A 144,179-nucleotide genomic window follows, 5' to 3' on the forward strand; every position below is an offset into this window, starting at 1 on the left:
AATGTGAAAACTTAAGTAAAATTATTTTATTGGTCAGTGTAAAATACTTTTTTTAAAAGGAATTTGATGACTGTACCGATTTGGATACATTATGTCCCCCAAAAGCCATGTTCTTTAATGCAATCTTGTGAGGGCAGACATTGATCTTTTGATTGAGTGTTTCCATTGAGATGTGACTCAATCAGCTGTGAGCAATACCTTTGATTAAGTTATTTCCATGGAGAGATGAACCCTGCCCATTCAGGGTGGGTCTTAATTAAATCACTGGAGTCCTATAAGAGAGCTCACAGACAGAAGGAGCTCAGAGCAGCTGAGAGAGAACTTTGGAGAGACGCTTGCTGACACTTTAAGATTCTTGAAGATGTTCAGAGATGCTAGCCCAGAGTGTGGTCCAGAGAAGCTAAGAGAGGAACCCCAATGCTTAGATGCACAAGAGCTGAAGAAGCTAAGAGAGACAAGTGCAGAGACATTTTGGAGAAAGCCATTTTGAGACACAACCTGGGAGCAAAGGACCAGCAGATGCCAGCCATGTGCCTTCCCAGCTGACAAAGGTGTTCCAGATGCCTTCAACCATTCTTCAGTGAAGGTATCCTCTTGTTGGTGCCTTAGCTTGGACACTTTTCTGGCCTCAGAACTGTAAATCTGAGACCAAATAAATCCCCTTTATAAAAGCCAATCCATCTCTGGTATTTTGCATAATGGCAGCATTAGCAAACCGGAACCTAAACTTAGGTTTAGGTGTGCCACCTAGTGGGCATAACACTTCCCTTCATTTGGCTTATTCTCATACCAGCTGTTGGTCTCTCTGTGTTATATCATCAGCTGAGACTGTCAGGCCAGGTGACAGGTATAGGACAGAGGGGGAAGGCTGAAAATGAAGGCCAGATCCTCCCTCCAGATTCAGCCTCTCCTGAGGTCCTTAACCACCATCCACCTACATCCACGCAGTCTGTGCTGCCCCAGGGGTATCCATGGTTGTACTGAAATACCTCACTGAAGACACCCCAGCCACTGGCAGGATACTGGGAGAAGGAGAGGACATCTCCCCACATCAGGGAGGGTGGGGGTGCAGGAGTTCCCAGACAATGACAGGGTCTAGGAAGAAGACAGCAGAGAGAGAGAGAAAGAGAGAGAGAGAGAGAGAGAGGCAGGAATAGTCGAAGGGCAGGACCCCATCCAGCAGATGTCCCTGAGCAAGACTGATGCTCGGAGATTTTGAGAAAAGAAAGAGGTTTGATGCAAGGTCAACTGGCATGGAGATAGGAGTCATGGGCGAGATCTGTCTCCCATATCTGAGAGTTAAGGAAGATTTTATAGGAATGGGAGGTGAGAGGTAGGACAGAAGTGGTGAGGTTTGGCTTGGCATAGTCTAAGTGGTTAATTATAGCACTGGATCTACCTTGCTGAACGACCTCCAGCATTTCATGTTCTTCTGAGGTCTACCCGTCCTCGTAATCTTGGTTCTGAGGGAATTGACCTCTGTTCCTGGTGTCTGAAGATCATCTAAAGGACAAGAGTCGGTGGTTTCTGCACATGCTCAGTTCTATGACCTGCAGCCAAACCAGCCCAGAAAAAAAGGTTATAGGGACCCAGAATATCTCCACAACTGAATTTTCCTGCCCATTTTCAGTCCCCCTCCAGTGTGTGAACTTCCTCAGTCTGGAGGGATTTGGCACGATGACCACTGTGGCTGCCTCGTGCTGATGCAGGGTGTAGTGTAGCATGTGAGGAGTGGAAGTGCTTGGCTTGGAGCTGAAGGTGCACACGAGTGCCCAGCTGTCACTCTTGGAGGGTGTGGCACCCCTGTGTTTCAGAGCTTCCCCGGCACAGGAACCGTCGGGAGGCTTCAAGTCTCTGAGACATAAACATAACAAGTGAATTGAAAATTACATGTCTAAATAAAAGAAGTAAAAGGACCATGCTCAGGGGATTTACAAGTGCCCAGATCGAGCTCAGGGTGTTGATTCCATGTAGTCAGGCAACCTGTTTATGGCACCTGGGAGTCCCTAGGATTTTCCGGAGCATTGTTGCTTGGGGCGTTGCACACTGTGGCAGTTGGGGATGTCTGCCAGAGTCCGGCCTAAGAGTCACCTCCACAGAGCTTCAGGTGCACTTGAGAAGAATGTATAATCCGCTGTTCTTGGGTGGAGTGTTCTGTAAATGTCTGCTAGGTCTAGTTGGTTTATAGTGTTGTTCAAACTCCCATTTTCTTGGTGACCTTCTGTTTGTTCTGTTCTTTATTGAGAGTGTGGTATCAAATGCTCCAATTAGTATTATTGTTGAATTATCTGTTTTTTAGTCCTTTCTGTCAGTTTTGGCTTCCTATAATTTTGTGCTCTGTTATTAAATGTATATATGTTTTTAATTGTTATATATCCCTGATGGATTGATGATTTTGCCATTATAAAATGTTCTTCTTTATCCCTAGTAACTTTTTTTTTACTTCAGGGTATATTTTATCTGATATTAGCACAGTCATTCCAGCTTTTAAGAGGTTGTTCTTTGTGTGATATATCTTTTACAGTCCTTTTATTTTCAATCTGTTTATATCTTTGATTCTAAAATATGTCTCCTGTAGGAAGCATATAGTTGGAGATTGTTTTTTTATCCACACAATCACTGCCTCTCGATTGCATTGGTCAATCCATTCAAATTTAATGTTATTATTGATCTGGTTTAATTTTACATAAACTGTGTCTCAGGTATTTTTCATTACACTATTCTTCCTTACTGCTTCCTTTTGCATTAAGTGGGGGGGTTTGGGGGGCAGGAGGCCCCTGGTAATCGAATGCAGTGGTTGCTGGTGAGCTGTTCCCAGAGGGGTTGATGGGCTGGACTAATTAGAGGTCCCCGGCTCCCAGGCTGGTCCTTCTTGCTTGGACATACCTTTCTCCAGGCTGCTGGGGGGATGGGGTGGAGGTGGGGAGACCCTGCCTTCCCCCACATCAGCCCAGTCTGTCCTCACGATCCCACAGCACCCTCAAGGGAGGGGACACACTGAGTGCAGCAGTGAAGGGAGATGCCCAGGGCCCAGGTGGCCAAAGGGACAGCCAGGACTTGGGTCCAAATGGCTAGATCCAGGAGGCAGCTTCCTGTGCCTTCCGTGCCTCCCCGTTCTGCCCCACAGCAGACGCCGCTCATCACAGCCTTCGGGTTCCCATGATGGTACCTCCTAAGTAAGGGCACGTGCCCCCGGTGGCTTATGAAATGCATCTGGGGCCTAACAGATGCAGGGCGGAACCTGCCTGAGACCTTGCTGTAGAAGCTTCCATGTGAAAAAGGAAGCAGATTGTATCTGCCCAGTGCAGTCGGCAGCCCCTACCTGTTGGTCAGAGATGGCACCTCGGGAGTCCCATTCCTGAGTGGATGAAGGCAGAGTTCCCTGCAGGGGGAACTTCCTGATGCATCACTGGGGAGATGGAGCCCTTGTCAAGGTTTTGGCCCATTCTGAAGGCAGTGGGACTAGGTCAGGCAGGAGCCACTCAAGATGGCTCAGGAACTCAAGATGGACCCCAAGATGCCCAGAACCCTCTCTCTACCCACATGCTCAGCCCTACAGGATCCCCACCCAACAGGGAGAGGCCCAGAGGACAGGACCCTGAACTGTGGTGGTGGGAGAGTGTGGGGGTTGCAGGAAGCTTGGACAGGGCCTCTGCTCTCCCTTTCCCCCTGGGGGGCTGTGGGCAACTTACTGACCATCTCAGGGTCTCCATTTCCTCATCTGGAAAAGTAGGGATGACCATCCCATGTTGCTGACCACACAGAGAGGTGATGAGGTGCTACGAGGAAAGAAATGTTCTTGAGTTCAGAGCAAGCTCCGCCATGGAGAAGGGGCTCCAGTGGTGGCATCACACTGAATCCCCTGGGCCTCAAGAAGCTGGGAAGGGAATCTAAAAGCAGAGCTTGCAGTTGGTGGTAGCCACATTTGTCATCATGTCATGATGAGAGGCCAAGGTTGGGGAAACTGCAGCAGGCCATCCATTCCTGGGGCTTCCATCAGTCAGCAAGTACCTTCTCATATCCTAACCTGGGGTCAGACAGCAGGAAACAAATGCCGAAGGCTTCCCTGGGATCCTGGACATTTCCCAGGGACCAGCTTGTGCCACTTTGGATATGTTATGTCCCCCTCAAAAAGCCATGATCTTTAATCCAATCTTGTGGGATATTGGGATTAGGTTGTTCCCATGGAGATGTGACTCACCCAACTGTAGGTGAAACTTTTGATTAGATTATTTTCAGGGAGGCCTGGCCCCGCCCATTCAGTGTGGGTCTTGATTAGTTTACTGGAGTCCTTTAAAAACACTGGCACAGGAGGCAGGGTAAGGTGGTGGCATAGAGAGTTGTGGAATTTAGTTAGTCTTATATAGCAACTAGTAAATAGGCTGGAACAACTCTTGGGGGAACAACTGTGACTGTCCACACATCGTACACCAGCCTGGAATGGGTAGAATGGCTGAGATTGCAGCATAAAAGCTGTAAGTAAAAAGTGCGGAACCAGCACCCCATCCCCACTGGCACAGCAGGCTGAGCTGCAAAACTTAACTGCGGGAGAAAGACACAGTCCCTGCCAGGAGCGAGGGAGTGTAGCTTGACCAAGCTCCAACTGTGGTTTTAATTAACAAATGTGGACTGCTGACTATAAGCTACAAGCATAGACAAACTCCTAAGAAGCAGGAAAGTATCCTAAGGTCACTCCCAGTGGAGAGGAGGTGGGGCTGATGAAAAAAATACAGAGGCTTTTGGAGTTGGCTGAGCTTAGAGTACTGGAAGACAGCTATATCCCAAGAAAAGGAATACAGGGGACTGGGTACTATCTCTGGCCAACAGGTGAAACCAGGGGGCTAGAGACTGGCCCTGAAAAGGGGCTTTCTCTCTTCTTTTTTTTTCCTGTCAATCTAAGCAGCTCATTAGAGAAAGCCTCAGGCATTTTCAATTCTCAGCATTGACCTACAAGGGTGGAGTTAAGAGAGTCAGAGAGACAAAGGAGGAATTCAAGCGTAAAAGATAACTCCCTTATCTTAGGGAGTGTATCTTCCCTAAGAAAATGGGGACAGGGCCCAGCTCAAGTAGCTACCCTCCCTTGAGAACTCTGACCCCAGGGCCTGGGGGAAAAACAAACAAAAAAACAGAAACTACTTAAGCTTGGCTTCTGACACCCTTGGCCCCTGACCAGGACAGGGTCCTCTGAGAATTAAAGGGATCACACCTCGTTACACCAGTGGGGAGCTGCAGTCTGACAAGTGCCACCTGCTGGGCAGGTTAGGAAATGCACAGAGTCTAGAGGCCTCACAGGAAAGTCTGACAATCTTCTAGGTCTCACTCTCAGGTGAATACAGCCTCCTCCTAAGACCTGAGCTCATCTGGCCTGGGAAAATCTGATTGGGGTAATCAAGGACACCAGATGCCTAGACAACAGAAAACTACAAATCACACTAAGGAAAATGAAAATATGGCCCAGTTAAAGGAACAAACTTACACTTCAACTGAGATACAGGAATTGAAACAACTAATTAAAGATCTTCAAATAAATATGCTAAATCAATTCAAAAACCAATTCAATGAGTTGAGGGAAGATATGGCGAAAGAGATGAAGGATATAAAGAAAACATTGGGCTAACATAAGGAAGAACTTAAAAGTTTGAAAAAACAATTGGCAGAACATATGGAAATGAAACGCACAACACAAGAGACGAAAAACACAATGAAGACATACAACAGGAGACTTCAAGAGGCAAAGAAAACATTCATGAACTAGAAAACAGGACACCTGAAATCCTACACACAAAAGAACAGATAGGGGAAAGAATGGAAAAATATGAGCAATGTCTCAGGGAATTGAATGACAACATGAATGTACATGTCATGGGTGTCTCAGAAGGAGAAGAGGAGGGAAAGGGGGAAGAAGAAATAATGGAGGAAATAATCAGTGAAAATTTCCCATCTCTTATGAAAGATATAAAACTACAGATCCAAGAAGCACAGCGTACCCCAAACAGAATAGATCTGAATAGACCTATGCCAAGACACTGAAAAATCAGATTATCAAACGTCAAAGACAAAGGGAGAATTCTGAAAGCAGCAAGAGAAAAGTGATCCACCACATACAAGGGAAGCTCAATAAGACTATGTCAGGATTTCTCAGTAGAAGCCCTGGAGGCAAGAAGGCAATGGTGTGATGTATTCAAGATACTGAAAGAGAAAAACCACCAACCAAGAATTTTATATCTGGCAAAACTGTCCTTCAAATATGAAGTAGAGTTTAAAATATTCTCTGACAAACAGACAATGACAGAGTTTGTGAACAAGATACTTGCTCTACAGGAAATACTAAAGAGAGCACTACAGACAGATAGGAAAAGACAGGAGTGAGAGGTTTGGAGCACAATTTTGGGTGATGGTAGCACAGCAATGTAAGTACACTGAACAAAGATGACTGTGAGTATGACTGAAAGAGGAAGGTTAGGAGCATGTGGGACACCAGAAGGAAACAGGGAAGATAAAGACTGGGACTGTATAACTCAGTGAAACCTAGAGCAGTCAACAATTGTGATAAAGTGTACAAATACATTTTTACATGAGGAAAAACGAATGTCAACCTTGCAAGGTGGTATTGTGGAAAAATATAATCAATGCAAATTAGAGTCTATAGTTAACAGAAACACTGTATTATGCTTCCTTTAATGTAACAAAGACAATATACCAAAGCTAAATGCCTGTAAGAAGGGGATATAAGGTAAGAGTATGGGACTCTTGGCATTGGTGATGCTGTCTGACTTTTTATTGTACTTTATTTTAGTTTTATCTTTTGTTGTTTTTTAACTGTCTTTTTTTCTTTGTTTTTCTTTTGACTTTCAACTTTTTTTAACTCTTCCTCTTTCTTTGTGGAAGAAATGGAAATGTCCTGTGTAGATAGTGGTGGTGGTGGTGAATGTGTAACTACGTAATTATACAGAGAACCATCGATGGTTTACTTAGGATGCAATGTATGGTACGTGAACAAAACTGTCTTTAAAAAAAGCGGGTTGATGGATGAACCTTGAGGACATTATGTTGAGTGAAATAAGTCAGACACAAAAGGACAAATATTGTATGATCCTACTGATATGAACTAATTATAATGTGTAAACTCATAGACATGAAATATAGGTTACCAGGATATAGAATGAGGCTAAAGAATGGGGAGCAGTTGCTTAATATGTGCAGAACGTTTAACTAGGTTGAACTTAAGTGTTTGGAAATGGACAGAGGTGACAGTAGCATGTTATTGTGAGACTAACTAAGTGTTGAATGGTGTCTGAATGTGGTGGAAAGGGTAAGCTCAGAGTCATGTATGTCACCAGAAGGAAAGTTGGAGGTTAAAACATGGGAATGTATAACACAGTGAATCTTGTGACGGACAATGTCTGTGATTAACTGTACAAATATTAGACATTTCTTTCATGAACTAGAACAAATGTATGACATATTACTAGAAGTTAATAATAGAGAGTTTTGTGGGGGAAAATATACCTATTGCAAACTATGTACTATAGTTAGCAATATTTTAATATTCTTTCATCAACAGTAACAAATGTACCATACCAATACTATGAGTCAATAATGGAGGGGGGTGTAGGGGTATGGGAGGAATTGAATTTTCTTTTTTCTTTTTATTTCTTTTCTGGAATAATGAAAATGTTCTAAAATTGAAAAAAAAATTAATTGTGATGAATGCACAACTATATAATGGTACTGTGAACAACTGTACACTTTGGATGATTGTATGGTATGTGAATAATCTCAATAAAATTGAATTAAAAAAAAAAAACAAAAAAACTCTGGCACAGACCCAGACGCTTGCTGGCTTAGCTCAGAGATGCTTGGAGTTGTGGACCCCTGAACGGTGGTTGACGCTTAGACATTTTGGAGAGCGCCATTATGAAACAAAACCTGGGAGCAAGCAGACGCCAGCTACATGCCTTCCCAGCTAACAGAGGTTTTCCAGAAGCTAATGGCCTTTCTTCAGTGAAGGTATACTCATGTTTACGCCTTGGTTTGGACACTTTTATGGCTGTGGAACTCTAACTTTGTAACCAAATAAACCCCCTTTATAAAAGCAGTCCGTTTCTGGTATTTTGCATAATGGCAGTTTTAGCAGACCAGAACACACCTACCCTGCCCCCTGCCCCTCCACCCTGAGCCCTGGGAGCCCTTCTCCCTGGGAGCTCAGGAGGCTCAGCTCCCACTCGGCCTGGCCATGGGACCCTCCCAGGACTGTGTCCTTCTCCTGCAAACTGGTCCCCTCCCTTGATCCTGGAGCCGAGCCCTCCGTTCTCCATTGGCCTGTGTCCCCAGCGCACACCCCAGGCCTCAGGCCTGATGCGCTTCCTGTTGGGCTCAGTTTTGCTTGCTCTGCCCTGTTGCTCACCACGAGCTCTCCGGACTACCCCCTCCTGCCCACTCAGGGTTCTATATATTTGTGCCCACTTCCCACCACATCCTGTGCTCCACCTTCTGCTGGAAAGCCCACCAGTCAACCATGCCTCTCTCTGTGGACCCTCACCCCCACTGGGACCGGCTGCATCACTGTTTCCAAACAAGGGGGTGCTCAGCAATGTGGGACACCCTCCCATCCCTCCAGCCTCCCCCCAGTGCACACTTCCTACAGGGGCAATCTCCTATCTCATCCTCAGGAGTGACAAGACCTCTACCTACCATGGTGCCCCCATCCTCCCAAATGCCCGCCTGCCCACCTGATCATGTGGACAATTCCCATGAGGCCACAGGGACTCCCTTTGTTACCTGGTCTATACTGGCCATCTCCTGCCAACAAGGACAGGGTCCCCTCCTGGACTGACTCTCCCAGAACAGAATAAGGCACGTGGGGTTGAGCCCTGGGCAGGGGTAACAAGACAGGAAGCTCCAGCCACAAATGTGTGAATCATATGACAGATGCCTGTTCCCCTGCCTGCCAGCTAGGAGACTTTGGGCAAGTCCCTTAACCTCCCTGAGCCATGCTGTCACCATCTCTGAGATGAGGACAACTCCCTGAAAGGGGTTGACTTGGGTCAGGACCTAAGGCCCTCCACGTGCTCACCACAGGGCCCGGGGCTCAGGGACACAAGAGACAGAAGCAGATCCATGATCCCCAGAGTCTGAAGGAGATGAGAATGGAGAGTGACTGCTGAGTGGGGTGGGGTTCCTGTTTGCAGGAAAGAAAGGTTCTGGACATGACAGTGGTGATGTTGGCACAGCATTTTAATGTACCCAAGTCACTGATATGCACACTTCAAAAGGGTAATAAAAGTAAAATATTTAATTAAAAGTGTATTTTCACACCAAAAAATAAAACCATATAAAAATTAAAATACAAAGAAAAAAGTTTCAAACAGGAAAAATGAAGCCCTCTCGGAAGAGGGAAAGGAAGGGTCCTTTTTCTTTCTCGGGCCCTGGCTGGAGCAGGGAGCTGGAGCTCCGTCTGGTGCCAAGGGTAGCTTGAGCTCTTCAGTGGCTTTCCCTGGGATGCAGCTGCTGGAGCCAGGGTTGGCTTTCGGTCCAGCTCTATGCCTGGACAAGGGGTTGTTGCGGACACCAAATCCTGCAGATATGGCTCCAAATCCACAACTGGTGCCAGCTCAAGACTTGGCCCTTATCCTGGCAATGCAGTTGATCCTGGCTCCAGACCTGGTGCAAGGGTTGGCGGCTGAAGAGGGTCTAGATCTCCAGATGTTGCTCACTCAGGTGCAGGTGCTGGGGCAAGAGGGAGAGCTGGCCATGCAGCTGGTGCAGGCACTGCAAGAGGAGGAGGATTCACCAGCATGAGAGCTCCTCCCGGGGCCTCTCCACAGTCAGAAAGTATCCTGCTGCCTCTGAGATGCCCAAGCCCATGATTCCCACCCCAGGAGGGCTCCCAGACAGGGGTCCACTGGACGACTCTTCTGAGGTTCCTCTTTCCTCCTGGCCCAACACCAACCATGGAGACTCCTCCCTGGGCTCCCCCATGTCCTCCCCTCAGGCTCACCAGCACCCACGTCCAGCCCTCCTCACTCTTCGGCTTGGCCTCCTGGACACAAAGGCTCACGATGCATAAGGAAACACTGTGCCTGGTAGTGCAGCTCTGAGCCCTGGGTTTTGGTCTGGGCATGGGCAGCAGAGCCTGGGGCTGAGGGAAGTTGCCCCTGAGCGGGTTCAGCCAGGTTCCGGGATGACCGAGAGGACATGGGGTGGACGGTGGGGTTAGCAGTTCAGAGCCACCCCCTCCACTGTCCCCTCCCGTTAGTGTGCCTGTATCCGTGGGGGCCGCGCATGAACGCGCTGGTGGGGATGCTGAGGAGATACCGGCCTCACATGGGCAGGAGCAGGCAGGGGTCCCCCAGGACTTAGGAGCTCTCATTTCCAAAGGAAACCGCCTGGGAGGGGGCCGAGCCCTGGGCTAGTGCGTCGGAAACTCCCAGGTGCCCTGGGCTAGTCCCGGCCCCTCTGGGCCTCGGTTTCCACCTAGGGGTTGCACCCGCTAACTGAGGACGGGGTGCCTGCCTCCTGCACCCCGGGCGGGGTGGTGGCTCCAGGGAACCCCAACGCCCGGACCCGGTGGACACGGTGCAGGGGGCTGACCCCGCGGGACCGGACTCCAGGCTGGGGCTCGCCGCGCACGCGCAGTGCGCCAACGGTCCGCCTGGCCCAGCGCTGTTCCCCATTTTGTAGAAGGGCCACGGGCTCCAGCCCTGAGGGCCCCCAGCCCTGGGGAGCCCAGCCCAGCGGGAAGGTGGGACCCGTGGTCACTGCTCGGTGTCGCCGATGGTCCCGGTGCTGACCCTCAGGGGCTTGTCCTGGGATGGACCCTCGTCCTGGTGGCCCCCCGGAGTCCAGGCCCCCCAGGCCCTCTCCTCCCCGGCTTTAGTCCCTGCACACCAAGTGGGGTCGGGTCACTCACCCCTTTTGCCATCGAGGAAACTGAGGCTCTGAAAAGTCACCCTTAACTTGCCTGTCACAGGGCTCTGACTGGGTCAAGCAGTGGTCTGAACCCCAAATCCTGTGCTTTGCACAAGAGCCTGGTCCGAGCCCAGACTTGAGGGTGAGAACAGCGTGGGTGGGGGCTTTGGGGGAGCACTGGGGGCTCTGGGCGAGGAGAGGGTTCCCTGCAGCAGTCCTGAAGCTGCAGGTGTGGGGTGTTACACCTGCCGGTGGGGTCGTCCCCAGCAGGGACCACAGGGGCTGGAGGACTTGGGCCTCAGGCCACCGACTCCATGTCCAGCCAGCTTGGCCCCAAGGAAGAAGAGAGAGAAGGAGAAAGAAGGTTCTGCTCCTCTAGGAGCTCGTGTTTGGGTGACAAACAGTCCACACAGACAGTGACCCCTAAATACCTACCACTTTGGGGAGCCCGACAAGCCTCCCACCTGATGCCAAACAGAGCCTGAAAGTAGATGCTGTTATTCCCCTTCTTACAGGTGAGGAAACTGAGGCTCAGGTCACAGCCAGGCAGCTGTAGCCGGAACCCAAACCTCCATCGGCCTCATCTGCCGTCCCTGAAGCTTCTCCGGTGATAGCAGTGACTCAAGAGGCTTTTTCCGAGGTTCAGGGAGCAGGACCCCCAAGGAGGGGTAGGGCCGTAGCCACTTTCTCAAGCAGTGTGTGCAAGTGGGGTGTCTGTGCCTTGTCTTAAATGTGGATTCACCCACCCACACCCCAGCACAGCCCTGCTGTCCCTGGGGAGCCTCTGGGAGGCCCCTTTGCCTGTCAGGTGACACCTCCCATTTCAGGTGTGAGCCCAGAGCCCAGCCTGACCCTCTCCGTGTCTTTCTCAGGTGGGGCCCATGTATAGGGAAGGGAGGCCCTAGGGAGGCATGACAGGGAGCTCAGCCTTTTGGGGTCAGTGTGCACATCTGCCAAGTCATCCCCCTTGCCAGCCCCCACAGCCCTGGAGAAACCCAGAGACCCTGTGACTAGCAGGTGTGAGCCAGCGGTGCTTGGCAGGGCCCTGTGGACAGGGAGGGGTGGGAGGGAGCTGACCTCACAACGGGCCTTCCTGTCCCTCCAGGGTCCCTGAGGTCAAGGACTTCTAGGAGCGATGCCTGCAGCCCTCCATCGCCAGTGCAACACCTGCGGGAATGAGGACTGCCTGTTGCTCCATATTTGGGACCCCAGGGCAAGAAGCCCACCCATCAGGTGTGCTACTCTCTGTGGACCCTCACCCTGATCTGGGATCACTGTTCCCAAACAAGGGGATGCTCAGCCCTGTGGGACACCCTCCCATCCCTCCAGCTTCCCTCCAACATCCATCTATTACAGGGGCAACCCTGTGAGCTCCTGGCAGTCTCTTATCTCATTCTCAGGAGTGCCAATACCTCCACCTACCTGTGGCCCCATCCTCCCAGATGCCCAACTGCCCATATGATCATGTGGACGATTCCCATGAGGCTACAGAGACACCCTTTGCCACCTGCTCTATACTGGCCATCTCCTGTCAGATTTGCCTCCTGGACCGTCTCTGCCAGAACTGGATAAGGTGCGTGGGGTTGGGCCCTGGGCAGTGGTAAGAAAACGGGAGGGTCCCAGCCACAAATGGGTGAGTCAGAGGACAGACACCTGGCCCTGCCCAGACCCCTGGTCTGGGTTCCAGTCCCTGTTCCCCACCTTCCAGTTGGGACAGTTTGGACAATTTCCCTAACCTCCCTGAGCCGTGTGTCCCAATCTGTGAAGTGAGGACAATGGCTCCCCAACTGAACCCAACTCTAATTCAGAATCCAAGACCCTCCACGCGTTCAGAACAGGCCCCAGGGCACAGGGACACAAGCAGATCAGTGGTTCCCAGGGTCCAGAGGAGACGAGAATGGAGAGTGACTGCTGAATGGGGTGGGGTCTTTGTTTGGGGGAAGAAATGTTCTGGATGAGACCTTGATGATGTTTGCACAGTATTGTAATATACCCCAGCCACTGATATGCACACCTCAAAAGGGTAATAACAGGAAAATATTTCATTTAACTGTATTTTAAAATTAATGAAACCATTGAAAATGTAAAATACAAAAAAGTTGTAATTAACAAGAAAAAAGTCCTCTCCGGAGAGGGGAAGGAAGGGTTCTTTTCTTTACCATGCCCTGACGGGAGCAGGGGAGCTTTAGTTTGATCTGCTGCCAAGGGTGGCTTGAGCTCTTCAACTGGCTCTCCCTGGGATGGGGATGCTGTCGCTAGGATTGGCTTTCAGTCCAGTTCTGTCTGGACAGGAGGTTGTCACCAGTTCCAAATCCTGCAGATATGCCTCCAGATCCACAGCTGGTGCTAGAACTCGTGCCAACTCAAGAACTGGCCGTAGACCTGGCAATGCAGTTGACTCTAACTCCAGAGCTGGTGCAAGAGCTGGCGACTGAGAAGGTTCTACATCTCCAGTTGTTGCTCACTCAGGCACTGGGGCTGGAGGAGTAGGGAGAGTTGGCCACGCTGATGGTGCTGGAGATGGCTACAGCTCTGCAGTTCATGATATGGCTGCCTTCTATGTGGTTCAGGCACTGGAAAGATGGTTTTGAGTCTGGAGCTACCAGTAACTATAGCTCTGGAAGTAGCACAGGAGTTTGCATCTGAGCTGGCACACAGCTCTGGAACTGGCATAGGAGCTGGCATCTGCACTGGCATGATAGCTCTGGGACTGGCATAGGAGTTGGCGTCTGAGCTGGCACACAACTCTGGAACTGGCACAGGAGTTAGCATCTTAGCTGGCTCTATCTCTTGGCTTGAGCTCTGGAGCTGACACCTAAGCATGCTCTACCTTGGGCACAGGTGCTAGAAATGGTGTTGACAGTGGCCTAACCCTGGAGCTTGTGTAAGAACTGGAGGTGGTTCTAAGTCTGAACCTAGTGCTGACATTAGCTTGAGATTTTGCTGCTTTAAGCACAGAAACTGGTGCTGTAGTATGTGGTTGCTCTAGAGCTGGTGCTAGAGTTGGCACAGAAGTGATGCAGCTGGATCTCCCACTAGATTTGGTGTTAGAGCTGGTCTAGAAGCTGGTTCTCTGTTTGGATATGTGCTAGTTTGTTTTGGAGGTGGTTGCATATCAGAAGCTGGTGTTCTAACTCTGGAACAGGCCTTGAGCTGGAACTAGACCTGGCTTTACATTTGCAACTGTGAGAGTGCTGGTGCTGGTGTTGGCTCTCTGCAGCTGGCTCTCACTCTGGTGCTGCTGATGGACCTGACAGTAGAGCTAATGCCAGACCTGGAAGAAGCCCTTGTCCTAGCTGTTTTTCTGGAACTTGTGCTGGAGCTTGTTCTGGAAATGGCTCTAGCTTTGGAGATATTGCTGTCTCCAACTCTGGAACTGGTGCTGCAGCTGTTTCTAGCTCTAGAGCAAAAAGTTGACATCATCCTAGAGATGGCAGAGGAGCTGGTGCTTCAGTTGACTGTATCTTTGAAGCTGTTGAAAGAAAAGGACCTGACGATGGTTACAGCTATGTAGATTCTGTTGGAACAAGTGCTGGGGTTGAATCAAGGTTTCTAACTGGTTTTAGACCTGGTCGTAACTCTGGAGCTTTGCTATAGCTGGTGCTTGAGTCATGGTAGAGCTATGTGCTTTTCTGGAGCTGGCTCTGGGGCTGGATCTAGAGCTAGCTGAAGTGCTAACACTGGTGCAAGAGGCAATGCTGAATGGGGTCCTATCCCTCCAGGTGTGAATGCATGAAGATTTCTGAGACTTACAAGGAGCATCAGCGAATTGCTTCCTCCCTTGCTCATGTCACCATGGAAATGCACGATGTTCCAGCTCCAAGCTAGGAAGTTGGTCTCTGTGCAGCCCATCTGCACTTGAGACAGGGAGAATGTGGGGGCTGACAGACGTCCTCCAAGTAGCTGTCCTACCACATTCCCAGGATGGAGGACATGGCACTCACTGTGGGGGAGGCAAGCTGGACGCCAAGTCAGGGGCCTAGCCTGTCCCAACTCTGTCCTCCAAGGGCCGTCTCTAGGTCCCCAGCCTGCCCTCTGCTCCCAAGGGGCTGAGACTCCCACCACAGCTCCCTTTCACTCCTTTCCTTCCGAGGAGAAGCCCTGAGACCACAGGCCAATAGTGGAAATCATAAGATATGTGGGAACAGGGTCCTGCCCAGCCACCCCCAGCAACAGTCCCCCAAGCTGCCTTCCTGGTCTGTGGAGACAGGGGCCCTTTTTTTTCCTTCCTTTTTTTTTTTACTGAGATATATTCACATTCCACACAATCATCCAAAGCATACATCGGTTGTTCTCAGTACCATCATATAGTTGTGCATTCCTCACCACAGTCAATGTTTTAACATTTTCATTACCTCAAAAAAAATTAAAATAAGAATAAAAATTAAAGAAAAAAAGAACATCCAAAACATCCCATCCCTCCCAACACCCCCCTATTATTCACTTAATTTTTGTTCCCATTTTTCTACATATCTGTCCATACACCGGATAAAGAGAGTGTGAACCCAAGGTTTTCACAATCACACAGCCACACTGTGTAAGCTATATAGTTATACAGTCATCTAGCTATTCCAATACACTAAAAACTAAAAAGGGATATCTATATAGTGCATAAGAACAACCTCCAGAATGACCTCTCGACTCCATTTGAAATCTTTCAGCCGATGAAACTTTATTTTGTTTCATTTTACTTCCCCCTTTTGGTCAAGAAGGCTTTCTAAATCCGATGATGCCAGGTCCAGGCTTATCCCCAGGAGTCATGTCCCATGTTGCCAGGGAATTTTATACCCCTTGGAGTCATGTCCCACATAGAGGGGAAGGCAGTGAGTTTATCTGCCAAGTTGGCTTAGAGAGAGAGTCCACATCTGAGCAACAAAAGAGGTTCTCTGGGGCTGAATCTTAGGCACAATTATGAGTAGACTTAGCCTCTCCTTTGCAGTAACAAGCTTCATAAGGGCAAGACCCAAGACTGAGGGCTCAGCCTACTAAAGTCCCCAGTGCTCGCAAGAATATCAGCAGTTCCCCAAGTAGGGAAGTTTAGTATTTCCAAATTTTCCCCAGTACCTCAAGAAGGCTTTGCAAATACTGCCCAAATTACTCCGGGATGTGTCAGGGTTTCATGCTAACCTGTACAAACCAACCAGATCTCACCCCATATTCAAGGTTCCATGTAATTGTGGTGTTTGAGTAAACGGACCATACAAGTTACATTATATAGCATGCTACAGAAAATACAGATTTTCCACCAAATAAACATTCTCTTCCTTTGGTCTTACACAGAAACTGAAGTTTTAAAACACCATCAATATTGTCCTTTACCCTTTAGTCTGATTTACCTCAATCCTAACCAAGTCCATTTCATTTGTATCTCTAATTGAAGTCTGATCTGTTTTTCAGCCTCTTTAACATTTGCCGTATGGGGTATTGATGACATTCATAGCTTCTGAGCTCTGGCTCTGAGTCTCAAGTGTCACACATATACTCAAAGTTCCAGAGACCAAGCAGGTTATGCACAAAGAGCTCAGCATCTCAGAATTTAGAAAGAACCATTAGAACTCAGGAATAAATGCAACTTCTGTAAGAACTTACAATCTAGGAACCTTTACCATAAGCCTTCCCCTGATAACCTATGCTCTCAGATTCAATTCTCAGAGTTTGCACATTATAGTTAGTCCATATTAGTGAGGTGTTGTAATATTTGTCTTTTCATTTCTGGTTTACTTCACTCAACATACTGTCCTCAAGGTCCATTCACCTAATTGCATACCTCACAACTTCATTCCTTCTTGTCACAACTCAATATTCCATTGTATGTATACACCACAGTTCACAATTCTGTTCATCAGTTGATGTACCCTTAGGCCTCCTCCACCCATTGCGAATCTTGAATATGGCTGCCATAAACACCAGTGTGCAATGTCCACTCATGTCCCTGTACTCAGTTCTTCCAAGTATATACTCAATAGTGGGGTTGCAGGACCATATTGCAACCCCATACTTAGTTTCCTGTGGAACCACCACACTGCCTTCCAGATGGGCTGCACCATTCTACCTCCCCACCAACAGTGATTAGGTACATCCTTTTCACCACATTTTCCACGAACTTGCATCCCTCCATTTATTTTTTAAACAATTTTAATCACACATCATATATTCCCTAAGTAAACAATCAATGGTTCCCAGTATAATCACATAGTTATGTGTTCACCATCACAATCTATATAAGGACATTTCTATTTCTTCCACAAAGAAAGAGAAAGAGGAGGAAAAAAAGAAAAAAAATGACAAAAAATAAAAGAAAAAATAGAAATAAAATACAATAAACAGTTCAGACAACACCACCGCCAAGAATCTCTCACCCTTCCCTTATTTCCACCTCTTATAGACATTTAGCTTTCATATATTGCCTTTATTACAATTACAATTATTATAATTATTACAATTAATGGAAGCATATTACAATGTTACTGTTAGCTATAGACTCTAGTTTGCATTGATTGTATTTTTCCCCAATACCATCCCATTTTCAATACCTTGCAAACTTGACATTCAGTTGTACTCCCTCATGTACAAATATAATAATGTTTATATTTGTACATTTAATCACCATCATTGACCACTCTAGGTTTCACTAAGATCTACAGTCCCAGAGTTTATCTTCTATCTTTCCTTCTGTTGTCATACGTGTCCCTAACCTTCCTCTTTCAACTGTACTCACAGTCATCTTTGTTCAGTGACTTACAGTATTGTGCTACTATTCCACAGTATTCTGCTATCCATTTCAGGATCTATACAATCAATCCTGTTGAACATTCTGTACTCTTTCACCACCTGATGTCTACCCTCTTTCTATCTCTTGATAACCTTTGTACCCTTTTAGTTACTGCTCTGGTTTGCTATTGCTGCTGTTATGCAAAATACTATAAATGGATTGGCTTTTTTTTTTTTTTAATCATTTTATTGAGATATATTCACATACGGATTGGCTTTTATAAAGGGGATTTATTAGGTTACAAATTTACAGTTCTAAAGCCATGAAAATGACCCAATTAAGGCATCTACAGGATGATAACTGGACTCTGAAGACAAACTGCTGGCATCTGGTTGGAAATTCCATCCTGCTAGTCCACACCTAAGGTTTAATCAGAGGGGGAATCTATGGGGGCTGGGAGATGTGCCCCAAACCCACTCTCATGTCTAGGAAAGTGCTAGTGGGGCTCAACCAACGAATAGATGTTGGGTGCCTCTTTTGTGCAGGACATTTCTAAATTTACCATAATTGAAGAATAAAGCAGAAAAATATGCCCTCCTCCTGGGCTTCCATTCCACTGGGGGTGTCAGACAGTGAACGAAGACCTCAGGAGCAGGGAGGGGTACACAGCATGTCAGTTGTGATGCCCTCATGGCCCCCTCTAGGTATGGATGTGACTTTCAATCCTCTGAAGAGTGTGGCTGAGCCCTGGACCAGCTGAAAATGTGAGTGGACTCTGGGTGAAGACCGACGAGCTCCTTCCTCTACAGTTGAGTGGGAAATGTGGGGTCGGGGTAGTAGGTGGGAGGAGAAGATCACATCCCTGGGTCTCCCACAGCTGACAGTTCCTACCATCCCACCATCACCCCTTCTCACCTCCAACCTAAACTCACATGCAGGAATATCTTGGAGAGGACATTTGTAGGAAAGCCCAGGCCTCTGGCCTTTTGCTCACCCTCCTTCCACCAGTGCCAGGTCATCCATGGTCCGATCCTGGCTGGACCACCTCATGGGGCACTTTGTTTAGCCCCCAGGCTCTGCCAGCCTCACGGCCCAGGTGGGCTTCCTATGGCTAGATATTCGGGCCTCACAGCAGCTGTGCCAGGCCCACATTTTCTACACGCACCTTGAGGATCTCAAGTCAATGGGGCCAAAGGTGAGGAGGACTGGGAGTGGGTGCCTGTGAGCCTGAGGGGGGGACATGGGGGACACCCAGGGAGGTGCCTCCAGGGCTAGTGTGGGTCCCAGAACAATGAGGAACCTCTGAAGAGTCACCTGGTGGACCTCTGTCCAGGAGGCTTCCTGACTTCGGGCTGGTGGGTGTGGGCTTGGGTGTGCAGGGCTTGGTGATATTGTCTGCCTTGAAAAGCCATCGAGAAAGGATGCATCTTCCAGCTCCAGTGTCAACATTGCAAACTCGAGCTCCTGCTGAAATCCCAGCACCAGGTGGAGCAACACCTGGAGAGCTGGTGCTAGCTGCAGAGGTGCAACCCCTGAGAACACTGGACACAACACCGTCCACGGCTCCGGCATCACCCTTCACGGGAGCAGCGATGGATGAGCTCGAGCCAGCCCAGGCCCCGTGGGAACCTCCAGCCCTCCTGCTCCAGCCAGGGCTTCATACAGGAAGTGACCCCGCCTTCCCCTCTCCAGTGAGGGCTTCTTTTTTTAGCAATTTCTTTTTTTGTTGTTTTTCACTTTTTGCATGATTTTGTTTTAAAATTTTAAAACACAGTTAAATTAAACAATTTCTTGTTATTACCCTTTTGAAGTGTAGATATCAGTGTCTTGGTTACATTGCAATGCTGCGCAGCCATCATCACAGTGTCATCCACACTTTCTTCCCCCACTCAGCAGTCACTCTCCATTCTTGCCTCCTCAGGACACTGGGAACCACTGATCTGCTTCTGCCTCATGCGTCCCTGTGCCCCAGGCGCTGTGCTGAGTATGTGAAGTGTCCTAGGTCCTGACCCAGAGTTGGGCTTGGTCAGGGAGCCAATGTCCTCACCTCACAAACGGGGACAGTGTGGCTCATGGAGGTTAAGGGCCTTCCCAAAGTGTCCCAACTGGAAGGTTGGGGAACAGGGGCTGGAATCCAGACCAGGGCACAGCACAGGGCCAAGCTTCTGTCGTCTGATTCACCTATTTGTGGCTAGGACCCTCCCGTCTTCTTGCTCCTGCACTGGGCTCCACACCACATGCCTTATCCAGTTCTGGCAATCGGTCCAGGAGGTGACTGTGGCCTTGTTGGCAAAAGACGGCCAGTATAGAGCAGGTGGCAAAAGGCATCCCTGTAGCATCATGGGAATTGTCCACAGGGTCTCCCCACACCTGGCTGGCCAGGTGAGCATCTGTTTGGCAGCCCTGTTTGATCAGGTGCTCACAGGGGATGCCCATCCCAGAAGTGACCCTGGGGGGAGGCTGTGGGGGAGCATGGAAGGGCCTGGGAAATTCCTGAGGACTGACAAATAACTGGGATCCTTATGCCAGGAGAGTAATACCTGTGGCCAAATCCTGGATTCTGCAATTTTGGGTGGAATTTACCCCTCAACCTCACATGAAGTTTTGACGCAGCTTCCTTCTAAAATTCAGCATCAAGACAGATTATTTCTCACCAAGTGAATTTGTATTCCTCATTTCATTGGATAAAGTGTGTACCACAAGATTTTTACTCTTTTGCCCTGACTGAAAGGAAGCTCAGAACTCTGTTTTCTGTTTTCTTGCTTCAAAGCTTTATCCTAGACTTCTAGGTACTTCTTTTCTTTCTATATTTTAAGTATTTGTGGGGTCCCAGATGCTGGGCTCATTCCCCTCCATAGTGATTTCACATAGCTGCCTACTTGACCAGGACAGACATTAAAAGTCATCAGACTGAGGAGGATCTAAGATGGCAGCATTAAAAGGAGTGGAAGCTAATTAGTCCCCCTGGAACAATGAATAAAAAACCAGAAACAACTAGTAAATACTCTGGAATAACTGCGGGGGGACAAATGGGACTGTCCACTCATCATACACCAACCTGTTTTGGGAGGAATCCCTGAGATCACAGCATTAAATCTGTAAGTAAAAACCATGGATCCTAGCTGGGGGACCCCTCCACCCACAGCCTGAGCTGCAAAGCCTTGTGGTGCTAGAGAGAAGCTCTCCCCAACAAGCGAATACAGCATAGCTGAGCTCCAACTGGGGTTTTAATTAGTTAGTGTGAACTGCTCACTATGAGTTACAAATCCCCAACAAGCAGAGAGAGGCTTTGGGTGATGACTGACCTTGGAGAGCCAGAGGATCACCGTGAACTAGCCCTGCAGGGGACTTTCTGTCCCTGTTTCAGCTCAGTGGGGAAAGCCTCAGCCATTTTCAGTTCCCAGAGCTCTGACATAGACAAGGGTGGAGATAGCACAGGCAGAGGGAGACCACTGAAATGCTAATGACCTCTCCCTAGGGGGGTCTATCTTCCCTAAGAGAAAAGGGATGGGGCCCAGCTTTACTACCTGCCTTCCATTCAGAACCTAGGGAAAAACAGCCACCGGCCACACCTCCTTACACCAGTCTGGAGCTACAGGCTGACAGGCGCCACCTGCTGGGCAGAAAAGCACAGTGACCTGAGGCCTCACAGGGTGTACCAATTTTCTAAGACACACCCTCAGGGAAACCAGATACTCTATATTTCTTCTTTCTGGGGCCTGAGCCCATTCTGGTCTGGGAAAACCTGATTGTGGTAACCAAGGAAAACAAGCCTAGACAATAGAAAACTATAACCTACATTAAGAAAAATGAAGTTATGGCCTAGTCAGAGGAACAAACTTACATTTCAATTGAGATATAGGAATTTAAACAACTAATACTAAATCAAATCAAAAAGTTTAGGGAAGATATGGCAAAAGAGATGACGTGTATAATGAAAACTCTGGGCATACATAAGGCAGAAATCAAAAGCTCAAAAAAACAACCAGCAAAATCTATGGAAATGAAAGGCCCAACACAAGAGATGAAAGACACAATGGAAACATACAACAACAGATCTCAAGAGGCAGAAGAAAACACTCAGGAACTGGAGAACAAGGCACCTGAAAGCCTACACACAAAAGAACAGTAGAGAAAAGAAAGGAAAAATATGAGCAATGTCTCTGGGAATGTAAGGGCAAAATGAAACGCAGGAATGTACATGTCATTGATGTCCCAGAAGGAGAAGAGAAGGGAAAAGGGCAGAAGCAATAATACAGGAAACAATCAATGAAAATTTCCCATCTTTTATGAAAGACACAAAATTACAGATCCAAGAAGCACAGCGTACCCCAAACAGAATAGATCCGAATAGGCCTATACCAAGACACTTAATAATCAGATTATCGGACATCAAAGATAAAGAGACAATCCTGAAAGCACCAAGAGAAAAACGATCCATCACATACAAAGGAAGCTTGATAAGACTATGTGCGGATTTCTGAATAGAAACCATGGAGGCAAGAAGGAAGTGGGGTGGTATATTTAAGATACTGAAAGAGAAAAACCACCAACCAAGAATCCTATATCCAGCAAAACTGTTTTTAAAATATGAGGGAGAGCTTAAAATAGTCTCTGACAAAGAGACAATGACAGAGTTTGTGAACAAGATACCTGTTCTACAGGAAACACTAAAGAAAGCACTGCAGACAGAAAGGAAAAGACAGGAGTGAGAGGTTTGGAAACAATTTTAGGAGATAGTAGCACAGCAATGTAAGTACACTGAACAAAGATGACTGTGAGTATGGTTGAAAGAGGAAGGTTAGGAGCATGTGGGACACCAGAAAGAACGACAAAAGATAAAGACTGGGACTCTATAACTCAGGGAAACCTAGGGTGCTCAACGATTGTGATGAAAGGTACAAATATGTTTTTACATGAGGTAGAACAAATGAATGTCAACATTGCAAGGTGTTAAAAATAGGGTGAGATTGGAGGGAAAAGACAATCAATGCAAACCAGAGACTATAATTAACAGGAACATTGTATTATGCTTCCTTTAATATAACAAAGGCAATATACCAAAGCTAAATGCTAATGGGGGGGGGGGCAAAGGGGAATGGTATGGGACTCCTGGCATTGGTGATGTTGTCTTACTCTTTATTCTACTTTTGTTTAATGCTATCTTTCCTTTTGTTGCTTTCTAGCTGTCAAGTTTGTTTTTCTTTGGGTTTTTTTTTTCTCTCTTTCTCTTTTCTTTCTCTTTTGCCTCTCTGCCTTCTTTGACTCTTCCTCTGTCTTTGTGGAAAAAATGGAGATGTTCTTATATAGATAGTGGCAATGGTGCTGAATACATAAATATGTGCCTATACAGGGAATCAACGATTGTTTACTTAGGATGGAATGTATGATGTGTAAACAAAACCATCTTAAAAGAAATGGGTTGATGAAGAAATCTTGAGGGTACTATATTGAGTGAAAAAGACACATAAAGGCAAATGTTGCAGGGTCTCACTGATATGAAATAATTATAATATGTAAACTCATAGACATGAAATATAAATTACCAGGATATAGAATGAAGCTAAAGAATGGGAAGCAGTTGCTTATTATGAGCAGAATGTTCAACTAGGGTGAACTTAAATGTTTGGAAATGGACAGGGTTGATGGTAGCATGTTGTGAGAACAACCAACAGTGCTGAAAGGGGTGTGAAGGTGGGGGAAAAGGTAAGCTCAGAGTCACACATGTCACCAGAAGAAAGGTTGGAGGTTAAAAGAAGGAATGTATAAAACAGTGAATCTTGTGGCAGACAATGTCCATGATTAACTGTACAAATATTAGAAATCTCTCTAACGAACTAGAACAAATGTATGTCACTATAACTAGAAGTTAATAATAGAGAGGCATATAGGGAAAAAATATATACTGATTGCAAACTATATACTACAGTTAGTAGTATTTTAACATTCTTTCATCAACAGTAACAAATGTACTATACCAAAACTATGAATCAATAATGGAAGGGGGGCATGGCTAGGGGTATGGGAGGACCTGAGTTTCCTTTTTTTTCCTTCTTTATTTCTTTTCTGGAGTAATGAAAATGTTCTAAAAATTAATTGTTTTGATGGATTCACAGCTGTATGATGATACCATGGGCAATTGATTGTACACTTTGGATATTTGGATAGTTGTATGGTATGTGAACAATCTAATTTAAATATATATATATATACGTATTCATCAGACTTCCCCCGGGGAGGAAGAAATGTATTATAAACAAAGCATTAAGACTCCCCTCCCTGATCACTGTTGATAACAAATCTCCTTACCCTTCTGTCACAAGACCCTGCTGAAACTGTTGACATACCCTCCTTGTCCTAACCCTTATAAACAACCCTACCCCATGGGCACCCCCTGCTTTTGCGGAGCACTACCTTTGATCTTTCGCAACCTGCTGCTGCCATGACACAAATCATCTCCTGTAAATAAGTCCTATTAAATTTATGTCTAACTCTGTGCCTGGTGTATTCCTCCATCTTGGGGCCAAGCTGGGTTGGAACAATTGGTGAGCACAACCAGGACTGAAGAGCCACCAGCCATAGCAGGCATGGATTCTGGGAAGGGAGAATTCATGGGGGGAATACCAAATTGGCCCATATCACCCATGTGGGGAGGGGTGGCTGCCCTCTGGGACAAATGGGAACTGCAATGAGAGTATGGGGATGCCCTGAAAACTCCAGCAGGGTTGCTAAGTGTTTTGCAACAGGTAGCAGGACTACTAGATTTGAGTGAGAGGAAAAGGGACAACCAAATAGCAGCAGCCATGGCATGGCTCCTGTTAGGAGCCTTGCAGATGGTTGCCGAGGCAGAACAAATGGCAAAAGCTGGTTTAGAAGAGAAAATAAATCTAAAAAGAGATATGCACCTTGCCCAGGTGGAAATGAAGGACTCCCTGACTTAAAACTTTTAAATCCAAGTTCAACAAGATAAACCTCTTTCTTTCTCTCTCACATATCCCTGTCCCCAAGGCCTAAGCACCTAAGGCAGGGATGAGGGAAGGACTGGATGCAGACAGATGGAGGAGGTATAGTTTAAAATCTTTTTTTTACCAGGCATGGAAATCAAAATTCTAGGCATAGAAAAAATGCTGCAAAATAGGCCATGTTTATTAAAATTATATTTTTTTAATGGTATATATTCCCGCTATACCAGAATACATTTCAGGAATTGATCTACGGAATGCCACATTGCAAACCACTATAGGGGAATTCCATCTCTGGTGTAGAGTAATCAGAATGGTCTTAAAGGAGCAGGCAAAATGGTTCCCTGCAAAATACCCTCGCTCAGACGGTCATGGCTGCAAAACAATATAAGCTTCCAGGAGGGACCCCAAAAATCTCAGCCACTATCAAAGAATTGGAGCAAGCAGGGATAATAATACCCATTCATAGCCCAAAGCATGGTGCATGACAGTAGATTATTGGGAGGTAAACAAGGTAACACCACCATTGTATACCACAGTCCTAAACATTGCTGATTTACTATAAGAAATTAGTACCCAATTGTGTCAATATCATCTTGTACTGGATCTTGTGAATGCTTTCTTTAGTATCCCCCAGGAAAATCATGCCAGCCTGTATTCACCTTCTCCTGGGGAGGCCAGAAATGGACTTTTGCAGTGCTTCCCCAAGGCTACGTGCATGGCCCAACCATCTTCCACAGTCTCATGGCAGAGCACGTGGCTGAGTGGAAAAGTCCTGCAAGTGTAACTCTATTTCACTAACCAGTAACTCTCTATAAGGTGCAAAGTTTTCCTGCGCCGCAAACGCCAAAGCAACTAATGACTTTCTTGGGGTTACTGGGGTACTGGAGACCTTTGTGCCCCAGTTAGCCAACATGTTAAAACCTTTGTATGTCTTGATTAGGAAAGGCTATCCCTGGAAATGGAACACCTCCCAATAGACTGAGTTTAGAAAGGCAAAAAGGACAATTAGCACAGGCACAAGCATGGGGGGTGGGGGGTACAGAGATCCAGATCTGCCCTGTGAATTGGATGTAGCCAGCACTAATATTGGCTTTGGGGTGGGCAAACTGCACTGTGTGGAATACCCTGCTGGCCTGGCAGAATTCAGCAATTATCAGTAGACCCCTTGTCTAAAGAACCCCTTACTTGGCCATAGCAGCATCTTTTGTGAAGTTATCTCTGTTGGGGGGCAGGGGGCTTCCAGTGTTGTCCATGGATGCAATGTCTGTCCTATGGTCAATGTAGTCTACTATAAGGGAGTGGATTGTGGGGTCCCAGAGCCTGGACCCTCTCCCCTCCATAGTGATTTCAACTAGCTGCCTACTTGATCAGGGAAGACATTAAAAGTCATCAGACCTCCCCAGGGGAGTAAAAGGTGTATTGTAAACAAAGCATTGAAACTCCCCTCCCCTGATGACTGTTGATAACAAATCTCCACACCTTTGTGTCATAAGACCCTGCTGAAACTCTGTTCTCACTTGTCTAACCCTTATAAACAACCCCACCTCATGGGCACCCCTTGCTTTTGCGAAGTACTAACTTCCATCTTTCCCAGCCAGCTGCCACCATGGAACAAATCACCTCCTGTAAGTCAGTCCTACTAAACTCATGTCTAACTCCATGCCTGGCATGTTCTTCAGTCGGGGCTGAGCTGGGTCATAACACCAAGAGAAATGAAATATTATGTCCACACAAAAAATTTTATATGAATGTTCATAGCAGCATTACTCTTAATAACCAAAAGGTAAAAACAACCTGAATGCCTATCAGCCGATGGATGGGCTGATGTGGTATATGCACACAATGGACTATTATTCAGCCATTTGAGAAGAATAAATTACTGATACATGGTACAATATGGATAAACATCAAAAAAATATTATGCTAAGTGAAAAAAGCCAATCAAAGAAGTCCACATATTATATGATTCTATTCAAATGAAAGTCTTCATCAAAGGAATACAGAAATCCATGGAGAGATTAGGGCTTGGGGAGTGGGGGTTGAAGGGAGGATAGGACTATGGCAATGGTTGCACATACTTGAACACACTAAAAACCATTGAACTGTACACTTTAAATGGATGAATTGTATGGTATGTGAATTATATCTCAATAAAGCTATTTTGTAAAAATGGGCAAAAGGCAGGAAAAGGAAAATCACAAAGTGAGTTCAAGTGGCCACTAAAGATATGAAAAAAGTCTATTCTCCCTAGTAATTAAAGAAGTCAATGCAACTGAAGATGACAATTTTTGACTATTAAATGGCAAAGATTTTTAAAAGAGTAAACATAATCCCCAAGGTGGGCCAATCCTCTACTGCCTTAAACTGGCACTTGCCTGCAAGGCGGTTTTGGTATTCCTTCAAAAGCATAGTCTTTGACCCTACAAGTTAACATGTGGCAAGGAGAGAGTCATGGGCAAAATCAAAGATTCACCTACAAGCATATTTAACATGGCATTGATACAAGGGCCAAAAAATTAAAAGCAATATATAAATGTTCATAAATTATACCACATCTATATGCAGTCATTAAAAATCAGCTATAGGACTTCCGAGAAGATGGTGGAGTATGTGATGTGGAATGGGCTTCTCCTCCTCCAAGAAAGCAACTAGAAAGGGGCCGGAGGACACCAGGGACCCCGGTTCCGGGGCGTGACCGGCCATAGAGGGTCCCCAACAGTACATGGAGGGACACCTGACAAAAACCAAGGAGAGACAGCGGCTGGAGGGACCAAGTGAGTGTGTTCCCATTTGACAACCCCCTCCCTAAGGCCGGCAGCAGCTGGGCAAGTATGTTCTCCAGTTTGAAAACGAAGCATAATATAGCTTTCATGACTTCTATGGTGTTTTCCTGGACTGAGACCTCACTTTTTTGAAAACAGATACTTGGAAGTCTGTGAAATAGTCAACATAAGAAAATCTATTAATGTAATTCAACACATCAACACATCAAAAGGGAAAAATCAAATAATCATCTCAATAGACACTAAGAAAGCATTCAAGAAAATTCAGCATCCTTTTTTGATAAAAACACTTCAAAGGCAGGAATTGAAGGACACTTCCTCAATATAATAAAGGGCATATATGAATAACCCACAACCAGCATAATGCTCAACAGTGAGAGGCTGAAAGCCTTCCCCATAAGATCAGGAACGAGACAAGGATGCCCACTCTCACCTCTACTATTCAACATTGTGCTAGAAGTTCTAGCCAGAGCAATCCCCCAAGATACAGATATTAAAGGCATTCAAATTGGAAAGGAAGAAGTAAAACTGTCATTATTTGCAGATGATATGATCTTATATTTGAAAAATCCAGAGACTTTTACCACAAAGCTATCTGAGCTAATAAATTAAACAGAGTGGCGGGATATAAGATTAATGCACATAAGTCGATAATCTTCGTATACATTAGTAATAATCTAACAGAAGAGGCAATCAAAAACAAAATTCCATTCACAATAGCAACTAAAAAATCAAGTACCTAGGAATAAACTTAACCAAGGATGTAAAAGACCTCTACACAGAAAATTACAAAATTTTACTAAAAGAAATAAAAAAGGACCTTAAGTGGGAAAAAAAATTCCATGCTCATGGATAGGAAGACTAAATATTGTTGTCAATTCTACCCAAACTGATCTACAGATTGAACATAATCCCAATCCAAATTCCAACAACCTACTTTGCAGACTTGGAAAAACTAGTCATCAAATTTATTCGGAAGGGAAAGGGGCCTTGAATTGCCAAAAGCATCTTTAAACAGAACAAAGTGGGAGGAATTACACTTCCAGACTTTGAAACCTACTATAAGGCTGCAGTGATCAAAACAGCATGATATTGGCATAAAGATAGACATATTTATCAATGAGAGTTCGGAAACAGACCCCCAGATATAAGGTCAACTGATTTTTGATAAGGCCCCTAAATCCACCGAACTGGGACAGAACAGTTTCTTCAACAAATGGGGCTGGGAGAACTGGATAGCCATAACAAAAAGAGTGAAAGAAGACCCTTATTTCACACCCTATAAAAATTAACTCAAAGTGGATCAAAGTCCTCAATATAAGAGACAGTACGAAAAAATTCCTAGAAGGTAACGGAGGGAAACATCTTCAAGACCTAGTATTAGGAGGTGCTTCTTAGACCTTAACACCCAAAGCACAAGCAATGAAAGAAAAAAGAGATAAATGGGAACTCCTCAAAATCAAAAGTTTCTGTACCTCAAAGGAATTTGTCAAAAAGGTGAAGAGGCAGCCAACTCAATGGGAGAAAATATTTGGAAATCTGATAAGAGACTGATATCTTGCATATATCAAGAAATGCTACAACTCAATGACAATAGTACAAACAGCCCAATTATAAAATGGGCAAAAGATATGAAAAGACATTTCTCCAAAGAGGAAATACAAAGGGCTAAAGAACACATGAAAAAATGTTCATCTTCATTAGCTATTAGAGATGCAAATCAAGACCACAATGAGATATCATCTCAAACCAGTAAGAATGAGTGCCATCAAACAAACAGGAAACTACAAATGCTGCGGGGGGATGTGAAGAAATTGGAACTCTTATTCATTGCTGGTGGGACTGTATAATGGTATAGCCACTCTGGAAGACAGTTTGGCAGTTTCTCAGAAAACTTGATATTGAATTCCCTATGATCTGGCAATTCCACTTCTTGGGTTATACCCATAAGATTTGAAAGCATTGACACAAACAGACGTTTGTACACTGATGTTCACAGCAGCACTGTTCACAGCTGCCAAGAGATTTAAACAATCCAAGTGTCCTTCAACAGGCAAGTGGATAAACAAAATACGGTACCTTCATACGATGGAATACTATGCAGCAGGAAGAAGGAACAAGGTCTTGAAACATACGGCAACATGGATGAACTCTGAAGATACAATGCTGAGTGAAATAACTCAGACACAAAAGCAGAGATATTGTATGTTACCACTTCTATGAACTATATGAACAATGCAAAATCAATGTCTTATAAGAATATTGGGGACCTAGTAATAAACAGTAGCTGGTGAGGCAGAATGATAGTCTAATACGTTCAGATATGTTAATGATGGTGAATTCAAAGGTATGGCAATGGTTAGGGGAGACAATTGTTAAACTTAAATCCTTCAGAGTGCTCCTATGCCAGCTAAGTCCCAAAACCCAGAGGCAACAGCCTCTTCAAGAACATCAACCAGCTATGTCCCCTTTGCTCATAAAGTTGACACCCCTTTACAACATGAATATGTTAGGATGGTCACTGCCTAGACATCCCTGATCTGGAAAGTGATTTAACTAGGGGAAGCAGTAGCAACAGACAAGATGGAATTTAACAAAGAATTAAGAATACTGAATCTTTATATAATTTGCTTTTTTCTTAGTCGCTAGGGTATTAAAATGGATAGAAGGAAAGAATAGAAATGATGGAACTATAACCCATAACATTCTTTGAAATTTAGCTACTTGTTAAATTGTAATTTGAAAGCCATACCTTTTTGTATATGTTATATTTCACAATAAGGAACTGACTATGGTACTATAACTCATAATAACTTTGGAAATTCCCTTATATCTACTTTTTAAATCATACTTTGAAAGATACTACCTTTTTGTATACATGCTTCATAAGGAAACAACTGAAACTGCCTAATTGTAACTTATGATATTCTTCGAAATTTGCTCACTACTTGTTAAATTGCACTTGGAAAGTTATCACTTTTATGTATACATGTTATATTCTACAATAAAAAATCATATGGGAAAAAATCAGCTATAATCTCACCATCCCGGTGTTTTTTTTGTTTGTTTTTTTTACTTTTTCTTTGCAATTTTCTGTACATTCTAAATTCTCTACACGAAACAAGACTTGTTTTGGATAGAGTTTTTTTTTTTTGGGGGGGGGTGGCGGGGTGTTTTTCTTTTTAAAAAACAAAAAGAGCCCTCAGTCTCAACAAAGAAAGCCGAACCGTCTTTGCTAAGACGCGTTAAGAGGAAGGAGCTCTCTGCTCTGCTCTGGGTCCACACCCGCTTGCTAACTTAGGCCACCCGACGTTAGCATAGGCTAGAAGAGATCATCGGACCCGGGATCAAAAACCCCGGGGCGTGGGCGAGAGCGGCCCAGCGGAAAAAGGAAGGGTCCCTTGTCGCCCCCGGTGTGTCCGGGGCGAAGGCAGGGTCCCAAGAGCCGACGACCGACGGCGGGACACTGGGTCACGGGCGCCCACACACGCCTCTCCTTTCTCCTCAGACGAAAAGCTCGACAGCCGATTCACGCTCTCGCCCCAAACGCCCCTCGGCGCCGCGGCTTTCCAGACCGAGGGGCGGGACCTGAGTCCGCGAGCCAGCGCGTGCGCGCCCTGCCCCGCCGTCAGCCCGTCCCAGGAGGCCCCGCGCGCCGGTTTCCATGGCGACGCGCGCACGGCCCCAGCCTGTCAGGTTGGCGCCCGCACTTCGGCAGCGCGGAGCAGGTAACGGCCCGGGCTCCTCTCCCCGGTAGCGCGTCGCGCCGGTCCTGGCTTCCTCGCCCCGCCGCCGGGGCAGGAGCCCTCCGCCAAACTCTATTTCTGGGTCTTTCGGTGTTGCCTGGTCACCCAGTCCCCGCCCTCGCTCCCGCGTCTCACCTCCGGGTGAACTTAGCCGGGTTGTCCGCGGTCTCCCGCAAAGCGCCGCCTGGTGCAGAGCAGCCTCTGGCGGGCCCCTCCTCTGTTCAGGAAGTGTGGCCGTGCTCCCTGCAAAACACAGACCCGCCAGCGGCGCCTCCTGGCCCCGGGACCCCTGCACACTGGGCAGCCCTGGGGCCTCCGGGCTGGCCCTGGGGTAGCCGACCGTCAGAGCTAACTGTGGGCCGGGTTCACCTCTCCCCGCTCTTAGGCCTTCGCCAGTATTTTCCTTTTATGTCTGAATCTTATGCCTTCAAAATTGATTCTGCCTACTTTATGCTTTGTTTTGGTTTTCGTTTGAACCTTACGGCTGGCATTTCCCTATCCCCAGCATTTGGAAATCCGAAGTGTCTTCTTTCTGTGTCCCTCACCACCTCAGCCTTACACTCCCTTGTCCACAACTTCCTCCTTAACACTTCGTTGCCACTTTATGCCAACAGTTAGCTTTTATCAGACTAATTGTCACTGCTTAACAGGACCTTGAGTCTTTTTTTTTTTTTTTTTTTTTTTTTTGCTCAATCTATGCTGAGTCCCTAGGAATTCATCCAGTCCCAGGGACTCAAAACTTGTCTAAATGCTCATGAGCTCTAGTGGGTATCTCCAGTCCAGACCTCCGTGAAGTCCTTCCTACCATGTCTCCACTTAGGTGTCCCCAACATCTCAAACTCAGCATGTCCCAAACAGCTCCTCATATTCCCCTATAGCTGCTCCTCCTGCTGTCTTACCCACCCGGATCACTGGAAACCAGCCTCCTGTTTTCTCACTGTTTCCCACATTGTCTTCAGGCCACCATCTGGTGCCTGGACTGCTTCAACTGCCTCTTAATTGATCTCCCTACCTATGTTCTTCACCCCTCCCTCACTTGAGCATTAGTAGTCTTATACTATATCCCTTTTCTCTTTCTCTATTTCATATAAATAAGTTAAAAAAAAAAAGTTATATGAATTCTATAGTTCCCATAGATAAAAATACAGTATTTTTAGTAGGTATTTTGAGAATTGCAACTTCTAAGCCAGGTAGACAAGGCTACCTAAAACATGAAGTACTTTACTGTTAACAAGCTAAAAATTGAAAGATGCAGGTTAGCTTTCTTTGGTATAAATATGACAGTGTTCCTGGAACAGAACTATGGCATAGGCTTTGAAACTACCTATATGGAAGAATAAAATGCAGAGCTTTCTTACAAGTGAAAAGGAGGAGTCATGTAGGGATTTAGGCTCTGTCCCCTACTTTTTCTTTTCTTTTTATTTTTTTAAACAAGCTCCAAAAGATGGGGGCAAGTAATGGTCTCCAGGCTGGGCACTGGTACCCTAGTGAGTCAGCCCCTGAATTGATGCAGTGGTCAATGCGACAGGACTCTCCTCTCAGGAAGCTAATGGCCCCCATACCGGCACACTTGCCAATCTGTTGTACCCAGCCCCTCATCTTTTCTCTTTTTCCATTGGGTTGAATCCCAATTGACCAAAGTAACATAGTAGGATTGCTGCAGTTTGCTGAGGGTCTGTAGGAGGTTGTGAATCATGAACCTCCACTTTATTCAAATCTCATCTTCCACCTCACACTCATACCATCATTTCATATGATGTGATATGAAGCTCTCAAACAGGAATGCACTCAATCTCCAGCTACCAAAACTGCAGGCCTTACCTACATCTGTGCTGTCTTTTCTTCCTTCCCTCCTCCTGTCCAAGGTCACTTCCTACCTGTGCTTTGGATCCCTTCCCCTCCCACTGGCCAAGACCCTGCATTATCAATTACCCAGTCTCCTGTTCCATCTCAACTGGATCTTTCCCGTGGCTTTCAAAACATTCACATTTCCCATCAGAAAAGAAAGAGGAAAAAGAATCTCTTGATCCCACATTGTCCTTCACTTACCAGTTACTGCCCAATCTCTCCTCCCCTTTGACAGATAAACTTTTTTTAAAGAATGGACACACTCAGTGCATCCATTCCTTGTCTCATTCCTCAGCCCTTTCTAGTCTGGCCTCTACCCTCATCCCTATTCTAAAACAGAATCCGCTAATTACACAGACATTTCCAGGCCCATCTCCCTCTCTCTCAGCAGCATTCGACACCACTGACTCAGCCTTGAAACCCTCCTCTCTTGGCCTCTGCACCCCACACCCTTCTGCTTTTCCTGCCCCCACTCTGATTCACCCTCCTCTCCTGGGCTGTCTTAATACTGCAGTGCCTCAAAGCTCAGTTTTTCTCTGCACTGTTCTCTCTTCAGGCCTCCTATATTCTGACACGAGGCACAAATTCCTGCCCACAGCTTTAAATGCCATCTCTATGCCCTTGATTCCCAACTTCATCTCTCCAGCTCGGCCTTCTTTTCTGAGCGGGATCCATATGTCCACTTAGCTGAATGGCATTGCCTCTTAAGATCTCTCAGACACCCCCACCTCCACATGCACAAGACCAAACATCTCCCTGCTGCCACCCACCCCTCACTGGGATCTCTTCCACTGTAAACTAGGAATTCATCCTTGATACCTCCCTTCCCCTCACCCCAACATCCAAATGATCACCAAACCCTGAAGATTTTGTCTCCTGTGGATCCTTCGCATGTTCCCTCTGGTCCCTGGCTTTTTTTCCATTCTTCCCCCCATGCTGCAGCCAGAGTAACCTCTGCAGAAGGCACAGCTGATGATGCCATCCCTCGCCCAGCCTCCCCCTTTACTCACTTCTTTCCTCCCCTTGCTCTTGGATTCATGACCCAGATCCTGAGCACACGTCCTCTCAGGGCTCCGCAACAGCTCAGCCACCCACCTCTGCAGGCCCATCTGGAACTGCTTGGCCCTCTCACTGGGCTCCAGCCCCCAGGGTCTCCTCCACCCACCAGGCTCCGGTCCAGTTTTTCTGTCTACAGCGGTCTTTCTCCCCACCCTTTCTCATTCCCCTTGAAGTTACCTCCCTCTTGGTCTTTCATTTCCCAACTCAGACGGCAGCTCTGTAGGGATTTTCTCCCAGACCGCTGTCTAGATCAGGCTTCTTTGTCAGGTGTCCACCCAGGGTGGCCTCTCTTTCTTCTAAAACACTTAGAGTATTCATGATTGTGATTATTGCCTACATGTAAGGGCCACAAAAACAGAAACATTTCTATATGTGTTCATCCCACACCTCATACAGTTCCTGGCACATAGTGAATGCTCAAATACACATTGAAAGAATGGATGAAGGGAACATTCTAATGTGTAAGAGATATTAAATGTGGAGTAAGCATTTTAGCACAATTTTATTGGAATGGAAAGAATGAAAAATTCTAGTAAAAAACAATCAGTTAAACACTACAAATTTTTAAATGTGGAGCTAAAAAGTTACACTCTATGCTGGTTTTTTAGCCATTCCTAGAACTGAATAAATTTCCCTTCGTGCCTTGCAGTGCACTGCATTTGCCTCCACTTGGTGGAAGTAGAGAGACACTCTCTCAAATCCTGAAGGAGCTTCTTGGGGAATTTAAGCTTTTTATCAAAAATAAATAAAATGTATAAAATTGTTAAATGACCAAAACCTACATAAGTACTCTGTAACCAAACGCTGAGCATGGAGCATTTTTCAAATTATCAAATAAAGCTTGATATTTCTGATATATATATGTAGGTATACTTAATTTATGGATTTTAGTGCTGGAGTAGACCTTAGAAATCATTGAAAACAATCAGCTAGTCTCGTAGATAAGGCAGTTGATGCCAAACAGCAGTTGTATTGGCAGAGCTGGGAATATCACCCAGATGTCTTGCCTCACAAGCCTCTTTTCTTCTGTAGCATACTCCTCCTCATCTTACCTGCTGTGAATTCTTAAACTTACGTTCTTCAGTATTTAGAGTAACCAAATTTCTAAAGCAAAAAATAGGAACACATAATCTTAAAAGTGGATGAAATATTTGAAAAGTGCTCTTGAAAGCCCTAAGATGTGGTCCTCTTACTTAATACCTTATTTATAAGCTAAGGGAACAGCTTTTCTATTCACTTAACATTCTGCTTAACTCTGTGTCAAAAAGTAATCCCCCTCTCCTCAAGCAGCTTATCTCTTTGTGCCAGCCCTTTTTATTTTTATTTAGTGATTCTTCATTTTTAAATAGCTCAACCCTAGAGAAGAGTTGCAAGAACAGTACATAAAACATCTGCATTCCCTTCTTCCAGATCCCTCAGCTGTCCCAGCAATGCATCTGTCTCCTTCCTTCTCTCCCTGTCTCTTTTGCCCTTGGCAGTTTTTGAAAGTTCGAGCCTTTCGTTCTGTAGGAAGACCCTCAGTCTGAGTCGGGCTGATGTTTCCGCATGTCCTGACTCAGGTCACCCATTCTTGGCAGGAAGCCCCTAGAGCTGACCCTTGCCCAGTGTACCACCCAGGGAGGTACCTGGCAGCCACCTGCCCCCCACCACCACCACCGCCCCCACTGGTGATGTGAACGTGACTGCCTGGTCCAGTTGGCCTCCTGCCAGGTTTCTCCACTGTAGGGTTCCTTTGTATTTGATTTGTGTTTTACAGAGAGTCTTATATTGTGCCAAATCCTGTTCCTTATCAGACTTACGATCACTGGCCTTTAGCCTCCATTGGCAACTCCTGCCTACCTCACCTTCCTCGGTGAGATTTATCAAGTAGTGATTCCCTATTGTACCATTGTTTGTACATGTGTTAGTCATTCTTCTGAAAGGAAGAGCTTCCCCTCTCCCATTTATTATTTATTTATTCATTTATATCACTATGGACTCATGGATTCCTTTTTTATTCAGTGGGTTGTAATCCTATATCCTCATTATTTATTTTGATGCTCAGATTGTCCTGGATTTGACCAGTGAGAAGTTGACTTGTGTGTCCTTTAACACCTACCAGCTTATCTTGTACTTGGCCTACCCCAGCCTTGGAATCATCCATTTCTTCAAGAAGCCCTGATTCCTTTTAGTTGTGACTGGTATTTAGATCTAGGTCTGGTTGCATAGTGTGCGCATTGCTACTGGAGTGCCATTGCTTCTAGGCCCTTTCAGTGAAGAAGAGTTAGGAAATATATACATATATACCACACACACATAAATACTTACACATATGTATGCACATATTTTCATAGATGTGTAACTATTTCTCTATCTCTATTTTTTTTTTAACTCAGTGTTTCCAATTCCCAACCAAAACCTTAGGGTTCTTTTTAGCCTCTCCCTGTGTAAGTAAAACTCTTTCAGGCAGTGAGAAACCTGGCTCCCATGATGCTAAATATATTGACATATTCCCTCAATTAACTCACTTGCTTTGTGTAATTAATCGAGCCTTGCTGGCTACTGCCCCCCTCTCATCACCCTCTTTCCCTCACCTCTTCTCCCCCTCACCTCTCAGCTCTGCCTCCAGGTGCACTCCACCAAAGCCTCTGCACAAGTGCCAGGCTTCTTGCTTTTAGCCCCTTCCTGACTGCTTATGAGAGAGTCTGTGGTTTTCTCCAACCCGTTTTCTAGGTCACACAATCCCACCAGCTCCCCAGGGTTGGTCATCTTTTTCCTAGATCGAGTCCAGACAAGGTAAAGCAAGACAGTTTCCAGGAGCATTAAAACACTTTCCCAAAGCCTTTGAACTTACCCTCTTCTTTAGCTTCTTGAAGTTTTTAATAGTGCATTTCATTTACATTTTAAAAGCCTGTTTTTAGCCTCATTTTAATTCATGATGCTTTTTTTTAGGCACCTGTATTAGTTTCTTATTGCTGCTGTAACCAATTCCCACAAACCCAATGCCTTAAACAACACAAATTTATTCTCTTACAGTTCCGAAGGTCAGAAATCCAAAATGAGTCAAACAGGGCTAAAATCCAGGTGTCAGCAGGGCTGGGTGTTTCTGGAGGCTCCAGAGGAAAATCTGCTTCTTTGCATTTTCTGAATTCTTGAAAAGACTATATTCTTTGCCTTGTGGCCCCTTCCTCCATCCTCCAAGCCAGGGGCATAACATCTTTTCTCTGACTCTGCTTCCCTCTGCTCTTGCCATCATAGGGCCTTCTTCTAACTCTGACTCCTCTTTCCTTCCTCCTAGAAGCACCCTTGTGATTACCTCAGGCCCACCCAGATAATCCATGATAATCTTCCCATCTCAAAATCCGTGATCATCTGCAACATCCGTTTTGCAATATCAAGTGGCATTCACAGGTTTTGGGGGTTAGGATATGAACATCTTTGGGGGGCCATTGTTCAGCCTGCCATAGGACAAAATGCAAGTCTTAAAATCTTAAAAATGGTGTTTTGATGCCTTTCATTACAGAAAGTGGTAGCCACCATGTAGGCATTGATTAGAAAATGAATTATGTCTCAGAAATTTTTCCACATCCACATGTGCAGAGGTATGCTTGATTCTTTTATATTTCAAAAATGTATGCATTATCAGTATTATTAGTCATAATAACAGCAATCTGATCCACCCAATTCTTTAATTTTTGCTATTCAGATGGATGAAAAATGGAATCTAATTGTTTCAATTTGCATTTTGTTAATTATGAGTAAGCTTGAATATCTCTTAATGTATTTCTTGGTCGTCTGTGTTTCTGTATTGAATATCTCTTAATGTATTTCTTGGTCGTCTGTGTTTCTGTAATGTGCTTTTTCATATCCTTTGCCCATTTTACTGAAGGATTAACCTTTATCATTTTCTTTATCATCTCAAGAGTTCTTTGTAAATTAAAAAAATAATCCCCTTGTCATATGTGTCAAAAGTAGTTTTCCCATTTGTGATTTAACTTTTGACTTTGATTTTTTTGTTTGTTACACAGAAGTTTTAGTTTTATGCAGTTATTTTTATCAGTATTTCTTTTATGTTTTGTGGCTTTTATGTCTTGTTTTCTTTTAAGATTTCTTTTTAACATTTACATGTGTAATGTAACATTAATTTTGGTGTAAGGAATGCAGTAAGGATTCACTTTTATTTTGATTTCCCGATGTCTCCCCAGTTGTCCCACCATCATTTGTTGAATAGTTCACTTTGCTCCATGTTTGTCTTATACTAGGTTTCCATATGTACTTGTTTCTATTTCTGAACTCTCTATTTCATTATATTACTGTTAAATACTAGTGTCAGGCTATTTTAATGACTGTAGCTTTATTTCTCTATTATCTAATAGAGGTTGTCTTCATGGTTCTATTTCAGAATCTTGTGTATTCTTCCATATTTATTTTCCATATAAATTTAGCATCATTTTGTCAAATTTCAAAAAAATTACTCTTGGCATTTTGACTGGGAATGCATTGATAGTGTAGATTAAATTATAGGGAATTTATATCCTTTTGGTCTTGGACCTTCTTATTTAAGAACGCAATATGTCTTTGCACTTATTTAAGTCTTCTTTTATTTCTTTCAGTAAAGTTTTAAGATTTTCTTTATATTATTCACATTAAACTTAAATCAGGTGTTTTAAATTTTTTGTTATATTTTAAATTTTTTTTTATTTTTATAAACAAACACTCCTATATTTTTTTGCCTATATAGTATGTGGGATGTTTTCATCTATTTTCTAAGTCATTTTAGTTTGCATGTAGAAAAGATTGTTTTTGTATTTACTTAGTAACCTATAGTTCAGTTGAATCCTTTTCATAGTGTTTTATAGGTTTTCTAGATATATGATCATGACATCTACCCATAGTGAAAATTTGCCTCTTCTTTTCCAATATTTATACCTCTTATTTCTTTCTCATGTCCAATTTCATTGGCGCATACCTCCAGAAAAATGTTAATTAGTAGCAGTGACAGTGGGCATCCTTTTCTTAATCCTTATGGTAACATAAAATACCTAGTGTTTCAATATTAAACATGAGGCTAGATTTTTAGTTTACAATGTGTGTTATTATACTGAAAAAATGTTCATTTAGGAAATGATGAGTTGGGGTCAGCATTAGTAAGAAGTTTTGTCAGGAGTGATGGATATGGAGACAGCACTTACTTGCCAGGAACTCTCCTAGGCACTGGGTATACAGTAGTAGACTTGATGTGGGCATGGCTACATAAAGCACATAACTCATTGGGAAAGTCAGGCAATAAACAAGCCAAATAAAATATATATTATGTTAGAAAGTAATATGTGCTAGGGAAAAAAATAAAGTAGGAAAAGGGATATATGAAGTATTGAAAATGGATGAGAGGGAAAACTTATCTGTCAAGCTATCATTTCTCATGAAGCAAGGCTAATTAAGAGTACAATTACTCACCCACAGAATAATTTGGGTTGGGAAACACAGTTGTAACCATTTAAACTCAGTAATCCCTATGAATTATAACTTCATTACAGAGGATTTACCTTTAAGAATTAAGATTTTCTGGTTGCAATAAAAGCCCAGAATCTGATAGTCTATGAAACTAGTCGTTTAGCCAGAAGAATGAATTGTGGTGTATATTACTAAGTCTTCTCAACATCAGTGCTTCTCAAATAAAGTCCAGCGCCCAATGGTAGTACCAGGAGGGACTTCAGAAAAACAACACAGTCTTTGTGTTGTTTACAGGTGTAAAACACCTAATTCCAAAAACTCATTACTTTTGTTCAACTCCCCACTGGAAAGAAAGAATAGGATGGTGAGCCACGGGATATTTTGCTCTGTCTAAAAAATGTCAAGAGGCACTGCTCTGTATGGCTCCTTCAAATCTTATCTCAGCATGACTGCATAACTACAACCAAGAATTTCCCAGTCAACCGCCAATAGCTGCTTACTGTGACAGATAAAAAGCCTTAGTGTTGGAGTAAACAGCAAACCATAATGCAAACGAATACATATAATTAATGAATACTGGTTCAAAACTTTTATTCTTCTTACTTGAATATGTTTACTTGTGACCTCTTAACCTTTTCCTTTTGTAATTTCATTCTAGGTTTTTTGAAATATGTTCTTTCTTTAAAAAGAGACCAAAACATGTCAAAAAGACTATTCTGAAAATCTCATAAATACTACAGTATGAAGAACCCTCCGCCCAGATCATATATTTGATCTTCAGACATCTTAGGGAAGTTTGATAAAGTACAATAGGTATGCATTAATTCATTTTAAAAACATTTCAGTGGGTGTTTATGTTTTGCATCTGCATTATTGCAAAAGCAGGATTGAGGACAACTGAGGAGCAAGATATAAACCTGTTAGGTTTTTCCACTGGGAAGAGAAGAGACTAAAACTCGTTCAAAGGAGCTTTGTTGTCCAGCCATGCAACGACCCTGAGAGAGGGAACTGTGGAGCTTATATGGGATGGGCAGGTTTCCATTGGCTGGTTTGAGAGCGGGAGCTTAGGAGTGGGAAAGTTTAAAATTTTAGACATGCAGACTTGCAGAATTCCTAAGGGTGGGGTGGGGCACTGCCCAACAATACCTTGATCTTGAACCTTTCTTATTTCTCATTTTGTAATTAGATAAACAAAATATAAAAGTTTGTTGTTTCTATCGGCAGTCATCCCTTTTCACCGTGGTGCATTCCAGGGAAACGTATCAGAAAACATCACATTTTTTCATTGGAATAGTGTTTTTAATTGTAGGTTGAGTTCCTTAGTCATAAAAGCACGAAACTACTATAAACTCTATAGTGATAGGAGCATAGTGAAATTATTCAATAAAATGGGCTCCATTATACTGTCAGCACTGATTGTTCAGAATATAAATGCAGTTGAAATGGATCTGAATTATGTACTGCCATCAAAAGATAGTATAGTAACTGTAAATAAATATTAATAAATATTAATTACATAATTACTAACTTGGCTTATTTTAAACTCCTTAAAGGCAGAAGTGTGTCTTCTTCAGAACCCCACTGCCTTGCAGATACTAAAAATTGTTCTTTGACTGAACATACTGATTGGTTAATTAAGTAGTATGTTAGATGGTTGGCCTAAAGCCTAGATTTTCCAATTATGTGCCAGATAATCAGGAATCCATATATGTGGAGCCTTCATATATTTTTTATTGCTGACAGTAGTGAAGTCTAACCTATTTATAAGAATACAAAGTCAGTCTAAAAGCAGTATAAGTGACTTGAAAGTGCAGTTACAGACCGGATGCTAGTCATCAGTCGATTTTTAACAGGCCAGTAAGAAAACTGGTGTTTTACAGACCGAGTGTTCCAGAGCTATTTGATATGTGCATTCAGGGCACATCTCATTGCTGACTTCTGTAATAGTCAAGAATCAAACTTGGTTTTCAGATTTCCTGACCTCCCTTTCCTAAAATCAGACACAGTATGAAGTCTGAGGGAGCTTTACATGGTTCTTCCTAAAAGATTCAGAAACTTAACTGGTTTAGGGAAGCAAAGCATTTTTGGTTGGTCTAGTGTGTTCTTGCTTGCAGCAAATCCTCACCATCTGAGCCTGGATGGGGAGAGGGTTTCCGGGTGGACATTCCCTCAGCCTTCAGCTAGCATCCCAAATGGACTTCTGTCATTTCCTGTCTCTTTCCTCTCCCTTTTATATACCACCCCCCACCATGTCCTCTTTATACCTGCTTTTCTTCACTTCCTTATTTGCTGCACTTCCTTAGGTAAATAATGAATAGAAGAGAATTTCCTCAACCTAATAAAGGGTATTAGTGAAAACCCTACAGCTAACATTATACTTACAGTGAAAGACCAAGTGCTTTCCCCCTAAGATCAAGAATAAGACAAGGACATCCACTCTCACCACTACTTCTGTTCAACCTTGTACTGGAGGTTCTAGCCAGCACAACCAGGCAAGAAAAAGAAATAAAAGGATCCACATTCACAGATGGTGTCTTCTCTGTAGAAAGTCTAATGAGATTTACAGAAAAAAGCTACTAGAACTTTTAGCAAAGCTGCAGGATATGAGGTCTCAGTTTGCCAGGGTTGCTGTAACAAATACCACAGACTAGTGGGCTTAAGCAACAGGAATTCGGGTCTCACAGTTCTGGAGGCTAGAAGTCCAAAATCAAGGTGTCAGCAGGCTATACTTTCTCCAAGTCTGTAGCATTCTGGAGGGAGTTTGCCGGGAATCCATAACTTATTCTCTGCCTCTCACATGCCGGTCTGTCTCGGTCTGTCTCATCCTCACTCCTCCTGCATCCATGTTTCCTCGACTTATAAGGTCTCCAGGGTTTAAGACCCACCCTAATTCAATTTAGCCTCATTTTAATAGGATCTTTGAAGATCTTGTTTACAAAATGAGTTCACATCCACAGGACTAGGGGTTAGGACTTGAGCATGTCTTTGTGGGGGACGTGATTCAATCCATAACACAAGATCAGCATAGCCTAGGATTTTAAAAAGCCAGATAGTAATTCCCTTAGGCTTATCACAGGTTTTGACATTTAATGTAAGGTTGCAGCGGTAAGTAGCTAGGGGTCAAATGATGTCTGTGTTGGTCAGGCATTATGGTTCATACAGACCTGAGTTCAGAATTCAGTACAGACCTGGGTTTAAAGGCAGACAGACCTGGATTCAGAATTCAGTACTGCCACTCACTAGCTGTGTGTCCTTGGACAAGTTACTTAACCTTGCTGAGCCTCAGTGTCCTTTGTAAAGTAGGTTAATAACACCCATCTCACAGGAATGTTGTGACCAAGTGAGCTCATATATGTAAGGCTCCTATTCTGCTATCCTGCCCCAGTGCATGGCACACAGCAGGTGCTGTTGCTGGTGATCATTCTTCAAGTGTTTTTAAGTATTGGCTGGGTGGCAGCAGTATGCTGGGCCCAACTTACAACAGTGACAAGACACAGTCTTTACCTTCAAGGAGTTTTCAGTCTAGTGGGAGTATCCAAGCCTTGTCCTGGTGAAATAGTTCATGGGGAAATAGACAGAGCTCGTTGCAGATCTTACAGGAAGATACTGGCAGTGCCACTGGCTGTCCTGTGTTTGTCCCAGATTTACCCCTCCAGGAGGAGAACCTGGTATCTGTTGAGTGCTTAACTATGTGAAGGTACTGAAAGATATTTTCACAGTCTCTCATCTCCCATGATGAACCTGTGAAATCAGCATTCTTATTTACATTTTACTGGTGGCCAAGATCCCTTCCCGAAGTGAGAGATCTGCTTTCAGACCCAAAGCTGTCTGCCTTCCAGTTGTCTGTGCACCTTCTGCTCTGTCACACTCCCTCCCTCAGCTGGAGCTATTGGACATGTGAATGCGATGTGAAAAACACTCTTGAATTGATAGCATATATTGGAGAGATTGCTATACAAAGCAGTCATTGTTAAACCTATAACTACATCCACATATTTTAGGTAAATATTCATTAGGGCATACGAGATTGGTCTTAATAAGAGCTGGCACAAAGTGGAGAGAAACTGTTAACTATTGATAAACTGATCTGTTTGGCCCATGCCAAACCCACCTTGCAGCAAGTGTGCCTGCATATAAAAAAACCCGAAAACCTTGAAAACCCTGAACAAGGGGAAAGCTATTTTCTAATGTGGAAGAAAATCAACCAGATCAACCATTAGCAGAAGGCTATCCAAAAACAGCTGCAAGAAAAGCCTTGGGAAGAAGGTTGTAAGGTGGGGAAGGAGGAGGAATTTTTATTGGACTTTAACAGGACAGTTCAGCCGAAGTTCAGCTAGTGTCGGGAACAGTGGGTCAAAAAAACAAATTGTTCTTGCAGACTAGCAGCCATTGTTTGGGTTAATCTAGCTGGGTGGGGAGGAAGTTAGGGGCCAAGGTCCTCAGCAAGACTGGCAGGTGGGGAGTGCAGCAGCTGGGGATATGCAAGGGCTCCCGAGGAGCATGTTCAGGCCTTCAGGGTCTCTCACACCAAAACACAAAGACTGAAAACAAGAATCTTTGCCTCTGCTCCTGCCCACTGCACCAGAATGTGTCTGGATAGATAAATTCTTTGCCTTAGTTTATGTGACTTTACCATCAGTGTGTTGTTTGCAGCTGTACTGCTTAATTTTTTTTAAAGCACTAAACTTAAAGGTGGAAAAGGTAGACAGTCTCAACCTATCTGAACCTGTTGCCTTTTTTGTTGCTAGGACCAGATGATATGAAAGCTTGGATATTTACAGAAAGTAAAATCGCTAGTTAAATATTAATTCTGATACTGATGTTTCTAAGACAATTGTTTAGGCTAAGATTCCTTGGAGAAAGTATGAACTGCCTGATGAATTTCATTGGAAGAAAAGGCAAAAGGTTTAAGCACAGGCAGAAAATGGTTTTTTTAAAAACACCTCTTTGTAGAAAAAGTGATATTACATTCCTCTTGGAAAGGATCTGATCCAGCTAATTTCTCTTTTGCTTTCTTGATAAAACAGGAGAATTGAGAGTATTCAAAGGAAAAAAGAATCCTTTTAAAGACCCCAGGAGATGGATTCATTTGTTTCAATCTGCTATTGAGGTAGGCTGATGTGAAAGAGATTGCGGTGGTGTTCCTGTGCCTTATCCCAGTAGCATTACAGAGAAATGCAAAACCATTTGCTTTTTAACTAAAGTTAAGTTTATTGAATGAATATATTTAGGATCCAGAGTATTTGACTTTCCATTCCCTCCTTTATAAATCTTTGCTTTAGATTACTCTGAGGGCTTATCCAAGTATCAAAGTGTTTGTACATTGTAATCTAGTCTTTCTAAAGTATCAAGGATAAGGGCTGTACGAAGAGCCACATCTATGAACGATCCTCAAGCTGGCCTCATTGTTCTTAGGGGAGAACTTTCATCTGAAACTTCAGGGTTGTTGGGGAATGTGTATTTTACCTGTGGGCTGTTGGCCTCTCCCAGGGAACAGCCTTAGATAAAGGTCAGTTTGTTGTCACCTTGCAGACTTGTTGGGGCATGACGGGGAGAGTCTCTGTGAAACAAAGAGCAGAGACATTGGCCTGTGGCCTTGTTTGTCACACAGAGTATTCAGTTCAATCAGTAGTTTAACACTAGTATCTATTCCCAAGAGCAAGAAAATAATTTAAAAACAAAATAGAAGTAAAAACCAATCTTTTGGTAAGTTTAGTAAGGTCCTAGGAGCAAAAAACCTGTTATTTTAGCTAAATGGAACCGTAAATCAACGTGCGACAGTTGCTTTTGGGGAGTAATTCACTGAACTGAAACACAAATTCCTGATCTAAAAACAAAGCACACCTGTATTTAAATTAATTTAAATTGGATTTAATTAGAATCAAATGCATCCTAAATAAAAGACGTCCTTGATTAAATTATTTTTCAATCATGGTCTTTGGTTACAAGGACTTTCAACTGTGTGATATCATATGCCCCTGATTAGAAATTAGGGTTACATCCATAAATTTCATTTTGATTTTTCACTTTTAAACTTTAGTTCTTTGAAGTTTATTTTACTAAATTATTGTTTCATTCCAAAAAAAAATAGATTTTGGTTTTTCACATTGAATAATTAAATCTTTAATAATCAGATGTTCAGTTTTTTTAACATTTTTTATTATGAAATGTATATACAGAAAAGTTACAACTTTCAAAGTACAGTTTAACAAGTGGTTATAGAGCAAATTTCAAAGTATAGTGTGGGTTACAGCTCCACAATTTCAGTTATTTCCTTCTAGCTGTTCTAATACACTAGAAACTAAAGAAAATACCTGTATAATGATTCAATTATAATCTTTTGTTAAATCCTGTCTTGTCTGTTTCTACTCCTCCTGTTGCTACTCCTCCCTCTCATTTGACCACTGTCTCAGTCTTCAGGGATATCTAATGACAAGGGGTGGAAATGGATCAACCCAGCAGTCCGCTGGAGCCTGCCAGCCCCAGAGTGGGGGGTGGGCGCTGTGCATTGGGGAGAACCTGCTTAAGGGCGCAGTGGGTCTGGGGGTTCCCAGGCCTCCAAGTGATCAATCTGGGGCAGTGGGGCTGCAAGTTTCACCGTCCCCAGCCCGTAGCTTTTAGTCGGCCCACAAGGTCCCTGCCCGCCCCCGGGCCCTGGAGTGGGGTGGGGGGGCTCCTGGTGCTTCCGTGTGGCCCCTCCCTTATCCCTGCCTCTCGGCCGTGCACGCTGTGTTTTTCCGTGGCGGCAGAGGAAAGGCAGCGGCACAGTGTCTCTCGCCTGCTAATTGTCAGATCGGCTCTGCTCAGCTCTGCGTCCCCTCTCCTCCCGAGGGGAGGGCCCTACTACAGCCTGCTCAGGACTGAGGGGTTAGGCCCCGCGCGCTGCACGAACATGATTGTGCATGGCCAGCGCGGGTCCGCGGCCTCCCGAGACCCCCCGCGGAGCTCCCGGCTGCAGGCCCAGGCCTGAGGAGGGTCATCTCCCCAGCCGGCTGCTGAAACGCGGGAGTGCAGAGCTCCTGCTTCTCCCGCTCGGGCCTGCACGGAGCTGCCACCCCGTCCTTTCAGTCCTAATGTCTCTGCTTTTTCACCCAGGTCCCCACTGTACACTGTAGAGGGCCGTCTGGTACCCTGGAACCGCTGTCCTGGTGGTTTTCTGCCTTTTCTGTAATTATTCCACAGGGTAGAAGTTTGCACTGCCTCTCCTAGTCCATCTTCCCAGAAGTCTTGACACACTCAGTTTTAATTCTTTCAAATCTGTTATTTATAAAAGTCTGGGTTTTATGTAGCCTAAAATATAGTCAGTTCTTTATTAAACAAATATAAATTTTCCATTTGGTAGATTTTCTTCAAAAAAAAGTTCCAATCCCTGGATGATTTTCCCGTGCCAGTCAATATGTTTTTCTGAACTGCGTCTTCTATCATGATGTAGTATCAACCAGGGAAATTATTGCCATGAAGTATTAATTTAAATAAATCATAGAAAGGAATGCAAAGTTCCTGAATTAAGAACTAAGGAACCTTATAATCCTTTGGTCAAGTTTACATCACTGGAACCCACTGATTAGTCTTAATTTTAGAACGAATAACTACTTCTAGAACAACTAGTAAATTAATTACATTCTCCTCTATCTGTTTACTCTCAAAAACACATGATTTCATCATTAGTAAATGAAAGTGTGTGCATGTTCACAAATATGTTTGAATTTCACATTTCCCATATCAGGTGTCCAAACTTACCAAATACTGTCATTTTCTTCAGTTCTAATCAAAGCAAAATATCCCAACAAATAACTAGCCTTAAAGAATGACAGTATAATTCACCAATTGGTAAATGGGCTATAGATTTTATTTCATACCATCTGTGGCTATTATCTCACCAAAGTTTGCTGTCAAAGGTCTTACATTTTATATAGAAATAATGGAAACACCAAACTGAAAATTTTTCAGAAAATACTTCAAAATAATGTTTCACCTTCCTAACTATCCATTTATAGTTTAAAGAAAATATAATAAAGCATAAGTTCATTTTAATATTACTATAAACTTTTAAATACTTTTCTTCTATTAGGTTGTCTACCATGTCTTTGACTGATACAACAAAACCAAATATAGATGAGCATTTCCCCATTGTGGCATTGGAAAACAGTCAGAAGTCTGCAGAGTGTCAGAGAAGCCCAGACACTGGTGAAGATCCCACTTCTGATAAGAGTGTTGATTATAGCAGATCTCAGTGTTCCTACAGAAGTTTAAGTTCTCAGAATGATTATTCAGAGGACTTTCTCTCTGAATTCTCAGAAAGAGTTATTAATAGAAATTATTTAGAGCAACCTGTGGTAAAAGAAAAGGAGGAGGAGACAAAAAAATACAATGTTTCCAGAATCTCCCAACCTAAAGGTAAGAGGCAAAAATCTCCCAACTAAGCCTGAATTTCTGGTTATAATTATTACTTAATGCAATAGGATTTGAAGTGTTCCATATTTGGTTTTATTGTTTTTCTATATTGTGTATATCATAGGTCAACTTCTATAGAAAGAATTAGGAAATAGAGAAATTAAGCATAATTATAAAACAACAGCGAGTTAGGCTTCAAGTGTAAAGCCCAGCCCTCTTGCACTGACTTCCCCTTCTGGAGCCTACTAGTGAGGTAGTTCCATTTTTAGTTAACAGGTGGCCTTGTTACAGAGGACTGCCACACTTGGATTTCAGTGGCTTCTTGCCTTTCGTCTCAACTGAAGAACCAAGGTTTGAATGGCCAATGAAATGTAAATCCTTGTGTCAGCAGCCCGAGAAGTTGGTCCCCAATACTGGTGAGGCATATTGGCAGAGACAGTCTTTTGAAACAGAGATGATTCAAAAGGCTGTTAATAATGTCGTTTCATTGTAGATTTTAAAAGCACCAACACCATCAATTCCTAACCATCCAAATGTGAATTAACCTCAGCCATCTTTGATCTCCCTGCCTCTCTGCCCAGACTGTGGTTATTTCCTCCCATTTTAGGCAATCCTGGGTTTATAAACATTCCAGTGTGTTCATGGCTGCTGTAGCCAGGAACTCTTTTTGACTCTGACATCAGAACTGCCCTCAGTCAACAGTCAGCAAATACTTGTCAGGAGCCAACTATTTGTAAGACCCACCTATTCACCACTGTCACATTTACCCAGGGTGGGACTCTGTTTGAAGATGTCTTCACTTGGGAGATTATCACAATGGAACAACATCCTGGTTAGGTTCTATTGTACCACAGCTGCACGATCCCTTATCCACACTGGAAATTCCCAAAGCTCTGAAAGCCCAACCTTTTCATATGTTTGCACCAAAACTGATTTGGCAACAAAAACCTGACTTGTACTGACATGAGACTCATCTTTATTTTACTTGGTATGAATAGTCATACATTTCACTACAAAATTAGTTTTTGATTTAAACATGCTGCCTTAGACCCTACTAGATAAAATACCATACATGTACTAAAAATAAAACCCTTAAAATTCAGGAACAGTCTACTCCCAGGGAGTTTTGATAAGGGATTATGGCTCTGTGCACTACATTTATATTGATTGCTTTCAAGAGGCAATTAGTATTTATAAAACTATTTATTTGAGAAACTAACCTCATTTTGAATTCTAAACAACTTTTAATTTTTTCTATAATTGATTCCTCACTTATTTGTTCTACAGATATTTATTGAGTCCTTTATGTAAGATACCTGTTCATAAATTGGAAGCAGCCTAAATTAATCCATTCACTTCACAACAGACTAGGATCCTAATTCCTTTATCTGAAAGAGTAAAAAGTTCACTCTGACTTGGATATTCTTTTGTATATTAGAAATCTGAAAATATTTTAAATAAACCTTGGATGCATCTTTCACACAAATTTTATATATCCATGAGGGATCCTTGTATGATGAACTTAAAACACTCATTGCACATCAAGCTTTGTACAGAATGATAAAGTATTTCCTTAGTTCATTCTTTTTTTTTTATCTTCATTTTATTGAGATATATTCACATACCATGCAGTCATACAAAACAAATCATACATTCGATTGTTCACAGTACAATTACATAGTTCTACATTCATCACCTAAATCAATCCCTGACACCTTCATTAGCACACACAGAAAAATAACAAGAATAATAATTAAAGTGAAAAAGAGCAATTGAAGCAAAAAAGAACACCGGGTACCTTTGTCTGTTTTTTTCCTTCTCCTGTTTTTCTACTCATCCATCCATAAACTAGACAAAATGGAGTGTGGGTCCTTATGGCTTTCCCAATCCCATTGTCACCCCTCATAAGCTACATTTTTATACAATTGTCTTCGAGATTCATGGGTTCTGGGTTGTAGTTTGATAGTTTAAGGTATCCACCACCAGCTACCCCAATTCTTTAGAACCTAAAAAGGGTTGTCTAAAGTGTGCGTAAGAGTGCCCACCAGAGTGACCTCTCGGCTCCTTTTGGAATCTCTCTGCCACTGAAGCTTATTTCATCTCCTTTCACATCCCCCTTTTGGTCAAGAAGATGTTCTCCTTCCCACGATGCCAGGTCTACATTCCTCTCTGGGAGTCATATTCCACGTTGCCGGGGAGATTCACTCCCCTGGGTGTCTGATCCCACATAGTGGGGAGGGCAGTGATTTCACCTTTCAAGTTGGCTTAGCTAGAGAGAGAGGGCCACATCTGATCAACAAAGAGGCATTCGGGAGGAGGCTCTTAGGCACAATTATAGGGAGGCCTAGCGTCTCCTTTGCAACAACCGTCTTCCCAAGGGTAAAACCTATGGTAGAGGGCTCAACCCATCAAACCACCAGTCCCCTATGTCTGTGGTCATGTTAGCAACCATCGAGGTGGGGTAGGCCAATACCCCTGCATTCTCCACAGGCTCCTCAAGGAGGCACTACATATTTTTTTCCTTGTTTTTCTTTTTTAAATCAACTGTATGAAAAAAAAAATTAAAAAAAAAAAAACATACAATAAAAGAACATTTCAAAGAGACCATAACAACAGAGTAAGAAAGAGACAACTAACCTAAGGTAACTGCTTAACTTCCAACATGTTCCTACTTTACCCCAAGAAAGTTACCTAATATAGGAACATTGCTGTGAACTTGTTCCTACTATATCCATCAGAAATTAACAGACCATAGTCATTCCTGGGCATCCCCAGAACACTAAATAGCTTATCTGTTCTTCTTGGATTATTGTTCCCCCTTCCTTAATTGCTCTCTATTGCTAGTTCCCCTACATTCTACATTATAAACCATTTGTTTTACATTTTTCAAAGTTCACATTAGTGGTAGCATATAATATTTCTCTTTTTGTGCCTGGCTTATTTCGCTCAGCATTATGTCTTCAAGGTTCATCCATGTTGTCATATGTTTCACGAGATCGTTCCTTCTTACTGCCGTGTAGTATTCCATCGTGTGTATATGCCACATTTTCTTTATCCACTCATCTGTTGAAGGACATTTGGGTTGTTTCCATCTCTTGGCAATTGTGAATAATGCTGCTATGAACATTGCGTGCAGATATCTGTTCGTGTCACTGCTTTCCGATCTTCTGGCTACATACCGAGAAATGCAATCACTGGATCGAATGGTAACTCTATATCTAGTTTTCTAAGGAACTGCCAGACTGACTTCCAGAGTGGCTGAACCATTATACAGTCCCACCAACAATGAATGAGAGTTCCAATTTCTCCACATCCCCTCCAGCATTTGTAGTTTCCTGTTTGTTTAATGGCAGCCATTCTAATCGGTGTGAGATGGTATCTCATTGTGGTCTTAATTTGCATCTCTCTAATAGCTAGTGAAGCTGAACAATTTTTCATGTGTTTCTTGGCCATTTGTATTTCCTCTTCACAGAACTGTCTTTTCCTATTTTTGCCCATTTTATAATTGGGCTGTCTGTACTACTGTCATTGAGTTGTAGGATTTCTTTATGTATGCAAGATATCAGTCTTTTGTCAGATACATGGTTTCCAAAAATTTTTTCCCATTGAGTTGGCTGCCTCTTTACCTTTTTGACAAATTCCTTTGAGGTACAGAAACTTCTAAGCTTGAGGAGTTCCCATTTATCTATTTTTTCTTTTGTTGCTTGTGCTTTGGGTGTAAAGTCTAGGAAGTGGCCGCCTAATACAAGGTCTTGAAGATGTTTTCCTACATTATCTTCTAGGAGTTTTATGGTACTTTCTTTTATATTGAGATCTTTCATCCATTTTGAGTTAATTTTTGTGTAGGGTGTGAGGTAGGGGTCCTCTTTCATTCTTTTGGATATGGATATCCACCTCTCCCAGCCCCATTTGTTGAAAAGACCATTATGACTCAGTTCAGTGACTTTGGGGGCCTTATCAAAGATCAGTCGGCCATAGGTCTGAGGGTCTATCTCGGAATTCTCAATTCAATTCCATTGATCTATATGTCTATCTTTGTGCCAGTACCATGCTGTTTTGGCAACTGTGGCTTTATAATAAGCTGCAAAGTCAGGGAGTGTAAGTCCTCCCACTTCGTTTTTCTGTTTTAGAGTGTCTTTAGCAATTCGAGGCATCTTCCCTTTCCAGATAAATTTGATAACTAGCTTTTCCAAGTCTGCAAAGTAGGTTGTTGGAATTTTGATTGGGATTGCATTGAATCTGTAGATGAGTTTGGGTAGAACTGACATCTTAATGACATTTAGCCTTCCTATCCATGAACATGGAATATTTTTCCATCTTGTAAGGTCCCCTTCTATTTCTTTTAGTAGAGTTATGTAGTTTTCTTTGTATAGGTCTTTTACATCTTTGGTTAAGTTTATTCCTAGGTACTTGATTTTTTTAGTTGCTATTGAAAATGGTATCTTTTTCTTGAGTGTCTCTTCAGTTTGTTCATTTCTAGCATATAGAAACATTACTGACTTATGTGCATTAATCTTGTATCCCACTACTTTGCTAAATTTGTTTATTAGCTCTAGTAGCTGTATCGTCGATTTCTCAGGGTTTTCCAGATATAAGATCATATCGTCTGCAAACAATGACAGTTTTACTTCTTCTTTTCCAATTTGGATGCCTTTTATTTCTTTGTCTTGCCGGATTGCCCTGGCTAGCACTTCCAGCACAATGTTGAATAACAGTGGTGACAGCGGGCATCCTTGTCTTGTTCCTTATCTTAGAGGGAAGGCTTTCAGTCTCTCACCATTGAGTACTGTGCTGGCTGTGGGTTTTTCATATATGCTGTTTATCATATTGAGGAAGTTTCCTTCAATTCCTACCTTTTGAAGTGTTTTTATCAAAAATGGATGTTGGATTTTGTCAGATGCTTTTTCAGCATCTATTGAGATGATCGTTTAATTTTTCCCTTTTGAATTTTTAATGTGTTGTAATACATTGATTGATTTTCTTATGTTGAACCATCCTTGCATGCCTGGAATAAACCCCACTTGGTCATGGTGTATGATTTTTTAAATGTGTCTTTGGATTCGATTTGCAAGTATTTTGTTGAGGATTTTTGCATCTATATTCATTAGGGAGATTGGCCGGTAGTTTTCCTTTTTTGTAGCATCTTTGCCTGGTTTTGGTATTAGATTGATGTTAGCTTCATAAAATGAGTTAGGTAGTGTTGCATTTTCTTCAATGTTTTGAAAGAGTTTGAGTAAGATTGGTGTCAGTTCTTTCTGGAAAGTTTGGTAGAATTCCCCTGTGAAGCCATCTGGCCCTGGGCATTTATTTGTGGGAAGATTTTTGATGACTGACTGGATCTCTTTGCTTGTGATGGGTTGGTTGAGGTCTTCTGTTTCTTCTCTGGTCAGTCTAGGTTGTTCATATGTTTCCAGGAAATTGTCCATTTCCTCTACATTATCCAGTTTGTTGCCATACAGTTGTTCATAGTATCCTCTTATAATTTTTTTAATTTCTTCAGGATCTGCAGTTATGTCACCTTTTTCATTCATTATTTTGTTTATATGGGTCTTCTCTCTTTTTGATTTTGTCAGTCTAGCTAGGGGCTTGTCAATCTTGTTGATCTTCTCAAAGAACCAACTTTTGGTGATATTTATCCTCTCTATTGTTTTTTTGTTCTCTATGTCATTTATTTCTGCTTTAATCCTTGTTATTTCTTTTCTTGTACTTGGTTTAGGATTGGTTTGCTGTTCATTTTCTAGCTTCTTCAGTTGATCCGTTAGTTCTTTGATTTTGGCTCTTTCTTCCTTTTTAATATATGCGTTTAGTGCTATAAATTTCCCCCTCAGCACTGCTTTTGCTGCATCCCATAAGTTTTGGTATGTTGTGTTCTCATTTTCATTCGTCTCTATATATTTAGCAATTTCTCTTGCTATTTCTTCTTTAACCCACTGATTGTTTAGGAGTGTGTTGTTTAACCTCCAGGTATTTGTGAATTTTCTAAGTCTCTGATGGTTATTGACTTCTAATTGTATTCCATTGTGGTCAGAGAATGTGCTTTGAATAATTTCAATCTTTTTAAATTTATTGAGGCTTGTTTTATGTCCCAGCATATGATCTATTCTGGAGAAAGTTCCGTGAGCACTAGAAAAGTATGTGTATCCTGGTGATTTGGGATGTAATGTCCTGTATATGTCTGTTAAATCTAATTCATTTATCAGATTGGTTAGGGTTTCAATTTCCTTATTGGTCTTCTGTCTGGTTGATCTATCTATAGGAGAGAGTGATGTGTTGAAGTCTCCCACAATTATTGTGGAAACATCAATTGCTTCCTTTAGTTTTGCCAGTGTTTCTCTCATGTATTTTGTGGCACCTTGATTGGGTGCATAAACATTTATGATTGTTATTTCTTCTTGTTGAATTGCCCCTTTTATTAGTATGTAGTGGCCTTCTTTGTCTCTCAAAACATCCCTGCATTTAAAGTCTATTGTATCTGAGATTAATATTGCTACACCTGCTTTCTTTTGGCTGTAGCTTGCATGAAATATTTTTTTCCATCCTTTCACTTTCAGTTTCTTTGTGTCCCTGTGTCTAAGATGAGTCTCTTGTATGCAACATATTGATGGTTCATTTTTTTTGATCCATTCTGCAAATCTATATCTTTTAATTGGGGAGTTTAATCCATTTACATTCAATGTTATAACCGTGAAGGCATGTCTTGAATCAGCCATCTTTTCCTTTGGTTTATGTTTGTCATATTTTTCCCCTCTCTCTATTAATAACCTTTATTGTACCCATACTGAATCTCTTTAGTACTGAACCTTTCTCCAAGTCTCTCTGTCCTTTCTTTGTTTTTCTGTCTGTAGGGCTCCCTTTAGTATCTCCAGTAGGGCAGGTCTCTTGTTAGCAAATTCTCTCAACATTTGTTTGTCTGTGAAAAATTTAAGCTCTCCCTCAAATTTGAAGGAGAGCTTTGCTGGATAAAGTATTCTTGGTTGGAAATTTTTCTCACTCAGAATTTTAAATATATCGTGCCACTGCCTTCTTGCCTCCATGGTGGCTGCTGAGTAGTCACTACTTAGTCTTATCCTGTTTCCTGTATATGTGGTGAATTGCTTTTCTCTTGCTGCTTTCAGAACTTGCTCCTTCTCTTCCGTGTTTGACAGTGTGATCAGAATATGTCTCGGAGTGGGTTTATTTGGATTTATTCTATTTGGAGTTCGCTGAGCATTTACGATTTGTGTATTTATGTTGTTTAGAAGATTTGGGAAGTTTTCCCCAACTATTTCTTTGAATACTCTTCCTAGACCTTTACCCTTTTCTTCCCCTTCTGGAACACCAATGAGTCTTATATTAGGACGTTTTATATTATCTATCATATCCCTGAGGTCCATTTCGATTTTTTTCAGTTTTTTTCCCCATTCTTTCTTTTATGCTTTCATTTTCCATTCTGTCATCTTCCAGGTCACTGATTCGTTGTTCACCTTCCTCTAGTCTTGTACTATGAGTGTCCAGAATCTTTTTAATTTGTTCAACAGTTTCTTTAATTTCCATAAGATCATCCATTTTTTTTTATTTAGTCTTGCAATGTCTTCTTTATGCTCTTCTAGGGTCTTCTTGATATCCTTTGTATCCTGTACTATGGTCTCATTGTTCATCTTTAGTTCTTTGAGTAGCTGCTCTAGGTGCTGTGTCTCTTCTGATCTTTTGATTTGGGTGCTTGGGCTTGGGTTATCCATATCGTCTGGTTTTTTCATATGCTTTATAATTTTCTGTTGTTTTTGGCCTCTTGGCATTTGCTGAACTTGATAGGGTTCTTTTAGGATTTGTAGACCAGTTGAAGTCCTTATCTCTAATTTATCAGATCTACAGCTTCGTGGAGTACACTTCCTCTAACTAACCAGCAGGTGGCGTCCACGAGCCACCTGTTCTCCACAAGCCAGTTCTCCCCTGCTTAGCCTTTGTGGTGAGTGGGGGAGTGAGCCTTGTGGGGTCCAGTTGGTGTACCAAGCTTGCGTGTGTAGTTGGTGTTGCCCGCTCTGTATATGGGGCGTGTTTCTGGGCAGTCAGGGAGGGGGGGGGGTGGCTCTAACAATCAAATCTCCCTGGTGATCCAAGAGTTTTAAAGCTGCTGTAATAGTCTAATCCTTCAGTTCAGTCCTGCCACAGTTTGTCTCTGCCACTGACCCACAATTCCTTGGTATTGGCGTATGGCTCCTGAGACTTGCAAGTGGGCCCCTCTTCCAGGCTGTGCATCCCCTGGTCCTCTGTTGAGGGGTGACTGTGCTATGTCACAGGTGAGTGCCGTCCCCCCAGGGCAGTTCTGGGCTGCTGGGCTGTGTAGGGAGGCTCCCAGTCTGCTGAAATGATGGCTGAATGGGGCTTTGTTAACTCACACTGCTCCACCTTCCCAACTCTGGGACAATCAGCTGAGGTTGCAGGGAAGGCTAATGTCCATGCCCAGTTTTGTGGTGTGTGCCTGTTATTTGAAGCACTTCCGTCACACTGGGTTGTCTGTGGCAGCTCTGGGCTATGGGGCTGGCGATGGGCAGGAGTGTTTCCTGTCCACCAGGATGATGGCTGTGAGCGGACACCCCCCTTTCCTTGGGAAGTTATAGTGTTTAGTGAATTTTCTCTGCCACTGGATTATTGCCTTTTGTCTCAGAGCTCTCTTAGTTCTGCTCTTGTCTTGACCTGCCCAAATTGCAAGTCTTTGAAGCTTCCTGTATTGGGCTTCTTAGAGTAATTGTTTTACAAAAAGAAAAAAGGATTTAAAAAAAAAAAAAAAAAAAAAAAGGGCCTTCCTCACAGATCTAATGGGTTATTGAAATGCTAAGAGACAAAGCAATTAGGGCCATTAAGGAAAGGTCCACAGGGCAGAGAGATCAGCTTTTCTTCGGGATTTGCATATGAGCCTCAGGGCCTGAGCTCTGCCCTTCCCCTTTCTATGTTCACCAGAACTCCAAAAATCCTCCGCTTTTATTTTGGAGTTTTTCGTGTTGTTTTTTTTCTATGCCTGTCTCCTCTCTGCTGGGCTGGCTGCTCTCAGATTCTCTGGTGTCTGGTCTCAGTCTATCTATTGTTGGAGTTTGAATCAGTAGAATGAGTTTCCGATAAGGGCTGCCACTGCAGTTCTCCCTTCTCCTTCCCGGAGCTGACAGCCCCTCCTCCCCCGGGACTGAGCCTGGCAGGGAGGGGCGCGGGTCCCCTGGCCGCAAAAACTTACAGATTTCGCTGATCTCAGCAGTTCCACGTTTTCATGAGTGTTGTATGAAGTATGCCCAAAGTCAGATTGCTCTGTGGTGTCCAGTCCACGCAGTTCCTGGCTTTCTACCTACTTTCCTGGAGGAGTAACTAAAACATGCAGCTCACCAGTCCGCCATCTTGCCCCGCCTCCTTAGTTCATTCTTTTATTCTTTTGCTCCCGTATTGTTCATGTTTGGTAAGTGTTTGCCAGAGAATTTTAATCTGCAAGTAATTTGCTCTACTCTGGGGTAATAGAATTCTAACCTTAAGTAAAAAACTTAATGTTTTCACCAGTGCAGCAACTTCTCAAAGTCTAGGAACATTGGATTAGGAACCTCCAACACAGATGCAAAATTCACTAAGAAATAGTAACATCAGGTTATTTTCTACTCCAGTTTTAGCAAACAGATGAAAGCAAATGTTATGGCAAAAAGTATTTCATGGAGAAAAATTATGAGGATGAAATGAGAATTCTTGGGCTTCAATTTGATAGGATTTTTGCTGTGGTCAAATAGTGGAGGTTTATTAAATCATTTAAAATAGCAAACACTAATTCTACAGCTGATTTTCAAAAATTGGTTATTTCCTCCTTTTGTAGAAAGGACTCTTTCAATTACATATCCATTAAGAAAATTGCTTCCTTGGTGTGTTGCTTTATCAGTATAATACCAAAATTATCAACTGATACATGTGATGGTCATTCAAAACATTAGTATACCAAAAATAGTCCTTTTAATGCATTTGCCTGCTAGGGTCACCTTTTGCCCTTTGAATGTCCCTGTTGTCTTTGGTCGGGTGTAGGTAGAGGACCTAAGGTAGTACTGAAGAGACACCTGCTCCAACAGACTAACCACAGGGACTCCGGAGAACAGAAAGGGTAGGCCCTTCCTTGGAAAGGCCCTGGTCCTCAGAGGAAGTGAGTCTGACTCTTCTAAGGTGAAATGCAGTGTAGACCCGGAAGAGAACCTGGCCACGGGCAGGGCCAGCACGAGCAAGTGGAAAGGTAGCTAAGGACAAGGAGCAGAACCAGATCAAGGGCATGGAGGGAAAATGACCAGGAGAGGGGAGGAGAAAGGGAAGGAAACGGAAGGGGAACAGGAGGACAACAGAGGTGTGAGGGGAGGGGGGGAGAGGCGCAGGGCCTGCCTGGCAGATGGGCCAGCGGAACGAAGACGGGCTGAGGCAGGGCGAGTTTGCTGCTGAAGTGGTGAGTGTGGGGACATTCTTAGGACTGTTCGGAAGGGCAGGTTTCATTGTAAGTTATTTGAAATGTCTGTGGGGGTAACTATGGACTTAAACGTCTATACTTTTGGTGAATTAAGGCAAGTTAATTTGAGTGAGTGTTTTGGCTCAGTGGTGCCCTAAGTAGTTTAATCAGTCAGCTAAATCTGCCTTACTGATAGAAATTGTAAATTATACCATCCTTACTATGTGTGGTTTAGATAATGAGATACAAAATCATTAAAGATTAACCCTATTTCAACTTGCCATAACTTTTATAATTCTGTAAGCATGCATGATGTATGTTAACATGAATTTGAGTGGTATATTTACATTTCTGAATCAAATCTGGCTCAGCCTGTCCCAACCACCCACTCACTAGGGTAGATAAGAAATTCAATCTCAGGCCTGTTTGGGGATTAGAAGGAGTATAGGGGACCTTACACAGACAAGAACACTTGGGAAAGGGCCTCTGGTCTTCATTCTTTCGTCTTCATCCCTTATGTGTTCCTGGTCCAGGCTTGTGTGATGATTAAAAGGCTAGCACTTCCTCCTTGTAAACTAACCGTGCCCGCTGTGCATATCTTAACTCCAGAGGCCTTGACCAATGCCAAAGGCTGTAGCGTTTAGTCCCCAGGCACCCTCTCATGCTGACTCGGCCCTCTTGTCACTTCCTTGAGTACAGCATGGGATGGGGAGTAAGTCTCCACTGCTCATGGAACCCACCACTCCTCATCATGCTAGTCTCAAGGAAATCCCTCTCTCCTCCAGGGTCAGGTCACCCAAGCGTTGTAAGACATTACAAGTTGGGGATCAAGAAGTCGGTCATGCTGGACACACCTAGAACATGTCAGCCCCTGCCGTCTCCTGTCCTAAACCAGCCCCACGCACACTGCCTGAGACTAGGATTTCCTAGGCAGTGTCCTGGGTATTAAAACTTGTGGCCTCAGCATAACCACAGACACCTCTTCACAAGCCTCTTGTAGGTGTTCCAGAGGCTTCCCTGCTTTGCTTTCCAATTTTCAGTGCCCAAAAGCCTGTTCTAAACTATTCAGGTGTTCTACCATAGCCCCTGCTAAGTTGTTGTTCCTAGTGGGAATATAAACACCTTTGAAGGCAAATTCACAAAGACAGCCCATCAGTTATTGATGTGATGCTGATATTGTGATTGTACTGTATGGTCTGTTATGCTCAAGGCTCAAATGCTTTTTCCCTAGGAAACATCCTCTGTATTGGTTCATCGTTTCTATCACAGGCAGAGTTGCCTTTCCCACCACCCTTGTACCAAACCTGCTGTCCCATGTTCCAGTGTGTTCACACTTGGGCCAACAGGTTGAGGTTAGGGCTTCGGTGACACTGGCCACCAGGTACCCTTCTCTCTCCAGGATCAGGACCAGATTTTTTGGATTTTAGACTCCAGCTTCAATCTTTCTTTCTCAGAAGATATATATCCTAATATGTACACTTGTTCACATACATAGGTGACACAAATATACATGCGTGTATATCATACAAACTTGCACACACAGGGAGGTGGCAGTAAGCACAGGCACAAAGACCTGGATTCTCTCTCCCCACTTATTAGCTCTGTACCCATTCACAAGGGACATCTCTAAGCATCAATTTGCTCATCTTTAAAACACAATAATAGTACAGTGATGTTACACATACATTTAACATACTCAGATTCAATTATGTAAGCTTGGTGCTAAGTGCAATATTGTTTAGATACCTTTTTGTTTATCAATAGATCCCTGAACACATGCCAACTATTTCATTTAGTGCTGAGCCAGAGTAACGGAGGTGACTATGTTGGATTTACCAAGAGATCAAATATCTAAATACTATATAAGGAGTTTAATGGATTTTTCAGGATCATTTTGAATAGACGAGATTTTCACTTAGGGCTCTACTGTTACATTCTAATTGCCTCAACACATTGTTGGAAGGATGACATCAGATAATTATATAAAGCATTTGTTCAATGCCTAACATATGGTAAGCACTTAGTAAATTTTAGCAATTAGCACAGGTTGTAGAGTCAAAAAAGTCCTGGTTTTCAGACCATTCCATGCCACTTCATGGCTGTGTTAACTTGAACAAATAACTTAAAATCTCCAGATATAAACTGGAAATACTGCTGACCTTAATGAATTGCATTAAATGAGATATCTATATATGCAGTACCTAGTCTAAAGCATGGGTATTCATTAAGTGCTAGTTTTTTTTTCCCTTAGTTACACTTAGGTATGTGCGTTATGTGTATGTGCATGGGGGGAGGTACAATATGTGCATATTCGCATATCTCTGTGTATTACTAGTAATAAACTGGATTATCTGCTTACACAGGCAATAAGGAAATTGCAGCTGAAAAAAAGCACAACTGGAATGCATCATTCTTTAATTCTCAAATCAATATGATTACCCAAAGAAGAGATGCTATGGCTCATCGCATAATGTCAGCAAGGCTTCATAAAATCAAAGAACTAAAAAATGAATTAGCTGATATACGTCGAAAATTGGAAGCCACCATCATAGAAAACCAGTTTTTGAAACAACTTCAGTTTAGACACTTGAAAGCGATAGGAAAATATGAGAATTCACAAAATAATCTCCCACAAATAATGGTTAAACATCAGAATGAAGTAAAAAATGTAAGGCAGCTACTTAGGAAATCCCAGGAAAAGGAAAGAGCTGTGTCTAGGAAACTTAGAGAGGCCGACAGTGAGTTGTTGAGGACTAAAGATGCCTTACAGGCACTGCAGAAACTTTCTGAAGACAAAAATCTTGCAGAGAGGGAAGAACTTACACAAAGATTGTCTATTCTTATGACAAAAATGGAGGCAAATGACAAAAGAATACAGGTCTGTATTTCAGAGGCCTAGAAATTTTAAGTTTCCAAAATTAATGGTGCACATTAATCATAACTGCCCTCTCCATAATGAAGACCACAAACTACATTGCTCAGCCACACTAACTAAGGATTTTGTCTAAGGGTTTGGGGTAAGGTGTATTGGATGGTTGAAGGAGAGGCAGAAAAAGCTCAGACCTGGAAATGTCCTTTCTGTTGTCCGGTGAGCTTGGTTAGTTTACTTGGAAATGGTCGTTGTCTAAGCACAGTGACAAGTATTGGGGGAATGTTTTCCTGTGCTAAAAGTTGAGCAAAAGCTTTCTTAGAAATCAATCCTCTACTTCAAACTTTATTAAAAGGCCACATCCCTAAAAACCTAAAGGGTGTATCTGTTCAGTCCTTTTCCTTTTATCCTCCCTCACCACTTTTGTCCATTTTTAATATTTTGAAAAAGGAATTTTTTCAAGGTAATGTCCTTGTAAAGATGGAGGGAAAAGGAATTAAAATACTTTGAGAGTTGAAAGGATTGATTTTTTTTTCAATGGTTCATGGTTGTCAAAAGCTTGGGGATTATAATATAAGAGATGATCTCTTAATTTGCCCACCTATATTCTACACTAGTTTTTGACCTCTAAGGACATAAACATAAAATGGAATTTATTTACTGTTTAATTCTTAATACCTGATGGTGAAAGGCAAGTATTTCCTATGATATTGAAATAATAAAGAATTATGCATTTCAGCCATCTTTTTATCTCAGTCATTTCTTCTGTTAGTAAAATCTGCTCTATTGTAAAGAGACTTTTCTTATGTAGAATGGGTATGTGAGCTACAGAAAATAATGAACAATCTTGGTTTTAACTCTTATAAATAGTATACCAAAGTTATATTATCTGGCCTCTTAGGTAATATTGAAACCATCTTAGCATATATCATGTAAAAGTAAATGTATTTTTATCTCACTTACATTTTGAACATATAAATGTTTAAGTAGTTCATGTTTTAATATCTATAGACAAACCCCCAAAAAATTTTTAAGAACTAATTAACTTTTTTCTTGGCTGACAGAAGGACTTGGTTGATGGGAAATTGCTATTTGGTTGTAGGGCATTTGGTGGAAGGAAAATGTTTTGTGGGTCAAAATATTTAGGGTGTGTTTTTTGTTGTTGTTTAGTGTTAATATTTTAGGGAGTGGGATGTTTAGTGATAATTTCATCCTTTTAGTTTGCCATGTTTTCCAATTTTCTTTAATGAGAAAATATTAATGTTATAATGAGGGGAAACTCACTCTATGTAAAAAGTTTTGGTCAAAGCATTTGTCAAAGTCTGGATCAGACAGGTCTCAATAAAATAGTTGTCATTCTGTGCCACAGTGAGTTCTGTGTATAGATGGCTATTGAGCTAAACTGGGCATTTCGATGTTTTATAATTCATCTCTGTGGATGCAAAAGGGTGAGTCTTTGTAACTTTTAGTCTCCATTATCTGGATATAACTGTGCCAGGAGGCCTGCGTTGATGCAGAAATGTCCCTTCACTGAGAGGCTTGAAAAGTTTTTAAAGAATACAACATGAAAGGTAAGGGGTAGGATATCTAATTTTGACAGAGCTGCTTAGGTTACTTTTAAAGTATGACACTGAATTATATTTATTGAGTTTTAGGATTTGTCCAAAATTTTTATCAAATTCCAGAGTATTTAAAAAGTATCAGACTCGACACATATGATATTTATTCTCTAGAGTTGGGATCTGGGACTTTTTGGCTTGTTGTTGGACTTAATTCTGATATATATCCTCTATCCAAGCCATTCACTAAAATTATATTGAAATTTTATTATTTTCATAAATGTAGTTAGTTTTGTTATAATTTAAGTTTTTAATAATGCTACATTGGTTCCAGAATTGTTGAAATATATACTGTTTTCAGAGCTTGGAAAAACAACTGAGGATGAACAGTAAAGCCTTTAGTCGGCAGTTGGCGATTGAGAATCGGAAGACATTAGCAGCTCAGTCAGCTACAAAGGCTCTGCAAATGGAAGTAAAACACCTTCAACAACAACTTAAGGTATTTCTTTAAAAACAAAACAAGAAAAATTGTGAAATTCTGATTCCCAAAATATCAGAGCTATGTATGCCTATTTTATCTTTAAATTATTTAACTTTGTGAATATGTTTCTCAAATTAAGTTTCTTCCCTACAATCACATGAAATTATTAGAATGAGCTAAACAGCATGGTGAATGTTAGACTTAGTATTTAGAAAAATTAAAATTCTTTTCTATTCATTGACAAGACTTCTGGTTGTCATTTTTATCTTAAAGTAAGAGTATTGTATTTTCTTAACATTTTACTGTAACTCAAAATAAGTTTTTAAATTTAAAAATTGACTGACAACATTTTAAGGAGTAAATTTTAGTGGCTGGTAATTTACTTTGAAGGCTCATTTACAAATATGCTTACAAGATGTTTTTAAAGTTTGTTCACTATTCTAAAATTAAAATTTTAAATATTTATTTTTCAAACTTCTCACTATATTTCTGCCTTCAAGACTTCTAAAATTTCCAACAATTTGAAAAAGCTGGATAAGACACCTCAAAAATCACTGTTTCATCTCTCATCTAGAAAATCTTACACTTTATTCTGTAAGACAAGCATCTTTAACTTTTTTATGAGTAATAAAATCTAATTTAGACTTCCTGAGAGCCTTGAGATCACTCAGAGACAGGGAAAGAATTGCGGGGACTGAGCTTGTGCCTCGACTTACCAGGCCTGGGCCAGGGGACTTGATATCACCCCCTGGGGAGGGTAGTAGGTACGGGCGTGAGTGCCCTCTGCAGCCCCCCCGAGCCTGAGGAGCGAGGTCAAGGCAGCTCCCTTTTCCTCACCCAAAATGCCACTGGCAGGGGAGGCTTGCCGGAGGAAACCGCCTTTCTCCCAACTGCCCTTTCCCCACTTCCTTATCTTACCCACTCGCTCCCTGGTGCCAAGGCCACTCCTGCCACCGCCAGTGCGCATGCACCGTGGCCAGAACAACCCCCGCCCGCTGCAACGGCTCCTGAATCCTCTCAGAACCAATCCTAGCCCCTCTCCCTTCAATATTGCCATTTTAGGCTACTTCACCTCCTTTCCAGCCCTGCCCCTCTTACCAGCCTATATAACCTGTAATCACCCCTGAATAAATCTCTTTGGCGCATACCCCTACTGGATGAAGAGTGTTTTTGTCCTTATCGCCGCCCTCCTTGCACGCCTCTCGCCGAGGACTCTGGCCAACGTCCTCCGCCTCGCCCTCGCCTCCGGGAAAGAGCCCCCGCCGCCGGTAACCTTTAAGCAGCCCCGAGAGCTGAGGGCTCGGCTACCGGCCGCCACTCCCCCTAGAAGCAGTAACCCCGACCGCAACTGGTGCCCCGTGTGAGGAACGTCTCCACACGACAGTTTGGCAGGTCACTCGCTCGCCCGGACGCCCCTCCAGCTTCCCGTTTCCTCGCCTGCAAGGTAAGGGCCGCCTCTCCCTCGCCGCTTCCGGAGCCGTGGGAGGTTCCTTGCTCCGAAGCCGCTCCTCCCTTCCCCCACGCTCTCTTCATCCAGTAGGAACTCCTCCCTTCCCCCCACGCTCTCTTCGTCCTCTTGTATGCGCACTTCTATGACCCCCGTTCCTCCTAACACTCTCCCTCTTCCCCTCCATTACTTTGCTGTAGTTCTTTGTATCTTTATTTCCTCATTTGGTGCCGTGTGCCTCTTTGCAACTGCCCCCCCTGACTGCTCTCGTTGCCAAAGGGCACTGCTTTCTGCTTTCGCCGTCTCCTTCGGCCTTGCAGCCACAGTTTATCTCATTCTCTTTGCTCGATAAACAACTCCTCCTTCTCCTCCCTGCCAGCCGGCCGGCCCGGCTCGGGAACAACTCCCCCTCCTCTCCCCTCAGCTATGGGTAATCGTATATCTACATGTCAGGCACCTCAAGTTCGTGCTCTGGCGGGTCTCCTAGACACGCATAGCTGTAAAGTGTCTGTCCGGCAGCTGCAGATATACTGGGATCTCCTGCTGCCCTTTAACCCATGGCTCACCACTTGTCATCTTTGGGACCCTGTTACTTATGATCGCCTTATTGATCGAGTCACTAATGCCATGGAACATGAGAGCAAGCGTTTCCCTCCCGGCTTGCTCCCCACCTTAATAACCATCCGCTCCTGCCTTCAAGGCTCCCTCCCCCCTGATAGAGGCCCCGTTAAATCCAAAGAGGCCCTATCATCCCAGCCAACAGACTCAGATAGCGATACTAATTCAAATCATGACTCGGACACGGAGTCCTTAGTCGAGCAGATTAACAACGCGCTCGAGGTGACTCCCAAAAAGCAAAATAACACTGCGCCACGCCAAGATGGCGAACTTCCTCCTTCTTCTTCCATCGAGGGGAGGAAATGCTCCGGCGATGACATCAGCCCTAAGCTGGACCGGAAACCGCATGCGCTTTACCCCGCCCTTTCACAGGGCGGAGCTAGTCCACCATCTTATGCCTTGAACCCCACCCTTTCACAGGGCGGGGCTGATCCACCATCTTGTGTCTTAGCCACGCCTACCGCGCCGCCATCTTGCGACGCTTGGGGCCTCCCACTCCCGCCTCTCCCTCCGGCGAGCTCCCCCTCGGAGCCGCTACCGGCAGCTGCCGCCGCTCCTTCCACCCTGCCGACTAACAACCCCTGGCTGCCTTCTACACCTCAAGGCAACCCTTGGGGCAACGCTCCCCCTACCCCCACTCCCGCGCCAAGTCCTCTGCAAGCGTGTCCTCCTTTCTCTCGTGCTTTTCGCTGTTTTCCTCTTAACCTTGCCCCCACCCCACAGAGGCCGCATGACTGGTATCCCATTGACTTAGATACTATCAAGCAGCTTCGCAAGGCCGTCAAGGAGGACGGGTTAGGTAGCCCATATGCTTCCCAAATACTGCAGGATCTCGGCATGGACTATTGCATCCCCCAAGACTGGGCCTCGCTTGCCCGTTCAATTTTTAACCCCGGCCAGTTTGTTGACTGGCGTGCTCACTTCCAGGCAGAAGCAGCTAAGCAAAGTGAGCAAGACGCAGCCATTGGAGTCTATCATCCCCCCGAAGCCTATTTGGGCACTGGAGCGTTTCTAAATGCGTCTGCTTATATTAATGCCCCTGCTGCCTTCTGGACTGTCCTCAGAGCATCGCCTTACGCGCGTTTGCCAATTGCTCTGCCCGTCGACCTAACAAATTTACCAAGCTCTTCCAGGAGCCGAGTAAGCTTTTCGCCACCTTTGTCTCCAGAGTCGAAGAAACCTGCACTCAAAAGGTAAGTGATCCCCAGGCCCAATATTACATGTGCCCATCCTCAAATCCTGGAAAATCGTACTGTAATTCCCCCAACGAGTACTACTGTGCATACTGGGGGTGTGAAACATTAGCCACTAATTGGAAGCCTCCTGTTCCTAATCATTACCTTACCCTAAAGTGGACCCCTACAGGGTGCAAACTCCCTACTGTTAACTGGCTCGGCCAAGAAAGTAAAGAATCCTGCACACATCTTAATCTTACAGTGCAGCTCCCCACTAATCCCTCCTGTTTACTCAGTCAAACTTGAGGCTTCAGAATCTATGAGAAAGGAACCGACCGAAAATCACTTATTCTAATAAAAAAGAAGGCTGTAAACCAACCATGCCAAAATACTGCTTTAAAAACACCCTCTGGCATTGGTCCCAATAAAGTCATTAACCCCCTTTTTCCACAGCCCTCCAGCCGCACTTCAAGTACAAGCAGCGCATCCGGAAACCGCACCTCAGCTACAAACAACGCGTCGCCAACCCCACCACCCCAACCTTTTCTACCCCCCTTCTCGTTATTCCTCTCCCCTCCTCAGCCTCATCCAAGCCGCCTTTGCCTCAGTGAACTCCTCCAACCCCAATTTTACCTCCTCCTGCTGGCTCTGCCTCTCCACCTCTTCCTCACTGTACGAGCCCGTTGCCTCCAACCTCTCCTTTTCAGAAAGTACAGAAGACAGCCCCTCGGAATGCAATTGGAATACCTCTGCAGTCCCCCTGACCTTTCATTCAGTCTCCTATACAGGAAAGTGCGTCCGCCCTCGCTCCAGTAACTCTCCCGACCTCACTGCCTGTGCCAGCTACTCATCTCCCAGTAGCTCGGCAAAATTTCTCATTCCTCATAATTCCTCCCAATGGCTCTGTTCCTCTACAGGACTTACCCCCTGTCTCAGCACAAATATCATCAGCGAAACTTGCCTCCTAATTGTCCTTATCCCTAGGGTCTTATACCACAGCGAAGAAGACTTCTTCCTCCGTCTGGAAAGAACTGCACCCTTCTGCAAAAGCGAGAGCCCATCACCGTCCTTACAATTGCCTCCCTCCTAGGTCTTGCCGGCGCTGGCACCGGAATCGCTGCGTTAGCCAGTTAAGGCTCCGCCCTAACTCACCTCAGGGCGGCTGTTGACGAGGACATTCGTCACTTACAAAACGCTATTTACCATCTAAAAAATTCTGTCAATTCCCTCTCTGAAGTCGTGCTCCAAAACCGCCGAGGTCTTGACCTTCTCCTCCTCAAAGAAGGAGGCCTCTGCGCTGCCCTAGGAGAAGAGTGCTGTGTTTATGCCAATTCCACAGGTCTCGTCGAGGACAGCCTGAGAAGGGTCCGAGAGGGACTGGAAAAGCGTAAAAGAGATCGTGAAGCCACCAATTATTGGTCCAGTTTTTTCACTCCCATCCTCCCATACATCCTTCCTTTTCTTGGCCCCCTATTAATAATTATTCTAGCTCTCATCTTAGGACCCTGCATCATACGCAAAATTGTCCAGCTTGTAAGAAAACAAACAGATGCCATTTTTTCCTCGTTCGTGCAAATCCAGTATCAGCGACTCGCCACCTCTGATGCCCCCCACTCCAAGATGACAGCCAACCCTCCGCGACCTCAACGCCACCGGTCAACCCGCCGACCGCGAGGCCCTTCTCAATCACCTGAACATCGCTCTCACCTCGAGTTCCAGCTTCTCTGAACCCCTGAACTTTAAACCCATGAACTTTAAACCCCTGAACTTTAAACCCCTGAACTTTAAACCCCTCACCTTCGCCCAGCCTGCTGCAGCGGAGCCATTGTCAAGCGCCCGGGCACCACACCAACACTGAGCTCCAGCCTCGCTGAGCCACCGTCAACCCCTTTTTCCCTTCCCTGACCTCCCCCTTCCCTCACCCTTAGCGGACCTCTCCGGTAAAGCCTCTTCCTCTAATTAGAAAAGAAAGGGGAATTGCGGGGACTGAGCTTGTGCCTCGACTTACCAGGCCTGGGCCAGGGGACTTGATATCACCCCCTGGGGAGGGTAGTAGGTACGGGCGTGAGTGCCCTCTGCAGCCCCCCCGAGCCTGAGGAGCGAGGTCAAGGCAGCTCCCTTTTCCTCACCCAAAATGCCACTGGCAGGGGAGGCTTGCCGGAGGAAACCGCCTTTCTCCCAACTGCCCTTTCCCCACTTCCTTATCTTACCCACTCGCTCCCTGGTGCCAAGGCCACTCCTGCCACCGCCAGTGCGCATGCACCGTGGCCAGAACAACCCCCGCCCGCTGCAACGGCTCCTGAATCCTCTCAGAACCAATCCTAGCCCCTCTCCCTTCAATATTGCCATTTTAGGCTACTTCACCTCCTTTCCAGCCCTGCCCCTCTTACCAGCCTATATAACCTGTAATCACCCCTGAATAAATCTCTTTGGCGCATACCCCTACTGGATGAAGAGTGTTTTTGTCCTTATCGCCGCCCTCCTTGCACGCCTCTCGCCGAGGACTCTGGCCAACGTCCTCCGCCTCGCCCTCGCCTCCGGGAAAGAGCCCCCGCCGCCGGTAACCTTTAAGCAGCCCCGAGAGCTGAGGGCTCGGCTACCGGCCGCCACTCCCCCTAGAAGCAGTAACCCCGACCGCAAAGAATGTCAGGGGAAAAAGGTTAGACAGTAAATTCTCCCTTCTCAAAGTAGAGAAGAGAGTCCAGGAGATTCTCTGAAATCTCAGGAGACTTTAGAGAGACTTCAGAGGATATGGCAGGAAATGGGCATGGCTGTAGCAACCAGCTTAGAAATCTAAAGAGACTTCAACATGTGCTTGTTGGAGAAACACACACACAGAAGCATAATCAGGAAATTTTAAAAGAAATTTTGTGCTTCCACTTGTAGTCATATGCATATGAACAGTATGTAGCTATTAAAAAGTATTTTTGGCAGGAGAAATGCTTAATGAAATGTTTAATAAAAAAAGATACAAAATTCTTTATAGAGTAAAATACCAATTTATTTTAGAAAAGAATAGTAAATTTACCTTCACACAATGGACTTTTACGCATCTGTAAAAAGGAATGAGGAATCTTTATATACTACTATGGAGTAATCTCCAAGATACATAGTAAATGAAAAAAAGCAAGATGGAGGGGACAGAAGAAGATGGCGGCATAGAGAGGAGTGGAAGTTAGTTAGTCCCCCTAGAGCAACTAGTAAACAACCAGGAACAACTAGTAAATGATCTGGAATAACTGCTTGGGGACAACCGTGACTGTCCATACATTGTACACCAATCTGGATTGGGAGGAATGCCTGAGATCACAGCCTGGAATCTGTGAGTAGAAACTGCAGACCCGAGCCGGGAGCCTGCTCCCCCTGCGGCAGCCCAAACTGCAAAGCCTCGCTGTGATAGAGAGCAGCACTCTCTGAACAAGCAAATATACCTCAGTCCACCTTCAACTGGGGTTTTAATTGGCAAATGTGGACTGCTCTATGCAAGCTACAAATCCCCAACAAGCAGACAGAGGCTTTTAGTGACGACTGGCCTTAAAGAGCCAGGGGAGGTCTCTGTCCCAGGAGGGGGAGCCCAGAGGACTGGGTGCTGTCTCTGGCCAATGGGTAAAACTGGGGGCCGTGGACTGGCCCTGAAAGGTGGCTTTATGTCCCTTTTTTGCTCTTTCAACATGAGCAGCTCAGTGGAGAAAGCCTCAGCCATTTCAGTTCACAGCTCTCTGACCCAGATAAGAGTGAAGATAGCAGAGTCAGAGAGAGAAAGAACCTATTTAAATGCAAATGATAACTCCCTAGGGGGTATATCTTCCCTAAGAGGAAAGAGGTGGTGCCCAGCTTTATTACCCACCTTCCATTCAGAAACAAACGCCAGAGCCTGGGGAAAAACAGCCAAAACAGAAACTAAGGAGGCCACACCTCTTTATGCCAGTCAGGAGCTGTAAGTTGACAGGCACCACCTGTTGGGCAGGTTAGGAAAAGCACAGCAGCTTGAGGCCTCACAGGGTGTGTCAGTCTTCTAAGATACACCCTCAGGGAAACCTGATACTGAATATTTCCCCTTTCTGGGACCTGAGCCAGTTCTGGTCTGGGAAAACCTGATCAGGATAACCGAGGAAACCAGATGCCTAGACAACAGAAAACTACACCCTACACAAAGGAAAATAAAGTTTTGGCCCAGTTAAAGGAAAAAACTTACACTTCAACTGAGATACAGGAATTGAAACAGTTAATACTAAATCAATTCAAAAAGGTTATGGAAGATACAGCAAAAGACATGAAGGATAAGGTAGAAATCAAAAGTTTGAAAAAACAACTAGCAGAATCTCCTGAAATGAAAGGCCCAACACAAGAGATGAAAAGACACAATGGAGACATACAACAGCAGATATCAAGAGGCAGAAGAAAACACTTGGGAACTGGAGAACAAGAAACCTGAATTCCTACACACAAAAGAATAGATAGGGAAAAGAATGGAAAAATACAAGCAACGTCTCAGGGAATTGAATGACAACATGAAACACATGAATGTACGTGTCATGGGTGTCCCAGAAGGAGAAGAGAAGGGAAAAGGGGCAGAAGCAATAATAGAGGAAGTAATCAATGAAAGTTTCCCATCTCTTATTAAAGACATAAAATTACAGATCCAAGAAGCACAGCGTACCCCAAACAGAATAGATCTGAATAGGCCTATGCCAAGACACTTAATAATCAGATTATCAAACCTCAAAGATAGAGAATCCTGAAAGCAGCAAGAGAAAAGCGATCCATCACATACAAAGGAAGCTTAATAAGACTATGTGTGGATTTCTCAATAGAAACCATGGAGGAAAGAAGGCAGTGGTATGATATATTTATATATTATATCACTATATCAGTATATATATTATATATATATATATATATAATATCAGTATATATATTATACTGAAAGAGAAAAACTGCCAACCAAGAATCCTATATCCAGCAAAACTGTCCTTCAAATATGAAGGAGAGTTTAAAATATTCTCTGACAAACAGACAATGAGAGAGTTTGTGAACAGAATACCTGCTCTACAGGAAATACTAAAGGGAGCACTGCAGACAGATAGAAAAAGACAGGAGTGAGAGATTTGGAACACAATTTTGGGTGATGGTAACACAGCAATGTAAGTACACTGAACAAAGATGACTATGAGTATGACTGAAAGAGGAAGGTTAGGAGCATGTGGGATAGCAGAAGGAAAGAGGAAAGATAAAGACTGGGACTGTGTAACTCATTGAAACCTAGAGTGCTCAACAATTGTGGTAAAATGTACAAATATGTTTTTTCATGAGGGAGAACAAATGAAGGTCAACCTTGCAAGGTGTTAAAAATAGGGAGGTATTGGGGGGGGGAATGCAGTCATTGCAAACTAGAGACTGTAATTAACAGAAACATTGTATTATGCTTCCTTTAATGTAACAAAGACAATATACCAAAGTTAAATGCATATAAGAGGGTGACATAATGGAGGCGTATGGGACTCCTGGCATTGGTAATGTTATCTCACACTTTATTCTACTTCAGTTTAATGCTCTTTTTCCTTTTGTTGCTTCATAGCTGTCATGGTTTTTGTTTTTTGTTTTTTTTTTTTCTCTTTCTTTTTTCTTATTCTTTTGTGTCTCTACCTTCTTTGATTCTTCCTCCTTCTTTGTGGAAGAAATGAAGATGTCCTCATATAGATACTGGTGATAGTGGTGAATACATAAATATGTGACCATACAGGGAACCATTGATTGTTTACTTAGGATGGAATGTATGGTGTGTGAACAAAACCATCTTAAAAAAATGGGTTGATGAAGAAACCTTGAGGGCACTATATGGAGTGAAATAAGTCAGACACATAAGGAAAAATATTGCAAGGTCTCACTAATATGAACTAATTATAATATGTAAACTCATAGACATGAAATATAAGTTACCAGAATTTAGAATGAGGCTAAAGAATGGGGAACAGTTGCTTATTAAGACCAGAATGTTCAACTATGTTGAACTTAAATGTTTGGAAATGGACAGAGATGATGGTAGCACATTGTGAGAGTAACTGACAGTGCTGAATGGTGCGTGAATGTGGTAGAAAGGGAAAGATCAGAGTCATGTGTGTCACCAGAAGAAAAGTTGGAGGTTAAAAGGTGGGAATGTATAAAACAGTGAACCTTGTGGTGGGCAATGTCCATGATTAAACAAATATTAGAAATCTCTTTCATGAACCAGAAAAAATGTATGACACTATAACTAGAAGTTAATAATAGAGGGGCATATAGGGGAAAAAATATACCTATTGCAAACTATTTACTACAGTTAGTAGTATTTTAACATTCTTTCATCAACAGTAACAAATGTACTATACCAATACTATGAGTCAGTAATGGAGGGAGTTGGTTAGGGGTATGGGAGGATTTGAGTTTCCTTTTTTTTTCTTTATTTCCTTTCTGGAGTAATGAAAATGTTCTAAAAATTGAAGGGAAAAAAAGTGTGGTGATAGATGCACAGCTGTATGATGGTACTGGGGGCAATTGATTGTACACTTTGGATCTTTGGATAATTGTGTGGTATATGTACAATCTCAATAAAAAATAAATAAATAAATATTCTTAAAAAGTAAGGTGGAGGAAAATGTGTAATATACTGTTCTAGTTTGCTAATGCTGCCAGAATGCAAAACACCAGAGATGGATTGGCTTTTATAAAGGGGGTTTATTTGGTTGCACAGTTACAGTGTCAAGGCCATAAAGTGTCCAAGGTAAGTCATCAACAATTGGGTACCTTCACTGGAGGATAGCCAGTGATGTCTGGAAAACCTCTGTTAGCTGGGAAGGCATGTGGCTGTCATCTGCTCCAAGTTCTGGTTTCAAAATGGCTTTCTCCCAGGACGTTCCTCTCTAGGCTGCAGTTCCTCAAAAATGTCACTCTTAGTTGCACTTGGGGTATTTGTCCTCTCTTAGCTTCTCTGGAGCAAGAGTCTACTTTCAATGGCTGTCTTCAAAATGTCTCTCATCTGCAGCTCCTATGCTTTCTTCAAAGTGTCCCTCTAGGCTGTAGCCATTGCTCCTTCTGTGTGATCTTTTATAGTGCTCCAGTAATTTAATTCAGACCCACCCTGGATGGGCTAACACCTCCATGGAAATTATCTAATCAGCATCATCACCCACAGTTGGGTGGGGCGCATCTCCACAGAAATACTCAAAGAATTGCAATCTAATCAACACTGATAACGTCTGCCCACGCAAGATTACATCAAAGATAATGGTGTTTGGGGGGACATAATACATTCAAACTGGCACATATACCATTTAAGAAGAGGTAGAGACTACGAATATATCCACATATTTGCTTATATTTAAAAAAGAAAAATAATAGTAAGATAACAATTGAGGGAAAGGAGACAAGAGTGCAGAAGGGACAGTTATAGACCCAGATTTCTTTGAATAACTTCTTGGTAACTTTGAATTTGGAACCATGTAAACATTTTGCATAATTATGAAACAATTAAATACTAAAAAAATTAAAAAGCAATCCTAAAAATCCAAAGTACGATTTTAAAAAGACGCTGGCATCATGTCACAGAGATAAACCATTCTGAGTGACAGTAACACACAGTAATTTCCAGTAAGGACAAAAATAACTTTGCAAAATATCTTAAACAATTTTTAGACATGGTACTGTTGGTGGTCATGTTGGGATTGTTATTCTGAGATTGTAGTGTGTATCCCATGGATAAAGGAAATGATGAATTATGTTAGTGTCATTAGGAACTAGGATATGGGGGATAGAAGAAAGAAAATACAGGCTTAAGATCAATAAGGTCAAAAAATATCCTTTAGTTCTGATTTTTAATTGGAAGTAAAAGTATGAACTTGTATTTTATCTTTAAAAATAAATATGTATTTCCTAATGAGACGAACTCAGCAGAAAGGAATGCCCCCAGTGCCCAGATTACAGTCTCCATTTACCCCAGTAAAATGAACCCCAGCTCCTTCAAAAAAACCTAAATGTGGGGCATGAAATATATAAGATGAGCCTGTCAGATGGAAGCAAGGAAGCTAAAAAGGACTATTAGGGATTGTGCTGGTTTGTATATATTATGTCCCCCAGAAAAAGCCATATTCTTTAATGCAATCTTGTGGGGGCAGACATATTAGTGTTGATTAGATTGGAATTCTTTGAGTGGAGCTGTTACTCAAACAACTGTAAGTGAAACGTTTGATTGGATAATTTTCATGGAGGTGTTACCCCACCCATTCAGGTGGGTGTTAATTGGATCACTGGGGCCATATAAACGAGCTGACAAATGGAAGGAGCTCAGAGTAACAGAGTAACATTTTGAAGAGGAGCTGCAACTGAGACAGACACTTTGATGATGGTTGTTGGAAGCTGATGCAGACATTTTGGAGAACGCTATTTTGAAACACAGCCTGGGAGCAAGCAGACACCAGCCAAGTGCCTGCACAGCTAACAGTTTTCCAGATGCCATTGGCCATCCTTCAGTGAAGGTACCCCCTTACCTTGGACACTTTATGGCCTTAAGACTGTAACTTTGTAAGCAAATAAACCACGTTTATAAAAGCCAATCCAGAAGATCAACAAGATTGACAAGCCCCTAGCTAGACTGACAAAATCAAAAAGAGAGAAGACCCATATAAACAAAATAATGAATGAAAAAGGTGACATAACTGCAGATCCTGAAGAAATTAAAAAAATTATAAGAGGATACTATGAACAACTGTATGGCAACAAACTGGATAATGTAGAGGAAATGGACAATTTCCTGGAAACATATGAACAACCTAGACTGACCAGAGAAGAAACAGAAGACCTCAACCAACCCATCACAAGCAAAGAGATCCAGTCAGTCATCAAAAATCTTCCCACAAATAAATGCCCAGGGCCAGATGGCTTCACAGGGGAATTCTACCAAACTTTCCAGAAAGAACTGACACCAATCTTACTCAAACTCTTTCAAAACATTGAAGAAAATGGAACACTACCTAACTCATTTTATGAAGCTAACATCAATCTAATACCAAAACCAGGCAAAGATGCTACAAAAAAGGAAAACTACCGGCCAATCTCCCTAATGAATATAGATGCAAAAATCCTCAACAAAATACTTGCAAATCGAATCCAAAGACACATTAAAAAAATCATACACCATGACCAAGTGGGGTTCATTCCAGGCATGCAAGGATGGTTCAACATAAGAAAATCAATCAATGTATTACAACACATTAAAAATTCAAAAGGGAAAAATCAAACGATCATCTCAATAGATGCTGAAAAAGCATCTGACAAAATCCAACATCCATTTTTGATAAAAACACTTCAAAAGGTAGGAATTGAAGGAAACTTCCTCAATATGATAAACAGCATATATGAAAAACCCACAGCCAGCATAGTACTCAATGGTGAGAGACTGAAAGCCTTCCCTCTAAGATCAGGAACAAGACAAGGATGCCCGCTGTCACCACTGTTATTCAACATTGTGCTGGAAGTGCTAGCCAGGGCAATCCGGCAAGACAAAGAAATAAAAGGCATCCAAATTGGAAAAGAAGAAGTAAAACTGTCATTGTTTGCAGACGATAATGATCTTATATCTAGAAGACCCTGAGAAATCGACAATACAGCTACTAGAGCTAATAAACAAATTTAGCAAAGTAGCGGGATACAAGGTTAATGCACATAAGTCAGTAATGTTTCTATATGCTAGAAATGAACAAACTGAAGAGACACTCAAGAAAAAGATACCATTTTCAATAGCAACTAAAAAAATCAAGTACCTAGGAATAAACTTAACCAAAGATGTAAAAGACCTATACAAAGAAAACTACATAACTCTACTAAAAGAAATAGAAGGGGACCTTACAAGATGGAAAAATATTCCATGTTCATGGATAGGAAGGCTAAATGTCATTAAGATGTCAGTTCTACCCAAAGTCATCTACAGATTCAATGCAATCCCAATCAAAATTCCAACAACCTACTTTGCAGACTTGGAAAAGCTAGTTATCAAATTTATCTGGAAAGGGAAGATGCCTCGAATTGCTAAAGACACTCAAAAAGAAAAACGAAGTGGGAGGACTTACACTCCCTGACTTTGAAGCTTATTATAAAGCCACAGTTGTCAAACCAGCATGGTACTGGCACAAAGATAGACATATAGATCAATGGAATTGAATTGAGAATTCTGAGATAGACCCTCAGATCTATGGCCGACTGATCTTTGATAAGGCTCCCAAAGTCACTGAACTGAGTCATAATGGTCTTTTCAACAAATGGGGCTGGGAGAGTTGGATATCCATATCCAAAAGAATGAAAGAGGACCCCTACCTCACCCCCTACACAAAAATTAACTCAAAATGGACCAAAGATCTCAATATAAAAGAAAGTACCATAAAACTCCTAGAAGATAATGTAGGAAAACATCTTCAAGACCTTGTATTAGGCGGCCACTTCCTAGACTTTACACCCAAAGCACAAGCAAAAAAAGAAAAAATAGAAAAATTGGAACTCCTCAAGCTTAGAAGTTTCTGCACCTCAAAGGAATTTCTCAAAAAGGTAAAGAGGCAGCCAACTCAATGGGAAAAAATTTTTGGAAACCATGTATCTGACAAAAGACTGATATCTTGTATATATAAAGAAATCCTACAACTCAATGACGATAGTAGACAGGCCATTAATAAAATGGGCAAAAGATATGAAAAGACAGTTCTCTGAAGAGGAAATACAGATTGCCAAGAAACACATGAAAAAATGTTCAGCTTCACTAGCTATTAGAGAGATGCAAGTTAAGACCACAATGAGATACCATCTAACACCAATTAGAGTGGCTGCCATTAAACAAACAGGAAACTACAAATGCTGGAGAAGATGCGGAGAAATTGGAACTCTCATTCATTGTTGGTGGGACTGTATAATGGTTCAGCCACTCTGGAAGTCAGTCTGGCAGTTCCTTAGAAAACTAGATATAGAGTTACCATTCGATCCAGTGATTGCACTTCTCAGTATATAGCCGGAAGATCGGAAAGCAGTGACACGAACAGATATCTGCATGCCAATGTTCATAGCAGCATTATTCACAATTGCCAAGAGATGGAAACAACCCAAATGTCCTTCAGCAAATGAGTGGATAAATAAAATGTGGTATATACACACGATGGAGTACTACAGGGCAGTAAGAAGGAACGATCTCGTGAAACGTATGACAACATGGATGAACCTTGAAGACATAATGCTGAACGAAATAAGCCAGGCACAAAAACAGAAATATTATATGCTACCACTAATGTGAACTTTGAAAAATGTAAAACCAATGGTTTACAATGTAGAATGTAGGGGAACTAGCAATAGAAAGGAATTAAGGAAGGGGGAACAATAATCCAAGAAGAACAGATAAGCTATCATGGGTAAATTTAACATTCTGGGAATGCCCAGGAATGACTATGGTCTGTTAATTTCTGATGGGTATAGTAGGAACAAGTTCACAGAAATGTTGCTATGTTAGGTTACTTTCTTGGGGTAGAGTAAGAACACGTTGGAAGTAAAGTAGTTATCTTAGGTTAGTTGTCTTTTTCTTACTCCCTTGTTATGGTCTCTTTGAAATGTTCTTTTATTCTATGTTTTTTTTATTTTTTATTTTTTTTATTTTTTTAATTTATCATACAGTTGATTTAGGAAAAAAAAAGGGTTTAAAAAAAAGAAAAAAAAAAAAAACAAGGAAAAAAATATGCATAGCCCCCTTGAGGAGCCTGTGGAGAATGCAGGGGTATTCACCTACCCCACCTCGATGGTTGCTAACATGACCACAGACATAGGGGACTGGTGGTTTCATGGGTTGAGCCCTCTACCACAGGTTTTACCCTTGGGAAGACGGTTGCTGCAAAGGAGAGGCTAGGCCTCCCTATGGTTGTGCCTAAGAGCCTCCTCCCGAATGCCTCTTTGTTGCTCAGATGTGGCCCTCTCTCTCTACCTAAGCCAACTTGAAAGGTGAAATCACTGCCCTCCCCCCTACGTGGGATCAGACACCCAGGGGAGTGAATCTCCCTGGCAACGTGGAATATGACTCCCGGGGAAGAATGTAGACCTGGCATCGTGGGATGGAGAACATCTTCTTGACCAAAAGGGGGATGTGAAAGGAAATGAAATAAGCTTCAGTGGCAGAGAGATTCCAAAAGGAGCTGAGAGGTCACTCTGGTGGGGACTCTTATGCACAAAATAGACAACCCTTTTTAGGTTCTAATGAATTGGGGTAGCTGGTGGTGGATACCTGAAACTATCAAACTACAACCCAGAACCCATGAATCTTGAAGACGATTGTATAAAAATGTGGCTTATGAGGGGGCACAGTGGGATTGGGGGGGCCATAGGGATCACCCTCCTGTTTGTCTAGTTTGTGGATGGATGAGTGGAAAGGTGGGGGAAGGAAACAAACAAACAGACAAGGGCGCCCAGTGTTCTTTTTTACTTTAGTTGCTCTTTTTCACTTTAATTATTATTCTGGTTATTTTTGTGTGTGTGGTAATGAGGGTGTCGGGGATTGATTTTGGTAATGAATGTAGAACTATGTAATGGTACTGTGAATAGTCAAATGTACGATTTGTTTTGTATGACTGCATGGTATGTGAATATATCTCAATAAAAAAAACTAAACAACCAGCAAAAAAAAAAAAATCTTATGTAGAGGCAAGGGGCTCCAAATCATCAAAGTCATTTTGTTTTGAAAAACAAAGTTGTAGGACTCACATTTCACGATTTCAAATTTTATTACAACAAATGTTCCACACCAGTGCAAGGTGTTAATAACAGGGTGGTATATAGGAATCCTGTGTTTTATGCATGATTTTTCTGTAAACCTACAACTTCTCTAATAAAGGAAGAAAACTTATTGCAAAACTACAGTAATCAAAATAGTGTGTTACTGGCATAAGGACAGACATAGATCAATGGAATCGAATTAAGAGTTCAGAAATACACACACACATTTATGGCCAATTGATTTTTGACAAGGATGCTGTTCTGGTTTCCTAATGCTGCCAGGATGCAAAACACCAGAAATGGATTGGCTTTTATAAAGGGGGGTTATTTGGTTACATAGTTATAGTCTTAAGGCCATAAATTGTCCAAGGTAACACATCAACAATCAGGTACCTTCACTGGAGGATGGCCAATGGCGTCCGGAAAACCTCTGTTATCTGGGAAGTCATGTGACTGGTATCTGCTCCAAGTTCTGATTTCAAAATGGCTTTCTCCCAGGACGTTCCTCTCTAGGCCTCAGCTTCTCTTCAGAATATCACTCTCAGTTGCTCTTGGGGTATTTGTCCTCTCTTAGCTTCTCCAGAGCAAGAGTCTGCTTTCAGTGGCCATCTTCAAATTCTCTCTCATCTGCTGCTCCTCTCTCAGCTCCTCTGCTTTCTTCAAACTGTCCCTCTTGGCTGTAGCGAGCTCGCTCCTTCTGTCTCAGCTGGATTCAAAATGCCTTTCTCCTAGGATGTCCCTCTCTAGGCTTCAGCTCCTCAAAAATGTCACTCTTAGTTTCTCTTGGGGGGTTTGTCCTCTCTTAGCTTCTTCAGAAGTCTGCCCTCAAAGACCATCTCCAAAACATCTCTGTAAGCTGCAGCTCCTCTCTCAGCTCCTGTGCATTCCAAAGTGTTCCTCTTGGCTGTATCAAGCTCACTCCTTCTGTCTGAGCTTCTGTAGTGCTCCGGAAAACTAATCAAGGCCCAAGCTAATGGGCAGGGCCACACCTCCATGGCAATTATCCAATCTGAGTTATCACCTACAGTTGGGTGGGTTGCATCTCCATGGAAACACTCAATCAAGGAATTACAATCTAATCAACACTAATAAGTCTGCCCACAGAAGATTGCATCAAATATAATGGCATTTTGGGGGACATAATACATTCAAACTGGCACAGATGCTAAGTCCACTCAATGGGGAAAGAATAGTCTCTCAACAGATGGTGCTTGGAAAACTGGACATCCACATGCAAAAAAATAAAAAATGAAAGTGGACCCTTACCTCACACCATATACTAAAATTAACTTAAAATGGATCAGAGACCTAAATGTAAGAGCTAAAATTCTTAGAAGAAATCACAGGCAAATATCTCCAATACCATGTGTTAGGCAAAGGATACTTTGACTTTACATCAAAAATACAAGCAACAAAAAAAATAATAAATCGGACTTCCATCAAGGGTATTACTGTATCAAGAAAGTGAAAAGACAACCTATAGAATGGGAGAAAATGGAAACCATATATTTGATAAGACTTAAATATCCAGAATATGTAAAGAACTTCTACGTATGTCAAGAACTTCAACAACGAAAAGCCAAACAACCCAGTTTAAAAATGACTTGAATACGCATTTCTCTAAAGAAGATACACAAATGGCTAATAAGCACATGAAAAGTTGCTCAACATCATCAGCCACTAGGGAAATGCAAATTGAAACCACAATGAGATACTACCTCACACCCCCTAGAATGGCTATTATTCTTAAAATGTAAAAATAACAAGTATTGATGAAAATGCAGAGAACTAGTAATGCTGGTACATGTATGGTAGGATGTAATGTGATGCAGCTGCTGTGGAAAATAGTTCTCCACTTTCTTTAGAAAGTTAAACATAGAATTACCATTTGATCTGGCAATCTCATGTCTAGGTATAGACCCAAAAGAATTGAAAGCAAGGAGTCAACCACACAAGTATCCTGGATTGTTTTCCAAGCCTGTGGTCCTTATTTCTTTTCCCAGCTCATTCCAAGCCCAAAAGAGGACTTGCTTCCATGTTGCTTCTGTCCGGCCACAGCCATCCCTGCACTAGCTGTTTGCCAGCCAGCTGTTCTCACTGTGCCTCCTTTTCTGATCTCTGCTTCTGAAGCCCATCCTGACCCTTTGAGGGTCCAGACCATATCAAAAGATATAACTAATTTTCCAGCTAACCCAAACTTATCCCTCCAGACATCAGAATCTTTCTTGTCTTAACCAGTGTGGATAAAAAGTCTTTCTAAAATGTTTTACACAACATCCTTTTTCTTAAACATAATGTCCAGAATATACTTGACCAATTTTTTTAATAAACCATTACCACTACTATAACATTTTTGCTTCTGGAAACCTAAATTCTATAAAAGATTAATATTCTCATGTTTTATCCATATGTACCCCTATAGTAAACAAATTTCATGATTCAAATGCATACAAAACCAACAGTCTATAATTTAGATGTATACAAGTATGTAATGTTCTTTATTTTCTATAACCAAGCAGTACTTCTTATCAGCCCCATTCCCACAGACTGGGAGTAGGAGTAGGGATGAACATGGGGAAACAGACCAAAGCTTGTCTTGGCCTCTTCTAATTAAACAGTCTTATGTGAGGTTTTCTCTTAGACTTGCAGAGTTTCTTCCTCCATCCCCAGGCTTAGTGGAGATGACATCAAGCATTAGGGAAAATGAACACATCCCACTGGTGATGGGAGACAGAGGCTTTTGTCCATGTGCTGCCTTGTGGCCCCTCTCTAAACCTAGTTCTATGGAGGAGTGACTGGTCTTAACTAGTCAAGTTGCCAGGATCCCATCTGACGTGTATGAATATGGCTGGTAAAACTCATGGCCTCTTCTCAGCATGGTTAAATCTTGATGCTGCCCCCTTGCCGACTGTTGATTCAAGTGCTCTGAGAGCTTAGCTGCCTCCATCTGATCCTGGCTAGACTGTCTATCCCAAAACTACTGCTTTTGGGATACTGCTTACAGATCACCTAGCTCTATAACCTTAAGGACTCCAGAGCTGGTTCCCGGCTCTCCCCTCAGCTCCACTCTGTGGGTCCCACTGGTTCAAAGGGGAGTACGAAGGGAGCACTATCTTTGGCCCTTTGCCTACACATTTCATCTATCCCTTTCTATCTTATCACCTGGACAATACCATTTTACTCTAGCTGCCTGCAAAACATGGAGGCTTTTTTAAGGGGCTTGGAGTATTTTTTGGCCATGCCAAGGCCTCCTGCACTGAGATGCCTCAAAACCTCAGAGTATTTCTTCACCCCTGACTATCCTTTAGCCCTTGTGAGGGGCAGGGACCCCACAAAACCAAAAACCCTATCTGATTTCCTAATCTGCGTGTCTTGTCTGTCCCACTCTCACATTGCTGGATCTCTTTTTCCGAGGCTTTCCTTGTTAACCATATGGTGGGAGACTCCCTAACTCATAGATGCCCACAACTCTTAACTACAGGTTTTTCTAAAATCAACAGCTCGTCTTTTGAGTATTTGTAAGTAGGAGCATTTGGATTTTAATAAAACCCTTTTTTTTTTCTCAACAAGCTTGGATTTCTAAACTTGTGTTTTGCCAACACTCAGAAAAGTCAACACTGAGATTTAGAGCTGAACAATGACCTCTTTTGTCTTAGCTTTACCCACCCTGCACCTGTTATCCAGATGCAGTCATGTCTAAAACACTGCGATGGTGGAAAAGTTCTACCTGCACTGGCCAATACCGTGTCCACCGATCACAAGTCCCTATTGAGCACTTGAAATATGGTAGTGTGCCTGAGAGCTCAATTTTTTATTTTTTTTTAATTTTAATTTAATTTAATTAAATAGTGACAGGTGGCAAGTGGTCTAAACTGGACAATGCAGAGGAGCAATAAGTTTTATGACACAGGCCCAGGGAGGGAAAAAAGAATACAGTGAAAGAAGCCGGTTTGCTAGGCTTTCCCCCAAATAATGCCCCATCAGAATATTTTGTCACTGTGTTGAAAAACTAGTACTTTTCAAGTCAATGATATATGACATGGCCTATTTCTGTTTCTGCTAAAATCCATAGATTTTATTCAAAGAATACCAAGCTTGCTCAAATCATCTCCTAAAAGAAATCAAAGTTGATGAAACATTTATGGAAAAATTTTTATTATGATTCTTTTTAGGAGAAAGATCGGGAGCTCGAAATTAAAAACATCTATACTAATCGAATACTTAAGAATCTACATGACAAAGATGATTATCCAAAAGGTATGTTTCAATTACTTTTGTTCAAAATCTATTTTTAAATATATAGTCAGATTTTCCTAACTTACATAGTCAAATTAATGGATATTTTTAAAAATCATTTTATTAGCCATTAAATTACATTTTTGCAATTCCACAAGAATAATGAAACTATGCCATGGTTGAAATAATTAGAAAAGAATAGAAATGTTTCCCTGCCTTCCCTCTATGTGTAGTCCCTACATTCTTACACCAGATGGAACAAGAGGCTAACTTCTTGGCATGAAGCAAAATGCCTGCCAGAACAGAACTTTCTGAGTGTACCTGTTAGCCGATGTGTGGGATTTTTAAATCTATTTAATCAAGGTATAATTTAACTAAATAACATGTACCCATTTTAAGTGTGTAGTTAATGGGTCTTGACAAATACATAACTACCACCCCAATCAAGACACACAACATTTCCATCTCCCTGAGAGATCCCCTCACACCCTTTTTATGTCAATTCTTCCCCATCCCTGGCCCAGACAACCACTTATTTCCCTTCTGTCACTACGGCTCAGTTTTGCCTGTTGTAGAATTTCATAGAAGGGACTCACACAGCTTGTACTGTCTTATGTCTGGCTTCTTTTGAGATTCATCCATGCTGTTGCTACTAATCTTAGTTTGTACCTTTCAGGGCCAGGTGGTATTTTTTCCTCAAGGCAGTATATACTCCACTTTTTCACCCAAGATCTCCCAGGATAAGAAAAAGAGGAAAATAGTCATCTCTGTTTTGGGAGAAGTCACTACGTATTTTACTCTCAGAAGCAGCAACCTCAAATTTCCTTGCCTTCCTTTACTTGCTGCTTGTTTATAATCCAGAATAGTTGTTCTAGTTTGCTAATGCTGCTGTTTTGCAAAACACCAGAAATGGATTGGCTTTTGTAAAGGGGGTTTATTTGGTTACAAAGTTACAATCTTAAGGCCATTAAGTGTCCAAGGTAAGGCATCAACAATAGGTACCTTCACTGGAAAAAGGCCATTGGCATCTGGAAAACCTCTATTAGCTGGGAAGGTGCGTGGCTGGCGTCTGCTTGCTCCCAGGTTGCATTTCAAAATGGCGTTCTCCAAAATGTCAGTATCAGCTTTCAGCAGCTATCTTCAAAATATCTGTCTCAGCTGCAGCAAAAGCTCCTTCTGTCTGAGCTCTTACACAGTGCTCTAGTAAACTAATCAAGGCCCACGCTGAATGTGCGGGGCTAGACCTGCATGGAAATTATCTAATCAGAGTTATCACCCACAGTTGGGTGAGTCATAGCTCCATGGAAACAACCCAATCCAAAATTTCCAACCCAATCAACACTAATACGTCTGCCCCTACAAGATTGTATCAAAGAACATGGCTTTTTCTGGGGGACATAATATAGCCAAACCGGCACAGTAGTTATCAGAGATGATAAAATCAACCAGGTAGTGAGTGGTTTAAATGTGATAATATTTCCCAGAAAGTGGAGTTGAGCTTTAGTGGTCATGCATGTTAGCGGGGACGATCAAACCATTGACGACCGAGAGCTGTGACACAGGACATCGCCATGGTTTAGCCTTTTCACAGTTGTGTGTCTACAGTTCAGAATCCTTCTGCCAGCAGGGAACAGCACCGTCCTCCAAACAGCCAGGCTGTCCGGGTCTGTCCTGTAACACCGTGGCAGCCATACCTTTGTAGTCCAAAATAACACAAAGCAAGGTAGATGGTGGGGGAAAAAGCAAATGTTACACATATATTGAAAATTTTTAGAAAATAGTATACTTTGTTTTGTTATTTAATTACATCACTACTCTTTTATGTTTAAAGTCAATAATGCTTCCAAATGCATTACAGTTTTCTTACATATAACTACCTGTTCTGTAGTTTCTTCAACAAAATCAGTACAAGCAGACAGGAAAAGTTTTCCATTTATGAGTTTGAGACACCAGGAAACCCAAAAATCGCAAGACATTCCATCTTTGATAACCAAGGTACAGCAAATTTGATTTCTTGAAATGTCTAATTAAACATATCTGTACAAAAACAAATTAAGCTATAAACAGCCACTTGTTCTATACAAAAAGAATTTGTATTGATTAAAATAAAATGAAATTTTAAATTACCTCCCAAAATTTGTTTTTGCTGCTTTCCTAAATTATAGGTTAAAAAGACAACAAGAATCATTGGTCATAAAGAAAAATCAACTGACATAAACAGTGTAATTCCTCACTGTATCAGTAAACCACCAAACCAAGAAGACTCTAAGAGAAAACATGAAGGTAATTTTAACAACTTTTAAAAGTCTCCTTTATTCTTATTTGATTTTTTAAATTGTGAATTTATATATATAAAAGCATAGATAAAGCACATATATATAATTTAAAGAATTATAAGGGAATGAACTCCTCTGGAACCACTACCCTCTTTAAGAAATAGGACTTCAGTGTTCCCCTAGCCCCCCTTCCCCCTCTCGTGGTCCTTTGGGATCATATCTCCCCTTCCTGGCACCAGAAACAACCCCAATCCCGACTTTCATGCCAGTCAATCCCTTGCTTTTCCTCACAGTTCCTATCTTTGTATGACTCCTTAAATAATATCTGTGGTTTTGAAAAAGCGAGTAACACAAATCTAGCTATATAAAAGGCAATATTGCCACTATTATTAATTATTTGAAGATTTCCAGGAACAGATGAGCTGAACAGAGGCTCTGGCTTCAGCGTCCCTGAACTTACAGTCAGTGGACAAGGTGTCACAGACAGTCCCCGCAGAGAGAGAACTCTGAAGAGTCAGGGCATCCGGGAGAGACGGGGCCGGGGGAGTGGGCTGCTAGGAAGGTCCTGCTTCTGCGATCACTAAAGCTTACGGCCAGGCTGCAGGGTGAACAGAGAGGGTGACGACTTCCTCCGCCCTTGGTCGGGATGGGCCTGGGGCCTGGCTCACCCGGCTCTGCTGCATGGAGGATAATGGAGCAGGGGCTGGGTGATGCAGCTTTGCCCTGGTGCACAGCTGTCACCCCAGGTCTCCCTCCACCGTCATCCTGCAGGGCTCGGTCACTTCCTCTACCAGATCTTCTTTTCCTAAACCATGTCTTCCTTTTTCTGGGTAAGTTCCAAGAAAAGAGGTGCACAACCTCCAGTAGTGTGTTGAGGATGGGTGCACATCTGTAGACATTTTGTCTGTTATAATGCTATAAAATGGCATTATTATATCCTTTTATTTGATTGATAATTGGCTGGATATAAAATTCCAGGCTGGAGATAATTTCCCTTCAGACTTTTGAAGACAGTGTCCCCTTGTTGGCCTCTTACGCTATCGGTAAGAGAAACCTGGGTCAAACCCCTTAATAAGGCCGGACAGGAACAACTTCGGAGAGAACAGTTACTGGTGAGCAGTTCTGAATCCACCCCGGGCTGGAATCGTCCCCATGTTTAACCCATGGGGCGTTGATTAGGGGCCCCGGAAGGAGCACACCTCAGATGTGGGGCCAAATTAGCTTTAATAAGTTTAAATAACAAAAGATTTATAGAACTCGCCTGTAGGGCCGCTAAGTCTAGTGCAGTTTGGCCATGCATTTTCAGCCCCTCCTGTTCTTGTTGGTCTAAGTTGTCCACTTATTTTTCAGCCATTTTTTGGTCATTCACATTTTCCTAAAAATTTATTCATTCACTTCACAATTTTTTTTTCCAGTACATACTGTGTCAGGCACCGTTCTAGGCACTGGGGATACAGCAGTGAACAAACACAAAAATCTCTGCCCTCCTGTGCTTACGTGCTGGGGCAGAGACAGGCATTAAATAAAATTAGTAACCTACGCAGTTTGTTGGAGGGCGATGCGTGCTATAAAGAAAAAGGAAACCGAGAGAGGGACTAGGGAATGAGGGCTGAGGAGGGCTGGGTGAAGCGAGGTTGAGAAGCTGCGTCTGAGCAGATTTGCAAAGAGGGAGGGACTGATCCCCGCAGACGCCCGGGAAGAGCCTCTCCCGGCACAGAGCAGGCGGCGGACGCGGGCGGGGCGGGGCGGGTTGGGGAGGGGACGCCCGCGGGAGGGACCGGAGCGGGGCGGGGCGGCGTGGGTGCACAGGAGCAGCGGCCTTGTAGGCGGGGAAGGGACTGGGGCCTTTTCTCGGTGGGGCTGGGGAGCCATGCGGGGTTTGGAGCAGAGGAGAGACGGGATCTGGCTCTGCGGGCGGCTGAGAAGTGAGGGCAGAGGCAGGGGCCCGGGAGGAGGCTGCGGCCATAGCGGGCGCAGGGGCCGGGCCGGGCCCGCCGAGGTGGGAGAAGCGAGGGCCCTGTACCAAGCAGACTCCGTAGTATAAAGTTCCTCATCACTTTTTCTCATGATTAAAAAAAAGGTCAACAACTACTTATTTATATTCCCCTTGTTATTCCTGGTACTCATTTTTATTGTTTTGCTTGATAAAACTTGCTAAAGTTGAGCCTATTTTACGGCTCTTCTCAAGTAATCTGTTTTGTGTCGATCAAGTCTACTTTTTTTCCTACTTCATTAATATCTAGTTTTATGTTCATCTATCCTTTGTCATCTTTTCCTCGCTTTTTAATGGAATGCTCAGTTCACTTATTTTCAATGTTTTTTATTTTCTAGTAAAATCATTTTTCAGCCATTAATCCGAAGGGGCTTTTCTCTGAATATTAACCAAATCCTGTGACTTTAATAGCACGTTCTCTTTATAATTTACTTCTAAATAGTTTGTAAGATGTAACCATTGAGGGAACTGGATGCAGGGTGCACAGACCTCTCTGTACTATCTGTGCAACTTCCTGTGAATTAGAATTACTTCAAAATAAAAATTTAAAAAAATAATAGTGTATGAGTCAGTTCTCCAGAGCAATAGAACCAACAGGATATATGTGTGTGTATGTGTGTGTATATATACACACACATATGTATACATATGCACATACACAGATACCTATACATATGAAGAGATTTATTATAAGGAATTGGCTCACACAGTTGTGGGGGCTGGCAAGTTCACATTCTGCAGAGCAGGCAGCGGGCTGGAAATTCCTGTGAGTTGATGGGCATTCCACTGCGCCACTTTGCTGTCTTCTGGCCTCCATCCACACCGCAGCCCACGCACTGGGCAGTCATCCGAATCCCTCAAATGGTTCCAGAGACTGGTGCCACATCCATTGGGCAGTGTTGCCAATCTCATCAAAAGTGCTGTGTCCACTGTGCTTTGTGGTTTTCTGCTTCTCTCTGTCTCTGGGTAGCTCCTGAGGGCTCTGAAGATCAGGGCAGAGGCAGCCCCTGGACCTGGGCCTCTTGTTCTGAAGAGTCGGTTTCACCGTGATCCTCAGACCCTCTCAGTCCCTGCCATACCCTGCATTGCCATAATTTATTTAACCTCTGCTCCTCTGACAGACATTTAGGATGTTCCACTTTTATAAACCATGCTTTAGACTTATCTTTGTGTTTTTTTGTAGGGTTTGTTCCTAGAAGTAAAGTTGTTAGGTCGAAGAGCCTGCTGATTTAAAATTTGATACATACTGCCAAATTGCCCTCCAAAAAAGCTGTACCAATTTATACTCTCACCAACAGGAAACAAAAGTCCTGATCTTCCTCCCCATCTCACCAACTCTTTGCCAATTGGTTGGGTGAAAGATGTTCTCATGTTTTAACTGGCACTTCAGCTATTGATGTGAACATCTATTAATAGCTTTATTGGCATTTTCTTTTATAAATGTTTTTCTGTTAGGCTGTTTTATAATTTCTATAGGAAAGTACAAAATTTCAAGTCTGTTAATAGAACGCTTCTCTATATTATAGGGTTGTTACACTTATTTTTTTATCTTCTCTATAGTTTTAATGTATGTATCAGAAGGTATAAGTGTGCTAAACATGCCATGTTGAAATAGAAATCTGTTAATTTTAAAGACCATTAAATTGTCTATTTTTCTAATACAGATTTATCGAAGGAAGAGGAACATCTTGAATTACAAACTCTTCTGGAGAATACTGGAAGACAACGAGAGAAAAAAGAAGATCAAGGAAAGAAAATCACTTTAATGAAAGAACAAGAACTGCCATCAAAAAGAATACAAGCAGTGCATCCTGAAAAGGAAAGCGAGCCAGAAGGAGATATGGAGAAAGAAAAGTGTAAACCAAGTATACAAATCAATGATACGGATGAGATGCAAGACAAATCCACTGTTCCAAATATCAAAATACCGTTCAGACAAAGAAAACGTTATTCCTTCACAGAAGCGATTGAAAACTTGCATCACGGGCTCCCCAGCTCGGGAGGAGCAGCCCACGCCGCCGCCGCGAGGGGCCAGCCCGGGCCGGGGAAGCCGCGCCCCGAGCGCCCGGAGCGCGGGTACGAACCCTCCTTTGCTAAGTCTTCCAGAACGAGGGACAGAGGGACAAGCTTCCGAGAAAAGAAAAGCAGTCTGATGGAGGAACTCTTTGGATCAGGCTGTGTGTTGAAAAACGACCAAACAAGTTCTGTTGTTAATCCAGGGCCTGAGGGGAGACTGAAAGGCGAGGGGACGCCCCAGCTCCCGCCCGGCCAGGCCTCTGCCAACAGTGCTTTCGGGGACGCCACAGTGACCCTGGCAAAGTCTGTTAAGTCACCTTCACCCACAGAAGGCAAAAGAAAAATAATTATTTAAGTATAATCAATATCTTAATACATTCTGGTTTGATACACAGGTTCCTGTGTGCTTTTTATCTTACAATTGTAATGTGTGTGTGTATGTGTGTGTTTTCAGTGCTTAAATTAATTTTGGATAATTCAGGTTTTGTTTTATTGCCAATCTAATAAAAATCCATTGTATAATTACCCAATGATAATATTTTAAATACAAAATTGCATCTTTTTCTCTTCAGTGCAACCCTTGTCTATTATCTTTTTGCAAACTGCTTAATTAAATAGCCATAATATAGCTAGTAAGTTTAAGTTAGGCAACCCAAGACACATATAGAGTTGTTTTTTAACTTAAAAACATGGAAGCAGCTTTGAAAGGCCGTAATATAATCAGACAATTCTATTTTACAATATGCACAGTGATTACCAAGCTTGGCTTAATGAAGATCATTTTTGAGTGTTCTGTTACTCAGCTAAAATGTGCATCCAATATGCTGTCTTTGTGAGTGAACATCAATTTTTATTTAGATTGTCGCATAATTGCACCTTGACTTCTGTTGTTAATCTTGTTTTTTAAAAAATATATAGTGTAAGTAATGTTCACTCACGATAGCTACTCAGTCAATATATTATTATGCTTACAATATTGTATATTAGGACTATGAAAAGGGAGTGTACCCCCAGTGTTAATCAGTTAACTTAGCTCCATGTATTTATAACAGTAACTTATTTATAATATAGACCATAAGTATTTCCAAAAACGTTTGCAGGTTGGTACATAGTAGTAACACATTTTAAAATTGCAAAGTGTAAAATAAACTTTGTAAAAGCCATGACAGGAAAAGAATTTTATCTAAAAACCAAAGATGAGAAAAAATAGTACAACTGAGCATAACTTTGATCTTTTTGGGAACTATGATAGGAAAAAAAAAAAGAGAGAAGGAGGGAGACAGGCAGGCAGAGAAGGGAGGAGAATTGGATTTTATTAGGTCTGTAAGGAGAAAGGAAATAAGCCAATGCACATGAAATGGAAAACTTACCTGACCCTGAATTCTGGGAGAAATTCATTGAAAGGCCTATTGGAAATGAGGTACTGAGTAATATTACAATGTCTACTCCAGCTTTAGGGCAGATGGAGTATTTCTGAAAAGATCTTTTCTTATGCCTACTCACAATAAGAGCATAAATCATCATATTAAATCAGAACGGCCTGAAATTCAGTAGAGAACTAATGTAATAAAAATATAGTTTAAGCCTGTTACTTTCTAGTCATCTTTTAAAATGTTAAAAATTATATGCAAAGGAAAATTAGCAGGGAGTATGATAAAATGCTAACTTTTTATCTCTGAGGATAAAATCTCAGATTGTAGATGATTTTTAATGTATTTTTTAATGTATTATAGTTTTCAGTAATGAACGTATCTTTATAATCAGGGGGAAAAACTCAAATATAAACAAGAGCTCCATTTCCCATAGTCTGGGAGATGAGGTACTCTGACTAACAATATAAAAAAGCTAAAAATGCTGTATTAACTTTACGAAAGATGTTTTTCAGCTGGTAAATACTAAATCAAAGCAGTCACCCAAGGAGGTCAGCAGGCAAAGGTCTGAAGTCAGCTTTTGCCTACCATTTGCCAAAACTGGACAACTTGAGCATCAGACAAACCTCCAGGACAGAGAGGAAAAATACTAACATTAAAAACTGATCAATCTAATGTAATGTAAAGAAAAAGGCTTACGTAACTTCAAAATGAACAGGGGGAAAAGGATGTAAAATTTTCTCTGTTCATAGACAATGTGATCTTGTATATAGAAAATTCTAAGGAATTTCTAAATTATTAGAACCACTAAACAAGTTCAGGAAGGTTTTACAATAATTTATTTCTATACGCTTTTTTTTCCCCCAGGCAAAGGCGTTTATTCTGAGAGTGGAAAGGAGCCCGCCTGGGCAGCGCACGAAGAGGCGTCTGCACCGGCCGTGGCAGGGAGAAGGCGTTATACGGGCAGGTTCGCGCGGGTGGGAACCTGCGGAGGGAGGAGGAGGAGGAGGAAGACAAGTTCGTAGCAAAAAGTTTTTTAGTTGACGTCAGTCCTGGATGGGGGTGTGGATAATCTCTTATTGCCGCAGGCTGGTTTCTGTCAAGGCCTCGGAGGCTGCTGTTGTCTTTCCGCATCTCTCGAGGAGGCCGGACCTCACCCTGGTCTTTGGGGCGAGGGGGTTAAGGGCGGCGGCAGGCTTGTGCAGCGCCTTTCTGCTGAGCGGGGCGGTAGTTGTGGAGCCGGATAGCGTGCTTGCGGAGTTTTGAGATGCTTGTTTTGATGATTCCCGATTGGTTTGTGAAGAAGCAGCATTGTTCCTGTAATAGAGCACAAATGCCTCCATGGGCAGCTGTTAGAAGGTTTAGGATTGAAAACTGCATGGTGGTGGGTGGAATTTGGGAGAGGAGGGTATACGGATTGGGGACTACGGGGTGTATGGGGATTACAGCTTGGTTGCTGGCCCTGAGGTCTTGGACTTGGCTGTATGTGCTGTTGGGCTCGTGGACGGGTGAACGGGGTGTTACATGGAGAGTGGGTTAATTTTAAGAGGTTTTAGGTGAAGAGCTTTTGTATAATTGGTTTGAGGCCACGAAGGTGTGTGATAGATATGGGGTACTGGGGGATTGCGGGGTACTTGGAGGGATTTTTTGTTGGTGGGTAAGAGAGAGAGGTAAGGAGGTGAGTCCGGGGATTGGTTTGCTCAGGGTAGGATAAGAAATTGACGTTAGGGTGTTCAGGGCAAGATAAGGAGTTGACATCAGGGAGGTTATTACATTATGGAAAATCATTTATGTTCTTGATCAGACTGCTACATTAGCTGAGAGTGGGTTTTATGTAAACAGTCATGTCTGTTGTGGAAGAGCTTCTAAGGGTGTGTTGGGTATGTGTTGGGGGTGGGGAGTTTTGCCTAACATTCTAGGCTTTTTTTTTATTTTCTAGGGGTGCTGAAGGGGTGTAGATCTGTCTTTGTATTTGCTTCCTCCTGTTGGCGGGGTGTAGAGTTGTCCCTATGGTTCGTTGCAGGGTAGTGGCTGGTAAGGGTGTTTTCATTGGAGGAGTAGCATGTTGCTGACCCCTTGGTCCGTTAGGATTTGAACAGTTCTGTGAATAAACTTGGTTAGAAATTGTAAGAAACAAGATCCCAGAATGAGCGTAGAGGAGATGAGAAGTAGGAGAGGAGAAGCAGGAGTGGCCAGGTTGATAGTAAAACAGCAGGAGACAGTAATGTGAGGAGCTTGCAGTACGGTGAGGAATGTTTACATTTTATGAATTATTAGGCACATATATATAACATTGAATATTAATTACTGTTTTGGGTGGCGGTTAGAATATTTAATGCTACTCAGTTTTACAAAACCACTTTTTTTTAACTTGTGAGGTTCCATTGTTAAGCAGTGATATTATTAGTTTTTACCATTTTTTAACTTTGACCATAGAAACAAATTTCTTTTTTGCAAACTTTTTGTAACTTTCTGTATCTATTTTTTAACTTTGACTACAGAAATAAATTTCCCCCTGCACAAACTTTCTGTATCCATTCAGGTTTCATCCCACATTTTTAAACAACCAGTTATTTAGGACAAAACCATTTTCCTTTTTCTTTTTAATTAGAAAAACATTCTTTATACCTTTTATACAACAGGCTATTACCATTAAAATTAAACTTCTTAGAATAATGTTAAATATTTAGAACACTTTAGTGCATTATTGAGGCAGTAATATACAATTTTGAACAAGAATCAACAGCACTTGTAGGTATTAAACTGGTGACTGAGTGGTTTAACAATATATATGCTGAGTTTTTATTAGTAGATAAAAGTTGTATTGAGGGGCTGGCTTTAGAGAGAGGAGCGGTGAGCGGGAGGAAGGCGTGGAGGAACCCGGAGAGCCGGGGCTGGGGGAGGGACACGCAGGGGGCGGTGTGCGCTGCGAGGCGGCTCTGTCCGCGGGGGGGAGCGTCTGGGAGGGGTTGGAGAGGGAGGGAGGCGCGGAGGGGGGGTTGTAAGCCGCCAGGAGGAACAGAGGGAAGGACGAGAGCGGGAAGAAAAGGCCTGAATGTGGGGGGGCGTCCAGCGCCCACCCTGCAGTGCCGCCCGGGACCCTCACCCAGGAGGAGGGCGTCCTCAAACTCGCTCCTGGATTAGGGCAAAGCAATGGAGGCTCGGCGGGAAGCTGGGCGTCCCCGAACTATCCCGAGAGCCGGGACCCCTGCCCGGCAGTGGGTCCGGAGCCCTGGTCGAGGCCCGGCTGCGGGGAATTTCGGAAGGAGCGGCCGGACGGGGCGCCGGGAGAGGGAGGGAGGGAGGGGTGATTCACGCGGCGGCTTCGCGGGGCGGAGAGGCCCGAGACGCGTCTCACGTGTCTCACGGGCGGGCGGGCGTCTCTGGCGACGGGGGCTGTAGATCAGCACAGCCAAGGTTAGGGAGGCAGCCCGGGCGGGCGGCGGCTGCCCGCTGCTTCCCCAGTAGCGAGGCGTGCCCAGGGTGCCACGCTCCGAGTCCCCGGCTCGATCCCGGGTCTCCGCGCCAGATGGAAGGTGCCCGCGATCGCCGGAGAGGAGACAGCTGAGGGGTTCAGGCAAAGGCGTTTATTCTGAGAGCGGAAAGCAACCCGCCTGGCCAGCGCACAAAGTGGCGTCTGCTTCCATACACTTTTAATAGACAGTTTGAAATGAAATTAAGAAAAAATCCTATTTACAACAGCATCAAAAAGAATTAAATACTTAGGAATCAGTTTAACAAAGAAGTGCTAAACTTATACTCTGAAAACTACAGATCATTATTGGAAGAATTTATAGATCTAAATAAATGGAAAGAGCTCATGTTCATGGATCAGAGACAATGTTATTAAGATGGCAATACCCCCAAACTGATGTATAAATTTAACACAATCTGCATCAGAATCCCAGCTAACTTTGTAGAAATTGACAAGCTGATTCTAAAATTCATATGGAATTAATTGTAAAGAACTCAAAAGCTGAAACAATTACGAAAAAGAAAAGCAATGTTGAAAAACTCACACTTCCCAATTTCAAAACTTACCACAAAGCTACAGTAATAGAAACCATGTGGTACTGGTGTAAGTTTAGACATAGATTAATGGGATAGAATCAAGAGTCCAAAAAATAAACCTATATATCTCTCAACTGATTTCTGACAAGGCTGCCAAAACCATTCAATGGGGAAAGGAATAGTCTTTTCGACAAATGGTTCTGAGACAACTGGATAACCACATGCAAAAGAATGAAGTTGGATCCTTATCTCACACTATATATAAAAAGTAACTCAAAATGAACCAAAGACTTAAATGTAAGAATTAAAACTGTAAACCCCTTAGAAGAAAACATAGGTATAAATCTTGACTTTAGATTTTAAAATGGATTCTTAGATACAGCACCAAAAGCACAAGCAACAAAAGAAAAAAATAGATAAATTGGGCTTCATCAAAATTAAAAACTTTCGTTCTTCAAAGGACACTGTCAAGAAAGTGTTATGACAACTCTCAGAATGAGAGAAAATATTTGGAAATCATATACTTAGCTAGTAAGGTACTTATATCCAGAATATGTAAAAACTCTTTACAACTCAGTAACAAAAAGACAACTCAATTTAAATATGGGCAAAGGATATGAATAGACATTTCTCCAAAATATATTTATATATACACAAATGGCCAATAAGCACATGAAAAGATGACCAATATCATTAGTCATTAGGGAAAATGCAAATCAAAACCACAATGAGATACCCTCCCCATACCCACTAGGATGGCTATAATTAAAAAGTCAGATAACAAGTATTGGCAAGGATGTGAAGAAAGTAGAACACTTGGGCACTGACTGACGGGAATGCAAATAGTGCAGTCACATTGGAAAACAGTCTGGAAGTTCCTCAAAAAGTTAAACCTAGTCACCATTTGACCTAACAATTCCACCCCTAGGTATATACCCAAGAGAAATAAAAATATATGTCCACATAAAAACTTACACACTTGTATGCTGTAATTGTTGGTAACAGCATTATTAATTGCCAAAAGGTGGAAACAACCCAAATGCTCACCAACTGATGAATGGATAAACAAAATGTAGTATATCCATATAATGTAATATTATTCAGCTATAAAATGGAATGAAATACTGAAACATACCATAACTTGGATGACCCTTGAGAACATGCTAAGTAAAAAACCCAGTCACAAAAGACAATATATTGTACATATGATTCCATTTATATGAAATGTCCAGAATAGGCAAATCTTTAGAGATAGAAGTAGATTAGTGTTTACTTAGGGCTGGGGGCTGGGGAGATTGAGGATGAGGCATCATAGCTAAAGGGTACAAGTTTCTTTTTGAAGTGATAAAAAAAAATGTTCTAAATTTTGTGGTGATGGTTGTACAACTCTATGAATAATACTAAAAACTGAACTGTATAAATGGGTGATTTGTATCATATGTGAATTATGTATCAATTAAGCTGTTACAAAACAACAACAACAACATGAGAACAAACCAAATCTTGCAATTTAGAAAATACATGAATACCAAATTGGGTTTAACCTAAGAATACAGGCTGATTCAATATTTAAAAATTAATAATTCACCCATCAACAAATTGAAGAAAATTAATGATTATCTCAAAAGAAACAGAAAAAGCATTTGATAAAATTCAAAACCCATTCATAAAAATTTAAAAAGGCATTTCACAAACTAGGAATAGAAGGAAACATCTTTAATCTGCTAAAGAGACTGTGCCGGTTTGGATGTATTATGTCCCCCAAAATGCCATGTTCTTCGATGCAATCTTGTGGGGGCAGACATATTAGTGTTGATTAGGTTGGAACCTATTGAATGAGTGTTTCCATGGAGATATGACTCAATTAACTGTGGGCAAGAACTTTGATTGGATAATTTCCATGGAGGTGTACCCCACCCATTCAGCGTGGTCCTTAACTGAATCACTGGAGCCATATGAAACAGCTGACAAACAGAAGGAATTCAGCTGCTGCTGAGAGACACATTTTGGAGATGGCCATTGAAAGCAGACTTTCGCTGACATTTTGAAGAATGCCATTTTGAAATGCAACCTGGTAGTAGCAAGCAGACACCAACCACATGCCTTCCCAGCTAAAAGAGGTTTTCCGGATGCCATTGGCCATCCTTCAGTGGAGGTACCCTATCGTTGATGCCATAGCTTGGACACTTTTATGGCCTTAAGGCTGTAACTTTGTAACCAAATAAACCCCCTTTATAAAAGTCAATCAATTTCTGGTATTTTGCAAACAGCAGCATTAGCAAACTGGAACAGAGACTCTCAAAAAGAGAAAGGAAAAAACCAGGCAACATAACACTTAATGACACAAGGCTGAAAGTACTCAAGATCAGGGTCAGGAAAAGAACCTACAACCACCATTCCCTCCATCCAGCATTACACTGGTGGTCCTAATCAGTGCAGTACCACAAGAAAAATTAAAAATTTTCCTTTTCCTTTGGAAAGGAAATAACAAAGCTATTATTATCCACATGTATTACAATTCCCTATGGCAATGTAAAAAAAAAAAAAAAAAAAAAAAACAGCAACACAATCTTCAGATGAATTATTAGAATTAACAAGAATTAGAGTTAGAATCAAGAGTTAGACAAAGTTGCTAGATACAAGAATCAATGTATAAAACTCAGTTGATTTAAACCAGCAAACAGAAAATGTAATTCTTTTTAAGATACTATTTACAATATCATCAAAACATATGGAGTAAATCTAACAAAAGATGTGCAAGAGTTGTATGGAGAAAACTATAGAACTTCAGCAAAAAATAGTAAAGATGACCTGGATAAACACGAGATCTTGAATTACAAGATTCAGTGTCATAAAGATGTGAGTACTCACCCCCACCCCAATCTATTTTGATTAATTCTATAAAAATCCCAACAGGTTATTATTATTTTTTTTTAATTTTAGTTCAGTTTTTTTTTTGTGGAAACTGACTGGCTAGTTCTAAACTGTATGTGGAACTAGAAAGGACCTTGAACAGTCTGGATACTTCCAAAGAACAAAGTAGGGGTACTCACCTAATTTAAGCTCTAATTATGATTGAGTGGTCATGGTGCAGAGGTACAGAAATTGACCAACCCACTAGATGAAACAGCCCAGAAACAGACTCAGAATTGGAAGTGCACATCCGTGGATAAAGGACACATTTTCAACAAATAGTACCACAACTGGGTATTTATATCAGGAAAAGGGGTGGGTAGGATTGGAGCCCTACCTTAACCATATACAAAAATCAGACAGCTATATCTGCCAGGTTTCTCCAATTAATGTTACTAGTTTTCTCCTTTGTAATTAGTATCTTGTGGAGAGAAAACGTGAGACTGCAAATATACTGCCTCTTCTATTTTCACCCACTAATATTAGCAACCATTGATGATTCTTGCTTACGGTTATCACCATGGTGTTTGACAAATGGCAATTTATTTCCGTCATCCCTCCTAAGCTTATTAATTGAATTCTATGGTAAGGAAGACCTATTCCTTCTCCCCCATTTATTCAATCATTTATTTATACCAATATGGACTCATGGATATTTTTATTCTTTGAATTATAATCCTTCATTGCCATTATTTATTTTGTTGTCCAAATTTTCTCAGATTTGGCCATTGGGAGCTTCTTTAAGTTGGCTCCTATGTCCTTTCAGTATGCCCCTATCATTAATCAAAGTTAACATCACCAGCCTGAGACATTAACAGCCTGCGCCCCCTGGTATGATTCAAAAGAGGTGATATTCATGTCAAAAATGCATAATCCGAAGTTAATTAGGAACACAGATGAGGCAACTCAAATTGCAGTTTCTCAACAAAATAACTGGCAGTGTTCTCCAAAGTGTCAAGACCATGAAGGACGAGACTGAGAAACTGTCCCACATTGGAAGAGATCAGGAGACACAACCACCAAACACAATGTGTGATCCTGAATTGGATCCTGGACCATAGAAAGGATTTGTGGGACAATTCGTGGCATTTCAGTAAGGCCTAAAGCATAGTTAATAATATTCTATCAGTGTTTCTTTCCTGGTTATGATAACTGTATTACAGTCAAGATGTTAATATTTGGGGAAGCTGAGTGAAGGGTATGTAGGAATTCTTTGTACATTTTTGCAATGTTTTTGTAAGTCTGAAATTATTTCAAAATGAAATTTGAAGAAAAAATATGTAACTATTAAAGTAAAAGAATAATACAAGACACATAGGGGAATTTTTATGATCTTGGAATAGGTGAGGATCCCCAAGATACTAAATGCATAACTCACGAAGGAAATGGATAATAAATATGACTATGAACAATATCTGTTCACCAAAAGAGCTACATACAAAAAGTAAATATGCAAATTCAGAATCAGAAAGTAGATTATAGGTTGCCAAGGATGGGGGTGTGGAAGGAGAAAATGCTTAAGGGTGGGGTTTCAGTTTGGGATGATGGAAAAGTGTGGTAATGGGTGGTGGTGACGTAGCACAGCACTGTGAATGTAATCAACACCACTGAATTCTACACTTGGAAGTGGTTAAAGAAAGATCTACTAAAAGTGTTTGTCTAAAAACGCACTTGGAAGAGATTTGCTTCACATATTGCCAAAAAAGGCTTAGTATCCAGAATATATAATTACATATCAATAAGAAAAGGGCAGTCTACCAAATGGGCAAAAGACCTGATCTGCCATTTCAAGAACAGAAGCAGATATTCAACCTCATTAGCAGTCAGGACATCAAATAAAACCACATATGAAAAATGTAAAATAAATGTTTTATATTGTAAAATGTAGGGGGCCTAGCAATAGTCAGCAAATAGTGAATGGGGAATGATAATCTATTAAGAACAGATAAGTTATGGAGGGTAATCTTAATGTTATTGGAATGCTCAGGAATGACTATGGTTTGTTAATTTTTGGGGGGTATGGTAGGAACATGTTGGAAGCAATGTAGTTATTTTAGGTTATTTGTTTTTCTTACTCCTTCCTTTGGTTTTGTTTAAAATGTTTTTTTAATTGTTTTTTAGTTTTTTGAAAAATAAAGTTAAAAAAATAGTGAATCAAACAATAGAACCACAAAACAACAACAACAACAAAAAAAAACAGAATACCACCCACTTGACTGACAAAAATTAAAAAGGATGACAGGATGCAATGTTGATTGAGGGCAGCCTTTATACACACTGCTGGAAGAAGTGCTTACTGGTTCAGCCCCTTTGGAAATCATTCTGGCATTATCTAGCAAAATTTATGAGGGCCATAAGCTCTGACCCTAATGATTCGAATCCTGGTTATGTATCCTGGAGAGGCTCCAGCATGGTGCCAGCACCGGGGACCTGTGGAAGAACAGTTAGAGCAGCACTGTCTGGAATAAAAAATAAATAAATACATAAAAAGCAAACAACCCAAATGTCCATCCACAGCAAACTAAGTGGTATGTTTATATAAAGGCATTCTATATGGTTGTGAAAATGTATAAATCACAGCTACACACAACACAGATGAACTCAGGATCACAGTATTCAGTCAGAAAAGCAAACTGCAATTTATCCAATTTATATACAGTTAAATAGCACAAAACACTAGACAATACATTATTAACAGATACAGGCAACATTATAAAAAGAGGAAGTGTTAAGATTCAGAGCAGTGGTCATCACTGGTCAGAAGAGCACATAAGGGATCTTGAAGTATCTTCTCAAATTGGGGTTGCAGGCAAGAAGATTTTCATTTACAACTTACATATTTTTAAATCTTTTTTAATCTGTCAATACTTAATTTAAAAAATTTTAAAGACACAGGACTAACAACTTCTCTAAGAGTAATAAAAATCTGTGGGGAGTAATTTTTGCAGAAGGCAATTTGGTGGTTTATATCTAAATTTTCATCTAGCAATTGCACTTCTAGGAATTTACCCTACCAAAAAGTTAACCCAAGTGAGCAGAAATTATATGCAGAAAGACAGTCAATTCAGAATTTTTTGTAACAGGGAATATTAGAAACAAGAAAATGTCCAATAAAGTCAAAATATGGTTACATCTATCCAAATGTTCTACAAAATCATTATGAAGAAATATCACTACCATTAGCTCATCTCTGTACAGGCATGTAAACATTTTAATAAATACATATTGCTTTAGGAAAAAAAAGACAGAATTTAGAGAACTCGAAGGAATTAATGGTAAACCCCCCACCCCCACTTTAGACTCTCCAATACCCATACCCACAATATTGGCAAAAGCTCGATTATATTCAACTTAAGATCAACTCGCTCTCAAAAATTCTCATGAGAGCTAATTGGTATCACCTCAACTATGAGGAAACATACTCCTATAAGAGGTACACAGGGCCCTAGTGGAAAACCATTACGTGATTGTTTTTAAAAATTAAATATTCCTGGGTATTAAGACACACCGGAAGGGTAAAAAAAAATCCTAAGGCACTTACGGCATCACTGGAAAAAAACCTTTTTATTACAAGAAAGGTTTTACAACATCATATACAAGCCCACATAACAGCAGACACCACAAGTCAATACAAAATTAGCTGAAAATCCATCATATAGATACTAAATCAGATGTTTGGAGCAGGGGGAGAAGAAAAAAGAAATCCCTGTCATCTAAGGTGGTCAGAGAAGTTTACCAATAACCCCAGAGGCCTGGTGGACATAACGGGAAGGAGGGGCCACGTCAGCGCACCTTCCCTTGGCACCCACGGAAGCCAGAGAGCCCGGCGATGTCAGGCAGGAAGCCAGTGGCAAGAGGAGAGGAAGCAGGAGGGCGCGAACCTCACTCCACAGTGATTACAGGTTTCATATTAGAAGATTGCCTTTCTTGATTTACCACAAATATTAAAAGCAAACAATTGGCATGAAGAGAGCTCTATATTTCAAATCAAACAGACATCTGTTTTCATGTAAAGTTATTAACTATATCCAACATTTTCTAGTAAAAAAAAATACTAAATCTATATAGCTATCCATAAATACTACACATATGTATATGGAAAACAGGACACACAAATGTTAACACCAGTAATCCTAGTTCTGTGGAATCACGGGAGACCTTTACTTGCTAGGTCCTTTCCTATACTTTCCAAGTTGGGTTTTTAAAAAAAGCAGGCAAAGGTATTCCTTTAGGACTTTAAAAAAATTTATTTTAAAAGTATATACAACAATATTCACAAATACATGGTCCGTCAGTGGAAGAAGCACAAGAAAGTGGTTAGAGAGGTGACCTGGGGACCAGGGTGGTGGGGGGACAGTCAAGGGGCCAGAAGACAAACTACCCATTGTTTCACTTCCTGTCTTGTTAGAATTCAGAACTGTGTTTATTATTTATTTAAAAATAAATTTTTGAAAACAACAATGTGAAACATACAGGACACTTAAATTTCCCCTATTTATTCTCCATGAACTATTTAATGTAGATGGGAAGAAAGAATTAACAGCTGAGAACAGTGAATCTTTTCTTCTAGCTTCAGGGAGATTTGTCACGATTCTTGCCTAGCAACTGAAGGAATATATGCACAGGAGATAAGCCAGGGTCTGGCCAAGGATACGATATCCTGTCTAGTGGTCCGAGGATGTCCATACATATGCCGTACCTGCTTGCCCAATTCCTGCTTGCATAACCTGCCGTTTACAAGCTGCAAGTCACCACAAATGGGAGTTGGGCACGAGCCCTCCCAGTGCCACGTAACTGTCGAGGCACCCGGCTAAGGGACCAAGACTGCAGCTCCCCTGTGCTGCTGCAGCTCATCATCTGTGGCCAAAATGCATCCTGAGTGGTGACCAGGACACTGGACCTGCTCCAGGTGTCCACCAGGCCGTTAGCTGCAGCCACCACTGGCTCCCAGTTCTGCAGCCTTTCTTTACACTGATCCACAGGGTGCTGGGAACGCCTTTAGAGTCCTGTGAACCTGAATGACCAGGAATCCTGAAACCCACTTGGATAGTCTTGCAGTGTGGTGAAAAACTGAGGTACCACAGCACTTTGTCTTTTCACAGTACTACTAGCAGAAATAATGAGTTACTAGATCATTAGAGAACACAAATATGACCCTTCAGAAACTAGTCTGAGAAATTCAGTTTTAATATGATGCCAGTTCCCACCTAGTTAACTACCAACGCCTCTATGCTAGTTGTCAAGTAACAAATTCGGACTGGCTGTAAGGAAGGAAGTCACACATGCACTTGCCAAGATTTTAATTAGAAAAAAAGGTATTCTGAAAAATAGAATTGGCAGAATTATACTCTAGGAGCCAAATATGTATTGATTCAAATTAATTTAATCAGCCTTCCTAGTTTTGTGCGTGTGTGTTTTTTACTTTTTTCCATTCTACAGAGCATAAATATTAAATGATTATAAAATACACTTCATTTTAAATGTTTGAAATATAAAACAGAATTCAAGCACAAAACAATGCATTATGGTCTCATTAATACATTTATAAAACACAGTGAAAAATTAACAGTTTCAAATAAGTAGATAATACCATGGCAGCAAACGCTTACCCCAAAAATGACATTTTAAACAGAGGAAGAAAAAAGCACAAGCAATATCAGTTAGTGTTACTGTTTTAGTTCTACCATATGAGATTAAAAAACAAATTATCGAATTTTAGTAGTGGTACTAAAATTAAGTCACTTTCTAATCTGGAGTAAAAATAGTATTAAATCTTTAAAGCACTGCAGTTGTTAGAAAATTGTGACTTTCCAGCTGGCAATCTGAGCCAAAGAGATGCCAAGTGTGCAAATCAGGAGAAGCAGCACGCAGACGCTCCGCAATGATACCCATTATTTATGAACCTGATATTCTGTTAGTTGGTACACACTTGTCAAACACTGATTGACCTTTCTGGCTCAAAGAAAAGAGTACAAGATTGTGTTTCTTACATAAGAATTGCACATAAACCCCAAGAATAAACATGTTAAAACAAAAAGCTAACATGCACTTTTGTTTCTTAAAAAAAAAAGGGGTGGAAATCAGATTTTTAACCCAATAAGAGAAAATCCATTTTAAAAGTCTTATAGCTGTTCCCTGCCCCCAAGATGAAGAGCAAGACAAGGCTGTCTACTCTCACCACTTCTATTCAAAATAAAAAGTCCTGTAGTCTTCCTTTTCAGCTGAAAGGGTGAAGCACAATAGCCACAACTTTGTTACAGACTAAAATCCAACAAGTAATTCCAATGCCACCTGGAAATAAAGAAATTCAACATAAGAGAACACGCCCACAGTTCCGCTCACATTTCCTGCCTCTGTTACCTCTACCTTATAGGCAGTAACAGTATTTCAGTTCTTTCAGTGCAGTGCTCAGCTAAGACTACATTCATATTTCACGGTCTCAGATTCTTTAGCCTTTCAGAGTCACAGGCTGCATTCTTTACTAAGCAGGAGTTATACCGGACAATTGACACTGGTTTGTACTTCTCTTTCTTGCCAGAGAGATGTGCATTACTTCCTGTGGTATGAAAAAAATGCAAGATCTTGGAGAATGGACTATTTGTTTTTCCTTTCTCAAAAAAATATTAGAAATGAAGTGAGGTTTACCCACACCTCTCCCGCCCCACTGATAACTGAGGGGCAGGAGTGTCACATCACCCAGGCCAGGCTGCAAGGGTGGCTGACTGGGCCCCTGGGGCATTGTGGAAGGGTGGCCTCTTGCCCCTCTTGTCAGCACCACTGAGCCCCAACCAGCAGGGCCCCAAGCTGAGCTCCTGGCAAAGTCTGGGCTGTGGCAGTCAAACACAAAGAAAAAAAAGGGGGAGCAGAGGGAGCAGCTAAATTGGAAGTCTTTGAACAGACATTCTCTTTGACTTTCAGCATAACCACAAATCACAACCAAAGACTGCCTGACAAGAACATGTGCTACAGCACTAAATCAGAGCCTAACAAAATAAATATTCTCTAACAGGGCAAATATTAAATTACAACATATCCAACTGAAGAACAGCTATTCAAACTTCTTTAATAAGTTTACTGACATGGGAAAAGGGGTACAAAATTGTACGTATCAGATGACTTTAACTGTACAAAAATAAACAGAAAAAAAGACTGAAAAAATATATCAGGGTTATCCATAGCTAATGGAATCTTTTAAAATGAGTTTTTGGTTATTTCTAATCATTCTTCAATGACTTATGCTGCTTTTACATACCAAAAAAAGTTACCTTTCAAATATAAAAGACTGGCCAACAGCATCACATGCTGCAGACATCAAGTATAAGGACTGAGAAGCAGCTGCAGAATTTGGGAACTAGAGGTTCAGAATGGGGCATGAGACGCCAAGTATCAGGCCTGGTTTCCAAAAGCAGGACTGAGAATGAACTAGCTCTGCCATTTAACATTTTGGTGACCTGAACAAGCTAAGCAATTTCTCTAAACCTTGGTTTCTTCACTGCAAGACTTGGGCAAGGCTGAGCACAAAGCACCTGCTCACTAAATGGAATGAGGATGAGGAGGAGGAGGAGGAGGATGGGTTGACTCAACCTTCTACCACACACCTCTACAGAAGTGTATCCATATTTTCCACTATACTTTCTAGGGAAATCTTACCTGCTACTCTAGTAGGAAATGCTACCAGGCGATCAAGTGGAGTTATCCATTTACTTGGCACCACAGCCACAGGGACAGAATAATACTTCCAAATAAGTGAGATCATCAGTGCAGCCTGGAAAGACACTTCTGGTAAGTGAAAAGCACCTGCCAGTCATGCAACAAATACAAAAGATGGGGAAACATCAAAAGAATTAAGGAAACTTTCCAGATTGATGAACTGAAGGCTATCAATCCAGTCCTGGTAGCCACCAGACATGCATGCACAGCCACCAACTTCCATTGTTAAAACTCTGAAATATAGTTTCAAGACTAATCCACCAGGACGTCTGGAATACACAGCCCTAAGGAGGTCGGGGGTGCTTCTTACAAGTGAACTGGCAGCTTAGTGGATGTCTTAATATGAATAATAGATACCCATTATTTAAATTAGCTGGTAAATAAACTAGGCAGTCTTTTCTCACTTAGTCTCCCCCCAACTAGCCAGACTAGGCTAAATATACCTTATTTGTGACAAAAGCTATCTACACCTCTATGTAAGATCCTTGAAAGCACAGTTCATTCTCCCACCCACACAAATGTCAGTTAGCATAACTGTACAGAGACAAGCTCACAGTAAGTTTAAATGATGGGGAGAGAACAGAAACTTCTTTTTCCTTTCTTCGCCAGTAGAAAAGTTGTCTTCTTTCCCCTCATGGTCAAGTAAGCAGAAGGGAGGGTATCTGCCTTAATTCCTGTGTCCCTGTGAAACCTAGCTCACGTCTCAGGATCAATTTCCTTAAATATACCCAAAACAACCCTTTTTGTGGGGATTTGCATGAATTCTTTAGCATTTAGACTAAGAGAAAGCCAATAACTCTGAACAAGTTAGTTAATTTCTCAGGAGAACTTTCATATTGGTTTTATTCCAAAGCAGTTTTAGAAATGTAGGAGGGTGACGTGAGAGAAGCTTATTTCTACGTTAGATTTTCTAAACAAATTCTTTATCACAGTAAATAGAAGTTCCCAATATTGAAAAGCAGAAATCACAACACATCCAAGCAGCAACTGAAGTGTATACATGAAAACCTTAGGGTGAAGTAGCCACAGGAGTAGGAATAGTTCCCTGGGAAACTAAACAGTTAAATAGCCCTGTGATGATTACTTGTGCATCTACAATCAACAAAGGAGACTTCCCTCAGCAATGTGGGTGGTCTCCTTACATAAAAAGCCAGAACTGAAGGCTTTAGAGGGGTCAGAAGAATTTCTGCCTCAAATTCAAGATCAGCTCTTGCCTGAATTTGCAGCCAGCCAGTTTCCCCTGGGAACTTTGGTCTAAGAACTTCAACATCACCTTTATCGGAGTTTCCTATCTGCAGCCTGCCCAACGGAGTTTGGACTTGCGAGCCCCCACAATTCCTCATAATAAATTTCATAATACATACGTATGTATATATATTCATATATGTGCACATATACATACATCTACACCCACATATACATGGATATATACATGCTCGTTGTTCAGGCACACTAAGGACCAATTGCAAACTTAGGAAATCTGATGTTGAAATAAGCTTCTCTCACTTCATCCCTCTATACCTCTAAAACTGCCCTGGAATAAAGGCAATATGAAAGTTCTCCCGAGAAGTTACTTCAGAGTTCTTTTGGCTTTCTCTAAGTCTAAACGGCAAATCTGCAGAGTATTCTGAGTCATGCGCCAGGCGGGCCATGTGGCGCAGCAGCCAAAATTCCCAGCCCTGGCTTCTGCGGCCGCAACGGGAGGACACTGATCCCAGGCGCTACTACAGTGCACTTACTTGCAATACGTAGAAAGCAACACTTATAACCCATTTTATCTTGGCTAATTGAGCTGTCCGTGCTTTCACTGAAAGGAAAAAGAAGAGGAAAGAATTATATCAGTCTTGAAAAGTTAAAAAACAACCAAGTACACAGAAATGTTACTTCCCCTTATAGAATATTTTCTGAATATAAATGTAGCATTTGTGCAACATACTTAGAAAATATAAAATAGAATTTTTATGTCACCCACAATCCCTCTACATCATTATTTAAAATAGAGTCACAGAGATCTGAATAGCTGTAATATTGAAAACCCTTACAATTATTAATTTAAACCAGAGAGAATCCTTTTGAATGCAACAGGACTACACTTTTACTCCTTTATTTACTGGTCTACACAGTACACACTCTACAGAGGGAGTCTAGTGTGTGCCAGGTCTGGACAGGCTCCCCGGGGTCTGTGTGAGCAGCCGCAGAACCAGCGCTCACGCTGTCGCACACGAGCAGGCCCCTCACACACGGGCTGCCTGCTGAAATGGTCTTCATCCCAGGAGGTGGGGAGGTACACGGGAACCACAGGATGAACAGACCCGACCCCTGCCCTTGGATAAGCAGATGGTTCATGTGAGGACACTGCTGGGTATTTTCTAGCGAGTGGAACAAAAGCCTCTGGGAATCCACAATGACGATTTCTCTGGGCTCTTCTCAGAAAGGGGCTGCATTTGAAAGTGACAATCTACAGCAAAAAGTTGCCTCTGGAGAAAATGTAAGAGAATCTTAGACATTTCTGTGTTTAGAAGGCAAAATTTCACTAGTTAATAAAGAGAAAACACTAATAATTACTGGGTTTCCTTCTAGACAATTTAACATTTCTAACATTTAGAACATCCAAAAATCAAACACATATTCTAAGACTCCTCATATAAAGATTTCTCTATTAAGCAGCTTTTATGAAGCTTTTGACACTGCAACGGACACCAGTACCGTGAGTTTTGAGCTTATCGGTCATCTTGTTGATCTTTCTCTCCAGTCTGGCGTATCTGGCGAACTCGTCCATCATGTTGACAGTGGAGAGCTCTTGCTTCATCCCGTGGATCTCCGCTCTCATCTGCGCCTCCTGCTCTGCGTCCTTCTGCAGCACCCTGGACATCTGGCAGAGTGGATGGCGGGGATAAGTGCCTTTCCAGATGGGGGACACGCTCCTCCCTGCCTCCTCCCCCATCCTCTCTGCTTCCCTTTACAACTGGGCCAGCCACCATTCTTTATCTGCGTTGCCAGCCTTTGCTACCTTTTCTACTCCCTGCACAAAAACAAAAACTCCCTCAATTTTGAACCACTATTCAAATTATATTTTTCCATTTGCAGAAACACTGAAGGTGGTTATGATACATGTGTACGTATCTTTCGTGGTAAATGTAAAATTCACATTATGAAATGAACATATTCCATCCCCAGAGCTGTCGTTCAAGTGACAGAGAACACTCGTCCTCTTCCCTTCCTGAAGAATTCAGTCCTGAGTCAGGTGGGACAGAGCCCAGAGGTGGGAGAGGTGTGATGAGGTCAGAGTGGGGTGCCCAAGCCTAAGCAGGGTGAAGGGGGACTCAGTCCAAGCACAGTGCTGGGGGCATCCCGCAGAGGGGCAGCCTGACAGGGGGTCAGAGCCAAGCACAGGGAAACAGGTGAACCCATGAAAGCGAAGCTGGGCAGGGAAAGGAGGGTGCACACGCCAGGAGGAACCCCGCCACATGCCAGGTGTCAGGGCCCAAGTAGGCACCCAGACGGCGGAGAGGATGGTTACACAGAAACTGACCAAATAAGTAAATATATTAAGGATAATTGGGAGCCAGTTTTCCTACTGTCCAAAAAAGAAGTTACAAATATAGATCTGGAGAGAATTACAAAGAGCACTGTGGGTGTGAACTAGTGGTTTAAATGATTAGATAGACGCAAACATGATAGATGCGACAGAGATAGGGAGAGAGAGAGGGAGAGAGTAGGGATGATGATAGAGACAGAAACGCAAATGTGTGTAAACAGGCGCTTCCGACTACCGGTCCCACGCGGGACGCAGCCGGCTGCGGCGCCTTCCCGGGTCTCCCTGACCCGCGGGGTCAGCGGAAGAGCCCTGTGGGAGCTGCTCGCCGCCCGCCGTCCCTGGGCGGCCCCTCTCCCATACACCTGCCGGTACCAGGGCATTCTCCCGGGAACCCAGCCCCGGCTGTCGGGAATGACACAACGACGGCTCCCAGGTGGCGCGGCCGGGAAGGAGGCCGGGGGCGGGACCGGATCCCGGGCCAAGGGCGCGCAGGGGAGTGGGGGGATAATCGCGGGACAGGCCCGGGATGGGAGGGGGCGGTGGGCCGGCCTGGGGGAAGGAGGAGAGAGAAGGGGCTTAGAAAAAACCTCAGGAGGCGCCTCCAGTGACCAGACCCCAAGGGACCACTGAACATTTCCAAACGCCACCAGACAGGCGAGAACCAGCATCGCCCCTGGGACACCCCTCCGTGAGAGCTCAGACAAACCAGCGGGGACCTCGCTGCAAAACCACTGGCCTGCAACTCGGCAGGTGAACTCACTGCCCTCCCCTCTACACGGGCCCTGACTCCCAGGGGTGTAAATCTCCCTGGCAACACAGGATATGACTCCGGGGGATGAATCTGGACCCCGCACCGACTGAGAACATCTTCTTGACCAAAAGGGAGATGAGAAATGAAAGGAAATAAAGTTTCAGTGGCTGAGAGATTCCAAATGGGAGTCGAGAGGTCACGCTGGTGGACATTCTTATGCACTGTATAGATACCCTTTCTAGGTTTTAGTGAATTGGAAGAGCTAGAAGGAAATACCTGAAACTCTTGACGCTTGAAGATGATTGTATAACAATATAGCTTACAAAGGGTGACAGTGTGATTGTGAAAACCTTGTGGTTCACACTTCCTTTATCCAGTGCATGGATGGATGAGTAGAAAAATGGGGACAAAAACTAAATGAAAAATAGGGTGGGATGGGGGTATGATTTGGGTGTTCTTTTTTATTTTTTATTCTTATTCTCATTCTGGTGTAAGGAAAATGTTCAAAAATAGATTGGGGTGATGAATGCACAACTATATGATGGTACTGTGAACAGCTGACTGTACACCATGGATGACTGTATGGTATGTGAATATAGCTCAATAAAACTGAATTAAAAAAAAAAAAAAAAAACCACTGGCCTGTGATACTGGGAAATGACAAAGTCATGCAAGTCAAGGAAAGACTGCGGAATTCCCCCAGACTAAAGGGGAATGAAGGGCCATGACAAGTCACTGCAATGCATGGTCCTCAGCTGGACCCTTCTGACATTACTGGAACACCTGGAAAACCGAACGGGATCTGAGGATGAGATAGCAGAACCGCGCCTGACATTATACGGCGGTGAGGCCACGGTTTGTAGGAAATATACACTAAAGTGCTACAGCCTGAGGGGCCTCAAGCAAGCAAACTACCCTCAAATGGCTTAGGGGGAAAACTCAATTCTGTGTACTGTATAGCGTAACTGTTCTGTAATTTTATGTTTCAAAATTTTACAGATTAAAAAAAAAAAAAAAGAGGAACGGGGATAAAGTATGTAAAGTGTACCTGAAACCCAGCAGTGCACAGTGAACCAGCTTGTTACCCCAGCTCAGTCCTCTGTGCCCTGACAACCCCGCACACCTTTCCACCCCCCCAGGCACTGCGCACAGTAGGGCCACCAGGGACACTGGGGCCGCAGGTCTCCTGAGGGCGCCTGCACAGAGATTGCCACGCCCACTCACAGGCTCCACGGTGAGAGTAAGGGTCTTCGTGTGCAGCTCCCTCGCAGTTTGTCCCCGACCTGGTCTGAGCGCCACCCAACACTCTCACTCAACGGGACAGGCCAGCCTAATCCACCCTGGAGCAAGAGGAATGGGCCAAATTCTCTTCTTAAAACAAACAAACAAAAAAAAAAAAAATCAGAATCCTTTAAAAGCAAGAGTCTACAGATGATGCAACAGAGGCTTTGGTGGTGGAAGGGCCTTTTTAAGGAGACAAATTTTCTACATCTTGATCCAGGTGCTGGGAAGCCTACTGAGTAAGTTTTTCAGAACTCATCAAATGGTGTGCCTAAAATGGGCGAATTTTACTGTATTCAAACTACAGGTCAATAAACCTGACTTTTAAAACTTATTAAAAAAGAAGAAAAGATGCAAACAGTATTTAAAAGCATTATAGAAGCAGCACAAAACAGAAACTGAAAAGATAAAAAAGGGTTACTCTGGAGCAGGAGAAGAAGGTGAATGAGGTCAGAGAGTGAACTTGAAGGCAAAAAAGATAGTTTCCTGGTTAAATCAGACAACTATAGTATTTGGAAAATAATGAATATATTAAATCTATAAACACAATTAAAATGCTTGAAGGTGTTTAAGTTCACAAATAGGTACCAACATGAATCCAAGACTTCCTTACATGCTAGAATTATGAATTGAATTGTAAGATTCAATAAGATTTGAAGATAAATATCAAATACAGAATATTAATTTTTAAAACAAAAATAAATCTCTAGAGTCTTTTTGTCTACTCAAAGATACCTTCTGAGACATCAAAACTCAAACTTGAATAATAAGTTGTACAGGGACCAGCTTTTCAAGGACCTGGTGCTAGGTCCACAAAGAACTCTGAGGCAGGAAATAAGTGTTCAAAAATTCTTAGTAAGATGAATTGTGTCTGAAATGGGGTAGTAGGGCGAGAGGGAGATAACAGGGGCAGAGCCACTCCTTCCTGTCCACCCCTGTCCCCAGACACCAGACACCTGTCTGGCTGTACTCATAATGTCCTCCTACCAGAGTCATCCTCAAGTCTTGTTCAGGTTTGACACCCCCTCAAATGACACACCTCCTCTAACAGGCAAAACACCATGATTAGAACTTGGAGAGGTTCGAATCCCCACTCTACCACACACTGGATGGGTGTCTGACAGCAACTCTCTGGGCCAGACCCATCCGGAAAACAAGTGATAGGACGATGGCACAGCGCAGGAGAGTCCACTACAAAGGACGGCTCACCCCTCCCTGGGATGCAGCAGACAACCCTGGGAATGACGCTCTCACTCGGGTCCCCTGCTCCGGGGTGCCCCGGAACACCAGGACAAACTCCTCGGGCTCTGAAAGGAACCAAGGCCCCTGCAGAGCTCCGGACCCAGAAAAGCCCCAGGGCCAGCGGCCTTAGCTCGCACAGGCTCGGCCAGGGCCAACCCCCTCATGCATGAGTGCCCTCCTCCCCCCACCGCCCTGTCACACGCTCTTGGCATGAAGGTCCAGGCGACAGGTCCAGGGAAGCGGGCTGAGTCTTTATCCCCTAAACTAATATTTGGAGGTCATCCTCACGCCTGATCCACAGCAAGAAGTCTCTAAGTGACTGTGCTCCACAGAAAAGGGTGAGGGTCTCAGGAATGACCCAGGACACCAGTAGCAGATCCTGCTATGTTGCCGCTTGCCTAAGTGGCGTATCGCTCTAAGAGGAGTCTTTTTAAACAAACATCTGAAGGATAATTTTTTAAATGCTGAATATAAAAATGGGGGTCAGTCCCACAACCCAAACCCGAGACCACCGCCTATGCCGTGGCCACTGTCTGAAAAGGGGTTGACAGGGGGTGGGGGACCCTGAGGGAAGGGGCCGCTGGCGCCTGCGCAGTGCGTACAGCTCGCCGGGACCGTCACCCCCACCCCACCCCCTCGCTTTGACTACTCCAGGCCTGGGGCGCCTGCGCAGTGTGCCTCCACTGCACAGCTCGTAAAGCCAGCGCTCAATAGGGGGGTCTTGGTCCCCTTTCCTCTCCTCCCAGGGTTAAAGAAGCCTCAATTCTACCATATGAACCATGAGTCCTCACCTAGGCGTCCTGTAATCAGCTTGAAGGGAAGGAAGAGAACCCCGGGAAAATTCTAACCCATCAGCAGGGACTGCTTGCCCTTGGCCAGCCTACCCGCCCCCACCCCAGTATTACGCTGAGATCCCACTCCCAGGATCTCATGCAAGGCTTTGCTGGGTGGGAGGGCTTCTTGTACTTCAGAGACTTCCTGAAGGGCCTCAGGCGCTGGAACCAGCGGGGCCTTCCTGACTGGTGGGTCCCTACCTTGGCTTGACGCAAGAAGCTTCAGAAATGTTGTCGGGAATGTTAGGATCTGAAGTACAGGGCATGGCCCGGCCCCGAGGACCCTATATTCCGAATCCAACTTTTCCATTTCTCAGCCTTGAGGCTTCCCCACCTGCTTCCTCAGCTCAGGGCCTCTAATGGTCGTTAAGGAGCAGCGTTTCACCCCTCACAGGGTCACTGCATTCCTTGTGGCTACTTTTTACTGACACTCACGACAGACCCAGTGAGCAGGCAAGTGGATCTCGATTATTTTTCATTATTTTGAACACCAATGATGCTGCTGTCCTGTGCTAAGATCGTTTTATGTGATCCTTTTTAACCTGGCCAACAACCCCTAATGAGTAGTGTTACCACCAAGGGGAAGGGAGTTGAAGAAAGCTGATGGGGTTGGGGTTACAGAGGTATACGCCCTGCAGGAGGCAGCAAGGGACTTGAACACAGGTCTAAGGACAGGGCAAGTGCTCGTTCAGCTAAATCCCCATCAGACAGCCACCGTCCTCTGGCAGAAGCCTTCTTGTGCTGGTTTGGATGTATTATGTCCCCCAAAACACCATATTCTTTAATGCAGTCTTGTGGGGGCAGACATGTTAGTGTTGATTAGGTTGGAATCTTTGGATTAGGTTGTTTCTATGGAGATGTGACCCACCCAACTTTGGGTAATACCTTTGATTATTTCCATGGAGGTGTGGCCCCACCCATTCAGCATGGGTCTTGATGAGTTTACTGGAGCCCTATAAGAGCTCGGAAAGAAGGAGCTCAGTGCTGCAGCTTAGAGAGACATTTTGGAAATGGCCGTTGAAAGCAGACTTTTGCTGACACTTTGGAGATACTAGCCCAGAGTTTGCCCCAAGAAGCTAAGCCCAGAGACATTTCAGAGAACACCATTTTGAAAAAATTTGTAACTTAACAAATTCCCTTTATAAAAGCCATTCTATTTCTGGTATTTTGCATAACAGCAGCATTAGTAAACCAGAACACTCCTGCACTTCTAGACTACAGCAATAACCCCCTCAGACAGATTGGCCAGAGCACTGACTGCTATAGGCTTAGAGAAGAAGCCTGAGCAGACGGCAGGTCTTACGTACTGTCACTGCCATACCCTCATTCCCCATCTGCTACTGAGGACTTATGAACCCTTCACAGAGGAAGACAACACCAACATAATCTCTTTGAGCAACTGAGATTAGTTCAGTGTGGCTTCAACATTACGTGAAACAGGATGGGGGTAAAAAAAAAAAGGGAAGTGATACTGCAGGAAAGATAGGCTGGGGCCAGCTCTTGCCTTTCATGCAATGCTAAGACTAGAGGGCATCATGAAGAAGAGGTTTATAGGAGAATTCTCTATGCCTCAGGACATTGGGGGAAATATAAGACCCTAGAATAGAGCTTTGCCAGGAACACACACTCAGTGAATACTGGTAGCACAAAACACAAAGATACCCTGCCTTGTTTTAAAGATCTCCGGTCTCCATTTCTATTGGTAGAGAAAAGCAGGGAGAACGGAGTTCCCCAGGATAATGCTACAACACCTGCATGGAATCTTTGAAGTCTCAAACTGGCCGGGACAGTCCCTCGCTGCCTCTGTGGGCTTAGAAAAGACACCCTTCCCCAGGGACAGCTCCGATGTCCCCTACCCCACGTCCTACTTACCACCAAATCCCTAATCATGCTCCAGTAGACGGAGAGACAGAACTAGGAGAATCGCACACCAAGCATCAAATCTTCGCGCCAACACTCACTAGCTGGATCAAAGAGCAACTCCCCTAAACTCCCTGGGAGGTAAAGAAGGGATAACATCCACCTCTCACCGCAGCCCTGACAACCGGAGACGAGATACCGCGCTCACTGCTTTGGGTACAGGAGGCGTCACGCGGTACTGGGGTTTTCTCTCGATACTTGTCTCCCGACCCCACCCACCCACCCCAAGAATTTGGGCTCCTTGTACCCTGGGATCCGTCTCTCCGGGACCTGACCGTGCATGCGAGGACCGCAGAGAGGCCCCCGGGAAAGTCCGGGCGCAACGCTGTGCCAGGCACTGGTCCTCTAGGATACGAGGGCTGCTCGAATGCCTCCAGGGACCAGGGGTTAATGGAAATGAAATAAACAGCAAATGAAATAAACAGCAGTGTGAACTCCCAGTCAGAGGCGCGCGGCCGACACTCGTCGCCCGACGACTGCTGCTATGTGGAAACGTGGCCACGTGTGCCAGGGCTTTCCTCCACCCCCCCACCCCCACGAAGAGAATTCTCAAATCTAGACTGGAGGGTAAAGCTTCGCAGCTTTAGATGTTAGCAACTAATTCAAAAATATCTTAAAATACAGTAGAGCCCAACGAAGCTGCTTCTGGGGGCCGAATATAGCCCTTGCGCGGCCAGTTTGGGACCCCTGCGTCCACCCCAGCCCCGAGGCGGCGTTCCCACCAGCCCCTGAAAGGCCAGGCAGCCACTTACGAAGGAAGAGAAGGACGGGAGGAGGATCCGGAGGACATTACACCCAAACACGAAGCTGAGCACCAGCAGCCACGCCCAGCGGTCGGCCTCCGCAGCGCTCATCGCAGACCTGGCCGCGGCGCCACCACCGCTACAGCAGCTCCATGGGGACCACGCCGCCCGCCGCGCCCGCGCCCGCGCCCGCGCCTGCGCACCAAGGCCCGGCGGCGCCGCAGAGGTCCACCGTCGCGCCTGCGCATTGCGCTCCACTCCCGGGGAGGCAGGGCCGTCTTTTCCTCCGGGTCCTTAAGGCTTTCCAGCCCCTACTTTGGCCTTCCAGGCTTCCGTAGCTCTTTTGCGCGGCTGGGCCAGTTTTCCAAATTTTGGTGGTATATTTGACGTACTTGCAAAACACTCTCCGGGAACTTAAAATTAATGGCTTACAAAACATCTCCTTAATTGATTAAGCAAGTTCTAAATTGCCTGCGTTTAAATTGATGACCTTCTACCGTACGTTTTCAGTTAAACACGGAACTCCCAACTCTGGGGTGCTAGGATAACCCAGGGCCTTGTATCAACTAGTAGGTAGCAGAGAGCTAAACAAAACACTGTTGCAGACACTGTTATCCTTGAGACTCTCCACATTTCTCTCTCAGGTCATTCCTTCCTCGCCTTTTCTGCCTAGGGCCAATACCTCTGGGATCTTTCTCGAACATATGTTTAATGATGAGCACCCACGTTCTCGACATGGCAGACCTGGGTACCATTCCTTTTTTTCTTTCCAAAAATCACAATTTTAATAGCTGTATAAAACTCTGTTGTAGAGACAGATTCCTGGCCTTGAGTTATTTTTTTCTTTCTTATTCATTTTTATTTTTACAGCTACTTCACCTTCCCTCTTCTCCTTACCCCCCCCCCACAGTAAATTCTAATCTGCTTTCTAAATCTACAAATGTGCGATTTCTACTCGTCTCCTATCAGTGAAATCATACAATTTTTGTCCTGTGTCTTACTTATTTCAAGGAGCATAATGTTTTCAAGATTCTTCTATGTTGCAGCAGATCTCTTAACTTCATTTTTTCTTATGACAAGTTATATTCCATTGTGTGTATGTATCGCATTTTCTTTATCCATTCATTTTTTGATAGATATTTGGGTTGTTTCCAGCTTTTGGTTATTAAGAATAATGCTGCTGTAAACGGTATACAAGTATCTTTTGCAACCCTGTTTTCATTCTCTTTCGGTATATTCCTAGAAGTGGGATTGCCAAGTGAAATGATAATCCTACATTTAACTTTTTGGGGAACCACCATATTGCTTTCCAACAATGGCTGTCCCGTTTTACATTCCCACCAACAATGCACTAGATTTTCATTTCCTCCACATTCTTTTCAACACTTGTTATTTTCCGTTTTTAAATAATATTCATCCTTGTGGGTATGAAGTGATAACTCACTGTGGTCTTAATTTGCACTCCCATAATGGCTAATGATGCTGAGCATCTCTTCTTGGTCATTTCTTTTTTTTTTTTTTTATTCCCTTTTTTTAATATTATTTTTATTTTTTATTTTGAAATAAATTCAAAGTTATAGGAACAGTTGCAAAAACAATACTAACCCCATACACAGAACTCCATCATACCCTGACCCCCCTCCCTTGATACCCCCATCCACCAAATTTAACATGCTGTCACATTGCTATTTCTTTCCCTCCCTCCCTCCCTCCCTGTCTATCATCCATCATCTATTGCTCTGTCTTCTGAACATATGAGAGCAAGCTGCACCCATCCTTGAACAAACACTATAATTCACATATACACTTCCCATGAACAAGAACATTCTTTTATACAATCCAATTAAGAGCAGCTAAGAAGTACAAGGGATTCAACAATGATACAAAGCTTACATTCTATATTTCCTTTTCCTTATGTCTCAACTGTGTTCCTTTGAGCCACCTGTCCTCTATCCTCCAGTCCCATCCAAGTTCATCCTTAGCATTCGATTGTCATCTATTTAGACTGTCTTTTTTTTTTCCAATTGTGGAAACATATATACAGCCTAAATCTTCCCATTCCACCCCCTCCCTAGCCTTCCATTAGTGGGATTAATCACCTTTAGAATGTTGTAATGCTCTTTCCCACCATCCATTACTAGAAATTTCCCTTCACCTCAAACAGCAACCCTACACTCATTTCTTAACTCCCCATTGCCCCTTCCCCCATTTCTCTTAGCCCATACTCTACTTTTCATCTCTATGGTCATATTCTCTGATGATTTCTTTGTGTTTACTGTGGGGCTTACAATTAACCTCTTAAATCCATAACAATCTTGTTTTTCTTTGATACCGCCTTCACTTCAATAGGACATATAAACTATGTTCCTATACTCCTCCATTCCCCCACCTTTATATAGTTGTCTAAAATTACATATTTTACATGGAGTTCAAAACAACTGATTTGTCATTAGAGTTTGTGTATTTTATATCATGTAGGAAGTAAATAGTGGAGTTACAATTCAAAAATTATTGACTTCTATTTGTATTCCATTGTGGTTGGAGAATGTGCTTTGAGTATATTCAATTTTTTTTTCCTTTAATTTATTGAGGCTTGTTTTATGTCCCGGCTTATGGTCCCTTCTGGAGAAAGATCTGTGATCACTAGAGAAAAATGAGTGTCCTGGTGATTTGGGATGTAAGGTTCTATATAGGTCTGTTAAAATTCTCTGTATCTCTTTCTCCTTTCCTTGTTTCTCTGTTGGTAGGGCTCCCTTTAGTATCTGAAGTAGGGCAGGTCTTTTATTGACAAACTCTCTCAGCATTTGTTTGTGTGCGAAAAATTTAAGCTCTCCCTCAAATTTGAAGGAGAGTTTTGCTGGATAAAGTATTCTTGGCTGGAAATTTTTCTCTCTCAGAATTTTAAATATGCCATGCCACTGCCTTCTCGCCTCCATGGTGGCCGCTGAGTAGTCACTACTTAGTCTTATGTTGTTTCCTTTGTATGTGGTGAATTGCTTTTCTCTTGCTGCTTTCAGAACTTTCTCCTTCTCTTCAGTATTTGAGAGTCTGATCAGAATATGTCTCGGAGTGGGTTTATTTGGATTTATTCTATTTGGAGTTCGCTGGGCATTTATGTTGAGAGTCTGATCAGAATATGTCTCGGAGTGGGTTTATTTGGATTTATTCTATTTGGAGTTCGCTGGGCATTTATGCTTTGTGTATTTATATTGTGTAGAAGTTTGGGGAAGTTTTCCCCACCAATTTCTTTGAATACTCTTTCTGGACCTTTACCCTTTTCTTCCCCTTCTGGGACACCAATGAGTCTTAAGTTTGGATGTTTTATTTTATCTATCGTATCCCTGAGATCCATTTCGATTTTTTCAATTTTTTTCTCCATTCTTTCTTTTGTTTTTTCATTTTCTATTCTGTGGACTTCTAGGACACTGAGACATTGTTCAGCTTCCTCTAATCTTGTATTGTGAATATCCAGAGTCTTTTTAAATTGGCCAACAGTTTCTTTTATTTCCATGAGATCTTCTATTTTTTTATTTACTCTTGCAATGTCTTCTTTATGGTCTTCTAGGGTCTTCTTTATGTCACTTATATCCTGGGCCATGGTCTTCTTGATGTCCTTTAAATCCTTTGCCATGTTTTCATTCCTCGATTGTAGTTCTTTGATTAATTTTGCCAAGTACTGTGTTTCTTCCAATATTTTGATTTGGGAATTTGGAGTGGGATTCTCCTTATTGTCTGGTTTTATCATATGCATTAAGAATTTCTGTTGTTTTTGGCCTCTTGGCATTTGCTTTGCTTGATAGGTTTCTTTCAAGTTGTAAAAAAAAAGATACTGATCTAATTTTTCAGAAACACAGTTTGTTGGCTTACACTTTCTCTAACTAACCAGCAGATGGCATCTGTGAGTCACCTGTATGCCTCCAGTCAGTTCTCCCCAACTCTGTCTCTGTGGTGTGTGGGGAAATGATTCTTGTGAGGTTCAGTTGGAGAACTCAGTTTGGGTGTGTTGCTGGAGCCGTCCGCCCTGAATGTGGGGCATGTGTATGGGTGGCCAGGGAGGAAGGGCAGCTTTAATATTCAAATCCTCCAGGTTCCCGGAGATTCAAGGCCGCCGCAAGAGTCTAAGCCTTTATTTCAGTTTTGCCTCAGATTTTCTCTCACTGACCCACATACCACTGGCATTGACATAGCGTCCCTGGGTTTTCCAAGTGGGCCCCCCTTCTCAGCTGTGATCTTCCAGGACCTCTGCTGAGGGAAGGCTGTGCACATCGTCCCTCAAGCTAAGGGCTGCCGGGCCATGCAGGGAGGCTGTCTGCCTGATGCAAAGATTAGCCTATAATTCTTGACTGGTGTAAGTTCTGAATGAAAGGAAGGCAGTAAAGCTGGGCCCCACCCCTTTCCTCTTTAGAGAAGATGTATGCCTTAGGGGGAGGTTATTAGCATTTCAATGGTCTCTCTCTGCCTGTGCCACACCCTTGTCTGGGTCACAGAACTGGGAACTCAAAATGGCCAAGGCTTTCTCCACTGAGTTGAAGAAGGAACAGAGCTAGTCTGGGGAGACCCTCCGGCTTTCCAAGGTTAGTCATCACCCAAAGCCTCTGTCTACTTGTTGGGGATTCTTACCTCATAGTGAGCAGTTCACACTCGCTAATTAAAACCCCAGTTGGAGCTCAGCTGAGCTATATTCGCTCACTGGGAGAAAGCTTCTCTCTGGCACCACGAGGCTTTGTAACTCGGGCTATGGGGGAGGGGTCTCCTGATTTGGATCCACAGTTTTTACTTACAGATTTTGTGCTGTGATCTCAGGCATTCCTCCCAATTCAGGTTGGTGTATGATGATTGGACGTTCACGTCTGTCCTCCTGCAGTTATTCTGGATTATTCACTAGTTGTTTCTGTTTTTTTTTTTTTTTCAGTTGTTCCAGGGGGACTACTTAGCTTCCACTCCTTTCTATGCCGCCATCTTTCCACCCTTGGTCTTTTCTATATCTTCTTTAGAGCAATGTCAATTCAAGTCCTTTGCCCACGTTTTTTTTTTTAATCTTTATTTTATTGAGATATATTCACATACCATGCAGTCATACAAAACAAATCATACATTTGATTCTTCACAGTACCATTACATAGTTGTACATTCATCACCTAAATCAATCCCTGACACCTTCATTAGCACACACACAAAAATAACAAGAATAATAATTAAAGTGAAAAAGAGCAATTAAAGTAAAAAAGAACACTGGGTACCTTTGTTTGTTTGTTTGTTTGTTTCCTTCCCCTATTTTTCTACTCATCCATCCATAAACTAGTCAAAGGGGAATGTGGTCCTTATGGCTTTTCCAATCCCACTGTCACCCCTCATAAGCTACACTTTTATACAATTGTCTTCGAGATTCATGGGTTCTGGGTTGTAGTTTGATAGTTTCAGGTTTGTATTTTTGTTATTGCATTGTAAACGTCTTTATATATTCTGAATATACTAAAGTCTTATCCAATATGTGGTGTGAAACTATTTTCTTCCATTCTATAGATTGTCTTTTCATTTTCTTGATAATTTCTGTTGATGCACAAAGTTTTTAATTGTAACAAAGTCAAATTTATCTATTGTTTCTTTCATTGCTTGTGCTTTGGATGTCATACCTAAGAACCCATTGCCAAATGGCAAGTCATAATGCTTTGCCCGTCTTTTATCTTCTAAGAATTTTAAAGTTTTAGCTCTTATATTTAGGTCCTTGATCTATTTTTAGTTGGTTTTTGTATACAGTATTATTAGGTCAGAGTCGTTCAGGAATCCACACAATGAAGTGAGTCAAAGTTTAAGTATAAAGTTTAAGATTTATTAGAGGAAGAAAGCAGGTGGGAACCAGTGAAAAGAAAGAAAACGGCTCCAGCTCTCTGAGAGCAGCATTTTTTTAACAAAAAAAGGAACCCACATTGGGAAGGGTGCCTACTGTGGTGTTCTGTCCCTCAATTGGGTAAGTTCCTATCTAGTTTTGGGCTGATTGGTTGCTAGGGTTCTGAGACAGTGTTCTTTTTAGGAAAGCAGCTGCATTATCTAACTAGGGAGAGCAGGCCTTTTCTGTTGTTCATCTTATGGACATATCTGACCTTGCCTTACCCACCTTTGAGGTGCCACTGTGGCTGGAACAGCCTTGAACAGCCTTGAACAGCCTTCATTCTTTAGTTTATGGGGCACCTGTTTTCTGTGAGATAAGCTGCAGGGCCCGTGGATCAGAAACTCCTTCTACATGTTAGTTTCTTCTTCTGGGATCTAACAAGTATAAGTTGGGGTCTAACCTCATTCTTCTGCATGTGGATATCCAGTTTTCCCAACACCATTTGTTGAAGAGACTGTTCTCACCCCACTGGATGGACTTAGCACTCTTGTTAAAAATAAATTGGCCATATGAGCCCTTGATCTTGGGGCTTGCTCTTAGGAAGCTTGTTACTGCAAAGGAGAGGCTAAGCCTACTCATAATTGTGCCGAAGAGTCACCCCTAAAGAACTTTTTTTGTTGCTCAGATGTGGCCTCTCTCTCTAAGCCAACTTGGCCGGTAAACTCACTGCCCCCCCCCTCCTCGAAGTGGGACATGACTCCCAAGGATATAAATCTCCCTGGCAATGTGGGACATGACTCATGGGGACAAGCCTGGACCGAGCATTGTGGGATTGAGAAAAAAATTTTGACCAAAAAGGGGGAAGATAAATGAAACAAAATAAAGTTTCGGTGGCTGAGAGATTTCAAATGGAGTTGAGAGGTCAATCTGGAAGTTCTTCTTATGTGATATATAGATATCCCTTTTTAGTTTTTAGTGTATTGGAATAGCTAGAAGGAAATAACTGAAACTGTTGAACAGCAACCCAGTAGCCTTGATTCTTGAAGATCATTGTATAACTATGTAGCTTGCACAGTGTGACCATGTGATTGTGAAAACCTTGTGGCTCATACTCCCTGTTCCAGTTTGCTAAAGCTGCTGTTATGCAAAAGACCAGAAATGGATTGGCTTTTATAAAGAGGATTTATTAGTTTGCAAATTTACATTTCTAAGGCCATAAAAGTGTTCAAACTAAGGCATCAACAAGAGGATACCTTCACTGAAGAAAGGCCGATGGTGTCTGGAACACCTCTGTCATAGCTGGTGCCTGCTGTTCCTTTGCTCCCAGTTTCTGGTTTCAAAATGGCTTTCTCCAAAATGTGTCTGGGCTTCTGTCTCTCTTAGCTTCTCTCAGCTCTCTGCTTGATTCTTCTGGAGCGATTCTCTCTAAGCATCTGGGAGTCCCCTTTTAGCTTCTCCAGGGCAAACTCAGGTCTTCCTCTCTTAGCTTAGCATCTCCAAATGTGCTTCTGTCTGCATCTCCCAGTGTCTCCAAGCATCTGGCTCTTAGCTTCTCCCAGGGGCAAACTCTGGATTACATATCTTAGCTCCAAAATGTGTCTCTCAGCTTCTCTCCATGAGCTCTCTTAAAGGATTCCAGTGATCTGATTAAGACCCACCCTGACTGGGTGGGGTCACATCTCCATGGAAATATTCAATCAAAAGGTGCCACCCCACAAGATTGTATTAAAAGATCATGGTTCTTCTGGGGCCCATAACAGCTTCAAACCGGCCACATTCCCTTTATCCAATGTATGGATGGATGAGTAGAAAAATGGGGACAAAAATTAATGCATAATAGGAGGGATAGGGGAGATGGGATGTTTTGGGTGTTCTATTTTACTTTTATTTTTTTTCTTTTGTTTTTTGTTTGTAGTAATGAAAATGTTCAAAAATTGATTGTGGTGATGAATGCACAAATATATGATGGTTCTGTGAACAACTGATTGTATGCTGTGGATGATTGTATGGTACATGAATATATTTCAATAAAACTGAATTAAGAAAATAAATTGGCCATAGGTGTATGGGTCTATTTCTTTATGTTTTGGTTTGCTAAAGATGCCAGAATGTAATATACCAGAAATGGATTGGCTTTTTCAAGGGGATTTTATAAGGTTACAAATTTATTGCCCTAAGGCCATGAAAATGTCCAAATTAAGGCATCAAGAGGAAGATACCTTCTCTTAGGAAAGGCTGTTGGCATCCAGGGTTCCTCTGTCACATGGGAAGGCAACTGGTGACGTCTGCTTGTCCTTCTCTCCTGATTCTGATTTCAGTGGCTGTCTCCAGATGTCTCTGGGCATTTCTCTTTCTCTCATCCTCATTAAGGACCACAGAAAAGGGATAAAGACCAACCCTGAATGGGCTAGGTCACATTTCAATGGAACCAAAAGGTCCCACACAGAATATGTCTGCTCCCACAGGGATGGATGAGAAGAACATGGCCTTTTGTTGGGTGCATAACAGCTGCAAACCAGCACATTGGACTTTCAATTATTTTCCACTGATCCTTCTGTCCTTCTTTGTGCCATTACCACACTGTTTTGATTACTATTGCTTTGTAATACAATTTGAAATCAGAAATTGTAAGGCCTGTTCTTTTTCAAGATTATTTTGAATATTGCAGTTCTATATAAATTTGAGTATCAGTTTTTCTGTTTCTGCAGAAGGGCTGCTGGGATTTTAATAGGGATTGCATTGAATTTGTATGTTGCTTTGGCTAATATTGACATTAACAGTGTTAACTCTTCCAATTGAAGAACATGGGATGTCTTGCCATATTTAGGTCTCTTAATTTCTTTCAGCAGTGTTTTATAGTTTTCAGTATACAAGTCTTTTATCCTTGGTAAAATTTATTCCTAGATATTTTATTATTTTAGATGCCATTTTAAGGAAATGTTTTCTTAATTTCCTCTTCAGATTGTTCATTGCAGGTATATAAGAACACAATTTTTTTGTGTGTGTTGATCTTGTACCTTGCCACTTTGCTGAATTCATATATTAGCTCTAATCATTTTCTTGTGGATTCCTCTGGCTTTTCTGTATATAAGATCATGTCATCTGAAAACAGAGCTATTTTTTAACAGTGCTGAACTGTGTGTGAATGTGGTGGAAAGGGGAAGTTTAGAGTCATGTGTGTCACAAGAAGGAAAGTTTAAGGTTAAAATATGGGAACGTATAACAAAGTGAATCTCATGGTAGACAATGCCCATGATTAACTGTACAAATATTAAAAAGTTGTTTCATGAACTAGAGCAAATGTATGACACTATTATAAGGAGTTAATAATAGAGGGGTTTATGGAGAAAAATGTGTCTATTGCAAACTATGGACTATAGTTAACAGTAATATTCTAATACTCTTTCATCCACAGTAACATTTGTACCACACCAATACTATAGGTCAATAATCGGGGGGGATAGTGGGTGTTCTAGTTTGTTGATGCTGCCGGAATGCAAAACACCAGAGATGGATTGGCTTTTATAAAGGGGGTTTATTTGGTTACACAGTTACAGTCTTAAGGCCATAAAGTGTCCAAGGTAACACATCAGCAATCGGGTACCTTCACTGGAGGATGGCCAATGGCGTCCGGAAAACCTCTGTTAGCTGGGAAGGCACGCGGCTGGCATCTGCTCCAAAGTTCTGGTTTCAAAATGGCTTTCTCCCAGGACGTTCCTCTCTAGGCTGCAGTTCCTCAAAAATGTCACTCTTAGTCGCACTTTGGGATATTTGTCCTCTCTCCGCTTCTCCGGAGCAAGGGTCTGCTTCCAATGGCTGTCTTCAAAATGCAGCTCCTCTCTCAGCTTCTGGGTGTTCTTCAGTGTCCTTCTTGGCTGTGTCTCCTCTTCTAAAGTTCACTCTCAGCTGCACTGAGTTCCCTCTGTTATGTCAGCTCATTTATATGGCTCCAGTGACTCAACTCAGACCCACCCCATGGGCAGAGCAACACCTCCATGGAAATTATCCAGTCAGAGTCATCACCCACAGCTGGGTGGGGCGCATCTCCATGGAAACACTCAAAGAATTACAATCTAATCAACACTGATAAAGTCTGCCCACACAAGATTACATCAAAGATGATGGTGTTTGGGGGGACATAATACATTCAAACTGGCACAGCGGGGTATGGAGGGATTTGAGTTTTCTTTTTTATTTTTATCTCTTTTCTAGAGTAATGAAAATGTTCTAAAATTGATAATGAGGATGTATGCACAACTATGTGATGATACGGTGAGTCAGTGATTGTGTACTTCAAATGGGTTGTATGGTGTATGAATATATCTCAAGACAACTGCATTTTAAAAATAGAGCTATTTTTACTTCTTCCTTTCTAACTTAGATACCTTTTATATCTTTTCCCATCTAATTGCTCTAGCAAGAACATCTACTATACAATACTGAATAGCAGTGAAAGCAGGCATCCTTGTCTTGTTCCTGATTTTAGGGGGAAACTCTCAGTCTTTCATGTTGAATATAATGTTAGCTATGGGTTTTCATAAATGGCCTTTATCACATTGAGAAATTTCCCTTCTATTCCTACTTTTCTGAGTTTTTTAATGAAGAAAGCATGCTAGATTTTTTAAAATGCCTTTTCTGCATCTATTAAGAAAATGATGTGTTTTTTTTCCTTCATTCTATTGATGTAGTAAATTACATTGATTGATTTTCATATGTTGAACCACCCTGCATTCTTCAGATGAATTCCACTTGGGCATGGTGAATTAATATTTTTGATATGCCATTGCATTCATGGTGTTTTGTTAAAGATTTTTGCATCTATATACATAAAGAAAATTGGCCTGTAATTTTCTTTTCTTGTCCTGTCTTTACCAGGCTTTGCTATCAGAGTAAAGATGGTCTTATAGAATGAATTAGAAAGTGTTCCCTCATCTGGAATTATTTGGAAAATTTTGAGAAGGATTGGTATTAATGCTTTTTTAAATGTTTGGTAGAATTCAACAGTGAAGCCATTGGGTCCTGGACTTTTCTTTGGGAAAGGTTTTTGATTACAGATGCAATCTCTGTAATTGTAATAGGTTTATTAATGTTTTCTATTTCTTCTTGTGTCAATTTGGATAATTGATATATTTCTAGTAATTTTCCCAATTCTAGATTACCTAGTTTGTTGGCATACAATTGTTCATAATATTCTCTTATAATCCTTTTTATTCCTGTAAGATCTGTAGTGATACCACCATTTTCCTAAGAGGAGCAAATATTTGCAGTACTACATATTTGGAAAAATAGCACTAGAATTAATATTACAGTGAGAAATACAATCTAAAGACTAAAATCAGTAACAGTATGGTCTACCTTCAATAATCAAAAACATTTACCAATTCAGAAATAGAATGACACTGTTTATCCTGAGGAATATAATTCCCAAAGGTAAAGTATATCATAGCACAAACCTTTAGAAAGACTGTTATGAGAAATGGTATAACTTGGTCTTTTTAGAAAGAACACAGAGGTACCCAATTCTCTAGTGCAAGACTTGTGTCAAGTATACCAGTGAAAGAAGAAAAAGAATCCAACAGGTTTGTAGCTGCTGCCAACAACATTCACCTATATACTGGACCATCCAAGTGGGGAAAAAAGAGGGTTGGGGGTGGTGAGGATTCATACTGGAGAAAATAGAGATCAGGATAGTGTCACAAGTGGTTCTCAACCTAGAGCAAGATTGGCAGAAAATACACGACTGAAAGCAGCAATGGGTGCTTTCATTAAAACATTTCTTGTTCAGAGCAGATGGATATTGGAACCTGTCTTCTAATAAAGCAATTCTTCATAGGATTTAAAGGATGAGCTTAGTAAGCCCTTCCTCCATGACTTTTGTATCAATTTTAACCCAATCATGACTGGGCTTGGAGAACTGAGCTCTCTAATGGAGACCAAATCTTGGTCAGCCCCTGAAAGGAATATCAGCCGTGACCAGAGGTATGTGCCAGAACCGAATGACTCAGGGTCAGTTACTGAGGGCAGCCAACACAAGCCAGATTCCATTCAAGACAGGCACACCCAAGAAGGCAGCACCAAAATGCAAGGTGAAAATGGGACTGGCCCACTTGGTTCCCAAAAGAGATAGGTAAGAAGGGGCAGGGAGAAGCAATTTAGTGAGAACTGAAACATGACCTATCCATCACTTTGCCCACTTGTTTCTACTAAACAAAAATAAGGATGATGATCAAGGACAGGGGATAAATCAAACAGCAGACTGCCAATCTTTCCACCAGGACTAGGAGATGTCAGTATTTGGAATGAAGTAAGTGAAATCTGCAGTGTTTGTTTCGGTGACTGCATAACAGGAAACTGAACTCAGGCAGTTACTTCACATGCACAAATTTTGTAACCATCATATTACTCAGGAGCTTTGGAAGCCTGGACTTGTCCTATTGGTTGGGAGCCTGTTTTATGATCCAAGGTAGCTAATAACAAATGAAGTAATGGGGTCTATTGGCTATTGAATTTTAATATAGCTGAACATACAAGCATTCTTTCATTTTCTGTGTATGTGTGATAAGATAGTCAAAAAGAAAAATATACATTGTAATTTGAACTAGTTTGCTGTGTTTTTTAACTTGTTTAAAAGACATTTATGCAAAATTTAAAATGTGTATGTTAAATGATATTTAAAGGCAGTGCTATTAATATTGTTAAAACCAAATAACCTTTAAAATGTTTTTATTTTGGCCTTTTTGTTACACCAAGCCGTTACGAATATGCAAAATTCAGCAAGTTAAAAATTATCTTCTTAAAATAAAATGTCCAAATTTAAGACTCATTGGTGTCCCAGAATGGGAAGAGAAGGGTAAAGGTCTAGAAAGAGTATTCAAAGAAATTGTTGGGGAAAACCTCCCAAAACTTCTACACAATATAAATACACAAAGCATAAATGCTCAGCGAACTCCAAATAGAATAAATCCAAATAAACCCACTCCAAGACATATTCTGATCAGACTCTCAAATACTGAAGAGAAGGAGCAAGTTCTGAAAGCAGCAAGAGAAAAGCAATTCAACACATACAAAGGAAACAACATAAGACTAAGTAGTGACTATTCAGAGGCCACCATGGAGGCAAGAAGGCAGTGGCATGACATATTTAAAATTCTGAGAGAGAAAAATTTCCAACCAAGAATACTTTATCAAGCAAAACTCTCCTTCAAATTTGAGGGAGAGCTTAAATTTTTCACAGACAAACAAATGCTGAGAGATTTTGCTAATAACTGCCCTACTTCAGATACTAAAGGGAGCCCTACCGACAGAGAAACAAAGAAAGGAGAGAGAGATATAGAGAAATTTAACAGACATTTAGAGAACATTACATCCCAAATCACCAGGACACACATTCTTCTATAGTGATCACAGATCTTTCTCCAGAATAGACCATATGCTGGGGCATTAAAACAAGCCTCAATAAATTAAAAAAAAATTTGAATTTATTCAAAGCACATTCTCTGACCACAATGGAATACAAATAGAAGTCAATAACTATCAGAGACTTAGAAAATTCACAAACAACTGGAGGGTAAAAATGAGGGGGAGATGAAAACATTTCCAGATAATCAAAAGCTGAGGGAATTCATCAGCAGTAGATCAGTCCTATAAGAAATGCTAAAGGGAACTGAACAGGCTGAAAGGAAGGGACACTAAACAATTGACTGAAAACACATGAAGAAATAAAGATTTCCAGTAAAGATCACATAGTAAATATAAATACCAATACTACTGTATTTTTGATTTGTAACTCCACTATTTACTTCCTACAGGATCTAAAATACATCAACTGTAATGATAAATCAGTGGTTTTGGACTCAATGTAAAATATGTAATTTTTGACAAGAACTACATAAAGGTGGGGGAATGGAGGAGTATAGGAACATAGTTTACGTGTCCTATTTAAGTTAAGTTGGTGTGCCGGTTTGAATGTATTATGTCCCCCAGAAAAAGCCATATTCTTTGATGCAGTCTTGTGGGGCAGACATAATAGTGGGGATTAAGTTGGAATGTTTGGATTAGGTTGTTTGCATGGAGATGTGCCCCACCCAGCTGTGAGAGATGATTTTGATGAGACGTTCCCATGGAGGCATGGCCCCGCCCATTCGGGGTGGGCCTTGATCGGTGGTGCTATATAAATGAGCTGACTCAGAGAGAGAAAACTCACTGAGTGCAGCTGGGAGTGATGTTTTGAAGTGGAGCAAGCTTGCTAGAGAGGAGCGTCCTGGGAGAAAGCCGTTTTGAGGCCAGAGCTTTGGAGCAGACGCCAGCTGCCTTCCTAGCTAGCAGAGGTTTTCCGGACGCCATTGGCCATCCTCCGGTGAAGTTACCCTATTGTTGATGTGCTACCTTGGACGCTTTGTGGCCTTAAGACTGTAACTGTGTAGCGAAATAAACCCCCGTTTTATAAAAGCCTATCCATAGCTGGTGTTTTGCATTCTGCAGCATTAGCAAACTAGGACAGTTGGTATCAAAGAAAAACAAGATTGTTATAGATTTAAGAGGTTAAATTTAAGCCCCATGGTAAACACAAAGAAAGTATCAGAGAATATGACCACAGAGATGAAAAGTAGAGTATGGGTTATGGGAAGTGGGGGAAGGAGCAATGGGGAGTTAAGAAATGAGTGTAGGGTTTCTGTTTGGGGTGAAGGGAAATTTCTAGTAATGGATGGTGGGAAGGTGATAGCATTGTAACATTCTAAATCTGATTAATCCCACTAATGGAATGCTAGGGAGGGGGTGGAATGGGAAGATTTATGCTGTATATATGTTTCCACAATTGAAAAAAAAAAGTCTAAATAGATAATGATAATTAAATGCCAAGGATGATCCTGGATGGGATCTGAGGATGGAGGAGAGGAGGCTCAAAGGGATGCAGTTGGGACAAAAGAAAGAAAAAAAAGGAGATATAGAATATAAGCTTTGTATCAATGTTGAATTTCTTGAACTTCTTAGCTGCGCATAATGGGATTGCATAAAAGAATGCTCTTGTACATGGGAAATGTATATGTGAATTATAGTGTTTGTTCAAGGATGTGTGCAGCTTGTTCTCACATGTTCAGAAGACAGAGCAATAGATGATGGATGATAGGCAGGGAGAGAGGGAGGGTAAGAAGGAAATGGCGGTGTGATAGCATGTTAGAGTTGGTGGATCGGGGTATTTGGGGAGGGGGGTCAGGGTATGCTTGACTTTTGTGTATGGGGTTTGTGTTGTTTTTGCAACTGTTTCTGTAAGTTTGAATTTATTGCAAAATAAAATTTTTTAAAAAAGTATGAAAGGATGTACAGTGAAAGTAAAAAAAATTATCTTCTAATTGTTATTAGTGAAACAGAATTTTTTTAGACCTCAAATTTTCCAACTTAGTACCATGTCCAAAAAGTAATCTCTAAATAAACCTTTTATTAGGTTTTTAAAAACTTTTAATTTTGAAATAATTGCAAAGTTATGAAAAGGTTGCCAAAAATAAAAATCATGTAAAGAGCACTCAACACCCTTTAAGGTAACATTTTAACTTGTTTGCTTTATCATGTGTCCCCCCCCATATATGTGAATATTTATCAACTTCAGTACAATTAACATTGATACAATCATTTTATTTAATCTCCCATTTGGGTTCCAACTTTTTTCAATTGACCCAATAATGTTCTTTGTGGCATCTTTCCTTTCCAGTACAAGATGCAGTCCAGGATCAGGTATTGCATTTAATTGTCTTGTCTCTTCAGCCTCCTTAATCTAGAGCCTTTCACAGGCTTTTTTTTTTTTTTTTGTCTTTTATGATGTTGATAATTTTGAAAATACAGTAGCTCCCTTTCCTTAAAAACAAAAAACAAAAAAACAAAACAAAAACAAAAACAGAAAAAAACACACAATTTTTAAAAAAACTGCCCAACTTTTTTCTCCAGTGGTTGTTTTACATTCCTACCATTTTACATTCCTACCAGCAGCCTGTGGGAGTTCCAGTTCCTCCACGTCCTCACTAATACTTCAACAAACAGTCTCGTTCATTTAAACTATTTAATAGGTTTTAGCGGTTCAATCAATCTAATTATTTGCAGATTTTGTACTTGCAAACTTGCCTGCTCACTAAACTTTATTTGTAATTCCAAAATCAATATGGTGCTTTTGGGGTAAGCAGTTCCCGCCCAGTTGGCGAGGGGCTCAGGCCGGCTCCAGAGGATCGCAGCGTGGAGGCACACAGGGGCGTGGACTCTTGGGGACCCTCGGCTCGAGCGGCCTGGTATGTGCCCCTTGCTGGCCGCAGCTCGGCGGCCTGGGGCGCAGCACGTGTGCCCACAGGTGGGGGGCCTGCTGCAGTTTGTTGAGCCAGTAGTGAGTACGTGGCTGGAGGCCAGCGGTGTGGTGCCCCAGCGAGGATGACTCCTGTGTCCTCCACGTCATCGGGGAGGGCGCCTTTGGCAGAGCGCTGTTGGGCCAGTAGCAAAGCAACAATCGGATGTTTGCCATGAAAGAGATAAGGCTTCCCAAGTCTTTCTCTAAAATGCAGATCTCCAGGAAGGAGGCTATTCTGTTAGCCAAGATGAAATACCCCAATATCCTTGCCTTTCAAGAATCATTTGAAGAGAAACTAAGATGGCAGCTAGGTGAGACAGGGCAAACAAACACCTCTGTGAAAAACACTAGATAAAAACCAGAAAGTGACCCAGAATACCGGTTACAGCAATGCGCCAGCTGGACGAGGTCTGCTAGTACCACAGGGGCCGTATAATTGGTGAAACCGGGAGTCTGCATTCTGAAACGAGTGAGTAAGCTGGCTGGAAGACCCGCAGCTGCGCGTTGGTGTGGGAAAGCCAGGGGTTGGCGTTTGGAGACTGACTGGTTCTTTTTTTTTAAAAAAAAGGGGAAAAACCTAGGAGCAGCTGCAGTTGTGACAGTGGGAACCACGCAGTAAAACACAGCAAAAGGGAGCTCGCCGGCCTCTCAGTGTCCCAGGAAGATAGCTTGCTGCAGATACCCTCAGGGCCGGGGAAACAGAGGGGAGAGCCAGAAGCAGAAAGAAACCCCGCGGCTCAAAGCTGGCTCCCCAGAGGGCTGGATAAACTCCTGCCCGGGGCCATGCCCACAGCCCAGAGCCCCGCCAGTTGTCCCGGAGCTGGGAAGGAGGAACTGTGAGAGGAGGTGGGGATTGAGACGCCCCGTTCGGCCATCTTTGCATCAGGCTGTGAGCACCCCTGCATGGCCGAGAGGCCCAGGGCTTCCCTTGAGGGATGGCGTGCACTGGTGACGTAGCACAGCATTCCCTCAGCAGAGGTCCTGGAGGATCATGGCTGGGAGGGGGGGCCCGCTTAGAGAACCCAGGGATGGTACGCCAAGTCCAGTGGTTTATGGGACAGCGAGAGAGAGGGTCTGGGGCTGAACTGAAATGAAGGCTTAGACTCTTGTGGCAGCCTTGAATCTCTGGGAACCTGGGGGATTTGAATATAAAACCTGCCCTTCCTCCCTGGCCACCCGGACACACGCCCCACATTTAGGGCGGACGGCTCCAGCAACACACCCAAACTGAGTTCTCCAACTGAACCCCACAAGAATCATTTCCCCACACACCGTGGGAACAAGGTTGAGAACTGACTTGAGAGGTATAGGTGACTCACAGACGCCATCTGTTGGTTAGTTAGAGAGAGTGTACGCCACCAAACTGTGTTTCTGAAAAATTAGATTGGTATCTTTTTTTTACAACTTGAAGGAACCCTATCAAGCAAAGCAAATGCCAAGAGGCCAAAAACAACAGAAAATCTTAACGCATATGATAAAACCAGAAGATATGGAGAATCCAACTCCAAACACACAAATCAAAATACCAGAAGATACACTATACCTCGCAAAATTAATCAAAGAACTACAATTGAGGAATGAAAGCATGGCAAAGGATTTAAAGGACATCAAGAAGACCATGGCCCAGGATATAAGTGACATAAAGAAGATCCTCAAAGAACATAAGGAAGACATTGCAAGAGTGAATAAAAAAATAGAAGATCTTATGGAAATAAAAGAAACTGTTGGCCAAATTAAAAAGACACTGGATATTCACAATACAAGACTAGAAGAAGCTGAACAACGTCTCAGTGTCCTAGAAGTCCACAGAACAGAAAATGAAAGAACAAAAGAAAGAATGGAGAAAAAAATCGAAAAAATTGAAATGGATATCAGGGATACAATAGATAAAATAAAACATCCAAACTTAAGACTCATTAGTGTCCCAGAAGGGGAAGAGAAGGGTAAAGGTCCAGAAAGAGTATTCAAAGAAATTGTTGGGGAAAACTTCTGAAACCTTCTACACAATATAAATACACAAAGCTTAAATGCCCAGCAAACTCCAAATAGAATAAATCCAAATAAACCCGCTCCAAGACATATTGTGATCAGACTGACAAATACTGAAGAGAAGGAGCAAGTTCTGAAAGCAGCAAGAGAAAAGCAATTCACCACATACAAAGGAAACAACATAAGACTAAGTTGTGACTACTCAGTGGCCACCATGGAGGCCAGAAGGCAGTGGCATGACATATTTAAAATCCTCAGAGAGAAAAATTTCCAACCAAGAATACTTTATCCAGCAAAACTCTCCTTCAAATTTGAAGGAGAGCTTAAATTTTTCACACACAAACAAATGCTGAGAGAGTTTGCCAATAAAAGACCTGCCCTACTTCAGATACTAAAGGGAGCCCTACCAACAGAGAAACAAAGAAAGGAGAAAGAGATATAGAGAATTTTAACAGACCTATATAGTACCTTACATCCCAAATCACCAGGACATTCATTTTTCTCTAGTGATCACGGATCTTTCTTCAGAAGGGACCATAAGCTGGGACATAAAACAAGCCTCAAGAAATTAAAAAAAAAAACAACTGAATATACTCAAAGCACATTCTCCAACCACAGTGGAATACAAATAGAAGTCAATAATTTTTGAATTGTAATTCCACTATTTACTTCCTACATGATATAAAATACACAAACTCTAATGACAAATCAGTGGTTTTGAACTCAATGTAAAATATGTGGTTTTAGACAACTATATAAAGGTGGGGGAAAGGAGAAGTATAGGAACATAGTTTATGTGTCCTATTGAAGTGAATGTGGTATCAAAGAAAAACAAGATTGCTATGGATTTAAGAGGTTAATTTTAAGCCCCACAGTAAACACAAAGAAATTATCAGAGAATATAACCATAGAGATGAAAAGTAGAGTATGGGTTAAGAGAAATGTGGGAAGGGGCAATGGGGAGTTAAGAAATGAGTGTAGGGTTGCTGTTTGAGGTGAAGAGAAATTTCTAGTAATGGATGGTGGGAAAGAGCATTACAACATTCTAAAGGTGATTAATCCCACTAATGGCATGCTAGGGAGGGGGTGGAATGGGAAGATTTAGGCTGTATATATGTTTCCACAATTTAAAAAAAAAAAAAGACAGTCTAAATAGATGACAATTGCATGCCAAGGATGAACCTGGATGGAATTGGAGGATGGAGGACAGGAGGCTCAAAGGGACACAGTTGAGACATAAGGAAAAGGAAATATAGAATGTAAGCTTTGTATCATTGTTGAATCTCTTGTACTTCTTAGCTGTGCTTAATGGGATTGCATAAAAGAATGTTCTTGTTCATGGGAAGTGTATATGTGAATTATAGTGTTTGTTCAAGGATGTGTGCAGCTTGTTCTCATATGTTCAGAAGACAGAGCAATAGATGATGGATGATAGATAGGGAGGGAGGGAGGGAGGGAAAGAAATAGTGATGTGACAGCATGTTAAAGTTGGTGGATTGGGCTATCGGGGGAGGGAGGTCAGGGGATGATGGAGTTCTGTGTATAAAGTTAGTATTTTTTTTGCAACTGTTCCTATAACTTTGAATTTATTTCAAAAAAAAAAATAATCATTTGAAGCTGAAGGACATCTGTATATTGTGATGGAATATTGTGAAAAAGGGGACCTAATGCAAAAGAGCCAACATCGAAAATGAAAGTTATTTCCTGAAGATATGATACTTAATCGGTTTACGCAAATGTGCCTTGGAGTAAATCACAATCACAAGAAACGTGTGTTACACAGAGATAGCAAGGCCAAGAATATCATCCTCACCCAAGATGGAAAAGTAAAATTGGGAGATTTTGGATCTGTGTGTCTTCTCTCCAACCCCATGACATTTGCTTGTACATATGCGGGAACACCTTATTATGTGTCTCCAGAAATTTGGGAGAACATGTCCTATAACAATAAAAATGACTTCTGGTCCTTGGGATGTATTCTGTATGAACTCTGTATCCTGAAGCATCCACCTAACTCTGAAATTAAATTAATCCCCCCCCCCCCCCGACATGGGACAGACCCCCCCAGGTCAGTGAGTCTTCCTGGTAATGTGGAACACGGAGTCTGGGAAAGAGTCTGACCCTGGCATCAAGGGGTTGAGAATGCCTTTAAGAAAAGAAAGGCAACAAAATGAGGTTTCAGTAGCTAAGATAATTCAAATAGAGTCAAGGGACTGTCCTGAAGTTTACTCCTACGCAAGCTTCACCTGTATATGCCAAATGACCACAGTATGATAAGCCCAAGTCAACAGTAGTCCCAGAAACCCTAAAGAATACCTGGATCCCTAACTGAGACTCTACAGAAGTTTCACTCACTAAGCTTATTCTTCAGAAACTTAAATCCAGAGAACTCCTATGCCAGCTAAGTCCTGAAACCCAAAGGCAATAGCCTCTTCAAGAACATCAACCAGATGTGTTCCCTTTTTCCTATAATGTCAACACTCCTTTTCAACATGAACAAGTAGGGTGGTCACTGCCTAGACATCCCTGAAGATCAGGGAAGTGATTAAACTGGAGGAAGGGGTAGCAACAGACAAGATGGAATTTAACAAAGGATTATGAATACTGAATCTCTACATAATTTTCTTCTTAGTTGCTAGGATGTTAGAATAGCTAGAAGGAAAGAATTGAAATGGCGGAACTGTAACCCAAAGCATCCTTTGAAATTTGTTCTATAACTACTTGTTAAATTGTAATTTGATAGTTTTCAGGTTTTTGTGTATATGTTATATTTCACAGTAGGGAAATAACTGAAACTATGGTACTGTAACATAATATTTTGGGGGAATTTCCTATATAACTACTTGCTAAACCATACTTTGAAAGATATTACTTTTTTGCATATATGTTATATATCACAATAAGGAAATAAGTGAGATGGTGGAACTGTAACCCATAACATTCTTTGAAAATTGCTCTCTACTTTTTAAATTGCACTTGGGAAGTTATCACTTTTATGTATATATGTTATACTCTACAATAAAAATATGATTAAAAAATATATGGTGCTTTCACAGTCTTTCCCAGATATGTAAAGAGCCATGAAAAATTTGAGTCACTTGACACACACGTTCCCAGCTGAGACTGAACGGGGCCCCACTCAGCCTTCTTGGTTCAGTTCCATATTACAAACAAGTGTTCTTTTTGCAATATTTTTAGTGTCATGTTTTTTGAATTTTTGAGCTTTCTGTCAGTGATTTCACTGTTTAAGATGGCCTCCAGGTGTAGTGCTGAAGTGCTGTCCAGTGTTCCCAAGCACAAGAAGGCTATGATATGCCTTATGGAGAAAATATACCTGTGTTCGATAAGCTTCATTCAGGTATGTGTTATAGAGCTGTTGGCTGTCAGTTCACTGTTATTCAATCAACGGCATATGTTAAATAAGGTGTCTTTAAACAGAAACACATGGGAACAAGGTTAGATATTGATGAATGCAAATGTTATGGCCAGGGGCTCTCAGAAATCTAACCCTGTATTTTCCCCAGGAGCAATGGTTCAGTATTGGCTGACTCAGTATTCATGGGTGACTTTGCAAAAACTTATGGTATCTCATCATCATCTTAATTTACATTTCCCTAATGGCTATTGATATTGAGCAAGTTTTCATGTGCTTAATTGTCATCCTTAGGTCTTCTTTGGTGAAGTATCTGTTCAAATCTTTTCTCCCTTTTTATTGAGTTGTACATTTTCTTTTTATAGAGTTGAGTGTGTCATCTATTCTGGATACATGTCCTTTATCAGATATAGTCTGTGCAAATATTTTCTCCCAGTCTGTGGCTTCTCTTTTCATTCTCTTAACAGTGTTTCTGAAAAGTGAAGTTTTTATGCTACAGCAACAGAAAGCAGACCATTTGTTGCCTGGGACTAAACGTTTGACCAGGATTGGCTGCAGATGGAAAGGAAAGATCAGCTGACAGAAATGTACTAAAACTGGATTGTGGCAACGGTTGCACAATGCTGTAAATTCACTAAAAATCTTTTAATTTTACATGTCAAACAAGTGAGTTTTATGGTATGTGAATTTTACCCCATTAAAAAAAAAAACATATAACATTCATATGATTGATACTTTGGTAAGTGAAAAACATTATAGAATAATGTTACTCATGCAGCCATTTCTATGAAGAATAACACCATTGTTGAATGTTTGCTGAGAACTTGCTCTATGCCAGGCACAATGGTGATAACTTTATTTCATCCTAGAACCCTATAAGGTAGCTATTCTTTATTTCTACTTCAATGATTTTAAAAAAATTAAGGCTTAGAGAATACATTAAGTAATTTATACACGGTCACACAGAGTAGGGGATTCAGCATACCTTGGACCTTTTGAGTCCAGTACATGCATATAGATACGGTAACATATGCTTAGAGAAAAGTCTAGAAAGATGTACACCAAAATGTTAACAGTGATTATCTCCAGTGGGTGGTATATTTTTACACTTCTATATTGCTTGACATTTTTTAAAGAACAGGTGAATTAGTAAGAAAAATTGACAGATGTTAACTTCTTCTTTCCCTACCCCCGAGAAAGAAAGGCCAGCACTGAGCTTTTAAATCCCAGCGAAAATGTCCTCTTCTAGAATAAAGGGTATAGGATCTCCAAATGAATTAAAAATTATTTAGGAGGGGAGTGGGATAGGGGTAAGTTGGAGTTCTCTGTATGGGGTTTGTATTATTTTTGTTCTCCTGAAGTTTGAAGCTATTTCAAAATAAAAAGTTTTTTTAATTAAAATATGTAATACTGAAAAGAATGCAGTGAAGCTAGCACTTAAAAAAAAATGATTTAGCAAATAAAAGAACAAGGCACTTCTTCCACCAAAATAAAAGTAATATCTGCTACCTGAGAAAGTACAACCTTACTCATAAAAACTGTAATATATTCAATTTTGGAAAAATAAATTATATCACTCTCTCAATCAACAGATCAGATTGGGTAGAAATACATTATTTTTTTTTAAAGTACACTTACATAGTAGTGGGAAAACATTTCCTCCCCCTCCAAGGCACTGTTGTGCCACCAATGGCGGGTAACAAAACAGTCTAACCAAGTCCTTTATGTCTTTTCTTCCCAATGCAAGGAAAATATATGATAACTGTAAAGTAGCAGAGATCCTATAGATCATTTTTTGTCTGGTCCCTTAGGATCTAAACTGATAAACTATAAGATACTGCTCCATATCATTTCAGGAGGAAGAAACACTACTTTCTACAAGCTTTCTCCTCTAACTTAGATAAATTGGGCAAATAATGGCTCCTACTTAAGAATGAGAAGGCTCAGGGAAATGAAGAGCACTTCTCCCTCTCAGTTCACCCTCTCCTTTGGCCAACTCTGTCATTCCCAGAAGACGGCAAAACTAGTCCAGGCCCCCACCCAAGTAACAGAGGAGGCTGGAAGGAATGCAAAAACTTTCCTTTTTAACCCCCAACCTAGTTCAAGTAGGAAATGACTGGATTTTTTTAACAGCTTTACTGAGATATAATTCACATACCATATGTGCCGGTTTGAATGTATTATGTCCCCCAAAACTCCATTATCTTTGATGTAATCTTGTGTGGGCAGACGCATTGGTGTTGATTAGATTGTAATTCTTTCACTGAGTGTTTCATGGAGATGGTGATGACTCTGATTGGATAGTTTCCATGGAGGTGTGGCCCCGCCCATTCAGCATGGGCCTTGATTAGTTTACTAGAGCACTATAGAAGCTCAGACAGGAGCGAGCTTGCTACAGCCAAGGGGGACACTTTGAAGAACACACTGGAACTGAGAAAGGAGCTTCAGCTTACAGAGACATTTTGCAGACGGGCTGTGAAAGCTGACTTTTGCTCCAGGGAAGCTAAGAGAGGACAAACGCCCCAAGAGCAACTAAGAGTGACATTTTTGAGGAACTGCAGCCTAGAGAGGAACGTCCTGGGAGAAAGCCATTAGAAACCATAACTTTGGGGCAGATGCCAGCCACGTGCCTTCCGAGCTAACAGAGGTTTTCCGGACACCATTGGCCATCCTCCAGTGGAGGTACCCGATTGCTGATGTGTTACCTTGGACATTTTATGGCCTTAAGACTGTAACTGTGTAACCAAATAAACCCCCTTTTATAAAAGCCAATCCTTTTCCGGTGTTTTGCATTCTGACAGCATTAGCAAACTGGAACACCATATAATTCACCAATTTAAATGGTTTTTAGTATATTTACAGGTTTGTACAACTATTACCACTATCTAATTTCACACTATTTTCACCCCTCCATAAAGAAACCTATACCCATTAGCCATTGCTCCCCATTTTCTTACCTCCACCCTCCACAACCTAGCCACTTGTCTTTGTTCTGTCTCGATGGGTTTGCCTATCCTGGACATTTCATATAAACAGAATCACACAATATGTGGCCTTTGGCATCTGGCTTCTTTCACTTAGCATAATGTTTTTCGATTTGGGTTTTTTTTTCCTTTATTAGAGAAGTTATGAGTTTACAAAACAATGATGCGTAAAATATAGGATTCCCAGATACCACCCTATTATTAACACCTTGCATTTGTGTGGAACATTTGTTACGATTGATCATAGCTCCCACAATGTTAAGGTTCATTCATGTTGTAGCACTATATATCAATACTCCGATTCTTTTAATGGATTTAATTTAATAAATAACATTCCACTGCATGGATATACCACATTTTATTTATCCATTCATCAGTTAATGGACATCTGGCTTATTTCCACTTTGAGGCTAGTATGAATGATACTATGAACATTCACGTACAAGGTTTTATGTGGACATGTGTTTTCATTTCTCTTGAATATAAATATATATACCTGGGTGTGGAATTGCTGGGTATATAGTAACTCTATGGTTTAACCTTTTTGTAGGAACTAGCAGGATGTTTTCCAAAGTGGCACCATTTTGCATTCCCACCAGCCCTCTACGAGTGTTGCAATTTTTCCACATTCTCCTCAACACTAACTATTGTCATCTTTTTTATTACAGGCAGCCTAGTGAGGGAGTATGAAGTGGTATCTTATTTTGGCTTGATTTGCATTTCCCTAATGAATAATGATGTTGAGCATCTTTTCATGTGCCTATTGACCATTTGTATATCTTTCTTTGGAGAAATGTCTATTCAGATCCTTTCCTCTTTTAAAATTGGGTTGACTTTTTTATTATGGGATTGTAAGAGTTTTTTATATATTCTAGATACAAGTTCATTATCAAATATTGGCTGGGTTTTTAAAAATGAACTTTTACCATGAAACAAGGGGGAAAAAGGTATCAATAGCTGGTGACCTTTCTGGCTGCAGATGGCAAATTAATTTAGTCTCTCCCGGTACCTTCACTGTTTCAGTTTACTAAAGTTGCGGAAATGCAAAATAACAGAAATGAATTGGCTTTTACAATGGGGGGGTGGTGGGCAGGGTAGGGGATGGGGGGTGGGTGGGTGTATTAGTTCACAAATTTACAATTCTAAGGCCATCAAAATGTCCCAATTAAGGCATGAATAGGATGATACCTTCTCTGAGGAAAGGCTGATGGCATCTGAGGTTCCTCTGTCACATGGGAAGGCATGAGGCCAGAGTCTGCTGGTCTTCTCCCGGGGTTAGCTTGTTCTGTAAGGCACTCCACAAAAGCAGGGGTTGCCAGGGAATGGTTTATAGGATTAGGACAAAGACATTCAAATGGGTATGAAAGGAATGGGGGTCTTGTGTTGTAGGGAGGGGTCCATTGTAGTCAACAGGGAAGACAGATTATCTTGTAGATAATAGTACCTCAGAGAGTTTCAGGGAGGAGGTAGTTTCAGGACAGAGATAAGCTATAGATTACATTTAGTGCCGGAGGCCTGATTTTACAAGGACAGTAGGTCAAACTTTAACTATTCTAGGTCAAGCAACCTGCTGTGTGCAGTCATCCAGGCACTTGGGGAAGACCCTGGTCCCAGGGCTCCCACAACAGCTGTTTCCAAAATGTCTCTTGGCATTCTCTCTCTAAGCATCTCTGAGCTCTCTTCAACATGTCTCTGCCTTTTATCCTCTCACAGAGGACACCAATAAACTAATTAAAACCTACTTGAATGGGCAGAGTCACATCTCCACGGAAATAATCTAATCAAAAGGTCCCACCATAATTGGGTGGGTCACATCTCCATGGAAACAACCTAATCAAAAGATCCCATCCACAATAAGTCTGCACCCACAGATTGGATTAAAAGAACATGACTTTTGTGGGGGACATAATAGATTCAAACCAGCACACTCACCATGGAATCACCCAGCCCCCCATCTAGGGGATCTGTTAGAACCAGAGCATCAACAATTGTTTAAAAAAAATATATGTATTAAAGGCATTCTATGTGTCAGACACGTCACTAATCTCACGTTGCAATCTGCTGGTGAAGTGGTGAGCCAAACATCCCAAGTCCACATTCTCGTGGGATATAACTAAACAAATAACCATAAATATAAATAATACAAGTGTGCAAAGTATTTTAAAAGGACCCAGGTTGATCTGGATGATTGTCAGTGTCCTAGTTCCAGGGTTGGATGGTGGGTTTATTGGTGCTCATTATATTGTTAACGAATAACATGAATACTGATGGTGTATGTGCCATTTAAACTTTTTTCAAAAAGTAATATGGGAGGGTATTAAATAGAGAGGGATCTGATTTAATGTGGGGGATGAGCACAGGAAGATTAACAAAGGATTCCTTTGTTAATTCATTCTTTTCATCTCACTCCCATGGAAAAATACACTAGATTGATTAATGAGTTTGTGTTAGGAAATTCCAAGGGAAACAGAGAAAACCTCAACCCTTTGATCTCTTTGCCTCCCTCACATCCTTGAACTGTCTAGTGCTGCACCTCAAAAGACAATTCTCTTTTCCTTTTCTTCCCGCTCAGAGATGAGAAAGCTGGAATGTTCCACATTCGATTTCACCAAAAACCTGAGTGTATACAAGACACACACATGTAAAACAGACTAATCGACAAGTCTGAGCTCTCATTCTGTTTGGAGCTATTATGGCAAGGAAAACTTTGCTGGCTCAGCCAACAGGTCAGATAATGAGAAAGCTCTTTTAAGATAGAACCTAAATTCATGGTATTTCATGCACAGTTCAGAATAGCAGACTGACCTGATCATGTAGCCTAGCATTACTGAGAGGAGCAAAAGGCATTTTGAAATTTGCAAATATGATCACTAGAAGCAGCAGGAAGATGATGCAAAATCATTTGACAGTAACAACCTTAACTCACAAAATGAGACCAGATTACACTTACATGCAATAAGCAGAAAACAAAATGTATGACTCATCTATTTTTGGGAATTGAGCTGTGACTGTTTTCTCTGACACAAAAGAAAAATAAGTCATTCAGATGTGAATAAAATTTAATATCATTTTACCTAAAGAAATGTCACATTATGTTCACGCTCTTCTCATTTTTTCCTAAAAGAAAATTACACCAAGATGAATGCTTCAACAATATGTAATGCTTCTGAGAAAGGATTCTGAAAGGAATCAAATGCCTTCAGAAGCGAGGATCATATGTTATGTACTCTTCTCCATGTGGCTTCTTTCTCTTAACATTGTGCTTGTGAGATTCATCTACAACTAGTAGATGGCTCATTCTCATCACTAATAGTCCTCCAATGTGTGTATACACCACCATTTATTCATCCATTCTCCTGGGTACAGACATGTTGCTCCCAGTTTGTACCTGTAATAGTTACGCCATGAATATTCTTCTTCACATATTCTGGTGAACACGTGTCAGCATTTTTGCTGGGTATATTCCCAGGGGTGGAATGCCTGGGTCATAGGTTAAATGTCTGTGTAGCTTTAAAAGATACTGCCAAACATCTTAGGCTTTAATGTATTGGAATAGCTAGAAGTAAATACCTGAAACTACCAAACTCCAACCCAGCAGTCTGGACTCCTGAAGACAATTATATAATAATGTAGATTACAAGGG

General features: G+C 42.2%; 2 protein-coding genes and 1 long non-coding RNA gene across 11 annotated transcripts; 2 read left to right on the top strand and 1 right to left on the bottom strand.

Moving 5' to 3' along the window:
- Window positions 1-11,446: 11,446 nt before the first annotated feature.
- Window positions 11,447-19,295, top strand: LOC119530632. Its single transcript, XR_005216057.1, has 6 exons — window positions 11,447-11,579; window positions 12,017-12,144; window positions 12,312-12,484; window positions 18,328-18,387; window positions 18,690-18,818; window positions 19,058-19,295. It is a non-coding gene; the product is annotated as an uncharacterized LOC119530632 (long non-coding RNA).
- An 11,446-nt stretch (window positions 19,296-30,741) lies between these two features.
- On the top strand, window positions 30,742-90,289 carry LCA5L (lebercilin LCA5 like). Of its 7 annotated transcripts, XM_037831491.1 has the most exons (11): window positions 31,037-31,099; window positions 37,527-37,605; window positions 40,116-40,270; window positions 44,485-44,567; window positions 47,529-47,854; window positions 60,647-61,161; window positions 63,073-63,210; window positions 83,373-83,457; window positions 85,325-85,431; window positions 85,602-85,719; window positions 89,370-90,284. In XM_037831491.1, exons 5-11 carry the CDS (start codon window positions 47,539-47,541, stop codon window positions 90,074-90,076), a joined length of 1,986 nt encoding a protein of 661 aa, XP_037687419.1. In that variant the 5' UTR covers window positions 31,037-31,099; window positions 37,527-37,605; window positions 40,116-40,270; window positions 44,485-44,567; window positions 47,529-47,538; the 3' UTR covers window positions 90,077-90,284. The 7 variants fall into 7 exon arrangements, with proteins under 7 accessions (XP_037687420.1, XP_037687419.1, XP_037687430.1 ...); XM_037831492.1 differs by lacking the exon at window positions 37,527-37,605 and having other exon boundaries at window positions 30,742-31,099; XM_037831502.1 differs by lacking the exons at window positions 85,325-85,431; window positions 89,370-90,284 and having other exon boundaries at window positions 85,602-85,707.
- A 1,656-nt stretch (window positions 90,290-91,945) lies between these two features.
- Window positions 91,946-116,198, bottom strand: GET1 (guided entry of tail-anchored proteins factor 1). 3 transcript variants are annotated; one of them, XM_037831519.1, is made up of 5 exons: window positions 116,043-116,198; window positions 108,432-108,597; window positions 107,465-107,532; window positions 105,666-105,780; window positions 103,538-104,306 (listed from the first exon to the last, which is right to left on the bottom strand). In XM_037831519.1, the coding sequence occupies exons 1-5, from the start codon at window positions 116,142-116,144 to the stop codon at window positions 104,233-104,235; spliced, it is 525 nt and encodes a 174-aa protein (XP_037687447.1). In that variant the 5' UTR covers window positions 116,145-116,198; the 3' UTR covers window positions 103,538-104,232. The 3 variants fall into 3 exon arrangements, with proteins under 3 accessions (XP_037687449.1, XP_037687447.1, XP_037687442.1); XM_037831514.1 differs by lacking the exon at window positions 103,538-104,306 and adding an exon at window positions 104,313-104,571; XM_037831521.1 differs by lacking the exons at window positions 103,538-104,306; window positions 105,666-105,780 and adding an exon at window positions 91,946-92,408.
- Window positions 116,199-144,179: the final 27,981 nt, after the last annotated feature.

The sequence above is a fragment of the Choloepus didactylus genome, chromosome 1 (assembly GCF_015220235.1).
Source record: "Choloepus didactylus isolate mChoDid1 chromosome 1, mChoDid1.pri, whole genome shotgun sequence".
Lineage (NCBI taxonomy): Eukaryota > Metazoa > Chordata > Mammalia > Pilosa > Megalonychidae > Choloepus > Choloepus didactylus.

Excerpts from the sequence above, each read along its gene's own strand:
- LCA5L (XM_037831492.1), top strand. The coding sequence starts at position 47,539 with ATGTCTTTGACTGATACAACAAAACCAAATATAGATGAGCATTTCCCC. Across the intron at positions 61,162-63,072 it reads CAAATGACAAAAGAATACAG|AGCTTGGAAAAACAACTGAG; the intron begins GTCTGTATTTCA and ends TACTGTTTTCAG. Across the intron at positions 85,432-85,601 it reads TTCCATCTTTGATAACCAAG|GTTAAAAAGACAACAAGAAT; the intron begins GTACAGCAAATT and ends CCTAAATTATAG.
- GET1 (XM_037831514.1), bottom strand. The coding sequence starts at position 116,144 with ATGAGCGCTGCGGAGGCCGACCGCTGGGCGTGGCTGCTGGTGCTCAGC. Across the intron at positions 107,533-108,431 it reads CGATAAGCTCAAAACTCACG|TGAAAGCACGGACAGCTCAA; the intron begins GTACTGGTGTCC and ends TTTTCCTTTCAG. Across the intron at positions 104,572-105,665 it reads ATTTCCTACTAGAGTAGCAG|GAAGTAATGCACATCTCTCT; the intron begins GTAAGATTTCCC and ends TTCATACCACAG.